General features: G+C 33.6%; 10 protein-coding genes across 14 annotated transcripts; 6 read left to right on the plus strand and 4 right to left on the minus strand.

Moving 5' to 3' along the window:
• Positions 1 to 4501: 4501 nt before the first annotated feature.
• LOC135152718 (protein GET1-like) lies at positions 4502 to 25327 on the plus strand. Its single transcript, XM_064093800.1, has 7 exons — positions 4502 to 4720; positions 22297 to 22376; positions 22776 to 22846; positions 23456 to 23526; positions 23612 to 23693; positions 24075 to 24124; positions 25253 to 25327. The coding sequence occupies exons 1-7, from the start codon at positions 4502 to 4504 to the stop codon at positions 25325 to 25327; spliced, it is 648 nt and encodes a 215-aa protein (XP_063949870.1).
• A 21067-nt stretch (positions 25328 to 46394) lies between these two features.
• LOC108220726 (phosphatidylinositol 4-phosphate 5-kinase 4) lies at positions 46395 to 50067 on the minus strand. The gene is made up of 8 exons (XM_017394576.2): positions 48689 to 50067; positions 48112 to 48279; positions 47856 to 48021; positions 47636 to 47752; positions 47362 to 47552; positions 47089 to 47219; positions 46913 to 46991; positions 46395 to 46798 (listed from the first exon to the last, which is right to left on the minus strand). Exons 1-8 carry the CDS (start codon positions 49801 to 49803, stop codon positions 46516 to 46518), a joined length of 2250 nt encoding a protein of 749 aa, XP_017250065.1. The 5' UTR covers positions 49804 to 50067; the 3' UTR covers positions 46395 to 46515.
• A 2238-nt stretch (positions 50068 to 52305) lies between these two features.
• LOC108220727 (uncharacterized) lies at positions 52306 to 53706 on the minus strand. 2 transcript variants are annotated; one of them, XM_064092840.1, is made up of 4 exons: positions 53339 to 53706; positions 53109 to 53241; positions 52879 to 52951; positions 52306 to 52718 (listed from the first exon to the last, which is right to left on the minus strand). In XM_064092840.1, exons 1-4 carry the CDS (start codon positions 53361 to 53363, stop codon positions 52386 to 52388), a joined length of 564 nt encoding a protein of 187 aa, XP_063948910.1. In that variant the 5' UTR covers positions 53364 to 53706; the 3' UTR covers positions 52306 to 52385. The 2 variants fall into 2 exon arrangements, with proteins under 2 accessions (XP_063948910.1, XP_017250066.1); XM_017394577.2 differs by having other exon boundaries at positions 52306 to 52634; positions 53339 to 53590.
• Positions 53707 to 56051: 2345 nt separating this feature from the next.
• LOC108220014 (microtubule-associated protein 70-2) lies at positions 56052 to 60372 on the plus strand. Of its 2 annotated transcripts, none has more exons than XM_017393646.2 (11): positions 56052 to 56379; positions 56980 to 57065; positions 57652 to 57717; positions 57809 to 57979; positions 58180 to 58350; positions 58450 to 58605; positions 58696 to 58842; positions 59011 to 59082; positions 59165 to 59698; positions 59781 to 59951; positions 60138 to 60372. In XM_017393646.2, exons 1-11 carry the CDS (start codon positions 56229 to 56231, stop codon positions 60150 to 60152), a joined length of 1740 nt encoding a protein of 579 aa, XP_017249135.1. In that variant the 5' UTR covers positions 56052 to 56228; the 3' UTR covers positions 60153 to 60372. The 2 variants fall into 2 exon arrangements, with proteins under 2 accessions (XP_017249135.1, XP_017249136.1); XM_017393647.2 differs by having other exon boundaries at positions 56053 to 56379; positions 59781 to 59938.
• On the minus strand, positions 60324 to 65139 carry LOC108220013 (probable sulfate transporter 3.5). Of its 2 annotated transcripts, XM_064094603.1 has the most exons (14): positions 65028 to 65132; positions 64886 to 64952; positions 63544 to 63864; positions 63268 to 63475; positions 63019 to 63190; positions 62658 to 62723; positions 62407 to 62520; positions 62113 to 62229; positions 61879 to 62005; positions 61505 to 61791; positions 61214 to 61404; positions 60990 to 61072; positions 60820 to 60896; positions 60324 to 60653 (listed from the first exon to the last, which is right to left on the minus strand). In XM_064094603.1, exons 2-14 carry the CDS (start codon positions 64896 to 64898, stop codon positions 60480 to 60482), a joined length of 1950 nt encoding a protein of 649 aa, XP_063950673.1. In that variant the 5' UTR covers positions 64899 to 64952; positions 65028 to 65132; the 3' UTR covers positions 60324 to 60479. The 2 variants fall into 2 exon arrangements, with proteins under 2 accessions (XP_063950673.1, XP_017249134.1); XM_017393645.2 differs by having other exon boundaries at positions 64886 to 65139.
• A 2790-nt stretch (positions 65140 to 67929) lies between these two features.
• Positions 67930 to 70707, plus strand: LOC108222217 (F-box protein At2g26850). Its single transcript, XM_017396133.2, has 5 exons — positions 67930 to 69127; positions 69342 to 69421; positions 69579 to 69751; positions 69852 to 69926; positions 70113 to 70707. The coding sequence occupies exons 1-5, from the start codon at positions 68594 to 68596 to the stop codon at positions 70295 to 70297; spliced, it is 1047 nt and encodes a 348-aa protein (XP_017251622.1). The 5' UTR covers positions 67930 to 68593; the 3' UTR covers positions 70298 to 70707.
• Positions 70708 to 71393: 686 nt separating this feature from the next.
• Positions 71394 to 74685, minus strand: LOC108220412 (probable auxin efflux carrier component 1b). The gene is made up of 6 exons (XM_017394172.2): positions 73107 to 74685; positions 72422 to 72698; positions 72247 to 72332; positions 71989 to 72146; positions 71817 to 71893; positions 71394 to 71726 (listed from the first exon to the last, which is right to left on the minus strand). The coding sequence occupies exons 1-6, from the start codon at positions 74221 to 74223 to the stop codon at positions 71660 to 71662; spliced, it is 1782 nt and encodes a 593-aa protein (XP_017249661.1). The 5' UTR covers positions 74224 to 74685; the 3' UTR covers positions 71394 to 71659.
• Positions 74686 to 83955: 9270 nt separating this feature from the next.
• Positions 83956 to 85513, plus strand: LOC108222184 (uncharacterized). Its single transcript, XM_017396088.2, has 2 exons — positions 83956 to 84377; positions 84806 to 85513. The coding sequence occupies exons 1-2, from the start codon at positions 84029 to 84031 to the stop codon at positions 85318 to 85320; spliced, it is 864 nt and encodes a 287-aa protein (XP_017251577.1). The 5' UTR covers positions 83956 to 84028; the 3' UTR covers positions 85321 to 85513.
• Positions 85514 to 90289: 4776 nt separating this feature from the next.
• LOC108223429 (hydroxymethylglutaryl-CoA lyase, mitochondrial) lies at positions 90290 to 99341 on the plus strand. Of its 2 annotated transcripts, XM_017397691.2 has the most exons (9): positions 90290 to 90463; positions 90690 to 90878; positions 91376 to 91538; positions 91679 to 91858; positions 95786 to 95866; positions 95945 to 96108; positions 96520 to 96656; positions 98269 to 98384; positions 98688 to 99341. In XM_017397691.2, exons 2-9 carry the CDS (start codon positions 90736 to 90738, stop codon positions 98934 to 98936), a joined length of 1233 nt encoding a protein of 410 aa, XP_017253180.1. In that variant the 5' UTR covers positions 90290 to 90463; positions 90690 to 90735; the 3' UTR covers positions 98937 to 99341. The 2 variants fall into 2 exon arrangements, with proteins under 2 accessions (XP_017253180.1, XP_063949512.1); XM_064093442.1 differs by lacking the exon at positions 90290 to 90463 and having other exon boundaries at positions 90702 to 90882; positions 98688 to 99152.
• Positions 99342 to 121003: 21662 nt separating this feature from the next.
• LOC108220469 ((+)-neomenthol dehydrogenase) lies at positions 121004 to 127519 on the plus strand. Its single transcript, XM_017394247.2, has 4 exons — positions 121004 to 121296; positions 122168 to 122426; positions 124087 to 124269; positions 126986 to 127519. Exons 1-4 carry the CDS (start codon positions 121241 to 121243, stop codon positions 127391 to 127393), a joined length of 906 nt encoding a protein of 301 aa, XP_017249736.1. The 5' UTR covers positions 121004 to 121240; the 3' UTR covers positions 127394 to 127519.
• Positions 127520 to 135037: the final 7518 nt, after the last annotated feature.

Here is a 135037-nt window from a genome sequence, read left to right on the forward strand (position 1 = left end):
AAGAACTTATCTAAAAAGTCCATTAAAGATAAATTATACAATAACAATTTAATTTGATTTCCCAGTGTAGCCAATTTCGACTCAAAGCAACATTCTTGGCTTTTATGATGTGATAATTTGAACTTAAGAGCTTCAAATTCTGCCATTTGTATAGTAGGAACCGTTATTGAGGTATTTTACTCGTTCGTTCTGCAGGTTTATCACTCAATTTTCTAAACTTTTAGTTTAGAGGTAGGTTTGTGTATAATTAGTTTCGTTTGTGTTTCCCTCACACTCTTAGAGCCTCCTTGAGATGTACCTGTAAAAGAAATCACCTTAGCCGCTTCAAGAGAGGACACATGTGGTGTAATGAGATTTCGTGAATCCTCGTCCTCAATTGACTCATCGGATGAATCCAAGTCATAATCTACCGGTTGCCTACTACTTTATAAGAGTAGTAGATCATGTGTGGGAGCCAGGGATGTTAAGTCTGGGAGGGTAGACACATTGCTGATGATATGATTAGATCATTAAATTGGCACAACGTTCTGGTTTCCCTGGAATGCATACGAATGGGGTTGATCCTATGAAGAATCCTCCATTGACTCACTTCGTAAAATAAAGTTTATAGCAGCCTACAGGGAGTGAGTAGTCCCGAGTGGCATCCAGAAATGTTCCTTCCATGCTGGCGGGGGCGGGGGTGGCAAAGATTTGGAAGTTGGCTCAAAATCCTTGTTTTCTCCAGATGCCTGTGAAGACACTTGGTTCTTTGATGGACCGAAAAATCTTGTGTCTATCCTGACATGGACGATAGAGGGTCTAGCAACCATCTATTCTTCCTGTGTGTGCGTTACTTCACTGTATATTAGACTAGTTTGTGTGAAAGGTAGTGTATCACTGGAAGAAGTAGGTATAGATACCTCAGATTCTATTCTCCTGATTTTGTTAGGAGGAAGCGTTGTAGCATCAATTTCAGAAACACACTTATCCAGTGCATTGAAGGCACTATCTCTCTCTCTCTCTCTCTCTCTCTCTCTCTCTCTCTCTCTCATAAAAAGTTCTTTTAACACTCAAGGGGTTGGATGATCCTGCTTCGAATGTGTTTAGCTCTATATCTTGGTTATAAATGTGTGAGACTGCAGATCCAATGACATGTGAAATATGAGTAGTTTTGCCAATCATTCATTAAGCCATATAGTGTCAAATGTAAAATTATCAGGATTAGTTTCAGGGTTACCTGATGGGGATCCTTGAATGTATACATCCGAGAATAAATCTTCGTAAGAGACACTTTTCTCCATTAGGCTTTGATGTGATTGAGTATCAAAAATCTTTGGAGATTCACTTTCTGAATCAGATATATTGTCTTGAATTGAATCCTTACCTTCACTTTTTCTGATAACTTTCTCTGATTGCTCAGGTTTAGCTTCAGCATTTGATACAGGTTCAGGTTGATTCCTTGCTTCAAGTATTAGTTGCTCATTTCTTCAAGATTTGCTTCAGTTTCAACCTCTAGTTCATTCTAAATTACTGGTTTTGTTGAATTTCCGGTTGAGGTGGTAGAACTACTACAAATGATTGAAAATATTCTGTAAGATGATCCGTGAGTACCATTATTTTGTTGTTCACATACTCATTTTTGCTTTATAGCATCTGAATGTTCTTCATGGTTAGAGATGTAGATTATGTGAGTTTACTATTAGTGTAAGCTGCTCTTTCTTGATCTGATAAAACATGATTAGGAACAATTTGCATGAAACTTGGACACATGCACATTTTTTTTAGTATCAATGCTTTTGAGAACTCGTTCATGATCAGATTGTCGTAGCCACTCCGATTTTGGGAGAAAAGACATGGGAGATGGTGTGAAAAAGAAATTTCATTGTTTAGGCAGATATTTGATGTTTATTTTCTTTGGTAACTTTCCTGATGCATTCTTATTATAGAAGATTTCATTGAAGAAATTAAGGATCTCAGTCTCATTAGGAACATCCTTAAAATTGTGCACTGGGAGTTGTAGAGCATTGTTTAAGTCTCGTTCAGAGATCCTGATTGTACGTCCAAGTATCTTGCATGTAAACTCGAACTCTTGTCCCTAGTTGGACATTTTAGCAGATAGAAACATATCTCGAAGCATATTTTGATTTATAAGAGTTTGTTTTTGCATTGGCAATTCGAGCAATCGAATATTAATGAAAAAATCGTACCCATCGGCGACTATCATAATTTGTGATTTTTGTAGAGAACCATTCCCTCTAAAACCTTAAGATGTTAGAGGAGGCCCCTTTATGGATCTTATACTTTAACACTCCCCCTCACTCGAAATCCCATTATTTGGGTTGAAATTATTTGGGTTGAAGAGTGGATCACGGGCGCCCATCTTTGGGGCATAACTTGCCTTCGTGTCCACCTTAAATTGTGAGAATATTTGGGGTGGCAGGGGCTCGAACCCGAGACCTCCTGCCAAACCTCGCTCTGATACCATGTAGAGAACCATTCCATCTAAAACCTTAAGGTGTTAGGATGAGAATATTGGGGGTCACAGGGAGTCGAACTCGAGTCTCCCGCGAGCCTAATCTCTCTCTGATACCATGTAGAGAACCATTCCATCTAAAACCTTAAGGTGTTAGGATGAGAATATTGGGGGTCACAGGGAGTCGAACTCGAGTCTCCCGCGAGCCTAATCTCTGATACCATGTTAAGTGACCAATTCTCCTAAAACCTCAAGGTGTTAGAGAATGACCCTTTCCAGGATCTTATATTCTAACATTCCCCCTCACTCGAGAGCCCATTTATGGGTCGAAAAGTGGATCACGGGCGCTCATCTTTGGAGCATTAATTTGCCATTCGTGCCACTATAAATTGTGAGAATATTGGGGGTGGCAGTGATCGAACCCGAGCCCTCCGCCAACCTGGCTCTGATACCATGTCAAAAAACCAGTTACTCTAAAACCTTAATGTGTTAGAGGAGGCCCTTTTATGGATCTTATACTTTAACAATTTGATTATTATTTTCTATCATTGTATAATTCCCTTTGGCTAGAAAAAATAAATTAAAGTCATAATAATCCCGTTACAAAAATTTTAGAAGTCTTAACAAATATTATGTTGGTGAGTTGTCCACATTTTTCAAAAATGCATAAATTATAATCAAATAATTTTAATTTTAAATAAATTTTGCTCTGAGATATTTTTAAATATATGACAATCAAAAAATTATATCCTACAACATAATGAGCGAGTATAAAAATAAATTTTATAGATCGCAGGACATTATATTTTATAATATAACTAATAAATGAAATAATATTAATCTTAAATTATATTAATATTTTAGTATTCATTTTTTTTATAATTAAATTAAAATAATAATATATAATAGAGTAGAGTTCTGTGAGGTACAATATCTTTTGGAGATTTGGAGACCCATCTTAGAGCCATTGGATGGAAACAAAATCTAACGGTACAGTATATATCCGCGCTTTCTGATTTTGCTGTACAATTTTTAAAAACAAAAAAGGAAAAAAGAGAGTGGTTGTATGCAGTTCCGAAATTCCGAGAAGAGAGTATCAAAATCCCGCACTCCCTCAAACGAATCCGCCGTTACGAAGCAAGTGTCGCACATAATCCGGTCTCTTGTTTTCTTCTTCTTCTTGAAGACAATTTCTCTGTCCTTCACAGAACATTCACCTTTCCTTTGCGATCAAGTGCAGCAAATGTTCGGAATCGGAACTCTCAATGTGAGGGACATCCGAAGCACCTAAGAACAGAACAATGGCTACATTATTCCCTAAACCAGTTAATGCAACAAATGTTTACTCGTGCAAACCAACAAAAAGCGGAACTGAAAAACAAATTTATGCAGAACATACAAATACGATGCTCCTGAAGGAGTATAACATTTAGGGACTGACTCCATGTAAGTCAAACATTAATTTATATGCAGTACTTACCATCTTCTTGAATCTGATTAGACATGGTATTAGCGTCCTGCAAAAGAATGGTTTACTCGTACCTCTAATCACGTGAACGAAAGGGTGAAAACGGTTTAGAAATGGAGATAAAGTGTGCAGTACATGTTTGCAGTTTGAACTCCATGAAAAACTCATCTTGTTGTAACCGCTCCATAACTCACGCTAGAATGTTTGTCTGCAGATATGATACACCCACGTTACCCTGTGTCGCTGCTTGTATAGAATTAATAAATAATTAATTTTCAAAATAAACATACCAGATTTACTCCCATCCGTAGGATCCTTTTTAAATAGATGGCCAGGATTTGGACTCCAAGACTCCAAAACATCATGGGATCCCAAATAACTTTTGTCATATATAATATTCCAAGACCTCAATTTAGTTGCGTACTCTTTAACATAAACGGAGGACGTGGTCAAGTTACCAACTTAATGAAAAAACGAATAAACAGGAATGAGTTATGATGAGATAAAGGAGGACGATCATTATAATTATTCAAAGTCTACCTGCATGAAACATATACAACACAACGATAGAAGAAAGAAAAATGGAAGCAGCCCCTTCGGTGAATGTTGATATGAATACGTCTGCCCCTGCTGTGAATGTGAATGGCTCTGTCGTGGATTCTCCTCCTGTCATGGAAAAACATCAGTTCCTGTCATGTATAAAAGAACATCCTCAACAATCAAGCGCGGCTGTAATAATCTTCATCGTCATCTTTGCTTTGCAGTTTGGATCCAAGTATTTGTGCATTTTAAAAAAGATGGTACTTCATTCCTTCTTTTAGCTCGTATATTCATTAATATTCTCATATATATAAAGGTGGATTCTGGTAAAAACTTACAAACTTACAAAATTTATGCGTTCAGCACATATATAATTTGAGTTCAACATTTTTTTAACATATTTTGTTGAACATCGATTAAAATTGTGTTGGGGAAATACATAAACTACTTTTTCAATGTAAGAAGTAAGTTAAACGTATTAAAATTGTGATGTTTTTTCAAATTTTTTTAACATAGATTTCTATAACTAAGGATTAACACGATGTGAAAATAAAAACAATTTGTAAGTTTGTAATTTAAAAAAGTTTTTATTTGATCTTATCTCTATATATATTTCTCTACACGCATACCAGAACCTCTCGATTCATAGAAAAGAAGGTGGAGGTAAGAATAAAGATCCATACCGCTTGCAAAATGATAAAAATAAATAATAAAAATAAATTAATTTAATTAAGTAGAATTAAAAGAACTGAGAGATTAAAATAAATCCGATACGAATCTACTGTGCAGTTGGGATTTAACGAGCCGGGTATGGTATGGGTCGAGTGGATGATTTGTAAGGGTGATGGGATGTGCGATATTATATAGGATGAGTTCTAGATTTATATTCACCTTCAGAAGCCGTTGCGGCGGCCTATAAAAATTATATTACTGATATAAAATTAATATTTTTTGAATAAAATAAATATACGGTGAATTATAAAAATTATATTATTGAAAATTAATATTTGTAGACTAAATAAATTTTATATTATAAGCATCTCAATGCAATACCAATATTAATATTTAAAATCGCAAAATTGGACTATAACATAAGTGAAAAATAAAAATAAATTTCTAGTTATAATTAACGATATAAAACATAACAAATCTTAATTTTAGTTATGGCCTTTTTTGAAAAGTAATTATGTTCTTCACTGACATTGTCATTAACTTTTTCAAGCACTATTTTTTTGACATATACACCCTTTAGCATGCGGCTCTTTAACATAACTGATTGATGACATATAGCAATATACATCGAATGGTCAATAAAACAGATAATAAATCTTGCAAGAACACGAGTGTGTAAAAGTTTAAAAGATATTGAGATGCAAGCGGTCTATAATTATTTAACTATCCTTATTTGTAACAACTTTTATTTTCTTAATAATGTATAAACAATCTCCAATTAAAAAGTGCTTGAACCGAGCAAACATATATTGTGAAAGCATTGCATGAATAATATTTTCCTATATACAAAATAAACCATATAAAAATTAACAACAACAAACATGTCCGATGATCAAAAACAATATTATAAAAGAATAAGGAACAAACATATATTACTGACAGTTAATTTATTGACTTTTTCATCCATCAATATCATGTGGAAGACTATATTGTTCTCCCGTGTTTGAATTCGTCGACTCTCACATCTGATCTCTATCGTCATTCAAAACATGTAGCATAGTGTAACTCATTATTGTATTAGATGGAGAAGACAAATAAACCTCAAAAAAATTGTATGTGTTAAATTTTATGATGTCTGGCCTCAATTTATAGGGGTTGATTTGAGAAAAGACCGGTTAATCAAAAATACTTTCTGTTTTTATATACACTTTTTCTAAAAATATGATGATAGTTTCAAATTCTGATTTGATTTTAATATTTTAAAAAAGATAGTTCTAAAACTTTTTTCAAATATATTCAAAACTAAAAAAGAAAAGTTATTATTTTTGATACTTGAGATAAAACCAGCTTATTAAAAATACTTTATGTTTTTGATATAAACTTTTTCCAAAAATATGACGATATATAGTTTCAAATTCTGATTTGATTTTGATATTTTGAAAAAGATAGTTCTGAAATTTTCTTCCAATATATCCGAAACTAAAAAAGACAGTTTTTATTTTTGATATTTTTCCATCCAAAAATTCTAGAAAATTAGAAAAATAAAACAGAGCTCTCTCAGAGCGCCACCTAAACGACCCATGCTTCTCCTTTATATAAGTATATTGATATTGATGATTGCCCTCTGCCCTCTGCCCCTCTCACTTCTTAACATATTGCTTTTCCAATTATTTGACACATATTTTAATATGTATATAAAATATAGTTTATAACCGTTTTTCAAAAATTTTCTAGTTCTATAAAAATTTAAATATAATTTATCAAATTATATTTTATTAGTCTTAAGATGCCTCGATCTCCCCATATTGAGAATTAAGGGGACGAAGGACGTACATTTCTTGTAATTTTGTAAGAAGTGGTACTCTATTAAAATTTAGGAAAGATAAATATATGTAATAAACTTAAATTAGATTTATGTCCACGTATGCTATTTTTGGTTTTTACTTTTTTAACATTAATAAATACAGTTAATATATCAATTAAACTGTAGTTGGATTACATAAGTAACCCTGTAATTTATAAATTAAGTTTTCGGATAACAAGAAACTAATAATTAACTAACCATCTCCAAAGTTAATATGTATAATGGTTGGATATTCGTTGATCAAGTTGATTTTGTAAATTTTTTGTTACGGGGACGATCTCTCGAATGGGATTATCTATATATTCATGCTTATATAAAATTATATCTAAAAGGTGCTAAAGGGAAAGAGCGTTGAAGTTCTAAAATTTTTACATGATTTGTGACAAGTAGATGCTAAATAGACGTTGATAATTCAAATTTATACACAAATGAATATATTTGTTTGTTTTTCAATTTGAACTTTTCTATCCTTAACTTTCATATTAATTTATATATTAACTGTCATTAAATATAGTATAAATAAAATCCTGATAATATTACTAAATAAATATTTTAGTAAAGACATGATTAACACATTTTTAGATTTATTTTACCAATTCTAAATTTTTCCGGAACATAAAATTTTATTTATATTTTATATAGAGTTAGCAAGTAATATAAAATTTTACAAACCTGAAGTATTTATATGTAATTATTATCTCTTTTACTTTTTTGATAATTTGTTCCAATATGATATTAATACTATTTCATCGTTTTACTTTTCAGATGGAATAGTTTTCGTAGATACATCAATAGATATCTAGATATTAATATCTACTAAGTAAATGTTATCATAAAATCTAACCATATTTCCATACAGTAACTTATATACTCATCAACAATGACATAAACATATTCTTTTTTAAATTTAATATAATGTTAATTAGACCATATAAATAAAATGGTAAATAATAAAGTTTATCAATAGCTCGGTCTTAGTTTTGAAAGATATCCTCCATTGATTGATATTCGAATTACAAAAAACACATAAGTCATAAGGAGAATATTAAGTTTTGTATAGTCTTCTCAAAAGATCTTTCTTTATTAGTTAGTTTATACGGTTGAAATTAAGATTTGAATGTTTCTTGTGCTAATTAAAACTTTCTTGAGTTTGGTCTCTATAATCAAACAAAATGCTAGGCCATATGAGTTTATCTACAAGTTGGCTATATATATATATATATATATATATATATATATATATATATATATATATATATATATATATGTATGTATGTATGTATGTATATATATCTATGTATATATGTATGTTATTTTGTAAATCTTCTTGATGTTCTTGTTAGAGCTATATGATGACATTCTTAACTATTCATTGTCATCTCCCAATGTTTGTCCTTAGTTGTCATTTTATAGGACACATATGCACCAACTTTTTTCTCAAACGCTAAAAGTGATTTATTTTGTGCCATTTGTCTTGAACAACTACAATTCAAGAATTAAACAATGATCCTATTAAGTTACAATCATGCATGTAACTAATTAAGATACTTGGTGATCGTAACTTGTTTGGAATTTTTTTTATTAAATTTTCTTTATCTGTGCAAGAAATGAGTTTTAATAGAGTTCACATCAACAACATGATTTTGACAAGAATCTTAGGCATATTTTAACATGTGTCCTTATTAAATTTTGACAAATTTTTATTATAATATTTATAATAAAATTATGATACTCCCTACAAATATATTTGGAATGTCATAAACTATCACAGTAAAAATAAAGATTTTATGATTATATGTAAATTACCGGTCTTCTTCATAAACTTTGACTTAGAAGTGTGTTTTCAACTTTTTTTATTCTTCTTGCCATCAATAGAAAGATGATGAAGATTAACAAAAGTTATACAAATTGTCTTAGGTGTTTTAGGGATATAATAATTAGGTTAATTTATTTTTTTTAGGTTTATGTTGTGACACCTTTTTTATTGATTAAGGAAACTAATGAAGTTGAAACTTCACTCAATATAGATTAGGTTTATTTATTAGCGGTTTGACCTTAATTTATTAATAGACTTGTTAGGAATCAATAATTTTTGATGATAACATAAACATTTTGTAACATGTCTTACTTAGAACCTTTATCAAATTTCAGTTGTAATTGTTATGTTTCTTGTCTTTGGGAATTATCAACGGATGGGTAGAATAGGATGGCTAATTGTAAATATCCAATGCCATGTAATTTTATCTAAGTGAAGGATATTCAACTGATGAGATGTAACTATTCAACTGATGAAGACTGGATGATGTTTCAACTGATGAAAATCAAGCATTCAACTGAAGACAAAGTGTTCAACTGATGATGCTGAGGAATTCAACTGATGAGACTGGAACAGCATTCAACTGATGAAGTTTGTAATTCATTCAACTGATGAGCCGGGCATTCAACTGATGAAGTCAAGAGCAGTTGAAAGTAACCAGAACTTTCAACTGATGAAGCAAAGAGCAGTTGAAAGTGACTAGAGCTTAAGTCTGACAAATCACATGGATCGAATTACACTAAAATAGACATGGAAGCCTAATTAGGAAAATAAAGAAGAAGCAGAAACATACTTATCTCATGCAGTGCAATCTGGATCAAATCAAGATGATGGTCAAAGATGAAGACATCTCAGAAAGCATGCATAAGACAAAGTTGTGCAGCATTGTTTTTAGATTAGAGTGCATTTTGTATTCTAGCTAGAAGCTTTGTAAAACTTGGAGTATATAACCAAGTTAGTAGCATCAGTTGAACTTGTTCAAATTACTTGAGAGAAAAATCTGAGAGTTAGAACTTGTTGAGTGATGAACCAGCAGCTGTGCGAATTGTAAACAATCCACAGATTCTTCTATATAAAATCTCACGGGTGGATCATTCAATCCACCCGTATTTTTAATACTTGGTGTTTTTCTGTTTACTGTGTTTTAGTGTATCATCCTTGAATCTTTTAAATTTGTAAAAGATTGTATTCAACCCCCCCCTTCTACAATCTTTCTCATAGTTGGTGTAAAATAACAATTGGTATCAGAGCCAGGTTCCCAACAAACAGGGAAAAAGATCAACACTGCTAGAGAAAGATGGGAAAGAAGGATGCTGGAGTGAAGATTCCTGTTCTTGACAAAGACAACTATTTTCACTGGAAAGTGAGAATGCATCTGCATCTGTTGTCCATTGATGAAAGCTATGTGAACTGCATTGAAAAAGGACCTCATGTCCCCATGAAGGTCTGCACAAGCATGGGAGCTGATGGTGAAGACATGGTAGGTAAGATGATTCCAAAACCTGTCCATGAATATTCTCAAGAAGATACTGAGGAGGTGCACAAGGACAAGAAAACCATGAACCTTCTGTTCAATGGTTTGGATCAAGAAATGATTGATAGTGTTATTAGCTGCACAAGTGCCAAAGAAGTTTGGGACACCATCAGGACCATCTGTGAAGGGAATGAGCAAGTAAGAGAGAACAAAATGCAGCTTCTGATTCAACAATATGAGTCATTCCATTTCAAGGCTGGTGAAAGTTTGAGTGATACATTTAACAGATTTCAAAAACTGTTAAATGGTCTAAAGCTCTTTGGAAGAGTATATCAAGTTAAGGATTCAAACCTGAAATTCTTAAGAGCTCTTCCCAAAGAATGGAAACCCATGACAGTCTCTCTCAGAAACACACAAGAGTTTAAAGACTATACTCTAGAGAGACTGTATGGAACCTTAAAGACTTATGAGCTTGAAATGGAACAAGATGAAGAGATTGAGAAAAGCCAAAAGAAAGGGCATTCATCTGTGGCTCTAGTTGCATCTCTGGAGGACACTGTCAAGGACAAGGGAAAGTCTCAAGTTGAAGAAACTGAGAAGTTGGTCAAAGAGGAGAGCTCAGAGTCAAGCAAAGGAAGAAGAAAGGAGAAAGAAGTAGCTGACTCTGGTGAAGAAAGTGATGGAATTGATGAGCATCTAGCCTTCTTGTCAAGAAGATTCTCCAAACTGAAATTCAAAAAGAATTTTAATTCTGCAAAATCTTTTAAAGGCAATCCCAAGTCTGATAGAAGCATGGTAGACAGATCAAAATTCAAGTGCTTCAACTGTGGGAATGCAGGTCACTTTGCAAATGAGTGCAGAAAGCCTAAAGTTGAGAAGAAGTCAAGTGAAAACATTGACTACAAAAAGAAATATTATGAACTTCTCAAACAAAAGGAAAGAGCATTCATCACAAAGGATGATTGGGCAGCTGGAGATGATTCTGATGAAGAGGAGGAGTTTGTCAATCTAGCTCTAATGGCCAACTCCACAGATCAAGAAGAAAACACTGGAAGCAGTAGTCAGGTATTCACTACAAACCTAGTTGAGTTAACTAAAGATGAATGCAATGCTACCATTAATGAAATGTCTACTGAACTGTATCATTTGCATGTTTCTTTAAAATCTCTTACTAAGGAAAACAGTAGAATTAAGGAAGCTAACACCTTTCTTAGTGATAGAAACAGTGCCTTAGAAGCTCAATTTATTGAATTTGAGAAGCTGAAGATTGAGTGTCAGACAGCCAAGGATGATCTCTTGGTTGTTCTGAAGAGAGAAGAGGTCATAAGAAAGCAGCTTGATAAGGAACAAGAGATCATTGCCAAATGGAAATCTGGTAGAGATGTTTCCACCAATATCATTAACATGCAAGGCAGAGAAACCTTTGTGGAGAATGAATGGAAGAGGAATAAGAAAGTGCTTAAGATATCTGAGAACAGTTCAGGTGATGAGAATACTGATGATGATCATCAGTTGAAGAACAAAGTCTCAACTGATGAGAGTCATCAGTTGAACAAAAACTCATCAGTTGACAAGAATGTTCTCAAGAAGCTTAACAAGAAATATGGTCCTGTTAAAAAGAATTTTGTTAAAGGTGAGAATAGTTCTTCTGAGACCAGTGATAGTGTTAATAACACTCTTCATTCTAGTAACAAGAACAAGAAGAAGTTGGATACTAGTGAGCATAAATCTGAGGAGACTAAAAAGAAGAAAGGAAATAGAAATGGCAAAATAGGAGTTAACAAGCACACCAATTACACTCCCCATGCTAGTGCTCTTAGGAAAACCTGCAGTAAGTGTGGTAGTGTAAATCATTTATCTGCTAATTGTAAAACTGTGATTGCTCCTAATTTGTCTTTGCCTATTCCTATGACATCTGTTCCTCACATGAATTTATCTGCTATGAATATGATGCCTGGTTTATTGCCTCACAATCCTTATTCTCAGCCTAACATGCCATATATGTTCAATCCTTATTTCAATGCCTTTAACATGCCTCAATTTCATTCAAACTTGCATGGAATGAACAATGTATGCATGCCTCAAAGGCCTGTGTTTGAAAACAAAGTTGATATTCCAGTTTCTCAACCAAAACCAAAGATTGAACCTATTCAATCCAAGGAAAAGGTTGAGAAGGTGGAAAAGGTTGCTAAGACTAACAAATCTGGACCCAAAGCAATTTGGGTACCAAAATCAACTTGATCTGTTTGTGAAATGTGTGCAGGGAAACCACAAGAAGAATTTGTGGTACTTGGATAGTGGATGCTCCAGGCACATGACTGGTGATTCCTCCCTGCTCACAAAGTTTGTGGAGAAAGCTGGCCCTAGCATTACCTTTGGAGATGACAGCAAAGGATATACTATGGGATATGGCTTGATTGCTAAAGAGAATGTCATCATTGATGAAGTTGCATTGGTGTCTGGTCTTAAGCACAACTTGCTTAGCATCAGTCAGCTCTGTGACAAAGGTTACAAAGTCAATTTCACTCCTGCAGCCTGTGTTGTCACCAAAGGAGATGACAACAATGTGGTTCTGATTGGACAAAGAAAAGGAAATGTGTATGTAGCTGACTTCAATTCTGTCAAGTCTGAATCTATCACTTGCCTTCTCAGCAAAGCAAGCTCAGATGACAGTTGGCTATGGCATAAGAGATTGTCTCATCTAAATTTCAAAACCTTGAATGAGTTAGTAAAGAAGGACTTGGTAAGAGGTCTACCAAAGCTGGAATTCTCAAAAGATGGACTTTGTGGAGCCTGTCAGCTAGGAAAGCAAAAGAGAAGCTCTTTCAAAAGCAAGACTCTTTCATCAATTGTGAAGCCCCTTCAGCTCTTGCATATGGATTTGTTTGGACCAGTCAACATCATGTCTATTTCAAAGAAGAAATATTGCCTAGTGATTGTTGATGATTTTTCAAAATTCACTTGGACTTTCTTCTTGCATTCTAAGGATGAAGCTGGGAAAATCATCATCAATCATATCAAGGCATTAAACAACAATCCAGATGTCAAAGTTGGAAGGATAAGAAGTGACAATGGGACAGAATTCAAGAATTCTGTGATGAAAGAATTTTGTGAAGGAGAAGGAATTATTCATGAGTTCTCTGCACCAAGAACTCCACAACAAAATGGTGTTGTTGAAAGGAAGAATAGAACTCTTATTGAGGCTGCAAGAACCATGATTAATGAAGCTCAACTTCCAACCTATTTTTGGGCTGAAGCTGTGAACACTGCTTGCTTCACTCAAAACATTTCACTAATTACCAAACCTCATAATCTAACTCCCTTTCAACTCTTCAAAGGAAAGAAGCCAACAACTAGCTTTCTTCATGTATTTGGATGCAAGTGTTATGTTCTAAGAAATCAAGGTGAAAATCTTGGAAAATTTGAGGCCAAGGCAGATGAAGCTATTTTTGTTGGATACTCTGATGGAAAATCATTTAGAGTATATAATCTGAGAACCAACATTGTTATGGAATCAATCCATGTGGTTTTTGATGATAAGAAGATTCAAGGATTCTCAGATGAAGGATTTCATGATAATCTCAGATTTGAAAATGAAGGTGAAGGTGATCTGTATGACAGTGATGATGATGATGACATTATTCAAAATGTTGGAATTAATCCTGGAATTAATATTCCAACTGATGACTCTCTAGTGCAAGGAACAACTGCAACTGGAAATTCAACTGAAGCATCAGTTGAAACTACATTGGAGGGATCAGTTGAAACACCTCAAGGATCATCAGTTGAAAGAATGTCTCAAAGTTTCAATCAGTCTAGAAATAATGAGATGTCAAATTTAGGGGGAGCTTTCCAACATGGAAACCTGAACTTCAACAATGAAGCCACATCATCAAGACAATCACTTCCACCACAAAGAAAGTGGACAAGGGATCATCCTTTTGAGCTAATTATTGGAGATGCAAATGCATCTGTACAAACAAGAAGAGCAACTCAAGATGAGTGTTTGTACAGTGCATTCCTTTCACAGGATGAACCTAAAGTCATAGAAGATGCTCTCAAAGATGCTGATTGGGTTCTTGCTATGCAAGAAGAATTAAATCAATTTGAGAGAAACAATGTTTGGAAGCTGGTGCCTAAGCCTAAAAATAAAACAATTGTAGGAGTAAGGTGGGTATTCAGAAACAAGGTGGATGAGAATGGAGTTGTCACCAGGAACAAGGCCAGACTTGTTGCTAAAGGATACTCTCAATCTGAAGGAATTGATTTTGATGAGACCTTTGCACCAGTTGCAAGACTGGAAGCAATAAGAATGTTCCTAGCTTATGCTGCTCATGCCAACTTTAAAGTTTATCAAATGGATGTCAAGAGTGCTTTTCTAAATGGTGAACTGGAAGAGGAGGTATATGTCAGTCAGCCTCCTGGTTTTGAAGATCCAGAATTTCCAGAGTATGTTTACTTTTTATTAAAAGCACTCTATGGACTAAAGCAAGCACCAAGGGCATGGTATGACACTCTGTCTCAATTCTTATTAGATAATCATTTTTCCAGAGGAACTGTGGATAAAACACTATTTTACAGAAATGTAAATGGTGCCTTTATTCTGGTTCAAATTTATGTAGATGATATAATTTTTGGTTCTACAGATGAGAAACTTTGCAAGAAGTTTGCTAATCTTATGAAGAGTCAGTATGAAATGAGCATGATGGGAGAGCTCACCTACTTTCTTGGTTTACAAGTTAAACAAGTAAAGGAAGGTATATTCATAAATCAAACTAAGTACATCTATGATCTACTTAAAAAGTTTGATTTATTGGATTGCAAAGAAGCTAAGACTCCCATGCCAACAGCCACCAAATTAGAGTTAAGTCCTAATGAGAAATCTGTGGACATCTCTAATTATAGAGGCATGGTTGGTTCTCTTTTATATCTGACAGCTAGTAGACCAGATATTATGTTTTCTACATGCCTCTGTGCTAGATTTCAATCTGATCCTAAAGAATCACATCTTATTGCTATAAAAAGAATATTCAGATATCTTAAGGGAACACCAAATCTTGGCATTTGGTACCCTAAAGACTCTGGATTTGATCTAATTGGATATTCAGATGCTGATTTTGCAGGATGCAAAATTGATAGAAAAAGTACAACAGGCACATGTCAATTTCTTGGTGACAGACTGATTTCTTGGTTTAGCAAAAAGCAAAATTCTGTATCAACCTCTACAGCTGAGGCTGAGTACATTGCAGCTGGAAGCTGTTGTGCACAATTATTGTGGATGAGAAATCAATTACTTGATTATGGATTAAACCTCTCAAAAATCCCAATATTTTGTGACAACACCAGTGCTATTGCTATAACTGAAAATCCAGTACAACACTCAAGAACCAAGCACATTGACATCAAATACCACTTCATAAGGGAACATGTGATGGCTGGTACTGTTGAAATGCATTTTGTTCCAAGTGAAGAACAAATTGCAGATATCTTCACAAAGCCTCTTGATGAATCCACATTCACAAGGTTGGTGAGTAAATTAGGTATGTTAAATTTCTCCTAATTTAGAGTGAATTTTTCTGTAATTTGGCAGCCAGAATTTGATTAATTTTGATTTATCAAAATTGAATTAATTATAATTCTGGATAAAATCTATAATATTTCAACTGATGAACTAGTGAAATTGTTTCAACTGATGTTTGACACAATATCCTCCTGCGCTGTTTTTCATTCAACTGATGACACCAGTTGAAGACGCCTTCAACTGATCTTCATCAGTTGAATAGGAAGTTTAAAGAGGCGCTTATTTCATCCGTTGAAAGTATTATCAGATCTGAGCCGTTGAAATTTCTTTTGTCTCTCACCTACTTTATACACACGATCGTGTGTGTAATTTTTGTAGAGTTCAATAAGAGTAATTTCTTCTCAACGGTAATTTCTCAGCCAATCACAGCAATTTTCTGAGAAAGTATTTAAGTGTTTTAATCTATTTTCATTTCTTTTCATCTTACTCTTTCGAATTCTCAAAGCTCTCTTCTCTCTCTGTGCAAAAACAAGTTCTAATTCTTCTTCAAGCTTTCTCTGTAACTGCAATGGCACCAATGAAGAAGTACACTGCACCAAGTGGGTTTATCTATGAGAAGAACAACTTTGCGTCATTTGTGGATACCAAGGCTGTGGAGGAGAAAGAGTATCACAGGATGATGGAGTTCATCAAGTCAAGCCAGCTCTCTTATGCTATGACTGAAGCTCCCATCATCTACCATGAAATAGTTGAGGAAATGTGGACCTCTGCAGAGTTTAATAGTGAGCATGAAACTCTAACTTTCTCTGTCAATAATAAATCTTACTCTGTTAATGCTGATGTTATGAAAGCATGCTTTAAGATTCCTGAAAATACTGTTTTATCTTTGCCTAGTGATAATCAGTTGGTTAATTTACTTTATGCCATGAATTATGTTTTGCCAACTGATGCCTTAGGTAAAATAGAAAGAAGGGGTCTTAGGAGAGAATGGAGTTATTTATGTGATGCTTTTATTAAGGCATTTTCTGGTAAGATTAGTAATTTCAATGCTCTTACTTCCCAGATCTTACAAATGCTTTACATGTACCTGACTAATGAATATTTCAACTTTGGTGGTTTGATGATCCAAGAAATTGGGGAGAAACTAGGTGATAAAACTGATAGACCTAGGAATATATATTATGTCAGATTTCTTATGATGCTAGCTAATCATCTCAATGATAAGCTAGTTATTACTAACAAGGAAGCCAAGCTTCCCAGTTTTGTGCAGGAAAAGAGAGTCTTTAAAGACCTCTTTAGGATGAATTTATACCCCTCCTTGGAGGTGGTGTACCTGCCAACAATGGAGGCTGGAAAGCACAAAGAGGTACATGGCTTTCCTACTACTCTCTCTCAACCCTCAACTTCTTTGCTTTCTGCTATCAGGGCTGTTGAAGAGGCCCATCAACAGCCTACACAAGTAGCAAAACCCTCTAAAACCAAGTCTTCTAAACCAACCTCAGATGCCTCCCAAAAGGCATCTGTTGTAAAAACTAAGAAACACAAGCCTGAGGGGAGTGTGATTGGAGGAAGTAAGGGGGAGGGAAAGGGTGATCATCAAAGAAACCCTAAGGATAAGGATGGAGAGGTGAGTGCTAACCAGCCTAGCCACTCTGCAGTCTCCCAAAAGACTGTAGATGTTAATATGGATTTAAGCACATCCCTAGCAGCATCCTCCCAAAAGGATGTTGTTATTGAAAACAGTCCTCAGCCAAGGACACAGTCAAAAAGGGGGAGGGACACCACTTCTTCACCTGTTAAAGCCTATGGGAGAAAGAAGAAAAGAAGTGATGAATCAAAGCACTCTGCACACACACAGGAATGTATTCCTGTCATTTCTCAAATTCAGATTGATGTGACTCCAATAAATGTGGAGTCACAGCCCCCTTCTTCAGTAAATCCAATTACCCATATTCATGATCTTACTATTTCTACAACTCAAACACAATCCCCAACCTCTTCTGTGGATGTGGAATTGATTCACACCACACTTGTAAATTCTCCATCTTTAGATTTCATGGAGAAGTCCCCCTCTGAGATTGATCATCATCACTTTGATGATTTGTTGGATCTTTCTCTTCCAATTCCTTCTTTTGTGAAAGTGTGCTCTGTGGATATACCATTAAAATCAATCACCACAGACTCAACTATCACAGCCTCTAAACCTATTTCTTCATTTTCTTCAACTGATCTTTCTCATCAGTTGACAAGTGTTTGTCCTTCAACTGATCTGCTTAACAGCTCTCATCAGTTGAATGCCTCCTTTACTCATGTTTCAACTGATGTCTCTCATCAGTTGACAACTGCTACTACTTCAATTACTTTACCTTCTTCTACAGCAGTTGATCACATGGTAGCACAAACACTTTTAGGATTGAGTGGAGTGAGCTATGGAGTGGAGAGGCAGCCTAGTGAGCTGGCAAAAGGAGAGGGTGTGGAGAGTCTGGCATTTTCTTCTAGCCAGGAAAAAGGAGAGGATATGAGTGACCCTTTAGTAAGGGTAAGTGAGGGAGAGGTGAGTTGTGTGGTGAGCCAAGGGGAGCCCTTGATGCAAGAAAAGAGAGATAATGAGAGAAATGCAGGTGTCAATGAAGGGTTTAGTGAACAAGAGATTCAAGCTGAATATAGATCCATATTGGATAGTGTTTCACTAGACCCTGAGACTTTTACTCATGGAATGTCTTCCATTCAAGATTTTGCAAGATTGGATAATCAAGCAGCTGAGAGGCACCTTAATCTGATTCACACTACATCTTCCATGCTTAGAGCAAAGGAGGCATTTACAGCTCTGCCTGCCAATGCTGGAGATGATTTTCAGTATGATGATAGTGATGAAGACCTCAATGATGCTCTTGAGGAATCTCTTGGTGAACAACCTACAACTTCTCTGCCTTCATGGCTCTCCATGCAGTCTGCCAATGCAATTGTTGTTAGCATGGAGCTGGAAAGGCAAGCCTCCACTCTTCTTCAATCACAACCTGGAAGCTCATCCTCCTCTCAAGCCATCTCTGCCACCATTGCCAGTCAAGCTCTGGAAAACCTCAAGCTTCACAAATATCAATCTCTCCACTTTCAGAAAGAGATAGAGCATCTCAATTGTCTCATTGCCTCTGTTAAGACTGATCTGACCAAACAAATTGATGAAAAGCTTCCAGCTCAGGTCAAATCAGCTATTTCTGGTTCTGAGCAAAAACAACTGCAATTGGAAAAGCAAGTAGAAGCTCTGGAAGGCAATGTCTATATCTTAAACTCTAGAATGGATGAGATGTTGCAGCATCAAAGAATTCAGACTGGACTCCTTCAACATCTTCTTCTTGCCTCTGGTGCTTCTCTTCCCAGTCCATCCCTTACACTTGCTGCTAACAAAAAGGGGGAGAAAGAATTACCAACTCCTGCAGAATTGATCAGTCAAATTCCTCCTCCTTTCCACACTGAAAGGGAAAAGCAAAAGATTGAAAGGATGAAAGAATTGGACTCCATTGCAAAGAGAGTGGCTCAATTGGGCAAGAAATCATCTACATCTTCTACAGCCACCACAGCTCAAATCTCTTTTCCAACCACAACCACAATTCTCAGGGTAATCACACCTGAGATTGTTATTCCCTCCAAGACAGAAAAGGGTGAGCCATCATTTTTGAATGAGTTCAAGCCAATTCTGTTTCCAAACAATTGTGGTTACTCCAGGCCTGGAAAAGACTCAAGCTCAATCTACTTTCCACTAGCCAGGCCTGACAAAAATGAATACAAGCTTTTGGGCCAAGAAATCAAAAGTTATAAAGACTGTGCAGATGTGGCCTTAAAGGCTCATTTTGCCATCATCCATAGAGAAGGCCAGAAGCTGTTTATTGGAACTGGCCATCCTCACTACTCATTTGCAAAAGCTGAAGAGGTGGCCAGAGAATGTGAAAAAGAGGAGTTTGAATCCCAACTCACTTTAAATCAAATAGAGGTTGATGAAAGGTATGCTATTGAGCTGGAAGAGGAGTTGGCAGCTGAGCTTTTAAATGAGGAAAGATTGCCTCTTGAATCTTCTCCAAAGAAAAAGAGAGTCAAATCTAAGACTAAGATGCCTGAGGCAGCCAAGAGAAGAGAAGAAGTGCCAGAAAAGCCTATCTCAAAGCCTTCTTCTCCAATCAAGGACACCACAGTGGTACATCCAGATGTCAACTTCCATGATGAGCCAATAATGCCAAAGGAGGAGCCAGTTGACTTGGAAGATATCCCAATTCCAGCTTTTCTTGTTCAAGAACCTTCCAAGCCAAAGAAGAAAGTCAAATCTGTGGCTAAAAGGATGGCTAACCCTCCTAAACCTCCAAAAGAACCTGAGAACCCTGATGACTATCTCATCATTGCTAACATTGAAGAAATTTCTGAGTTGGATCTGGAGCTGGATGATCTTCAAGAAGTAAGAGGAATAGAAGCAACTTCAAAGTTACCTGAAAGATTGGTATTCTCTTACAAAAACAAGGGTGATGTCATCTGGCCTCTTCACAGAGTTCTGAATTCTGAGGGATTCAGTTCTCTAACAAAAATATATGGATCTATGAAGAGGACTGGAGGATTTACACCACCTGCAAAGCAAATGGTACTAAAGAGAATCCTTGAGATCAGGAAGGAATGGAACTCAGATGCTAGTCTACAAAGAAGGCTGAAAATTCCCTACACTGGAAAGAAAATTCATCATGAACCTACTCCAGTTATGGAATTTAGGGACAATCAAGGTGTTAGGAGATTTTTCAGACCTAAAGATCAACTCAAGGTTGCTAGCTTGAATACTCTGAAGACTCTCCAATCCAAGCTCAACAGACAAGATAGTGATGAAGAATGGTTCTACAGGATCTTTCAGAAGCAAATTAATATTCTTGAAGAAAAACTTAAGTCCAGAAGAAGAAGATCTTCTAGGAACAAGTAACTGCTCAGTCTAGAGGAGCATAATCATCTGTAATCTTTTCTAACTCTTGTATTTAAATTCTGCATTTTATTTTATTAATGTTTTTGTTATCATCAAGTGTAGAATTTATGTCTGCATCTTCTCCAGTCATAAATTGGGGGAGATTGTTAGGAATCAATAATTTTTGATGATAACATAAACATTTTGTAACATGTCTTACTTAGAACCTTTATCAAATTTCAGTTGTAATTGTTATGTTTCTTGTCTTTGGGAATTATCAACGGATGGGTAGAATAGGATGGCTAATTGTAAATATCCAATGCCATGTAATTTTATCTAAGTGAAGGATATTCAACTGATGAGATGTAACTATTCAACTGATGAAGACTGGATGATGTTTCAACTGATGAAAATCAAGCATTCAACTGAAGACAAAGTGTTCAACTGATGATGCTGAGGAATTCAACTGATGAGACTGGAACAGCATTCAACTGATGAAGTTTGTAATTCATTCAACTGATGAGCCGGGCATTCAACTGATGAAGTCAAGAGCAGTTGAAAGTAACCAGAACTTTCAACTGATGAAGCAAAGAGCAGTTGAAAGTGACTAGAGCTTAAGTCTGACAAATCACATGGATCGAATTACACTAAAATAGACATGGAAGCCTAATTAGGAAAATAAAGAAGAAGCAGAAACATACTTATCTCATGCAGTGCAATCTGGATCAAATCAAGATGATGGTCAAAGATGAAGACATCTCAGAAAGCATGCATAAGACAAAGTTGTGCAGCATTGTTTTTAGATTAGAGTGCATTTTGTATTCTAGCTAGAAGCTTTGTAAAACTTGGAGTATATAACCAAGTTAGTAGCATCAGTTGAACTTGTTCAAATTACTTGAGAGAAAAATCTGAGAGTTAGAACTTGTTGAGTGATGAACCAGCAGCTGTGCGAATTGTAAACAATCCACAGATTCTTCTATATAAAATCTCACGGGTGGATCATTCAATCCACCCGTATTTTTAATACTTGGTGTTTTTCTGTTTACTGTGTTTTAGTGTATCATCCTTGAATCTTTTAAATTTGTAAAAGATTGTATTCAACCCCCCCCTTCTACAATCTTTCTCATAGTTGGTGTAAAATAACAAGACTTTTCATAAGTGGTATGTTTTAGACATTTGTATGCTTAGATTCTTTTATTTCTCCTCATAACTTAAGCTTTCTTTTCAACACTTATCTACTAAAATTTTCATGTATTATCTTACTAGAGTTCGTTTAGACTTGATGGTGTCCTTAGCCTTTTCAAATTTATTTTATAACTTTTTTTCTTTTATTAGATAATTGTTATTTCATGTGTTCCGTATATTCACATCCTTTTTAAACTTCTAGTATGAATACTAACTCATCAACTAGGTGGTTATTTTTTTCATAGTTGCATTGATCCCTTCATTAATTCTAATATATTCTAGGCAGTGATTTTTTAAACTTATGTACAGGTTTTATAAGGAAGGATCACATATATACTTTTTTTTATCTTATACTATATTTATTTTTAACCTAGAAAGGATCAACTACTGTTGCGGATGCTCAACTACGTGCGGAGATCAAACAACTTTATAAGGAAGCGAGTGCACTTTCACAGTGAGTAGTCTTTTTTCAAAATATTTATATTTTTATTGTTCTAGTTTTATAACGTAATTATATTAAATGCATTCTATGTCTAGGTAGTAGTAACATGCAAATTGTTTAATAGTATTTTGAAAAATCTCATACTTTATTAGATTACACTTGAGATTGAAAAGAATGTTTCTTATTATCTCAAATATCATGTGTGATCTTATTCAAATATATCATTGAACCTAAATTTTTTTATACTGAAATAGTTTTGTGAACTTGTGACTATCTAACATAAGATAATCTTAATAATGAACCCCTTCAATCATAACAATAAGTTTAAGTGGCGACTAACTTGTCACAATAGATATTTTTTAGTTATGACATATATGTGATATTCGTCCCTCTCTTGTTTGTTCAATGCAGACCTTCAACATTTGCACAAGCCGCTAAACTTAGGAGGACGGCAGCAGCAAAAGAGAAGGAACTTGTCAAAAGTATGATATTTACAATTTTTTCAGAAAATTACTATGTAAAATACTTATTCAAATTTAGTAGTCACTTTAATTTTATGCTTCACTAAATATTTTATTTATTAGAAATGTTTCATACTAAATGTCACTTATAATTGATTGTATAACATTTTGATAATCATTAATTACATAACCTCATTTTATTCATATTATATATAACATATGATATGAATGAAAATCTTTATATATATATATATATATATATAATGTGTTTTTTATTGTAACATTTGTACAAGTTAGATTTTAATTAACTTTCTAATATTCTACAATTAGCCATGCCAAAATTTTCATTCTTCAGATGATTTTAAGATGTAATCAAAAAATAAATCATTTTAGAAATATGTATTATATATAGATAAAAAAAATCTTGTTATAAGGAAAGGAATTCAGGCTTAATTGTGTGTTCTTTGTGTAACATGAGATATAATATAATGTGCTGTTGTAGTAAACATCACAATTGTGTTAAATCCATCAATTAATGTGCGTACTAACACAAATACTTAATTATTTAAATGTGACATGTTTATGTGTATATGTTGAATAAGATCTTCAACAATTTTTATGTGAATGCAGATCAAGAATTGCAGAGTAAGGAGATAAACTCGTCATTTGATTCATACTCGAAAAATTTGATGACGATAAAGGTATGCTATAACATTTTCTAATCTTTTATGTGATTACATAAATTTTCTTTAATTCTAAAATAGATGATCATTTACTCTTTTACAGATCCTTATACATATCACATTTACTTATTGGTTTTGGCACACTCCTGTGGCCGCACTCCCTGATCAACTTGTACAACCTTTTGGTAAGAATTGTTTTAGTTTTTAAGAAAAAATTTGTTGTCATATATGCATTGGGTCGAAAATGATTTTTGAAACAAGTGATTTAGTTTATATTTGTGCGTAAGACACAAAAACATTAACAATTGTTTTATTTTTTATTCATATCATGTACATAAAATTGTGCATCGGGCTTGACATTATATGTACACAAACTTACCCCTACTTTTCTTACAAATATGTTTCTTTAAACATGTGACTTCTTACATAACAAGCACACACTTGATTGTGACACTACACATGACTTTAGCAATTGTGATCTTTCCACTAGTAAACACTAATTTTTTTTATAAAAGAAAATATATTTATTTATTTATCTTAATTTATTTTTATTTTATGTATTTCAGGAAGATTTTTGTCTTGGAGATCAGGAGGTTATTCAAACGGTTATGTTATGGTAACTATACCCATTAGTTATTAACTAGTTTAATGAATATATGATTGATGAACATAAGTTAAAGCAAAAAATTAAATTATGAAATTTTATTTATTTCATGAAGTTCAAAGGTATAAAATATAATTGGTATTAAAAAGGATAGTGAAAAGTTATGTTATGGTATCTAGATGATGTAGTTTTATAAAATAATCTTAGTGAAGTGAAGAAAAATATAGTTCTAATTATGACAAATTAGACATGCAAGGTGAAATTATCTTTACATTATTTTTTCAACAACGTGTGTTACCCTTTGTTTTAAGTTGGTTAGGGTGGTTTAATATAACTTTCCAAGACATGTTGATATGTGTACCTTCAATTTCATTTATTTATCTTCTCACTAACTTGAAAATATATTTAATCTTGACATCATAACATAAGTTATGAAAGACTTATGAATCTACTATATTATAAACGTTTAGATATGATTCATTCTAAACTTGTCAATATAACATTGTTGAGCCTTAATCTGCTTGTAAACAGAAGATATTAGCCATATTTAGTTCATTGTTAGTATGAAAATCCCGCCTTCACTATATCTTTGTTGAAAGACTTATCAACATTAATATTTTCCAACTGATATAAAGCCTTAACTATTACTTCTTCAATCTTTATTAAAAGTAGATGAATAAATATCACGAAGCTTACACATCTTTTAGGAACTATTATTATGTGACTCATATCATGTAATAGATTTCAACAAAATTGTGAACTTTTTTAGACTCCACCACATGTTGGAGTTCGTACTTCAGTACTTTCAGTATATGCCAACAAGTTGCAACTTAATATAAACAGATAGATATAAAATTTATTATAACAAATGTTAATTATGTTTACATGAAAAACACACTAAACATGTCAGCTTTCTTTAACCATGGGTGACTAATGAGTTACCATTGAGAAATAATAGTTAATATTGATTCTTTAACGGTTAAATCTCAATGTGTAGACTTATGACCGCCTTAATAAGAGTTCATAATATGGTGAAAAATATGAAATGGTAGATAATATTATTTTTCTACACTTAATGTGATAGTTAAAATTATTTTGTTTAGGTTTTATGTTATTTAATTCGTTGTTTTTTCTTTGTAGGTTGGTATTATCCAATGGCTAACAGTGTCTACCAGTGTTGCGAAATTTGTTTGTGAACAAATATTCAAGTTTTAAGGAGAAATCAAATGAAAGTAGTTGGTTAAATAGTTAAGGATTATAAAAATATTGAAGCATATCCCCTTTTTGTCATTATATAAATTACTAAATATTTTGTGGTTGGCTAATGAACTATTTCATCTATTTTAAGTCGATGTGATCACATTACCCAGTTTAAATTATAATAATCATTTATTATTGTTATTTTACACCAACTATGAGAAAGATTGTAGAAGGGGGGGGTTGAATACAATCTTTTACAAATTTAAAAGATTCAAGGATGATACACTAAAACACAGTAAACAGAAAAACACCAAGTATTAAAAATACGGGTGGATTGAATGATCCACCCGTGAGATTTTATATAGAAGAATCTGTGGATTGTTTACAATTCGCACAGCTGCTGGTTCATCACTCAACAAGTTCTAACTCTCAGATTTTTCTCTCAAGTAATTTGAACAAGTTCAACTGATGCTACTAACTTGGTTATATACTCCAAGTTTTACAAAGCTTCTAGCTAGAATACAAAATGCACTCTAATCTAAAAACAATGCTGCACAACTTTGTCTTATGCATGCTTTCTGAGATGTCTTCATCTTTGACCATCATCTTGATTTGATCCAGATTGCACTGCATGAGATAAGTATGTTTCTGCTTCTTCTTTATTTTCCTAATTAGGCTTCCATGTCTATTTTAGTGTAATTCGATCCATGTGATTTGTCAGACTTAAGCTCTAGTCACTTTCAACTGCTCTTTGCTTCATCAGTTGAAAGTTCTGGTTACTTTCAACTGCTCTTGACTTCATCAGTTGAATGCCCGGCTCATCAGTTGAATGAATTACAAACTTCATCAGTTGAATGCTGTTCCAGTCTCATCAGTTGAATTCCTCAGCATCATCAGTTGAACACTTTGTCTTCAGTTGAATGCTTGATTTTCATCAGTTGAAACATCATCCAGTCTTCATCAGTTGAATAGTTACATCTCATCAGTTGAATATCCTTCACTTAGATAAAATTACATGGCATTGGATATTTACAATTAGCCATCCTATTCTACCCATCCGTTGATAATTCCCAAAGACAAGAAACATAACAATTACAACTGAAATTTGATAAAGGTTCTAAGTAAGACATGTTACAAAATGTTTATGTTATCATCAAAAATTATTGATTCCTAACAATCTCCCCCAATTTATGACTGGAGAAGATGCAGACATAAATTCTACACTTGATGATAACAAAAACATTAATAAAATAAAATGCAGAATTTAAATACAAGAGTTAGAAAAGATTACAGATGATTATGCTCCTCTAGACTGAGCAGTTACTTGTTCCTAGAAGATCTTCTTCTTCTGGACTTAAGTTTTTCTTCAAGAATATTAATTTGCTTCTGAAAGATCCTGTAGAACCATTCTTCATCACTATCTTGTCTGTTGAGCTTGGATTGGAGAGTCTTCAGAGTATTCAAGCTAGCAACCTTGAGTTGATCTTTAGGTCTGAAAAATCTCCTAACACCTTGATTGTCCCTAAATTCCATAACTGGAGTAGGTTCATGATGAATTTTCTTTCCAGTGTAGGGAATTTTCAGCCTTCTTTGTAGACTAGCATCTGAGTTCCATTCCTTCCTGATCTCAAGGATTCTCTTTAGTACCATTTGCTTTGCAGGTGGTGTAAATCCTCCAGTCCTCTTCATAGATCCATATATTTTTGTTAGAGAACTGAATCCCTCAGAATTCAGAACTCTGTGAAGAGGCCAGATGACATCACCCTTGTTTTTGTAAGAGAATACCAATCTTTCAGGTAACTTTGAAGTTGCTTCTATTCCTCTTACTTCTTGAAGATCATCCAGCTCCAGATCCAACTCAGAAATTTCTTCAATGTTAGCAATGATGAGATAGTCATCAGGGTTCTCAGGTTCTTTTGGAGGTTTAGGAGGGTTAGCCATCCTTTTAGCCACAGATTTGACTTTCTTCTTTGGCTTGGAAGGTTCTTGAACAAGAAAAGCTGGAATTGGGATATCTTCCAAGTCAACTGGCTCCTCCTTTGGCATTATTGGCTCATCATGGAAGTTGACATCTGGATGTACCACTGTGGTGTCCTTGATTGGAGAAGAAGGCTTTGAGATAGGCTTTTCTGGCACTTCTTCTCTTCTCTTGGCTGCCTCAGGCATCTTAGTCTTAGATTTGACTCTCTTTTTCTTTGGAGAAGATTCAAGAGGCAATCTTTCCTCATTTAAAAGCTCAGCTGCCAACTCCTCTTCCAGCTCAATAGCATACCTTTCATCAACCTCTATTTGATTTAAAGTGAGTTGGGATTCAAACTCCTCTTTTTCACATTCTCTGGCCACCTCTTCAGCTTTTGCAAATGAGTAGTGAGGATGGCCAGTTCCAATAAACAGCTTCTGGCCTTCTCTATGGATGATGGCAAAATGAGCCTTTAAGGCCACATCTGCACAGTCTTTATAACTTTTGATTTCTTGGCCCAAAAGCTTGTATTCATTTTTGTCAGGCCTGGCTAGTGGAAAGTAGATTGAGCTTGAGTCTTTTCCAGGCCTGGAGTAACCACAATTGTTTGGAAACAGAATTGGCTTGAACTCATTCAAAAATGATGGCTCACCCTTTTCTGTCTTGGAGGGAATAACAATCTCAGGTGTGATTACCCTGAGAATTGTGGTTGTGGTTGGAAAAGAGATTTGAGCTGTGGTGGCTGTAGAAGATGTAGATGATTTCTTGCCCAATTGAGCCACTCTCTTTGCAATGGAGTCCAATTCTTTCATCCTTTCAATCTTTTGCTTTTCCCTTTCAGTGTGGAAAGGAGGAGGAATTTGACTGATCAATTCTGCAGGAGTTGGTAATTCTTTCTCCCCCTTTTTGTTAGCAGCAAGTGTAAGGGATGGACTGGGAAGAGAAGCACCAGAGGCAAGAAGAAGATGTTGAAGGAGTCCAGTCTGAATTCTTTGATGCTGCAACATCTCATCCATTCTAGAGTTTAAGATATAGACATTGCCTTCCAGAGCTTCTACTTGCTTTTCCAATTGCAGTTGTTTTTGCTCAGAACCAGAAATAGCTGATTTGACCTGAGCTGGAAGCTTTTCATCAATTTGTTTGGTCAGATCAGTCTTAACAGAGGCAATGAGACAATTGAGATGCTCTATCTCTTTCTGAAAGTGGAGAGATTGATATTTGTGAAGCTTGAGGTTTTCCAGAGCTTGACTGGCAATGGTGGCAGAGATGGCTTGAGAGGAGGATGAGCTTCCAGGTTGTGATTGAAGAAGAGTGGAGGCTTGCCTTTCCAGCTCCATGCTAACAACAATTGCATTGGCAGACTGCATGGAGAGCCATGAAGGCAGAGAAGTTGTAGGTTGTTCACCAAGAGATTCCTCAAGAGCATCATTGAGGTCTTCATCACTATCATCATACTGAAAATCATCTCCAGCATTGGCAGGCAGAGCTGTAAATGCCTCCTTTGCTCTAAGCATGGAAGATGTAGTGTGAATCAGATTAAGGTGCCTCTCAGCTGCTTGATTATCCAATCTTGCAAAATCTTGAATGGAAGACATTCCATGAGTAAAAGTCTCAGGGTCTAGTGAAACACTATCCAATATGGATCTATATTCAGCTTGAATCTCTTGTTCACTAAACCCTTCATTGACACCTGCATTTCTCTCATTATCTCTCTTTTCTTGCATCAAGGGCTCCCCTTGGCTCACCACACAACTCACCTCTCCCTCACTTACCCTTACTAAAGGGTCACTCATATCCTCTCCTTTTTCCTGGCTAGAAGAAAATGCCAGACTCTCCACACCCTCTCCTTTTGCCAGCTCACTAGGCTGCCTCTCCACTCCATAGCTCACTCCACTCAATCCTAAAAGTGTTTGTGCTACCATGTGATCAACTGCTGTAGAAGAAGGTAAAGTAATTGAAGTAGTAGCAGTTGTCAACTGATGAGAGACATCAGTTGAAACATGAGTAAAGGAGGCATTCAACTGATGAGAGCTGTTAAGCAGATCAGTTGAAGGACAAACACTTGTCAACTGATGAGAAAGATCAGTTGAAGAAAATGAAGAAATAGGTTTAGAGGCTGTGATAGTTGAGTCTGTGGTGATTGATTTTAATGGTATATCCACAGAGCACACTTTCACAAAAGAAGGAATTGGAAGAGAAAGATCCAACAAATCATCAAAGTGATGATGATCAATCTCAGAGGGGGACTTCTCCATGAAATCTAAAGATGGAGAATTTACAAGTGTGGTGTGAATCAATTCCACATCCACAGAAGAGGTTGGGGATTGTGTTTGAGTTGTAGAAATAGTAAGATCATGAATATGGGTAATTGGATTTACTGAAGAAGGGGGCTGTGACTCCACATTTATTGGAGTCACATCAATCTGAATTTGAGAAATGACAGGAATACATTCCTGTGTGTGTGCAGAGTGCTTTGATTCATCACTTCTTTTCTTCTTTCTCCCATAGGCTTTAACAGGTGAAGAAGTGGTGTCCCTCCCCCTTTTTGACTGTGTCCTTGGCTGAGGACTGTTTTCAATAACAACATCCTTTTGGGAGGATGCTGCTAGGGATGTGCTTAAATCCATATTAACATCTACAGTCTTTTGGGAGACTGCAGAGTGGCTAGGCTGGTTAGCACTCACCTCTCCATCCTTATCCTTAGGGTTTCTTTGATGATCACCCTTTCCCTCCCCCTTACTTCCTCCAATCACACTCCCCTCAGGCTTGTGTTTCTTAGTTTTTACAACAGATGCCTTTTGGGAGGCATCTGAGGTTGGTTTAGAAGACTTGGTTTTAGAGGGTTTTGCTACTTGTGTAGGCTGTTGATGGGCCTCTTCAACAGCCCTGATAGCAGAAAGCAAAGAAGTTGAGGGTTGAGAGAGAGTAGTAGGAAAGCCATGTACCTCTTTGTGCTTTCCAGCCTCCATTGTTGGCAGGTACACCACCTCCAAGGAGGGGTATAAATTCATCCTAAAGAGGTCTTTAAAGACTCTCTTTTCCTGCACAAAACTGGGAAGCTTGGCTTCCTTGTTAGTAATAACTAGCTTATCATTGAGATGATTAGCTAGCATCATAAGAAATCTGACATAATATATATTCCTAGGTCTATCAGTTTTATCACCTAGTTTCTCCCCAATTTCTTGGATCATCAAACCACCAAAGTTGAAATATTCATTAGTCAGGTACATGTAAAGCATTTGTAAGATCTGGGAAGTAAGAGCATTGAAATTACTAATCTTACCAGAAAATGCCTTAATAAAAGCATCACATAAATAACTCCATTCTCTCCTAAGACCCCTTCTTTCTATTTTACCTAAGGCATCAGTTGGCAAAACATAATTCATGGCATAAAGTAAATTAACCAACTGATTATCACTAGGCAAAGATAAAACAGTATTTTCAGGAATCTTAAAGCATGCTTTCATAACATCAGCATTAACAGAGTAAGATTTATTATTGACAGAGAAAGTTAGAGTTTCATGCTCACTATTAAACTCTGCAGAGGTCCACATTTCCTCAACTATTTCATGGTAGATGATGGGAGCTTCAGTCATAGCATAAGAGAGCTGGCTTGACTTGATGAACTCCATCATCCTGTGATACTCTTTCTCCTCCACAGCCTTGGTATCCACAAATGACGCAAAGTTGTTCTTCTCATAGATAAACCCACTTGGTGCAGTGTACTTCTTCATTGGTGCCATTGCAGTTACAGAGAAAGCTTGAAGAAGAATTAGAACTTGTTTTTGCACAGAGAGAGAAGAGAGCTTTGAGAATTCGAAAGAGTAAGATGAAAAGAAATGAAAATAGATTAAAACACTTAAATACTTTCTCAGAAAATTGCTGTGATTGGCTGAGAAATTACCGTTGAGAAGAAATTACTCTTATTGAACTCTACAAAAATTACACACACGATCGTGTGTATAAAGTAGGTGAGAGACAAAAGAAATTTCAACGGCTCAGATCTGATAATACTTTCAACGGATGAAATAAGCGCCTCTTTAAACTTCCTATTCAACTGATGAAGATCAGTTGAAGGCGTCTTCAACTGGTGTCATCAGTTGAATGAAAAACAGCGCAGGAGGATATTGTGTCAAACATCAGTTGAAACAATTTCACTAGTTCATCAGTTGAAATATTATAGATTTTATCCAGAATTATAATTAATTCAATTTTGATAAATCAAAATTAATCAAATTCTGGCTGCCAAATTACAGAAAAATTCACTCTAAATTAGGAGAAATTTAACATACCTAATTTACTCACCAACCTTGTGAATGTGGATTCATCAAGAGGCTTTGTGAAGATATCTGCAATTTGTTCTTCACTTGGAACAAAATGCATTTCAACAGTACCAGCCATCACATGTTCCCTTATGAAGTGGTATTTGATGTCAATGTGCTTGGTTCTTGAGTGTTGTACTGGATTTTCAGTTATAGCAATAGCACTGGTGTTGTCACAAAATATTGGGATTTTTGAGAGGTTTAATCCATAATCAAGTAATTGATTTCTCATCCACAATAATTGTGCACAACAGCTTCCAGCTGCAATGTACTCAGCCTCAGCTGTAGAGGTTGATACAGAATTTTGCTTTTTGCTAAACCAAGAAATCAGTCTGTCACCAAGAAATTGACATGTGCCTGTTGTACTTTTTCTATCAATTTTGCATCCTGCAAAATCAGCATCTGAATATCCAATTAGATCAAATCCAGAGTCTTTAGGGTACCAAATGCCAAGATTTGGTGTTCCCTTAAGATATCTGAATATTCTTTTTATAGCAATAAGATGTGATTCTTTAGGATCAGATTGAAATCTAGCACAGAGGCATGTAGAAAACATAATATCTGGTCTACTAGCTGTCAGATATAAAAGAGAACCAACCATGCCTCTATAATTAGAGATGTCCACAGATTTCTCATTAGGACTTAACTCTAATTTGGTGGCTGTTGGCATGGGAGTCTTAGCTTCTTTGCAATCCAATAAATCAAACTTTTTAAGTAGATCATAGATGTACTTAGTTTGATTTATGAATATACCTTCCTTTACTTGTTTAACTTGTAAACCAAGAAAGTAGGTGAGCTCTCCCATCATGCTCATTTCATACTGACTCTTCATAAGATTAGCAAACTTCTTGCAAAGTTTCTCATCTGTAGAACCAAAAATTATATCATCTACATAAATTTGAACCAGAATAAAGGCACCATTTACATTTCTGTAAAATAGTGTTTTATCCACAGTTCCTCTGGAAAAATGATTATCTAATAAGAATTGAGACAGAGTGTCATACCATGCCCTTGGTGCTTGCTTTAGTCCATAGAGTGCTTTTAATAAAAAGTAAACATACTCTGGAAATTCTGGATCTTCAAAACCAGGAGGCTGACTGACATATACCTCCTCTTCCAGTTCACCATTTAGAAAAGCACTCTTGACATCCATTTGATAAACTTTAAAGTTGGCATGAGCAGCATAAGCTAGGAACATTCTTATTGCTTCCAGTCTTGCAACTGGTGCAAAGGTCTCATCAAAATCAATTCCTTCAGATTGAGAGTATCCTTTAGCAACAAGTCTGGCCTTGTTCCTGGTGACAACTCCATTCTCATCCACCTTGTTTCTGAATACCCACCTTACTCCTACAATTGTTTTATTTTTAGGCTTAGGCACCAGCTTCCAAACATTGTTTCTCTCAAATTGATTTAATTCTTCTTGCATAGCAAGAACCCAATCAGCATCTTTGAGAGCATCTTCTATGACTTTAGGTTCATCCTGTGAAAGGAATGCACTGTACAAACACTCATCTTGAGTTGCTCTTCTTGTTTGTACAGATGCATTTGCATCTCCAATAATTAGCTCAAAAGGATGATCCCTTGTCCACTTTCTTTGTGGTGGAAGTGATTGTCTTGATGATGTGGCTTCATTGTTGAAGTTCAGGTTTCCATGTTGGAAAGCTCCCCCTAAATTTGACATCTCATTATTTCTAGACTGATTGAAACTTTGAGACATTCTTTCAACTGATGATCCTTGAGGTGTTTCAACTGATCCCTCCAATGTAGTTTCAACTGATGCTTCAGTTGAATTTCCAGTTGCAGTTGTTCCTTGCACTAGAGAGTCATCAGTTGGAATATTAATTCCAGGATTAATTCCAACATTTTGAATAATGTCATCATCATCATCACTGTCATACAGATCACCTTCACCTTCATTTTCAAATCTGAGATTATCATGAAATCCTTCATCTGAGAATCCTTGAATCTTCTTATCATCAAAAACCACATGGATTGATTCCATAACAATGTTGGTTCTCAGATTATATACTCTAAATGATTTTCCATCAGAGTATCCAACAAAAATAGCTTCATCTGCCTTGGCCTCAAATTTTCCAAGATTTTCACCTTGATTTCTTAGAACATAACACTTGCATCCAAATACATGAAGAAAGCTAGTTGTTGGCTTCTTTCCTTTGAAGAGTTGAAAGGGAGTTAGATTATGAGGTTTGGTAATTAGTGAAATGTTTTGAGTGAAGCAAGCAGTGTTCACAGCTTCAGCCCAAAAATAGGTTGGAAGTTGAGCTTCATTAATCATGGTTCTTGCAGCCTCAATAAGAGTTCTATTCTTCCTTTCAACAACACCATTTTGTTGTGGAGTTCTTGGTGCAGAGAACTCATGAATAATTCCTTCTCCTTCACAAAATTCTTTCATCACAGAATTCTTGAATTCTGTCCCATTGTCACTTCTTATCCTTCCAACTTTGACATCTGGATTGTTGTTTAATGCCTTGATATGATTGATGATGATTTTCCCAGCTTCATCCTTAGAATGCAAGAAGAAAGTCCAAGTGAATTTTGAAAAATCATCAACAATCACTAGGCAATATTTCTTCTTTGAAATAGACATGATGTTGACTGGTCCAAACAAATCCATATGCAAGAGCTGAAGGGGCTTCACAATTGATGAAAGAGTCTTGCTTTTGAAAGAGCTTCTCTTTTGCTTTCCTAGCTGACAGGCTCCACAAAGTCCATCTTTTGAGAATTCCAGCTTTGGTAGACCTCTTACCAAGTCCTTCTTTACTAACTCATTCAAGGTTTTGAAATTTAGATGAGACAATCTCTTATGCCATAGCCAACTGTCATCTGAGCTTGCTTTGCTGAGAAGGCAAGTGATAGATTCAGACTTGACAGAATTGAAGTCAGCTACATACACATTTCCTTTTCTTTGTCCAATCAGAACCACATTGTTGTCATCTCCTTTGGTGACAACACAGGCTGCAGGAGTGAAATTGACTTTGTAACCTTTGTCACAGAGCTGACTGATGCTAAGCAAGTTGTGCTTAAGACCAGACACCAATGCAACTTCATCAATGATGACATTCTCTTTAGCAATCAAGCCATATCCCATAGTATATCCTTTGCTGTCATCTCCAAAGGTAATGCTAGGGCCAGCTTTCTCCACAAACTTTGTGAGCAGGGAGGAATCACCAGTCATGTGCCTGGAGCATCCACTATCCAAGTACCACAAATTCTTCTTGTGGTTTCCCTGCACACATTTCACAAACAGATCAAGTTGATTTTGGTACCCAAATTGCTTTGGGTCCAGATTTGTTAGTCTTAGCAACCTTTTCCACCTTCTCAACCTTTTCCTTGGATTGAATAGGTTCAATCTTTGGTTTTGGTTGAGAAACTGGAATATCAACTTTGTTTTCAAACACAGGCCTTTGAGGCATGCATACATTGTTCATTCCATGCAAGTTTGAATGAAATTGAGGCATGTTAAAGGCATTGAAATAAGGATTGAACATATATGGCATGTTAGGCTGAGAATAAGGATTGTGAGGCAATAAACCAGGCATCATATTCATAGCAGATAAATTCATGTGAGGAACAGATGTCATAGGAATAGGCAAAGACAAATTAGGAGCAATCACAGTTTTACAATTAGCAGATAAATGATTTACACTACCACACTTACTGCAGGTTTTCCTAAGAGCACTAGCATGGGGAGTGTAATTGGTGTGCTTGTTAACTCCTATTTTGCCATTTCTATTTCCTTTCTTCTTTTTAGTCTCCTCAGATTTATGCTCACTAGTATCCAACTTCTTCTTGTTCTTGTTACTAGAATGAAGAGTGTTATTAACACTATCACTGGTCTCAGAAGAACTATTCTCACCTTTAACAAAATTCTTTTTAACAGGACCATATTTCTTGTTAAGCTTCTTGAGAACATTCTTGTCAACTGATGAGTTTTTGTTCAACTGATGACTCTCATCAGTTGAGACTTTGTTCTTCAACTGATGATCATCATCAGTATTCTCATCACCTGAACTGTTCTCAGATATCTTAAGCACTTTCTTATTCCTCTTCCATTCATTCTCCACAAAGGTTTCTCTGCCTTGCATGTTAATGATATTGGTGGAAACATCTCTACCAGATTTCCATTTGGCAATGATCTCTTGTTCCTTATCAAGCTGCTTTCTTATGACCTCTTCTCTCTTCAGAACAACCAAGAGATCATCCTTGGCTGTCTGACACTCAATCTTCAGCTTCTCAAATTCAATAAATTGAGCTTCTAAGGCACTGTTTCTATCACTAAGAAAGGTGTTAGCTTCCTTAATTCTACTGTTTTCCTTAGTAAGAGATTTTAAAGAAACATGCAAATGATACAGTTCAGTAGACATTTCATTAATGGTAGCATTGCATTCATCTTTAGTTAACTCAACTAGGTTTGTAGTGAATACCTGACTACTGCTTCCAGTGTTTTCTTCTTGATCTGTGGAGTTGGCCATTAGAGCTAGATTGACAAACTCCTCCTCTTCATCAGAATCATCTCCAGCTGCCCAATCATCCTTTGTGATGAATGCTCTTTCCTTTTGTTTGAGAAGTTCATAATATTTCTTTTTGTAGTCAATGTTTTCACTTGACTTCTTCTCAACTTTAGGCTTTCTGCACTCATTTGCAAAGTGACCTGCATTCCCACAGTTGAAGCACTTGAATTTTGATCTGTCTACCATGCTTCTATCAGACTTGGGATTGCCTTTAAAAGATTTTGCAGAATTAAAATTCTTTTTGAATTTCAGTTTGGAGAATCTTCTTGACAAGAAGGCTAGATGCTCATCAATTCCATCACTTTCTTCACCAGAGTCAGCTACTTCTTTCTCCTTTCTTCTTCCTTTGCTTGACTCTGAGCTCTCCTCTTTGACCAACTTCTCAGTTTCTTCAACTTGAGACTTTCCCTTGTCCTTGACAGTGTCCTCCAGAGATGCAACTAGAGCCACAGATGAATGCCCTTTCTTTTGGCTTTTCTCAATCTCTTCATCTTGTTCCATTTCAAGCTCATAAGTCTTTAAGGTTCCATACAGTCTCTCTAGAGTATAGTCTTTAAACTCTTGTGTGTTTCTGAGAGAGACTGTCATGGGTTTCCATTCTTTGGGAAGAGCTCTTAAGAATTTCAGGTTTGAATCCTTAACTTGATATACTCTTCCAAAGAGCTTTAGACCATTTAACAGTTTTTGAAATCTGTTAAATGTATCACTCAAACTTTCACCAGCCTTGAAATGGAATGACTCATATTGTTGAATCAGAAGCTGCATTTTGTTCTCTCTTACTTGCTCATTCCCTTCACAGATGGTCCTGATGGTGTCCCAAACTTCTTTGGCACTTGTGCAGCTAATAACACTATCAATCATTTCTTGATCCAAACCATTGAACAGAAGGTTCATGGTTTTCTTGTCCTTGTGCACCTCCTCAGTATCTTCTTGAGAATATTCATGGACAGGTTTTGGAATCATCTTACCTACCATGTCTTCACCATCAGCTCCCATGCTTGTGCAGACCTTCATGGGGACATGAGGTCCTTTTTCAATGCAGTTCACATAGCTTTCATCAATGGACAACAGATGCAGATGCATTCTCACTTTCCAGTGAAAATAGTTGTCTTTGTCAAGAACAGGAATCTTCACTCCAGCATCCTTCTTTCCCATCTTTCTCTAGCAGTGTTGATCTTTTTCCCTGTTTGTTGGGAACCTCGCTCTGATACCAATTGTTATTTTACACCAACTATGAGAAAGATTGTAGAAGGGGGGGGTTGAATACAATCTTTTACAAATTTAAAAGATTCAAGGATGATACACTAAAACACAGTAAACAGAAAAACACCAAGTATTAAAAATACGGGTGGATTGAATGATCCACCCGTGAGATTTTATATAGAAGAATCTGTGGATTGTTTACAATTCGCACAGCTGCTGGTTCATCACTCAACAAGTTCTAACTCTCAGATTTTTCTCTCAAGTAATTTGAACAAGTTCAACTGATGCTACTAACTTGGTTATATACTCCAAGTTTTACAAAGCTTCTAGCTAGAATACAAAATGCACTCTAATCTAAAAACAATGCTGCACAACTTTGTCTTATGCATGCTTTCTGAGATGTCTTCATCTTTGACCATCATCTTGATTTGATCCAGATTGCACTGCATGAGATAAGTATGTTTCTGCTTCTTCTTTATTTTCCTAATTAGGCTTCCATGTCTATTTTAGTGTAATTCGATCCATGTGATTTGTCAGACTTAAGCTCTAGTCACTTTCAACTGCTCTTTGCTTCATCAGTTGAAAGTTCTGGTTACTTTCAACTGCTCTTGACTTCATCAGTTGAATGCCCGGCTCATCAGTTGAATGAATTACAAACTTCATCAGTTGAATGCTGTTCCAGTCTCATCAGTTGAATTCCTCAGCATCATCAGTTGAACACTTTGTCTTCAGTTGAATGCTTGATTTTCATCAGTTGAAACATCATCCAGTCTTCATCAGTTGAATAGTTACATCTCATCAGTTGAATATCCTTCACTTAGATAAAATTACATGGCATTGGATATTTACAATTAGCCATCCTATTCTACCCATCCGTTGATAATTCCCAAAGACAAGAAACATAACAATTACAACTGAAATTTGATAAAGGTTCTAAGTAAGACATGTTACAAAATGTTTATGTTATCATCAAAAATTATTGATTCCTAACAATTATTTTTTAATACTAATTACTCCTCCGTCTCCTTTTATATGTCCATTTTCAAAATAAACTTTGTCCATATTTACATGTTTATTTGCACTTTCAAAACAAATTTAAGGATAATTTTTCAAATCTATATATCCCCATAATTTCTATTTCCAAATCCTGACTTATTTAAAAGTTGGTTGAATTCACATTTTCAAGACATTAATTAGAGGGTATTTCGCCATTTTCAAAACATTAATTAGAGGTATTCGAGGAAAAAGTTTATACAATCAATTATTATATGTGTGTTTTTTTCAAAATGGATATGTGAAAGTGGACGAAGGAGTAATAAATATAAGTTTATAGAGCACTAGAGATGAATTGAAACAAACCAAAAAGATTTAACTTATTACAAAAATCGAGAACAAGAACACAGTTCAAAAATTAATTTTTCATTGATAAATCACGAGGGTGCTATAATATCTATCTGATGAATTATCTACAAATGATCCCTTCTATAATCTACTCACACAAAGGAAGAGCAAGAAAGTAATAAATATTATAGTATGATCTATAATTTACTCACACAAAGGAAGAGCAAGAAAGTAATAAATATTATAGTATGATTACAAGCATGAAACTTCTTCTCTGGACTCTCTTTCTATCTAATTGTGTTATAGAATGGAAGAGTGTAATGATTATAGCTTAGGTGTCATTGTTTAGAACCATAATGTTTGAACCATTTATATATCTGGACCAATGAATGAGTGAGTGATGTCATTTGATAAATGTAATTTTGAAACCTAAATGATAATATTTGTCCCGGACATGTTTTATCTATTTAATGATATATAATTTTAAAAAAACAATACTATTTACATGATAGTATTATACAAGAAATATACAATAATTTTGTTCCGACAATCAGACTCATATACCATATAAACTAGTACGTGTTTTTATAAAAAAGTCAAATTCTTAATCACTTGAACTATTTAACACACTTAAAATAAGATATATTTATTTCACAAAAATCTGCACCGGGATATTAAAATTTTGATAATTAATGTTGGGTTGATATATGGATATTGGCTAGTCCTTGGTTATCAGATTATTGGAAATTAAAAATTTATCTAATCCTTTCATTAACATATTTATTTAAGTTATCAAACTAAAATATATTTAATTATTTAATACAAACATAATTCTAAATTTAATTATCAATGTGTATGTAATTTATGGATAATAAATATAGATATTATGTAGTTTTAAAGTAATCAAATTTAACAAGAAGAAAAAAAATTAATAGTGAAATTTTTCAAAGCAATCAATTTTAACAACAATTAAAAAAATAAAGAATGTAATTATGTTTAATATAGAATTGGCTGCTCGGCCATAAACCCTCCATTTCTTCACAACACTCGTCCAACTAATTTTATCAAATTGTCCTGATTATTTGAATTCGTCCAGTAAAAAGAACAATCAACCAAATGATCTAATCAAAGGAACGGGTTCATACAATTCAGTTAAGTCATTAACAAATGACCCATTACTGTATAATTTTGGAGAATTCAGTTGGTGTATGCAGATCAATAAGAACCAAGTAATTACCTACCAACTTGTGTACTATTCTATTATAAATATTGTCCACCCATTAGCTTCACTATATCTATTAAAGTACAACTTTCTTCGATAGGAAAAAGATTTTCTATCGAAGTTTAACTTTTTTATGGCTAGGGAATGATAATTTCTTCGATGTAAAATATTTTTCATCGTTGCACTTCATGTTTCCTATCGTTGAAAACACTACAGCAAAACACTTTTAATATAACATTAGAAAAAAAAGCATTTTATCTTTGAAGAAACTTTGTCAATCGATGTCTCACTCTTTCTGGTGATGAGCATTTTCTATTGAGGTGTCTAACTTTTTGTTGGTGCAGCGTCTCAATTTTTCATCGAAGCATTGTTGTCTATCAATAAGGAAAGCACAAGCAACAATCTATCTATCAAAGTACATATAAAAGTCTTCCCCTGAAAGTCAACTTAAAAACTTGACCTCCATTTGTTTATCAATGGATAGGTTGGTTTCTATCGACATTTCACTTTTCGATCGGTTAAGAATGTGACATATTACATTGTAGTAGCCAACTCTCTTTAAAAACATAACTTCGATTATTACTTCAGCTTCTAGCAATTTTATCATTGCACTCTTGATTGTTGTACATCGAAATGCCTTGGACAATATTTTTCAACAATTCTTCATGGTGGTAGTAGCAAAGGTGAATTTTTAATTGCTATCGATCTGCTTGATGTATTTTAAAATTGATATGTATCGATTGATTAATTCTATTTATTGATAGATATGTAAATACGCTTCAATCATGTCGATACGTAGTGCACCAGTCTAGCTCATTAATGATGCAAAAAAATTCATCTTTATATCTTCTTTTTTAATCTTAATTGTTTACTTCGCAGAAGTACTAGATGCTTTAAAATGATTGCGTAGAATGCCTGACATTTAAATTTGAGGCCGTTTGGGCAAGTTTAAAAAAAGAGATTTCTTACTTAAAGTAAAGAGTGGATTAGAAGTGAAAAGTAAATAAGTTAATAAAGTGTTTGGAAAAAAAAAAGCAGAAGCTCTGAGAGAGAAGCTAACATTCTCAGCTTCTTAAAAGTGTTTCTACTTATTTACACAAACGGGTAAGAAAAACAGAAGCCAGAAGCAGCTTTTGCTTCTTAATAACATACATGCCCTTTAATCAGTTGTACATCTTATTATGTCACTGACGCATGAACATATTAATGAACTCCTTCCAGCGACTTGATTCCTTGTTATTGTCATATATTTAATAGTATTGATTATGGTGTAGAGTAAGTATTATTATTACTACCTTACTCCTAGGTTGAGTTATCAAATCTATATTACATATTGCTTTATATTATACTTTAGATTCTTCACTAATTTGTGTCTTATAGTTTGACAACTTAACTAATGGAAAGAAAAGTAAATGGATAATGCAAGTAAACTATATTAAGTGCATTCATGATTAAATATACAATTTTCAAATATCCTAAACATAAACAATTACAAGAGAAGTGTTTCCATAGTACTAAACATATTTTCTTGTTATCCTGATTGGCTAGCTTCTTCAACTAGAGCTTTCTTATTGTCTTTCCCAGCTTTTCAAAGTGTCGACAACACTTCCGACCTAGATTGCACTAGATCATAAGCTTCTTGTTCTCTAGAATTAACTAGATTATCTAATTGATCGAGTAGATTTTTCACGATGGCTTCACTTATACATTTCTTGACAATGATAAACGATGTCGAAACTTTCTTGCCTAGCATAGATCTAACAATAATTGTCTCTGGATAATCTTAAACACGATTAGTGTCCAAAGCATTTTTTTCCTCTCTTTTTCCGTTTATAGGTTTCTAGAACTTATTAAAAGGCGCCCTTATCAATCTAATTTGTTGATGATCTCCTCATAGTAAGAATTAGCTTGTGAATCTACTTCGAAGGGTAAAGATTTAACCATGAATGTTCCATATATTCGATCATATCACACGCTAATAACTTCAATTTATACCATAATGGATCAGTTAGTTCTGGTTCTTTATAAGTAAGCATAAACACATCATTTACGGGGAACTTAGTAAAGTCTTCACTTCATTGTTTCAAGTCAACATCTGTTCGACTACTTTGAGTTGGTTGTACGAAATCCACTAGATATTTCCCTTTTACTCTCTTTAAGTCACCTCATCTCATAAGCATCTGATTCAACCTATAAATATAGATAAGCTCTGCATCTTCAGACTTCTCCCTTGTCTTGTAGACTTTGTGTCTAACCTTTCTTTAAATATATCTCCATATTCCAGATTGGGATAGCTGAGAAAAGCATAATCGAGATTTAATGTTTTCATTAGATCGCTCTTGAAATACTTCACCACTGGAGGTTTTCACCGAGGTTCAACACTTATGGCTACTAGTTGCTTCTTGATCAAGTCCAAGGTTGAGCAAAACTGAACCGAACCCTACAAATTTTGTCATGTTTCATTTGAATTTTTCTGAAGGTTTGGTCATTTCAGTTTTCGATTATAACATAACAAAAAATTTGATTCGGTTTCTGAAAATATAATTTTGGTTTAACCGAAATAACTGAATTTTATATTTATATAATTGTTAAATTCCATTTATATATAATATTAATAATACGTAACAGAATTAGAGAGGATATGGAAATAAGAGTACTTCTGGTGACTGTTAAGCACAGATGACATAGACAATCACCTCCAAAGCCCAATCCCCAATCTACAGTTCTTTACTACTAGTTGTCCTCGTCCAGTACTCAAACCTAAACACAGATTCTAGTTTTACCAAACTACGATACTTCTATTCCGTTTCCCATTTCTAGTCTTGTTTTTGAACTTCTAGTACTAGTAGTCTAATTTGTAACAATACATCTAACACTGATGTTTTCAAAAATAAAAATAAAGAATTTATGGTTTTTGCAAAACAAACCGGAAAAAGGGAAGTGTTTTGGTTTGATTTTGGTTTGAAAGACAAGTTTAGTTCGGTTTTCAAATATATATAAATTCAGTTTTCGGTTATTACGGTTCAATTTGATTTTTAACCGAACCGACTCTTTGTATAGCCCTAATCAAGTGTCCCTTAAAATCTCATTTATATTAACCAATCTTATAGGCTCTTTGTTAATCACCTTTTTACTCATCACATATAATAGAACAAGGCTTCTCTTAGTTAGCAATTTCAAACAAAACAATAAGATAAATTTATTTTTAAGAGTGATCAAAATGCTCCAAGTATTACCACTATCATGGATGGACAATGATGTGATATATTGTTACGAAATTTTGAAATAAGAATGAATTTCTCATGTATTCTGATATTTTATTTTAAGGTAACATTTCATGTCTGTATCTCTATTTACAGAAAGTCCCAACTCTGGCAAAACAATAAGTTGTGCGAATCTAATTTTTTAAAAGTAAATTTAAATACTTTACTTTTTCTAATTAATATTCTGGAGATTCTTGTTTTTTACACAAAGACAAAGTTGATAAATAAGTCTTTGAGCCAGGATGGTAGCTCAGGATAATGAATACATGCTATCAAATGTCATTGAAAGCTGATTCATCACTTATGTGTCCGATAAAACAAGATGACACAGCTTTTCAGTTCTGTACACAAAGACAAAGTTGATAAATAAGTCTTTGAGCCAGGATGGTAGCTCAGGATAATGAATACATGTTATCAAATGTCATTGAAAACTGATTCATCACATATGTGTCTGATAAAACAAAATGACACAACTTTTCAGTTTTGTTTTTTCACATGGTCAAAAAACCAATGGATAAGAGATTGTTTGGCCGAGGTCGACAGGCAACTGGTGCAGATAGATGTTGTTCAATTACACAGAGTATTTTGTTTTTTTTCTTTCATTCAATTTTAAATCGTAAAGGAGGTAAAATCATAGAAGAACACTAGGCACTCAAATTATTACTTCAAGATTCTCCTAGTAACGCTCATACGTGTCATTGTTAATTTTTTAAATAATAATATGAGACCGCTTGCTTTGAATCTTTTTTTCAAGTACTAATACTTAGAGACGAGCAAAAATCGAATCAAAAATTGTCAAAATTGCATCATTGATTATTGATTTGATTACGGTTTCAAATTTTAAAAGTTGCTTTTATATGTTTTGGTTTATATTTTCATCTTAAACCAAATCGAGAAAATTGAATTGTATCAAATTCTTAAATATTAATTTATTCAAATTATTAAAATATTTATATGCAAATATTTATAAGATATCTTAATATCTTAATGACACACTTTAAATTTTCCAATAACGCATCATCTACTTCTCCTTGTTAGGAAACAAATATTAAAATTTAGAGGTAAACCTAAACGCTAGTTGCAAACACATGAGCAATCAAGTTTCTCGTCGTTCATAAATACTATAAAAGCAAATATGGGACAAACTACTACTCATTCACCTCTTTAAACCGAATTGGCCCAGTTAATTATAATTTGTAAAATATGTCCAGCAAAAAACATTAAAAAATGGAAGAAATCACAACATTTAGCACCTTAAAGCAAAACAAATTGGTGAAGACCATGTATAGCCGTACAGGGTCATTTATTTAATTCATGATGAATATTTTTTTCATCAAAATGTCAGACTTTTCATATATTGAATTCGTGGTGAATATTTTTTTCATCAAATATCAGATTTTTTGGCATATCAGATTCATTTACGATCTTTAACTCTTAACTCATTTACGATCCTAATTATATTAATTATAAACAAAGATTTACACGAATACACACCCTCGATTCACCCCCTGATTTAATATATCCGGGGATCCAAATTACACCTATATATATATATATATATATATATATATATATATATATATATATATATATATATATATATATATCAGATATTTCATCTGTTTTCAAATACTCTTTCCGTTTGTTTTTACATGTCATTTTAGAAAAAACTCACATGCTAAAAAGGATCATTAACACACGACAACACATTAAATAAAGTCTTTTATTTACTTTTATATCCTCAATACAAGAATAAAAGAAGAGAGAGAGAACTAAAATAGGGGTAATTGAAGTAAAACTGGTCATTAAATACCTCTTGAAAACCTAAAACGTCAAATAAAAAGAAACAAATGAAGAAATCTAAAATGACATGTAAAAAGAAATAGAGCGAGTAATTGATGTTCTAAAATATTAGTAATCCATTCTCCCTCTGTCTCCCTCATTTCTTTACGTTATTTTTTGACACGTTTTTTCATACTCATTTAACGTATAGTTTCATAATATATTTTATAATCTTTTTTTAAATAAAAATTTGATGTTTAAACTTTTATTCAAAAAAAGAAAATATTAAAATAAAATTATGAAACTATACTTTATAGATTTCCTAAAATGCGTCTAAACATTGAACGTAAACTACCACGGGCGACGGAGGAAGTATTTTCTTTGTGTAATTCGAAGTGGATTCTTAGATAATTGATTGTATTGAGCGAATCTAATTGTTTTTAAATTAATTTAAATAATTTTCTTTTTCTAATTAATATTTTGGAGATTCTTGTTTTTTACACAAAGACAAAGTTGATAAATAAATCTTTGAGCCAGGATGGTAGCTAAGGATAATGAATACATGCTATCAAATGTCATTGAAAGCTGATTCGTCACTTGTGTTTGATAAAACAAGATGACACAGCTTTTCAGTTCTGTTTTTTCACACGGTCAAAAAACCAATGGATAATAGATTGTTTGGCCGAGGTTGACAGGCAACTTGTGCAGACAGACGATGATGTTGAATTATACAGAGTTTTTTTTTTCTTTTTACTTTCATTCACTTTTAAGTTGTAAAGGAGGTAAAATCGTAGAAGAACATGATATGTAATCAAAAGGTCAAGCTTTAGATGGTATGCAACTCATTATGATCCACCCCACAATAAAGAGCTAAGAGACTACTAATTAACACCACTTTTTTCCCTTGACAGTTGGTTGCTTCTTCATCCAACGTCGAAGAAACAATAAGTTGTGTAAATAATCCTTACAGCTAGACTGTTATTGTCTATAAGAAACAAGGACCCTCTTTATATTTTAAAAACTGAGATGATTCCGTTCAGCATGCTACTGTGGTCTGCGTAGAATAAAGAAGGGATATATGCACAATTTTATGTAGGATTTTTCTAGTGTCTGTCCATGAACACATGCTAAGAACTAAATTCTACGCATTAGTTCATTTTGATTGGTTTCTTAGTTGTATATGCGGGGGTTCACCATTATTAAGAAGTCGGAGTCAATCAAAATGAGTTAAATGTATAAAATTTAGTGCTTAGTATTTGGCCATGGGCACACCATAAAAAATCCATTTTATGTATATCACAGATGATGTTACTCATACATATCAGTATCCTAGTTGCTATCATTGTGTACAAGTTAATACACACCCTTTTTGTGCACTTGTATACAGTTGATCTTGTTTATAAGACCTGTGTCAAATATAGTTTGTATCTATAATGAATATTATTTCATAGAGAACATACACCAAGGAATGTCTCAGTATATATCAGCATCATCTGATGAATTCGAGAATTCTGCTCGTAGAGATCTGTACACCTTTTTTTGACAATTCAGCATGTTCTTTTTTAAATGATATGTACATCATACATCTTCTGCAAAAACCTTTAAAATAAAATCACGAAAACGCTTTGCATATTGTCTTGGATCCACTGCTGAAATTGAAGTTGGATCATACTGGATGGACTTGTATGCATGCTCAAGTTTTTTGGTAATGTCATAGTCTTGGAGAATGTCAATTATGCCAAAGAACATCACAACATCATAGTACTCTCCTGTGGGCTCTCCTACTAGCTGAAACTCGTCTGTTCTTTCTGTTCTTTCCACCCGTGCTGGCATGTTCACTCCCAATTTGATGCTAGCCCACCTGCAGAATTATAGATAAATATATATGTTGTAAGTTAAGAGGCATCATGCACTTGAAAATGAAAAGGCATGCCACACTTTAGTAGTGTTTATGTGTTTGTATGCACATATTTACCCTGCAGGGTCTAAAAGAAGCCGGTCCATCTCTGCTCCTGAAAGACGAGAGACTGAATCAGGGCCTGATTCACCATTATCTGCAATTAAAGAGGAGACTATAAATTTTGTGAGTTCTTATCCAAGTACAGATCCTAACACCTTAAACTTGACAAGAAAAATGAGAAAAGATCAAACCAGTAGATATTTGTCCTCCAGAAGGGATAAGATCACTAGCACTAGCTGGTTCTTTGAAATGAAGGCCAACCAAAAGGCTGTAGTCCATAATCCTCTCCTGTTCAAGAAACTCACAATCTCTATCTATTTGCCTGTAATAACAAAACAATTAATTCCTGTATTTGCCTATTCAAATTAGAAATGAACAGACTATCACTAATTGCATGTTTGAATATTTGTGTATAAAATTGGAAAAGGAGCCGAGAGTAGTGTTTATAGGAAAGAAAAATTAACCTCCGAAACTCTTGAAACCATGTTTTCTGTAGACGGAATAAAAATTTTAAGTCAAGATCTTTAAGAATTGTATTGGAATCAATCTCTGACTCTGGCTTATCTGTTATACGACCAAGGGACGAGCCCTTGAGGTCGAACCTCCTGTGAATTGAGTATGAAGAGAAAAGATTGCCCATGATGATGAACCGCACCTACATTATGTTGGGCATATTGTAACTTTTAGACACTTTGAAATTCCAATGGCCTTTCAAAAACAATGACAACCTCATCTCACCTTCCTCTGGGCAGGGCCATTCAACTTCACACAGTGCAGTCCATAATATTTGGTGACTAGAGTGTTCTCATAAGAACGGAAGTGATTATAATAGGCTGATAACATCCTTAATAGCACCTAAATATGACATAGAAATTAGGATGAAATTCTTTTGTGAAAAAAATAAATTAAATAATGTGTAGCTTATTTTCATGGACAACAAGTCAGTTGAAGAACTCACCGCCACTTCTGATTTTTTCATTGTTTTGATCATGTAACGGTCATCATTTGTCAAGTAGAAAAAACTACCACTTTTTCCAGGAGAAGAGAGCTCTCGAAGGGCATCGTTCCCACAAAGGGATAACATGTAATCAGCTGCATCTACGTTGAATAACTTCCTTAATGTCCTGATTATGTAAATAGAAGATAAATGAAATTGTTGTTGTGAGGAACATAACGAAAACATGAATTGGGAAAGAGGGTTATATGTGAATTGCCTGAAAACTAATGGACAATAATCTTTCCATCTAAATTCACATGACTGGTGAGGTGGGGTGTGCTTGGATCCTTCTGGAGGAAACCTTGTCCAGACTTTCTCCTTTGGATCGAAGGCTGAAGGCTTCAGATCTAGCGATGGAGGTGGACCCGGTCGTCCTACTGAATGCCTGTCAAGCATACCATGGAAAAGGCAAATTTAAGCAACTAAACATTTCAAAACTTACATGAATGAAGCAAACTGTATATCCAAAAATAATTTTAGAAGGGAGAGCTGTAAATTCAAAATTGAGGAACAATGACGATGTATTGATAGCCTAGTGAAAAGACTCTTTTGGTTCTTCCATGGCCAAAGTCATAGATTCGCAATCCACATTGTGAATGACAATTAGATTAATACATAATTATTGGATATATGTAGTTAACACATTAGAATTGCAAAAAATACAAAGGGTTGCTTTAACAGTATTGCCTCCTCCCCTTGAAGGATGTTCCTTGTGTTAACAGTAAAAGTGGGTATATGTGTGTGCTTTCTTAGTATATAAAAAACTATAGTCATGAGAAAACCACAAAAGGCACCTGATTCCAAGCTGGAGATTGAGCATGAGCTCATAATTTTTATGCCCTTTGCTAATAGTCTCTCCTTGTCTTTTGATAACTTTTGGTATCCTTATCGGACTACCTCTCGTACTAAAATCTTCGAGTGTCAAGGAAGAATCCTCTCTTGCCCCTCTCGCACTTCTATCAAATGGACTATCAGAAGTAGCCTCAAGTCTCCCATCAACTGACAATCTTCTAGGCCTTGCACTTGGATCCACATTCTTGGAAGACCTCCAAATAGCCAATTTCTTTTGAGATGGCATAATTGGAACTTTCTCATTTGGACAAACAAGACATTCCTGCATATCCTGAAGATAAACTTGTTGAGGATCCCACTCCACATTCCCATCCACTATAGAAGAGCCTGATGGATAGTAATTCCCATTTTGTTCCTTTGGATCTTTACTCCAATTTCCAACATAAAAACTTCCATCAGGCCATTTAAACGTACCATTCCCTCTAGGCAAACCTTCATCCCAGTATCCATCATATGAATTCCCGTTAGCCCACTTCAATTTCCCTTTCCCTCCAATCATTCCATTCCTCCATTCCCCCTCATAACAATTTCCATTCTTCCACTGATATTTCCCTTGCCCTTCATGCAACCCACGACACCAGTCACCCTCATAGTAATCCCCATTTGAGTACTCCTTAACACCATAGCCATGCTTCAAATTCATTATCCAATCACCTTTATACATGTCACCATTTGGGGCTGAATAAGTACCTTCACCATCCATATACCCATTCTTGAATTCGCCTTCGTAAACAGCCCCTGAAGGCCAGCTGAAAAGCCCTTTCCCATTTGTTTTGCCTCTACACCAGTCACCAACATACATGCATCCATCAGTCCACCAATATTTACCAATACCATGAGGATAGTTATCGGACCATTGTCCCGTGTAATAATCACCATTAGGGAGAAATCTTTCAGAATGATAAACGTCTCCTACCGGTTCCTGGCTCTGAGGCTCTGTAGGTACATCACTTTCGTCGTCGCTAGCATGAGCAACATAGGTTGTACCAAAAATGGTGTTTGCTCTCCTCTTTGCAGCAGCCTGTGTCTTGCGTACCGTTGCTTCCCACGCCTTCATCACGCCACAGTTTCACAAAATTTCGTCGATCACTAATCCATTCTATAAAATCAAAAAAGTATACTCATCGCCCCTGACCCTAATTCATCATATCCAACACAAATTATTAATGACTTATAAACCATGCATGCAATGTTTAAGACAAGTTAAGAGGAAAAATGTCTTAGCACAAGAATGTTAATGTTGATTAGTCGGAATATTTGATGAAACAAGATGGTGGTGGTTTAACATGGAGTGGATAGTGAATCCCTGCCCATAATAAATGGAGAAACAAAGTTGAAAAGTTTGAAGAATAATTTTAGTGGGTAATTAAAATGGTAAATTAGGATTAGATTAAGTTTGACAGCAAAGCGTGAGTTTCTGAAAGGGTTGGTTGTTAATCAAGTAGTAGTCTATTTTCTGGAAGGATTAGCGGATGCAATGTAACCACTTGCATGTCTTTAACACAACTATTCTCTCACAAGGGGATGGATGGTTTATATGATCTTATACTATTACATTTTTTATAACTATATAAATTCATGTAATCTTCCAAACTTTAAAAATGTATTACAAATATCCGGTTATCATTGTACAAACTTTTTAAGTGACCAATTATTTTGAAACCTGGAGGTCCCGTAATTCTAAACTCTGATATCATCTTAAGTGATCAATTCTCCTGAAATCTCAAGGTGTTGGAAAGAGGGTTTATCATGATCATAATATATTCTAACAAAACTACCCACGACTTAAGTTGAAACTCTAAAATCTACATTTAATTGCCATCGCTCTAATGTTATGGCTATCTTTGGTGTACTGGCCTGTAATGCACATCAGGATAGACTTATTGAGGCGTGAAGAGAAGAATTTTCTATATATGTATTAACTAAATTTGCAATAGCTGCTTATGTATTCTGGCCTTTTGGTGACTCCACTTCAGTGATTGATAAGTCTGAGAACAAAAAAAAGTGTCTTATAGGACAATGACAAAGCTGCATGCAGCCTACGTTTTGCATTCATGTTTATCGCATTGATGTTACTCTCTCTAAGGGCAGTAACCTCGTTCTACCCATAGAAGGATTCAGACCGGACTCAAATATGACTGTAAAATAAATGAACAGAATGGGCATATGAACTTAAGTTTTTCCATTTGAGCTAATACAATGTCTAATACTCCTCTGTATTTGATCAAAATGAGTGTACTAGAACATGTATATTAATTATAAGAATTTGACCCGAACTCAGTCCGGTGCAGGCAGATGTTTGTAGATACTGTACTTGATTTCACATCTGGGAAATGAGCAGGACAGACGAGGCATTATTGTGTACAAGTGGGACTCGACGGTTTCCTAGACCAAAATCATTTCAATTATGATCCTCTACAGAAAATTGTCTCCGTAGCTAGAGAACTCTGGGGTGTACAATACGTATGCTCTATCTGGTTCAACAAGAGAGAATGAAATCATGAATTGTGAACAAAATACAGAGGCAGGTAAGGGAAGTTACAAGGAAGAGATGAGAAAGAAAGGGAGAGCAATTTTTCTGTGATGAAGTTTGTAAGGTGAATGATTACAATGGATGATGATTATTCTTTCTCAAAGTGGTGGATTTGGGCTTAGTTTAGATTCGCAGGATTGGAATCAAGGAAGGAATAAACTTCATCATTGTTCTGTTGTGTGGTTCATTGATACCTAAGTAGTCAGGCAAATTCACTGCAATGGGATTGTTTGTAGAAATGAGCTTTATAGCATCCAGTACATTTTTTTCATGGCCAATCAAATCCACATATCTGGGTTATCTTGATAGCCAATACTTAATAATCCACATTTTATGATCATATTTCACTTTCCTAATTGAATCATGAAAGAATGGAAGGGCTTGTAGTATTAACTGAAAATACCTTGAGCACATGAACTTCATTCATGGCTGGAGTTTACATAGATGGACAAGTTGCTTATGTGCTATGAACCTTGTAATCCATTTAACATTTGAAATGGAGGAAGGACTGACTGTGGTTAATGATGGTGTCTATCGGTCCTACAGTCTCTCCCAGTCTCTCCTCAATGTAATTGCTTCAAATGGTCTAATACAGGAAGGCTCCTCAATGCTCCACAAGTTAACCTTCCTGGAGCCCTGGTGGTAAGCTTGATGCCATCAGAAATAAAATGGCGACTTGTGAGGGCAATACATTTGGTTAGATGCTAGCTGCTAGCAGAAGATCATGCAAATTCTCCAAAACCTGGTGAAGATATGGTTTTAGTCTCTTTGACACATGTCAGCTGTCTTTGTAATTTGATGCCGAAGTGGAGCACAAAAGAACTAAAAGGAATTTAGTGTGCAATTTTTTCATTTTTGTAAGATCTTTGCAGCGGTGTTAATTGATTCTCTTTGCAATTAAAAGCTATTCTTGTTCCTGGATTCTTCGCGTTCTTCCTCATCCTTGGGAGATAGTTAGCTACTTTCTGAAATAGTTAATGGCATAAATTTAAATAGCGAGGGAGAAGAGGAGGGAGGGGTGTCTACTAGGGTACAATATTTGGAAGTTCACTCAATTAAGATCATCAATCAATACATAATTAATAATATACAGGCAAAGATATGAATCAAATTTTGTTAAGTTTAGCAAGCAGAAAAACAGTTGCTGAAGTAACAGCAGGAATGAAAACATCATTTCGAATAGCTCCAGGAATGATTTGTTGCTTCAGAAACACAGCAGTTAATGGAACACCAAAGATGTAGAGGAGCATGTCTTTAGCTCCCATGCCCGACACTCCCGTATCTAGAATAACAGCCTGAAGAATCTTCTGAAACTCTTCCTTTGTTAAAGCCTTTCCTTTGTCTTGGTGGTACTTCTGCAAATCAAATAAATCCTCTCCCTCCATCAGTCTTTTCAACATCTTTACGGAGCTACACAATATTCTCTCCTTCATGCAAATCTATATGAACCAAGTGCCTTATTTGGAGTTTTAACTTTTAAAACTAGAAATAGTTTCCATGGCCAACTAATAGCTAATTGCATTCTGTATACTTCAAACTGTTTAGTAAAACATCTAAATAACATATCAATGTGAAAATGTACTTTATATCATTGCTTACATTGAACGCATCTTCAAGTGTTGCAGCACTGGGTACACGTATCTGTGTGCTACCGATCATTTTGTTGATCTCTCTGTACATGACAGATGAAAACATAATAATCAACATAATATCTTCACTCACACTGACAGTCTGACACGGAGAATCTTAGATGCATAGCAGCATAGAACAAATTTTTTTAACTAATTAACCTGAAACAGATACATTTAGTAATCAAGAAAACTACGTACTCCACAGTTCGGGAGACTGCAAAGAAGAATTCAGCCGAGCTGTAATCTTTGTCAGGGTCAGCAAAATATGCATCATAACATTTTTCAGTGATTGCTCTGATTTCTTTCTCCTTCAGTGTTTCTTCACCATTTCCTGCAGAAACGTATTCATCGATCAGTGATTAATCAAATCCTTATTCAAGCATTCATAATAATAACTCAAGCATCAAGACTAGAGAAATGGCACAAACCTTGTTTCTTCAGAGATTGACCCATGGTGAATTGTTGAAAGGGTTGCTACAAATATTGATATTTTGAAACTCTGTATTGCGGTTATTTTGGGCTTAAAGCAAGAGAAGGCATATTAGTATCTTGAGCAATAGGCAAAACTAGCATGTGTCTGATGAGAAACTTGTATCTGAATGAAGGCACTACAGGGAATTTGCATGATGCATGGGAGGCCTTCTACTAATCCAACTCTCAAGCAAGGAATCACATATATGCAAACTCACTTGCTCACTTTTGCTATAAATGAACTCTATTGAAACATATACAAAACTATGAATCTGTAGGTATCATGCATCTCCAGATTCCATTGCAAATTGCAGACCGATTATTACAATAACTTATGTTTGCTTGATGACGATACTTCAATTTAATAAATCAGAATGCAAGTCTGGAATTTTAGGCTATTGGTTTTCCAAATGGTGTACGAGGAGAGTGTAGCATGACTCTTACAGATGTCAAATGATTTTGCTAAAACACTGGGAGCTATTACTCAAATTTAGTATCAACAACTGATTTTTGACACAATCATGTCTTAATGATTGGAAAAGTGAAGTAGAAGTTAAAAGTTAGTTAAGACTTATAAGTGATTAAAGTGTTTGGGCAAAAAGTAGAAGTCATGAAACAAAAATTAGGATTTTTAGCTTTTTATATGTAATTTTCGACTTTTTACACAAACGGTACAATAAGTACTTCTAACTTATAACTCCAGAAGCGGGGCTTCACCTACCTAATACTGATCTTTATGTTATATAAAGAGCGGATAATCTCTATCCACTATAATGTCTATAGATTGCTGCATGAAACAGATGAAGCCTGGCCCTTTATCAAAGGAAAAAATAGTGGATGCCTGAAAAGGTGTTAGTAGTGTAGAATGAGAAGGTGAGGCAAGAACAGAAAATGAAACAGCAGCAAATGGGGGAAGAATGGAGTTAGATAAGCAGTAGTGGTCTGTGAATGGGAAGCATCAGCACTTGATTCATTCGCTTTTACGCTTTCTATCCCTAATTATCAAGATGATTCATATCACTCCCCACCATTCCATGTGCTTCTGTCCATCCTTGCTTTTCAATTCACCCTCCCATCTCTCCTTCTTCTTTACATATGTTATAAACAAAACGTTCCTTTGATATTAATTTTACTTGGAATGACCATGTCTTGTGTTGTGTCCCTGATTAAATTAATATTAAATATTAATATTTAAAGAAATGGTTGTGGTGTGTTATAGTAATCACGTATTAATACAAGGGTCTTTGTGGTGTGCGTACACGCGTCCACTAACCACTGCTCTTTTTATTTTTAAATATTTGTTTTTTGACTTTTCGTATGTTAAAATGTTTTGACTGTATAACTAAAAATATTATTTTTCTAATTTTTTTCCTGAATAAAAATATTACTTTATATCAATACTTTTATTCAGGAAAAGAAATACTTGAAAATAACATTTCTAAATATGTGGTCAAAGCACCTTTAAATGTGTGCTAAAAAGTCAAAAGGCAGATATTAAAAAACAGATGAGTATTTTTTATTTAGATGGATGATTTTTATTGGTCAAATTTTTTGTATGTATAAGGATACCAATAATATTACGGAAGTGAAAAGAAATCAATCATCCAACTAAAAAATCCGTTCATATGAAGAGATAAGACTTAAGAGTAATGATACAAGTAGGGATACAAGTAGGGGTGTAAATGAGCCGAGCTGAGCGAACTCTAGAGTGCTCGTGTATTTTAACGAACTCGAGCTTGAATCGAGCCAAAAATATTGTTTGAAGATCGACTCATTAAGGAATAACTCTGTTCATGAACGGCTTGCGAACTGTTCACGAATGTCTCACGACCTTTTGCTCACGAACTGCTCATTAACTTACGCTCACGAACATATCTCATGAATATTTGCTCACCAACAACTCATTAATTTTGTTCACGAGCTTGTTTAATAAATTTTGTTAACGAGCTAGCTTATGCTCATAAATTTATTTACAAGCTTGTTTGTTATTAATTTATTAAAAAAATTAAAATTCTAACAATATTTTAATTTATGCTGTAAGGAATCATAAATTCATAATAAATCATCCATTAATAAAACTCCCACATCCGCGAGCCAGATTCACGAACCATGTTTACAGGCCGAGTTCACGAATCATGCATGTTCACGAGCTGGTTCACGAACTGAGTTCACGAATCATGTTCACGAACTCATAATTCGAACTTGTTCGCGAACTATCGAGCCGAGCTTTACTATGTTCAAGTTCAGCTCGTTTATTAAACGAACCTTAAAATTGTGCTCAAGATCAACTTGTTTATGAATCGAACCGAACTTGAACCAAGCTTTTTCTGAATCGAACACCGAGCGTCTCAACTTATTTACAGTCCTAGATACGAAACGGATACTTGGCTGTAACGGTAAACTTACAAGTTCACTTTTTACATTTGTTGCAACCACTACATTATGTATGTATGTAGCCGTTGGATAACCTATAATTCGCTGTTCAAAATAGTTGGCCACCCATATTCTTTTCTTCCATGTCACTTTGTAACGTTTTTACACCCCTTTGGAAAAGTTACATTTTATTGGATTTTAAATTATTTTTTTTCAGAAAAAATAACATAATTCTGAAAAATAAGATAATTGCGATTACCAAACAACTTTATTGTAAAAAGACAACACTAACGATTGCTTTTGTGGAAGTTGATGAGTAGCTTCATGTAAACCCTACTAAACCTCGTCCTAATCCCACATCAGTGTCAATGCAGCATATAAGTATGAGTAAACACCAGCTTTCTCCCTGACAAAAATCCACATTCTATCAATATACATATACTCCTTCTAGAGTAAAGAAATATCACATCTTTAATGGCCGGCGATGATCGTAACAACAGCTTGCTTGAGTCATATGTACCACCACCCACTAAACCTACTAAACCTGCCGCACAAGATGTCACCCTCTTCCATGCCTCGCATCCTCTCAGCCTCGAGCTCGCTCGGCTCGAAAATCAAGTTCGAGGTTAGTTTTTTCTCCCGACTCACATATGGCTTTTATTGCAAGACAGAAAAACACTTCCTCACAATGTTTTACATGCAAGTACAGTTACTCATTCCATCTCGTATTATGTGTTCTATTTTGATTATTAGATGATCAATTTGACAAAATTTTGATCATTAATTAAAAAATATTTATTAATTAGTTTAAAAATCTGAAAAATAGATTTTGAAGGGGATTAGATATATTTTTTAATAAAATAAGTATTTTAATCTTTTTAAGTCGGATAATATGTGTAATTTACGGTTAAAATCTAATCAATTTGACTATTTAATAGTCAAAACGACACCTATTATGAGATAGAGGGAGATACTTTCTATTCGATCACTAACGATGATTTCAACTGTCTGGACTGCTTGTTACAGTATATGCATCCAGCTATTGTCTGTTGTCTCATTAACTTTTGTAGATTCAGACCGTTAGCATTTTGATTATGTTCTGTTCATTATTGGCTTAGTCTCCTCTATCTTGCATAACCATGTACATGCTCCTTTGTATGATTGGGGATTTCAGTTGAGTTCCCGGCCAGCTTTTAATTGAGAATGATTGGGATTCTTTTTGCAGATAAAGACAGGGAACTAGGCGATCAACGTTCAGAAATCAAGGCGCTCAAGTATTCTGACCGCCTTAAAGGGAAGGCTGTTGAAGAGGTGTGCCTCAATCCTTTTCTGACCCATAAACTTAATTTCATCATTTTCATCTTCAAAATTGTTCCTGCGTGAGTAGCTGCATTTTAATGTGTGCTGCTATAAGTGTGTGCACCAAGATAGAACGTCTACTCAATAAACTTATTACGCTAATGTCCATAACCTTCACTAGGTTAGGCTCCATTTTTAATTTTATACTGCGGTTTTCTTTATGCCTGTCTGTGGGAGGCATCGTGGGGAGATGATTTACCCAAGTATAAGGTGCAAAAATTGAAAAACGTATCACTAAAAAAGGTTGCAGCTGCTGTGCTCTTATAAGTATTTGTTGATCTTCTAGCATCTTACTGCGCCAGGTACTTTCAACAATAATGCAGACAAATAATTGTTGCAGATGTAAACAGCCTTGCCATATTGTCGTAAAGAGGCTGTAACTGGTGGATTAAACTTCAGACCTAGGAAATAACATTAGCGCAAATAACTAAATTTAAATTGAGGTTACATGACTACACAAACCTTCAACCTTGCGGTTTTAACTGTTAGATATATTTGTACTTCTGTTCCTATAATTGCACTGATTTTTCTACTTTAGGTTACTGATGAGCTGCATAAGGCTGATGAAAAACTTAAACTGGCCGAAGCTCTTCTGGAAAGCAAGGTACAGACTATCTTTGAACAGTTTTTTTTTTTGTTGCGTATGATATCTGGAAATATTTTGCATGATCCAATGACTAGTTATTACGTTATAGCACTTAGAGATTAAGAAGATAACTGAAGAGAAAAAATCAGCTTTGGCTGCACAATTTGCGGCTGAAGCTACTCTACGAAGGGTTCATGCTGCACAGAAAGATGATCAAATGCCACCTATAGAGGCTATCATAGCTCCGCTGGAGGCAGAGCTAAAGTTAGCTAGGCAGGAGGTAATACCTCTATTCATTCAAAAGCAAAACACTTCAATTTAGTTGATTCTGGTAATAGTTTACAGGAACATGTGTCGAACCTCGTAGATGTAGACACATGAAGACTGCAAAGAGTACAGACTAGAACTTAAATTTTGATGTTATTACAGTAAGAGAAATTAATATTTTCTAAATATTTAAAATGTGTCTGTATTGATTAGATAGCCAACTTGATGGATGACAATAGAGCTCTGGATCGGCTTACAAAATCTAAAGAAGCTGCTTTGCTGGAGGCTGAGAAATCTGTGCAGGTGGCTCTGACAAAAGCATCGTTTGTTGATGATTTGCAAAACAAAAATCAGGAATTATTGAAGCAAATTGAAATATGCCAGGTTTTAATAGTTTGAATTTACATTGTGGCAACTTATGAATGTATGCTATTGTTTGGTAGCCCATTATGTGGTCTAAAATATTTTCACAATCAACCTTAGGAAGAGAATAAGATCTTGGATAAAATGCATCAACAAAAGGTTATTGAGGTCGAAAAGCTCACCCACACAGTTCATGAGCTTGAGGAGGATGTTTTGGCTGGAGGGGCTGCTGCAAATGCTGTGCGTGATTACCAACGAAAAGTTCAAGAGATGATTGTATGCAGCTCTCTACTATCCTTCGTAACCTTTAACTATTTTTTACATGAATGTTTTTTGGAGAGAGACTAAGTGAAATGGGATTAACAGGAGGAGAAGAAAACTTTGGACCGAGAACTGGCTCGTGCCAGGGTGAGTGCAAACAGGGTTGCTGTCGTCGTTGCAAATGACTGGAAAGATGCCAATGACAAAGTTATGCCTGTAAAGCAATGGCTCGAGGAAAGAAGATTTTTACAGGTATATAGTTCTCTTTAAAATACTCTGAATTGTTTCTTGATGACTAGTATTCATGCAGCAAACCATGAGTAATATCTAGTTGTTATGTAATTGTTATGTAATGCATACAGAGCAGCGTTTTTAAAAACAGTGGCAAATTTGAATTTATTTGATTTTTTGATTCTGCAGGGAGAGATGCAGCAGCTTAAAGACAAATTGGCGATAGCAGAGCGTACTGCCAAAGCAGAAGCAGCTCTGAAAGTGAGGAAATTGTTGACTTAGACACTTGCTGCATTTCCAACTTTTCAATTTGAAACTTAACTGAAATTTCTGGATTGCATAGGAAAAGTACCAGTTACGTTTTAAAGTGTTGGAAGGAACGCTTAAAGCGGATTTGGTTGGTTTTACCCACACAACCTCAGCAGCGAAGAGGATGACCAATGGTCCTTCACGGCGCCAATCTATGGGTGGGGCTGAAAATCTGTCCCGATCACCATCAAATGGATTTTCATTAAGGAGAACCAATTGTCAAACTGGATCAGTGCAGGTGAATGCTGCAACTGCTCTGTTAAGGCAATCAAAGGTTTCCCCTGTATTTGAAGATGGTAGCAGATCTGTGGAGCAGAAGAAACTTGTTCAAGATGCAAATGATCCAGACAATGGACGTATCACGGATGACGAGTGTATTCAAAATGGTATACTTAGTTGCATATTTGAGGAGAATGAAAATTGGAGAACAGAAAGCGGAAAATTGCAGAAAAATGAAGATTGCGTTTCTGGAGTGTTGTACGATATGTTACAAAAAGAAGTCATAACTATGCGGAAAGCTTGTCTTAAAAAAGATCAAGGCCTTAAGGAGAAGGACAACACAATCGAGGTAGAAATATTTGTAATCAAATTACTCCCTTCTTATACTCTGCTTCCCTCTCAAATTCGTTGTTTCTCATGCAACATTTCAGATGCTGGCGAAAAAGGTTGAAACATTGAACAAAGCTATAGAAACAGAGTCAAAAAAGATGCGTAGAGATATGCGTGCAATGGAAAAAGAATTTACTGAAATAAGTGGTGTGAATGGACAAGATCATAGAGCTCCCAGAAGATCTGTTAACGGCTCTAGGTCAGTTCATCTGGTAATTTTACTTTTACGTATAAACATGTTTCATTGCTTCCTATTTATGGATTTCATGCTGATCTCCAGAAACAAATTTCGAAGTACACTTAATTATAAGAGCTGTTGGTTGTTTCACTCTATACAAAATGAAGAGGTATATATTAGATCAGAACTATGGACATTAACATAAATTCATAAATTTCAGGAGCGGAACTCATAGAAACTAAAAGAATGCAATGGGAGCTCGTACAACGCTGGGCATATCTGTATAATCCTGGCAGTAGAGAGGACAATTCATAGCACCAATTTAGCTTTCTTATAATCATCCCTTGTCAATTTTAAAAACTGTTTATACCAACATACTATCTGTAAAGAACTGGTCTGTATTCAGTCTGGTTAAGAATTCATCTATTGTAATATTCATTCAAATTCTTTTAATGCCTACTTCTTTGCAAGTTGGCCTTGAGTAACTTAGAAAGAACAAAACAACACTTGATGAATTGAAATAACAGAACAACAGTATACACTCAAGGGTTGTATACACTTTCTATGTATTAACAACATTTTCTCCATTTGTTACCTTCAGAGTTTCAAGCGAAAATTTGCATGCTTCAATTGCATCTTCAACTGATAGGAAAACTGACTTCTTCCCAATCTTGTCTATGAATCTTCCAGTAATTAATTTTTCCATGACCGCCAGTCTAGGGTTTATCAAAATCATCTACCAACAGAAACACAAAACAAAAGAAAAACAAAAACCTGTAAAATTTACTTGGATGAAAATTTTTGTTTTTATTATAGGATTTGATACTAAGAGAGTGAAGCCATAAGTTTGCATGAAGATAAATTTATGCAATTGTGGTTCATCATTTAGTATAGTGCTTCACCTTCATCTTTTTCGCATCCATGTTCTTTTGAATTTCAAACAGAACTTCCACGCCTGTTGTGTCTATAGATGTAACTCCTACAGGTCATAATGAATATCTTAGTAATACTATAGGAAGCAAAAATAACAAATATAAATACATTACGCTAGATTATGTAGTATTGTTCTTACCTCCAAGATCTAACAAAACGTATACAATATCATTCGCTTGGGGGTTTGAGATGTCTTGCTCATCTCTAATATACCTTAAAATTCTACCAGAATAAAGACAGGGAAAATAATGAATAACCAGCATTTATATGTGGATATAGATTGATAAACATAGAAGTAGTTGACATTAGCTCTTCTGTATTGTAACATGAACAGTGTAGAAATAGAGAAGTATGATATAACACCTGTCCCTTAGATAACTGCAGTTAGCAAAATATATAGGAGATCCTAGTTGTAAGAGCAGCATTCCAGGAATCCCAGTTGCACCAGGATATTGCTCGACGTCACGATACAACATTGAGTCTGGTATATATCCCAGCTTGCAACTAGCAGGTCTTGCTATATACAGAAGTGCTCTCATTAGTGAAATTCCGACCTACAAACAAGTAGTAGTATATTTACATTATATAAACTATCTCACTCAAAGCATGTGTAGATTAAAAAATACTCCAAAAAAAAAAAAAATGTTACTCTACCGATATCATTATTCCCATCTCCATGCTAATAAAGATAACTCCAAGAAATGCAGCCATACAGATAAGAAAATCAAACTTGTCTATCTTAAATAGGTGGTAAGCTTTTTGATAGTCGATGAGTCCAACAACCGCTGATATTATGATAGCAGAAAGAGTAACAAGTGGAGTGTATTTGAAGAGAGGAGCCAAGAAGAGAAGAACCAACAACATGCAAAATGCCATCACAACATTTGTCATTGCAGTTTTAGCACCAGCATTGTAGTTCACTGCTGATTTTGAAAATGGCCCTGCATAAGAAAGTATAAAACTTTAAAAGTTGTAACACTTGTTAATATATAGTGTACAACTATAATCAATTAGCTACTTATACATACCACTTGTCAAGTAGCAAGAAGTGAAAGATCCAACTATGTTCATGAGACCAAAAGCAACCATCTCTTTGTTGCCATCAGTTTGTTCATTATTCATTATAGCAAAACTCCGTCCAATTGCTATTCCTTCCTAAATGAATGTACATTTGATAAAGCATAAACTACATATTTCTAATGGACTAACTGAAATAGAGGAAAAAATAAGCTTTTATCATCAAAATTAAGAAGGTTTCTTACTGCTAAAGCAATAAAAGCTGTGATAATCCCAGCTCTTATAGGTGCAGAAATGTATTTTGGATCGAAATTTATATCTTTGAAGGATAGAGGATTGAGTCCTCTTTTTAACTCACCAACCTGCCATTTCATCAGAGTTAAATAAGGAGTATCAAAGTTACAGTAATCTTGTAGTATGCATTGAAAATAGTAAATGAACCAGGTACAGGACACAAAGGTGTCACTATATATTATGTATCATCTCATCTGAATTCATGAACGAGCCTAAAGTGAATGAAGCGGGAAAAAGAGGCTTACAATTTCGATGCCATGTTTCTCAGCATGTGCAAAATAAGCAAAAATGCAGCCGATAATAACACACAGCATTGGAGCAATTGCTGATACCCAAAACAAATTTGGCCTTTTCTCTTTCTGCAAGTTCATTATTTTTCCCGGAATAAATAGTTGATGAAACTGTATCTAACTTGGTGTAAAGAATGGATGCGCTGCGTAGTACATTATTTGTTTTGGTGCATGTTTGGATTCCAGAAAGTTAAGAGAGAACTTACAACATATCTAGTGAACAGTAGAAAGACAAGGAAGATTACTCCCACAACTGCACTCTGCCATCTCCACTGAACATTAAAAAAAGTAGTCATTAGTTTAAAGAAAAAATTATAAAACACGGCGAATTAATTAGCCAACTGTAGACTCATTTAAAGGGTAATGACTAGTACAATGCCTATATTGTCTTTCTTCACATGTCTTTTACTGTATTGACTATGAACATTGATGTATAATTTGATTCATTGAATTATCCCATAAAAGGGCTATTTCTTTTAGCCTTAGTGACGAATTAATAATGCATGAACTTGATGACCAAATTGTACTTATAGTGCTTGATTGTATAGATATTTTATGTGCACACACCTCATTAGTATGGCTAAAAATTGCTTGCAGAACATCAACTATACTGGTATGGGTTGTGAAGTGCTTCAATCCAAAAATGCCCTTCAATTGTTGTAGGCAGATTAATGTCGCAGTCCCTCCCATAAAACCAGTGATAGTAGCATGAGATAGGAAATCCACTAGAATCCCTAACCTGTATACATAACAATAAGTAAAAAAGATGAAGATAAATACGAAAGAAGTTGAAAGTTGAGCAATTAATATCTCCACCTCAGCAATCCCAAAGCTAACTGAAGCAAGCCAGATATGAGTGTAGCAGTAAATACTAAACCAAGATACAAATCAGGATTTTCTGTCGGTGAAACTTTCTCTTCCAGTGTGGAAGATATGAGCAAGGATGAAGCGGCAAGGGTACCTATTGCCACATACTTTGAACTACCAAATACCGCGTAAATTAAGGGCGGGACAAAGCTGGAATCTGCAACAAAAACACCCTGTTATCATATATCTTGTAGTGCAACACTAATGACAAGTGCAACAACTTACAAAGGCCAATGATGGGGGGAATATTAGCAAGCTTGGCATAGCTAATGCCTTGTGGAATGGCGAGGCTAGCAATAGTAATTCCAGCAAGAACGTCGTATTTGAACAATTGTAGATTGTATTTCGGGAGCCATTCAGAGGCTGGTACAAAATAATTCATGGCCAGTTTGGCACGACGTAAAGAACTAGGCTCTTTCTTTAGGAAAGAGAATGGATCATCAGGAAATAAAGCCTCCTTGATTCCGGATTTGAAGATGGTGGCAAAGCTTCTCTGAGGCTTAAAGCTCACCTTGTGATCTTCGTTCAACCCTGTCATCTTCTCCCCTGTCACAGATAAGAAATAATCCAAGATTTAAGGCGGGTTTATAAGTTTAGGGGTGGTGCAAGGTTTATAATGGAAAGAGTGATGCAAGTAAGACAAAGATTGGATAAGAATGGGTACACGCCAAAAATACCATATTTTACCGTAAATACCATTTTTATTGAAAAATAGTAGTATCAAAGATACCGTCCGTAAACATACTTTGGGATCGGGTATACTGTAATATCCATTCTCGAAACGGAATACTAACTCAATAAATTTATTTTTTAATTTTTTAATTTTTATTTTATATGATATAGTTCTTAACTTGTTTTTAAAAAATTTCATCTCAGAAAAATAATAATTAAATATTTTAAATTTTTACTCAAAAAAATATAAATAATTTAAAAAAGTATTAATATACATGTTGAGGCCACGTACCAAGGCAGTGCATCGATGCACAAAAAGTTTAAAATACGTATCAAATTCTACGTCCTAAATTTATACAACTAAAAAAAATCAATTCAATATTACAAATTCTAAAAAGGCAACTTGTAACTAATGGAAGAAAAATCCATTTTGTGAACCGTGGAGAGTTAAAAACAAAAACATATTTATCCATTTTCCTGAGTGGTATAGCAGAAGACATTTACGTAAGCCTTAAAACAGGCCTTTCCTGGTGAAAGTGCAACTGAGTAAACAAACATCTAGACGGGATTGTAAAGAGAAGACATTACTCAGATATTGCAAAATGTTGTTGGCTAAAACATCATGATGGTATCTGCTTTTATGGTTGTATTCAAAGCACATAATATATTTCTTTTGGACAATGCTGACTTATGTTAGTATCTGTTCAAATACTTTTTGGACGAGACAGAGTCGAACCCTGATCTCTCGGAACAACAGAGGATAAACGCACCTGGGCTATCGAATCGTACTCGCACATAATATATAAAATTGCAAGCAATTCTAACGTAAATAACAATAAGAGCGCAGAGAAGATTAATTGAAGAAAGAATTGAGAGATTGTACGAAATGTTTTACCGAATTTTTCCATGTGTCAACTGACTCAACGCCCTCACAGATGATTTGTCGCCAATTGACCTGAGAACTGCAGTGAGAAGTGATGGACTTTTTCGCGCTGTGTAAATTTATAACTGTAGAAGACAACGGTGAGGAAAAATACCAGATTTATTCGGATAATGGAATTCGACAGGGCGTGTAGTCAGATAAAGGATAAGTTGATTAACAAACGTGTTAAATAGAGGTAATCAGTAATCTAATCTGGATAAGATGGGGGTAATTGTGCATGAATCTAGGAATCAAATCTTTTATTCTTTCCTCGCAAATTACAAGCCAATTATCCTCACGTTTCGAAATTTTTATACATATTTTGCTTTATGAAACGGACAGAAGTGTTATTTGGATAAACAGAATATCACACAATAAAATAATATAAAAGCGGTTAGACCCTTTTTAATGGGTAAGTATAATCGTTGGCTAAATTGGACCAGTTGAGTATTATGTAAAATTTGTTGAACCTGTAAGACATTGTGCCTTCGATCATATTGGCTATAATGGTTGGGTATAATTTGAAAATAGTATGTTATTAATATTTAGATTGTTATAAATAAAATATATCAGTTTAATATGATAATAGATGATGTGTGATAATCCTACAGATTTCTTAGAGGTCTGTAAAGGTTCGACAAATATAATCATCCATAGGAAATTAGCTAAATTACAGACAAGGCTCGGTGTGGTTGGAGTAAGATTTTTTGAAGAGATTGGCTTCTTTTTTTTGTATGCAAGCTCAATTTTTAGATAAGGGTTCTTTATGGTTGGAGATACTCTTATAGTATACTCCCTCCGTCCCACAATACAAGTCTCTTTTGTAGAAAAAATTTTCCCATAATACTTGTCCACTTTTAGTTTCCAATACAAATATATTGACATTATTCCAAAATTACCCTTCTTGAAAGTTGTATAATAATTAAAGAGGGTTGAATAAGAGTCTACATTCATGCATTTATTAGAGGTACAAGTGAGAAAATATATCTAATTAATGTTTCCTTGATATACATAATTTTTTCAAAAGAGACTTATATTGTGGGACGGGGGAGTACTAAAAAGAACAAGCCCACAAAACCAATTTTAAAAATAAAAAACCAATATAAGCAATAATCAGAGACCGTGATAAAAAAGATGGCAAAGACGAGCGCACATATCACTATTGTTTTACAACAATCAAGCGCACCCATCACAATCGTTTTATAACAATGTAGAACGAATGAAGATATCACAAGCCTTCTACAAGACTTAACCGTTTCTTGAAGTGACCATGGCTCCAATTACACTGTGATGGGTAGTCGCAATATCATTTTTAGGATAAAACAAAACAGAGTAATCTGCTCACAATCATGGTAAAATTCTAAAAACTATCGACCCTCAGGTCGCTGGAACAGTTGTATATAATATTTTTATGTATGAAAGCTGAGAGTGAGAAGAAAAGGCTGCTAGGCTTTTCACATATATCTCTTACAAACATTTTTCTTTGTATATATCTTACAAAAAACGTAGCTGAAAAATATATGCAATTATTCTGATTTATTAACTTTAATACGAAATATCCACATGTATATATCAGTTGCAATTTATAATAATGGACACATTAAATGCTGATAAAATATTCATATTATAATAATATTAAATTTTTAATTATTTCAATTCCATCAGATGATAAAATTCTTCGCCTAGGTCATCTCGCGTACACGAGATGTCGAGACTTCGCCCAAATCGTCTTTCGACCCTACCCGAGTCGAGTAGTGTCATGACATGGTATGACGAGGCAAGCCGGACGACGGCGGTGCACGTGTGTATGCGTGCGTGTAAGGCACATGATAATATCAGCACACCCATATGGAACACACACTAACATCATGCACACTCACATCTTAGTAGTTGTGCACTACACTTGCATGTGATATATTATAAAGCCATCAATTTTTTATCATCAAATCAATGTGGTATTCAATATGCTACAATTCAAGCAACCGCACAACCCACTTCAAATAACCATTTCAACTCAATTTATTTATGGATTACACTAAAAATATGTCTTATATCCAAACATGAAAATTCAAGTACTCATAGTAAGGAACAACTTCCACTTATTGGTTTCTGGAATTACATCAAGAACCTATTTATAATATGTCTCAAACTTTCCATACTCTTATAACCCCCCACAAATCCATACAGAAATGCATATCAGTCACCATCATGACTGGTTTTTCAGAGTCGGTATCCTTCTGGGTTTGAACCCTCGTAAGTCCCATATTTCAGTGGCTACTGGATATAGATGGATTATTTCAGCTTGAATCTCTATTCGTTGGGAGTAACCACTCTCCATGGACGACGACAAGTCAAAGACTATGGTTCCAATCTACGACTTTGAAACATTGATGGTCGTATCTCGATCATGTTCATCGAATGCTTCAAGTAATAACCATTTCCTCTAGTTGCAACCTCACATTTACATTTGTTTAGCTGGGCCTCTCCAGAGATGTACTGCTACCATCTAGTCTATTGACTTGACCCCATTCAGAGTTCTAAAAACTCTTACTATATACTTATAGCGTCAGTACCTTTTAAAATTACTGAGGATAGCCTCACATACATCAGTATCTAAATATTTACCTTTTCATCTTTTTCACTTTATATCACTATTACATCTCCTACCATTACTCTAAATATCACTTCAAACTCTATTATATAAATATTTTATATATACCTACATACAATTACACATACATAAAAACTCCATATCTTGAAACATGTGTCAAATCAAGTTGCATGAGCTTTCTTTATTATTATTTCATCTCTACAGTGTAACTTCAAATTTGATGCTAAACAATAGAGTACTTCGTATATGAAGATAGAGTTAGTAATGGTTGGAGACATTTTTATGAGTTTTGACGTTATAATTGAAGATAAAGTTGTTTTTAAGGCAGAGATGCCCTTAGTTATCATTGTGTGTACTTTATATTTTGCTTATTTTACTTACTTATAGGTAACTATACCTGCGTCTATCAACAACCCACATTCAAAAAAATGAAACAAGATGATGGACTCCCCCCACAAGTGTGAGGACATTCCATTTTCTCCAAGTGACCTTTGGGAAAAGAGGAAAAAAAACAGAAAATTTTGTTGGGAACACAGGAACTAGGCCACAATTCATTCGGGGGAAACCCAAAGTGGAAATCTTGGAAGCTTCAGTTAAGACAATCTAATATGGTGGAACTCTCTAAGATATGATGCCCACCCTCTGATTCTTTACTTCTTTTATATACAAATATACAATGCCAGTTAAAATAAACAATTAGATTTATCTTCTTTGCATATGGGTATCAGGATCATTTTCCTTTCTTGCTTTGGCTAGTGTCTGTCTCAGTTTTGTTTGGAATTTGAAGAAGTATCACATGGGCCTCTGTCTCCTCTTCTTTAATGTGTGTGTACTTAGTATTAATAATTCACACACAAAAACTTACTTGGGTGATCATGATCTTTTTTGTTGTGCTTTCAACACACTGTCCATGCCCATCACTCTGATTCTATGAAAAATTATGCATAAATCTATAAAGTTTATGTCTTGATTTGTTGTGCTGGAGAAAGATAGGAGTAGGTTTTTCTTATACAGAAGTTGGTTTTTTCTTGGCAATTTCGTACTTTTCGTTTTAGAGATCAGGATAATCTATGGATACTGAGATGATGACATATATGTTGCCTTGGCTCCTTGAAGCACTATCCCTGTTTTTCATTTACTGGTTCAAAAGAAGTAGGGGTAATGTTTCTTTTTTCAAGTTTCCAATGATGTATGTTGAAGAGCTAGAAGAAAAGAATTCATTGCTGGATTTGCCTGATTTAGCCTTGGACTCCATTCTTAAGAAGCTTTCACCAGCCGATTTAAGTAGAATGTCAGGGGTATGTACAACTTTGAGGGACATGTGTACGAGTGATCATTTATGGGAGAGACACATGCAAAAAAAATGGGGTGGACTTATTAGAAGTTTTACCTATAGAGATTTACAATGGAACATTGATTCAAGAAAAAAGCACTTACACATTGAAGCTCCGAAGAAGAACAGATTAGCTGCGTTGTTTTTGGGTAGTAAGTTGGATAGAAGGGCTAAGATGAGTAGCACTTTACCTGTTGATTCAGTCATGAGTTTGTATCTGTCTCTTGAGACCGGAAAGTTCTGGTTCCCAGCTCAAGTCTTTAATCGCGAGGTAATGATCACAAAGGCCTCAATGTATTTCTGCAAAAATAAGGCTTAAATAGTACTAGTTTTACACTTGGTAGTTGGTACTGATTGCTGAATATTAGATGTCAAGTTTTAAAGAGCAATGGTACTGATTGCTGAATATTAGATGTCAAGTTTTAAAGAGCAAGAGCCCGTATATTTATGGTAGAAAGTGATTATTTTGTGAATCTGTGTTGCAGAATGGGCATGCTGGGTTTGTCCTGTCTTGTTACGATGCTGAGCTCAGTTATGATCGTCACTGGGTCAATTTTAGAGCAAGGTAATTAAACATACTGTTTTTGTCTGTTCTTTACTATCAAGATTCGATTATGCAAACCTTGTGAAATGACTGAACAAATATTAATCCAGTAACTACTTGAATGATTTATAACTAATTTATTGGCTGCATTTAAAAATCAAAATTCTAATTGTTGCAGGTTCTCATTCAATGGGAAACCAACTATGGAGCATGGAATAGACTGGAATAGGATTAGAGCACCAGCAGTAGAATGCGGACCGCACACTCTTTATCCCTCAGATTGTTTAGATGACTTGAAACCTGGGGATCACATTGAAATTCAGTGGAAAAGAAAAAGAGGTTATCCATATGGTAACTACGTAATCAAATAAATGCATTCTCTTAGAATTGAGAAATCCTCTTTGCTCGAAGAACAACTTTGTTTGCTGATTATTGTCTAATTGTGTTTAAGGTTGGTGGTATGGTGTTGTTGGCCACCTAGAACCAGTCAAGAGGTGCCAAATATATTGCCAGTGTCTTAGAAGTGGTAATATTATTTTCACTTCTGTTCTTTTGCTGAATTTAAGATGACTATTGATATGGCTGTATCAATTTTAATCATGATGTTTATGAGCTAATAATCTCGTCTTTTTTCTAATGTAATTCACACAGACACACTTGTGTTTTTTGTTACCACTGAGTTCTAGTATGACAACAACTTTTTCAACGACAGACAGAGTGAAGCTGGAGTTCAAGCAATACGAGCTCGGGTCACAATGGAGAGAAACAAGCATATGGAGGAAAAATCATGATGAAACAGGAGATGAAGTAAATGGATATTATGGAGGAATCCGTAAAATTTACGACAAATATGAGGTATCAAGGTGGCAGCAGCACTGGCCAGCAGAAACCGTGTAATTATAGAGTCTTGAGTCGGATAGTATCAATGTTCCTAAATCCTCTGTAAAAAGCCAAAGCCTCTTTCTCTGTAAGTAGTGCAATAAGTTCTATATAAAGTTAACAACCAGCTTGTTAAATAGTGGAGTAAGCTTCGTTTTCTCCCCTGGTGAATGTAGTAATTGCAAAACAACCAAGTCAAATCAGATACCAATATTGGTCAAGTCCATTTAAATATGTTATATATGCAAACAGTCCCGGTCCAAGAAAAGGCGATCCTTTGGAATGGACAACTTCTATGGATACCTTGTCCTTTGAGGATCTGTTATATGAAGCCTCATGGAGTCATGACTTGTACTCTAATAATAGAATGTTATCCATCTATTATGGTACCAGTAACCTAGTATTTGTGGGGAGGCGCCCAGGAAAATATTGAGAAGCTAGAGATTTGATAAATATTACTCTCTCTCCATCCCATAATAAATGTTTTAATATTTTATAAATTTTTTTCATAAAGAAACATACTTGTAAATATTATTTTTTTCGTGTTTTTTGTTTTTTATAGAAATAAGAAATTCAAATTTTAATACAAAATAAAAGATACGAGAAAATAATATCTATATATATGACTTTTGTAAATTTGGAAATGCGTGAAAAAAATTTTAAAAAGATCACGATGTTTATTACGGACGGAAGGAGTAGAATGTTAAAAAAATATAGTATACATACAAGGCATGTATCTCAAGAGTTATAATTATATTTAAATTAAATAATTAAATTTATCATCTTTAATGATTTACTCCCTCTGTCTCATTTAATTGTATACGTTTCTTTTTAACTGTTCGACACGCATTTCAATGCTCTTATAAAATATAGTTCCATTACTTATCTTTTTCTGAATAAAAATAGAACATCCAAACTTTAATTCAGAAAAAGAAAATTTTAAAAATAAATTACACAATTATACTTTACAGGAGCATTAAAGTCCGTGCCGCGTCCCCGTCCCCCAATGTATACAATTCAGGGGGACGGAGGGAGTATATATTTACTTAATTTTATAAAACAAGTTAGATAATAAATAATTACTCGATAAACAAAGGGATATTATTCCCACTAGCAAACCAAAACAAGTTGTAGTTCTTTTATAATAGAGGAGAATAGACAACAAAAACCTACTACCGGATACTAATCATCTTTTTAATATAACTGTTCTTCTCCGTCTAACAACCCTCTTCACTCTACCAAGTCACTACATATATCTATCTTCTTCTCAAGTCAGATGCCATCAAAATTGAAAACATTGCATATAACGTGGTATTTCAAAAGTGGTTAGTTTTTTTACTAGGCCTAGTTTGGACAGCAGCAGCACTACGAGGTTCGGTTTCACACCATTAGCAAGATGTAGTAAACCAGTGTGATGGGAAGAGCTATCAGCATTCCAAATATAACCCTGTAACAAATGACATGCAGATTTTAAGTATCCAACACAATGGATTCACAAATTTTGAAGAACAAAATTCATTGAGTTTTGGGGTCCTACCCGGTGCTAAGTATGTCAGGATGAACATTATACTCCTTGGCAAAGACGAAAGGGACAATTCCTTGTGGCAGGGCTGCCTAATAACATGGATAGACGAAACATATGTAAAGATGTGGAACTAAGATCCTGCATAGGTAATACAATATAGACTATATGTGAAGAAATTACTTACCTGAACAATGGCAATATGCAACAGAACTCCTCTCAAACCAACAGCAATGGAGGAAGCAGCCATAACTGCAGGACCTGTGATGAACCGAACAGCCATAGCAAAGGTAGCCACCGAGTTCCCACATGCAATGATTTTTGGCTGTAATGCCATAAATAGACCTGCAAGTGATTCCTCGTTACCATCACTTGGGTTATATAGGTAGTTTAGATTACGACTTGGTGCATCAAATTTGCACTGTAATAATAAATTGGAACATACCAAGACTAAACATCGCCATTCCAAGGCCGGCATCAGATAGAATTGCAATTGATTTTGCAATTATGGCAGGCATTTCAACATCCCATCTGAACAGGAAAAGAAATTAAAACAACCATGAGCTAATACAATTGGAGTTAAGTCTCATGGTTAGAATTAAAATTTGGAATTTGCATACTTGTACGATACCAAAGACCAGGTAAGACCAATGAGGCTAGAGTATGTGTTGGGATTCCTAATTAGTTTTCGCCACACCATAATTAGAATGAGTCTAGTGATGACACTAGCGGGCGGCATGGCAGTGGGCTTGTTTTCCATATTGGCCATGGACTTGGGATGCAACTCAGTTGTAGAGCTTGAACCAAGCTTAGACAGCATAGGCCCTTCCCGTTCAACTCCATTCTGAACTTGTTTGTTTCCAAAGCTGAATTCGTCTCGCCGATATTCATCATAATCTAAGTAACACAATATTATTAAATAAATTAGATGTGACATTAAGGAACAATATTCATGTAAACAACCTATGCAGCACTAATTGGATCAACTAAATAAACAAATCTCCAACATTTGTGGGAATTTGTCATCAGAGAAGACAAATGGCACCGGTATTCAGGGCTTCAAGCATAAGAAACAACATAGACTAATCATACAACTTGCAAATATAATAAGGAAAACGATTTTACCTAGTTTCTGAAAAAACAAAACAAGTCATATAGAAGATCAAACAAACAAATATAGTTTTAACAGTTAGACAATCCCAAGAATATCTATAACCTCAGGAAACATAATCATACATATACAATATTTCCGGAGAAACATTAAATAGTAATAAACATTAACCTAAGGAGTATCACAGTGAATACCTTTAGCATTATGAATCCCATTAAGGCCATTACCATACTCTCCTCCTCTGAAAACATGAATCCCTCCTTCAGAAACCGGTGAAGCACTCGAGCTCCAGACAAACATATGAAGATCTTTACCACCATCAGCCCCATTGGCCTTCTTCTTTGCTCCAGGCCCGGCAAGAGGAGAAAAAATCCCAGCACTAGGAGGTGCAGGATACCCAGCATTCCCCTTGGTATGATTACCATATCCCCCTGCTCCACTCTCCTCATCTAACCCCACATTACCATAATTTGACTGCCTAGGACTCACATTACTAGCATTCTTTACATTAATCACAGAATATATATCATTATGATTAAAACTAGAACCCCTAGGTGTAGGATTCCTCGACGACTGAAGTGAATAAATCTCAGCATTAGTCAAATTCGAAGGCCTAGGTGTCAAAGAAACACCCGAATGAGGCCCATGTGACATCCTGGAAAAAATTTCAGACCTGGAACTAGTGGATTTCCTAACAGTGACATGAATCTTGCCATCATCCCCGACCTCAGCCTCGGTTTCCAGAGGCTCCTTACCATCTAAAGAGAGCACATCAGTGTCCACCCTAAAGGATGAAATCATAGCAGCATTATCTGGAAACTGCTCAGCAATCAAAAGCCTAGCACCTCTATACTCAAACAAAAAAAGCATCAATGTATACCAGATTATACACTGCAACACAACAATCTGAACCATAAGACTCCCAGAGGCCTCACCATACATACCTTTCAGTAAAGGGATCCCCATAACAAGAGTATTAGGCAGTGTGGATAGTGAAAAAAGAGTAATAGACCATTCAAGACACCCTCTAGCACTCACTCTTGACCAAATAGTTAAAACACCTAAAACTATCAACTTCTGCAGAGTATCAGCTGCTATGAATCTAAAGTTCATAGTATAAGGATTGTTGGTAGATATAAAATGAAATGAGAGTAAAGGCACAGCAAAGAGAGCTACAAATCTGTTGATACCTGAACATTGAGCAGGGGTAAAGATTTTCCACCATTTCACAGAGCCATAAGCTAAGATCATAGCAACATATAGTGGAACAACAGCAGTTAAAACATGGTAAAAATCTGAGAGAGTGATCATTTCCTTGGCTCAAGACAGGGTTTTTCTGGGTTTTTAGAAAAGCCCAGATGGAGAAACGGAGAAAATCAAGAAAACACTTCACCAACAACTTCAAAGTGCTAGTGGAACTATATGAGAAGATTAAAACCAGCCCGCAATATAGAATAGATGCTAGGATACAGGGAGAGAGAGAGAGAGAGAGAGAGAGAGAGAGAGAGAGAGAGAGAGAGAGAGAGAGAGAACAATGTGAGAGATAATAATGAATATGGGACAGTAAGAGCACGCTGCCGCCGAACAGCTTGGGAGCTGATTTGCCGGTGGGTAGAGAGAGAGTATAGAGAGGAGTGGGAAACAAAAGAAAGTGATGTTGGTATTTAAGAAGAAGCAATGGCAGACAAGAAAAATAAAAGCCTGAGTCTTTTGAGAAAGCTTTCTACTAGTCGTGAACTAGTCGCAGTAATAGTCTTCTTAAACATCATTATAATGCCAAGTACAGTAATCTCTTGTTTTTTTAGCCTGACAAGGAGGGTTAAGCTTTAAATGAGTCAAATAATTAATGGTTTATAAAAGCTTGAAATTCAGTTCGATAGGTATGGAGCTGGTGACTTGTGTTATTTATATATTATATTAAATTAAATTTGAATTTCGAAAGTATATTGTTATATATTTCCTTGTTTCCTCCTTGCATTAATACAAGTCATTTTTGAAAAATTTACACATATTAATATATTATTATGACATCATTCATAATTTTCTCTCTTATCCGCATTACTTATCTTGATTTATTGAATTAATTATTTTTTCCGATACAAAATTTGACTGGTAATCGAATAATAGGTTAAAAAATGTGCATCTTTATTTTTGAAAACAAGCTTAATAGAGAAACTAATTATCAAAAAATTATTGAAAGTGCATATTGACAAATATTGTGGATAAAAAATATTCAAAAATAACTTATATTATGATACAAAAAGAGTATATTATTAAATCGAGTTGAATTGTAAACATGATACTGGTAAATGACTATTTTAGAAAGGGCCGAATACAATAATACGAAATAGTGGAATTGAAAACTGTATAATTATATATAACAGTTTTTCATATTGATTTAACAAAATATAAAAACTTTTGCAAAAATAAAATGTGTTCTTCGTAATCATTAGGTTACGACAACATGTAAAATCTAATTTGTTTTTATATTCCACACAGCTTTACAATTTGTTACACAAGATAAAAAGTAAATCATTTTTACATAAGTTATATTTGAGTTAAGTGAGTCAGCAAAATGAGATCGTGAACTCAAAACGATCTCAAGTCGGTTACTTAATTGAACTACAAGTACTTCTAAATATTCTAAATATGAATTTAACAAATAAAAATATTTTTATAAAAATTTATGCATTATTCTTGAATGTTTCAGTAACAAAATAAAAAGTAAATCATTTTTATATAGATTACATTTGGGCTAATAATCGAGTGACTCAACAAAGTGGACTCGATATATCAAGTTGGACACTGAACTCGAAACGATCTCAAATCGGCCACTTAAGTCAGTTACAAGTACATTTAAATATGAGTTTAATAAGTAAAAATATTATTTATAAAAATTTATGCATTACTCTTGAATGTTACCGTAACTAAGTACAAAATTATGACTTTTAGTATTTTATGATAAAATATTTAGATTTTATCAAGTTAATTGACTGTTTTTTTAATTAAAAAAAAGGAAAAAAAACTATGTAATTAAAATTAAATAGTAAATAAACTTAATAAAGTCTAAATATATTATTAAATAGTAGAATTTATAATCTTATACTTAGTTTTTTTTTAAGATAATCTTGTACTTAGTTGTGTTAACATTTAAGAATAATGTGTAAATTTCTATAAATAATTTTTTCACTCTTTGACTTATATTTAAAAAAAAAAACTTTGACTCACTAAAGAGACAGATTTGAGGATATATGTAGTCCACTTTAATGACTCGCTTGATTATTATTCATTTACATTTTTTATCTTCACATTGATGGCTATGATCATGACTTATAGTTTGTCAATAAATCTTACTCCCTCCGTCCCCCTGAGTAGTATACATTGGGGGACGGGGACGGGGACGCGGCACGGACTATAATGCTCCTATAAAGCGTAGTTGTGTAATTTATTTTTAAAATTTTTCTTTTCTGAATTAAAGTTTGGATGTTATATTTTTATACAAAAAAAGAAAATCTCGAAAATAAGTTACGGAACTATATTTTATAAGAGCATTGAAATGCGTGTCGAGCAGTTAAAAAGAAACGTATAGAATTAAATGGGACAGAGGGAGTATCAAACAAGTCTCCCACTAAATCATGACTTTGTGTAGGGATGATAATGGGGTCAGATCAGATTGGTTACATTGGTACTCCCTCCGTCCCTAAATACTTTTCCTGTTTTTACTTTTCACGTTTGCCAACACACACTTTTGATCGTTAATATCTTTCATTTCGTAGTAGCATTAAATATAAAAACTTCACCGTATTAAAGTACTCGTGAATACGAATTTAACAAGATCACTCATGACTATATTTAGTTTTATAGATTAGATGTAAATTAGTAATTTGTCTCATGTTATGAACAGTACCGACATTACAAATAGGAAAAGAAAAAAGATACGGAGGGAGTATAAGATATCCGAATCCGAATATTGTTTATTTTATATTATTTAAAATTGATCGCATTTCAAAAATCAAATTCAAATCCAATTCACGAGTTTCGGTTCGGGTTGAGGTTTATTCAAAACTCGAATTTTAGAAAATAAGTGACATTGTATTTATGATTTTTCAAATTTGAATTTCATCCAATTTAAAATTTTAAATGACATTTATAATAAAACATTACACCCAAAAAATCTTAGACTATAGTTAAATATTTCTAAATACAATTTTTCATTCTGATTTTTAAAATAATTTAATAATTCAACAAAGAACACACCATCACACAAACAATATATACATACACATTTACGTACTCCCTCCGTCCCAGTCATTTGTATACAAATGGCTGGGACACGGAGACCAATAAATTGTGTAAGAAATGAGTAAAGTTGGATGAAAAGTGGGTAGAATAGTGAGATCCATTAATATTTAATAATAGATTTGAGATAGTGGAGGAAAGTAGTGGGTGTAATAGTGTTTATATTATTACGGTTTTTCAATGGTGTGCCCATGGGCACACACTAAGCACCAAAATTTATGAAATTGGAGGGTTTCTATTGGTTTACCTTCTTTAATAATGGTGGACCCCCCTGCAGTTACAACAACCACACCAATCAAAACCCTCCATTTTTATTAATGTTAGTGCTTAGCATGTGCCCACGGGCACACACTAGCCAAACCGATATTATTATAGAATAGAGACAGTGGAGGAAGATAGTTGGTGTAATGATATTTTATATTATAAAAGTTTACTACTTTTGGAATGTATACAATTGAAGGGACGTCCCAAAAAGGAAACTGTATACAATTTACTGGGACGGAGGGAATATATATTTGTAGGATTTGTCACCAACATGGTAGGATTTGTCACACCAACATCGTCGTTTTTTAGTGGTTTTTGTCATTTTTTGATCTCTTTTCTCTCTCCTACTCCATTTTTAGTAGGGAACTTCAGTTTTATGTGGTATGTTGATCTGATGACATTGAAACTTGAGAGTTGAAAGCATGTAGACCGGTTCTTCCTAAAATATTTTCTTTATATTTTAAATATTTTCTTCTATATAAATTATATTCTATATCTATTATTTTTAAAAGTTTTATAATAATTATCAAATTTTCGTGTTTTTTTAGTTTATAGGAGCAAGTCCAATAAATTACTTATCTCATTACCTATTAATAATATAAAATATGAATCATAGTGAGTCGCATTGATTTAGGTAATCTGTTTTCAGTGTCAACTCTAATAGCAATCTTTATATTTGGTTCAATATTATTATTTTAATAATAAATTTGAGAGAGAAGTGGGAAAATGAGGGAAAGGACAAAGAAAGAATGAAAGAGATAGAGTTTTTTATTCATAAATATTAAATAGTTAATGACTATGGTTATCTAAAAATAGATAATGACTAGAAAATTTAAGAATGTACTAGTGATTTATACAACCACGATAATGTTGGAGTGCATATTTTTTAACACATTATCTAAATGTAAGAGAACATCCAGATAATTTATTGGACTTGCTCTAAATAAACTAGTACTATCATTTATCTTCAAAACTGAACAGGTACTAGTATTAGGCATGAGCATGATTTGGTTTGGTGCGGTTGAGTCAAAACCGCACCATAACCACATTAATTCGGTTTCCAAAATCAGAAACCAAAACTTAACCATAAGTAAATGGTGCGGTTCGATTTTTGAAATTCAGTTTCGGTTTCAAATGGTGCGGTTTCGGTTTCAAAACCAAATATATAAAAAATATTTTAAATATATTTATTTACATAAGTTTAGTAAAGAATGTTTCCAAGTTTTAAAATGTACTCATCTTCATTGTGTCTCAGTCAGTTAATTTGTCACCAATAACTTGAATGCACCAGACAACATATAGTTTCTAGGTATGTGATCTGCAGCTAAAATCAAGAAGAGCAGTAGTGGATAACTTCATTTTTCAACAAAATTCAAACCACACACATAAGGTCTCAGCCAAGTCTCAGCCTCCTGTTATTGTTGTTGTAGACACTACCTTCATAATTTATGTTCAAACTAGTTCTATAATAAGATGTGTATATATATATATAATATTATTTATATAATTATATTAATTTATAAAAAATAATATTTATTATAATTATTATTATGGTTCGGTTCGGTTTCTATTCGGTTTTAAAATTTTGAAAACCAAACCACAACCACATCATTGGTGCATTTTTTATTCGGTTCAATTTTTAATTGGTGCGATTTTATTTGGTTCGGTTTTATACGGTTTTGTACTGTTTCGGTTTCGGTTTCAATTTTTGGTTCGGTTTTGCTCATTCCTAACTAGTACTCCCTCCGTACCTAAATTCTTTTCCTGTTTTCCTTTTACGGCAATTCACAATACGTTTCTTATTTCCATTTTAGGCAACTGGGGTACTCAATTTTACTACTCCCTCCGTCCCTAAATACTTTTCCCATTTGTACTTGTCACGTTTGCCAATACACAGTTTTGATCATTAATATCTGTAATTTTATATTTGTATTAAATATAAAACCTTCACTATATTAAAGTACACATAAATATGAATCCAACAAGATCACTCATGACTATATTTTATCTTATAGATTAGACGTAAATTAGTAATTTGTCTCATGTTATGAACAGTGCCGACATTGCAAACGGGAAACGTTTTTTGGGACGGAGGGAGTATCATTGATCGAGACGGTTGAGAATTTAGAGCTACAACTTCTGATACGGTTCTGACACTGAGCGACTTTGGGCCGGATTTCGGAACCTAGCACAAACATGTTGGAGCAGTATACCAATTTAAACTTTGTCAACTCCAACGATAATGTTGATGGTAAAAGTCTACATTTTTTTCGTACTCATTAAAAAACAGTTATTCAATATAAATAAGCTATTATTTGTGAAATTATTTAAACATATAAGAGCAACTTACACTATAAAAAATTCTTGACTAAAAAGCGAGTTAACTTGTCAAAAAAAATAAATATAGAAAACGTCATCAAAATATCTCACTCTAATCCTACTCTCCCCTAATCTATAATTTTAGCTATAGATGATTATATTTGTCGAATGTCAAATCATTAATTATCATATTAAAACAATATATTTTATTTATAATAATTTAAGTAATTAATGTATCATTTTAATAATGTAACAATCATACAAATATAAAGACTTGATGTTGCCATTAAAATGGTAAAAAATCTCGACTTCCTTAGATTGAACTATACAAAAAATTCTTGTATAATTTACCTTTAAAAGACGGCCCAACTTTCACAAACCTATAACGGGTCATTATTTGGGCCTAATTTTCAAAGATCTTATACTGTATCATAGAAAGATTTTCAATTTTAATATAATTTTTAATAATTAATTTAAACTTATTTTTAAGAACAAAGATGTACTTTCTTCCGTCTATTTATTGTTTATTAGTCAAATTTAATATTAAACTAATGATTAAATCATTAAATCAATATATATTTAGTGCAAATATGAGTAAAAATAATGAATGATGTTAAAAAAATTTTAATATATGTAATTTTTAGAAAAATATATTGTGGGTGTTTGGATCGAAGAAGCGCTGACTTCTTTTAAGGAGAAGCCCACTTCAGAAGCCCAAGATTTGTTTGGACAAAAAAGCTGGAGCGCTTTTTCTGGGCAAAAAAGCCAGAAGTGAGAAGCTCAGTTTTGTTACTTCTTTTTTCTGCTTCTTGCTTCACACTTTCTTATTGTCAGTGACGGAAAAATCTAATGAGCTCACACTTCCTTGCACCTAACTTCGCTTTTCAGTATTTTCAATGCTAAAATAAACAGATAAAAATAATTACTTTCTCACTATATAGACGCACTTCAAAAAAAATTAAAAAAATATCCGTCTTTATTATTTTTTACCAAATTTTATCTATTATCAATATAAAAAAAACTTTAAAAAATATCATATAATACCAATCACGGCATAAACTTATAAGTCAAATTATCCGAACACTAAAGAAAATTTTATAAGTTAAAGTTACCAAACACTTTAACAACTTAAAATTTTCGTTTCTACTTCTCACTTCTACTCTACTTCTTAAAGAAATCACTTCTTTTAAACTTGTCCAAACGGCCCTATTATATTATTGGACGGAGGAAGTCCTTTTTGATAACTCATGATCCATGAAAATAAGACCAAACATATCCACATTATCTGATGATCGTTTTGGTTTATTCTTGAAGTCAGTGTTAGTAAAATGTGATTATTGTTTTGATATATATTGAAGTGAACAGGTACTACTTCCTCCATCCCAAATTAGATGACCCTTTGATCATGTTTGGAAGTTAGAGGTTTGGGGCAAAATTAGAGGTTTGAGGTGGTTTAGAGGTTTAACCACTATAATCCGCTAATATTGGTGTTTGATAGTTAGCGGATTGGAATAGAGGTTTGGATCAAAAAGCTAATTTTGAAAAAGATATTTTGAGGAGCTTTTTGGGTTAGCGGTTTGGGTATGTGTCACAAAAAGCTCATTAAACAGCTATTTACCAAACAGTTTTACAACAAACCGCTAATTCAATCCGCTAGTCAAAACATCTATTTCAATCAGCTAGTCAAAACATCTAATTCAATCCGCTAACAGCTAACCGCTAATTCCCAAACAGGGCCTTTATACCAAAATAGTTGAGCCTTTCACTTTTCAATGCATATTTAGCAACAATCTTCCATTCTAACTCTCCATTATTTATCATTTCCAATGCATTTAATACTCCTTAATATATGTGAAATGAGCCAAAAGTTCTTCTAATTTGGGATGGAGGGAGTACTATTTTTGATTGACCCACTGTTTACATCGTTTCAGCTATTAATTACTCCCTCTGTTTTGAAATATAAATCGCTTGATTTTTTTGCACGTATTTTTAAGTCTTTTGACCGTATGCTAAAAATCATTATTTTTCGAAATTTTCTTTTTCTGAATAAAAATACATTATTGATATTATTATTCAGAAAAAGAAAATTTTAAAAATAATGAATTTTAGTATGCGGTCAAAAGACTTAAAAATACGTGCAAAAAAGTCAAACGACCTATATTTTAAAACGGAGGGAGTATACCAATTTCTAGGACATGCACGAAAATATATATCAATAATTAAACCTACTACAAAGACAAAGATAAGATTATAATAATGTCTCAATAGGACGACCAAGGGTATCTACAAGAGAAAGTTTGGTGTCATTTGTGGACTAATGCTATAATTATCGAATCGAATATTAAATTTGTTACTATATAGCATGATATTGGTAGTCTCAAGGGTGGCACGTCTCCTTAGACCGCACCATATGAAAAAACACCAGAAAAGCCAGACATTTTGGTTATGATTGCATGGGCTAAGACCGTGTTTGGCGGCCTTAGAGCATCTCCAAGGGAGATAGCTATAACTGTTAGCTAAAAGTGTAAATATAAATGATTAGGTAAAAATTTGCTGAACTTGTAAGCTTTTTGCTCCAGCGGTGTTAGTTATAATGGTTAACTATATTTTAAAATTTTGTTATTTTTGTTATTTTCACATTCTAATAATTATATTTTTAAAGAATAATTACTTATTGTGAATAAGTTTCTTGAATGACTTTCTTATAAATACAGTTAAATAAATATTTTATATAAATATAATAAATAAATTATTTTCTGAATTTATTCTAATTAATTGAAATGATATTATCATTTAAAAATCTATTATTTGACTATTTTCATATTTTAATAGCTAAATTTCACATAGTAGCTATGTATTGTAAATAAAATTAATAAATAAATTATTTTCTGAATTTAATCAAGTGAAGCTTTTCTACAAGAATATATGTTATTTAATTAATTAAAATTTTATTTTAATTTTATAAATTTAAAAATTAGGTACCAACAAGTGTGTACACGTGGTGTAAATTTTAAGTTAATTTTTTATACAAATATATATTTAATTATAATAATTAAAATAATATTATATGACCGGCTTATATGTTTTCACCTTTTATTCTTGTTTTGAAATAAACTTTTTTATTTTTTAGATAAGTTAACATATAAAATTAATTTCATATAAAAAAATACATTTTCATATAGCTCAAAATTGATGTAAATTTTAAAAATGAGGAATATATATTGTATCTAAATATATATATATATATATATATAATATTTTTCTTTTAACTTCAAAAAGTTATAATTATATTTACTTTATTAACTTAATAACTAAATTTATTAAAATACACATTTAAATTTAAAATAAAATTTAAATATAAAACTAAACTAGTAATATACTTAATATAATTATTAAATATAAGAATTTATGTATAAGTTTGTGAGGAAACTGACGTGGATGTAATATAGATGACGCCCCTTCATTCAGCAAATGTAGCGTACTTGTTTTGCGGTAGGTAAAAAAATACCTAACAGGTGAGCCCGTTGGAGTGGCCCATTTTTGGAGTTATTAGGTATACAGCATGCCAGTTAGATAATATAGCTAAGAGATGCAGAGGGTTGGAGATGCTCTTATAGAGTTATAGGTCCGGATTTTAAAAAATTGACTCTAAATTAAAAAATAGTTATTTATATAAGTTATGATCCGACATGAAATTAATAATAAATCACAGAATGACATAAAGTCAACATCAGATGTATTTTTAGAATAAAATTTTTTATAATTTTTTAGTAAAAATAATTTTATCACCCAAATAACTAAACTTTCAAACTTATTTTAAATATTATGGGGCCGTTTGGGTAAACTTAAAATAAGTGTTCTTGCTTAAAGTAAAAAAAATAAGTAGAAGTTAGAAATTAGTTAATACTTATAAATGATTAAAGTGTTTAGAAAAAAAAACTAAGTCAGGAAACAAAATCTTTTTTTACACAAACTATACGAATAAGTGCTTCTAACTTGTAAATTCAGAAGTGACGCTTGAAAACTCCACCAAAACCCCACTTATTATCCAAACTAATTTAAGCTGCCCACTTATTGGTCATGATAAGTCATAATCTTTAAGCTTACTCCGAGGCTCATGCATCACGATTCTTGAAGACTATAAATTGGATAGACAGACAGATACAGATATGATCTAGCAGCTGAGAGTCATATGCATCCATAGACTACAAACTCATATAGTAGAAGCTAGACAATGGCAAATAAGTCAGACAAGGTCTCTCAATTGTTAGAGCCATGGTCTGATCTCAAAGGGAAGGTAGTGTTTATTACGGGTGCATCATCAGGGTTCGGCTGGGATTTCAGCATTAACCTTGCTAGGGCTGGCTGCAAGCTCATTGTTGCTGCTAGACGAGTTGATCGACTTGATGCACTTTGCCACCTCATTAACAACAACTTCGAATCCACCACATCGAATGCTCCTCTGGCAGTGCCCGTCGAGCTCGATATCACATCGGATCCTCCCGTCATTGAGGCAGCTGTACAAAATGCTTGGACGGCCTTTGGCAATATTGATGTTTTAATCAACAATGCTGGAGTTAGAGGTAAACACAAAATCTATGTACAATTTACAAGAAGGGTGCCGGTCCAGGCAGTCGACAGGAACAGTTAACTGGCCTGTGATTTTTGGGTCGTCGGATGAATATCTAGCGGTCAGGATTATAATAAAAGTTTAATACTATCCGGCGTTTTTAAGTGCTGGACGGGATAATTTTGACCCCGTCCAACGGTTAAAAAGCGCCAGACGGTTTAAGCGCTGGGAATATAAAAGAAAATGTTATAATCTTGTCTAGTGGATATTCATCCAACGGTCCAGAAAACTGACGTTGGTTAAACCGTCCCTTGAAGTTGTGTCAGGGACCAGCACCCTTGGAAGAAATACATCTTGCTCGTACCACTGCAAAAACCATGTCAACACATTTCAATTTTAGTACAAAAAGATGCAAATTTAGTTAATACACGGGATCTGCAGGTGGCACAAAAACAACACTAGATTTAAGCAACGATGAGTGGAATAGGGTATTCAAGATCAATACAAATGGAGCTTGGTTATGTTCAAAATACATCGGCTCACGTATGCGAGATGCTGGTAAAGGCGGATCAATCATCAACATTTCAAGTATAGACGGATTAAACAGGATCAAAGGCACGGGACGCCTTGCCTATGGCACGTCTAAAGCAGCATTGCACGCTATGACAACCCAAATGGCACAAGAACTTGGGACACACAACATAAGAGTAAATGCTATAGCGCCATCCATATTCCGATCAGAAATTACAAAGGGACTTTATGAGAAGAAATGGCTCAAGAATGTGTTCGATGCACAGGTTCCACTTCCATTTTATTTTGATGCTCAAGTAGACCCGTCACTGACAGAATTGGTCCGATATTTGATTCACCCCGCATCAAAATATGTGACGGGCAACATTTTTATAGTAGACGGTGGCAATACACTTGCTGGTGTTCCCATCTGGTCTTCCCTCTAAGACCTAACTAATCTTTCACCTCCCTGTCATTTCAAAAATCACCGTGGATGCATCATTAGTATGTTTGTCTTGAAACAATCGAAATAACCCTTGAATATCTTAGCCGGTAGCCGGTAAATTGTATCTTATACTATCAGTCGATCTGTGAAAAACAAGCGATTAAATAAAAGTCATTTTCATGTGTGTATACATAATAACATAATAAAATAGAGTACTCACAAAACAAATGATATAGACAAAACTGTCTCTTAAAGTCTATTGCTGTATGTGTAGAATGATCGTTTCCCACAATAAAACGGATTACGATTTCGTTGCATAAAAACGACACCACCAGCGAATAAGAGAATTATCAATAATAGAGAGAGGCCAAAAAAGAGTATAACGGCTATGTATTTGTGACATAATTAACCCAAACGATCTAAAGGAAATTATATAGGTGTAGAGAAACTAGTGCATTACTTTTTTTCATAATTAAATATCATTAATTTATGAAATCAGTGTAAAACTTGTCCGCTACTCTATTCCATAAATTAATCTGAAACAGAATCAAATTAATATATATATCAACATATACACCATATCAAGTAATTTGAAACAAAATCAAATTAATTTATGCCATAATCTTGAAGCCCACGCCTAATGGAAAATAATAATTTCTACTATCAAGGGAGTATATATTTAGATCATCTTATCTCATGCACACATTTTTTAGTCATAATGCTCAAAATATGACTTGTCAATATGGAACTTATACCCATATTTTCCAACATATACGTCTCTTTTCAAAATTATGTACAACTTTGTTTTAGAAAGTAAATTATCGATTTATCAAAATAACAGAAAGACCTCTAATATCTCTATTTACTAGGTTAAAAAAAAGTGTGTAGAAACAAGGGCAAAAGGCGTTGCGGATCAGCACTAGCAAAGGTAAGGAACGGACCACAACTAAGACCATGTCCAACCATCAAAAACCCTTAGTTAAAAAGTGAGTTGGCATACCAAGAATAAAAAATAGAGTTAAATAGCTAATTCATCACTATGTTCACTGAAAACTTGCAACTAAGTCATGTTGTTCAAAAAACTTTCAAACGCATCACCAAGTAATCAAGAACTTTCAAAAGCGTCACTCTCTGTCAGTTCCGTTAAGAGTTCCGTTAATTAGTTAACGGGAAGTTCAAAAAAGAAATACAAAAATACAAAAAAACCAAAAAATTTGAAGAAAAAAAACATAAAAATCTAAAATAAATTCAACAAAATCTGAAACTTGTTAAAATTTTTGAAAAATAAGGGAAAAAAATCAAAAATTGAAAAAAACTCGAAAACAATAAAGTGGCAAGCTTTTTTATTTGTTGTTCTTTGCAATTTTTTCTAAAATCTAGAAAAAAAAATTGCCATCTTATTTTTTCCAAATTTTTTTAGCTTTTTTAAGATTTTTGATTTTTTTCGAATTTTTTTTAGATTTTTGAAAAGAAATCCTAATTTTATTCAGATATTTTTTATTTCTTTCCCCATATTTTTAAGATTTTTTCCGTATTTTTTTAAATTTCCTGTTAATTAATTAACGGAACTGACGGAGAGTGATGCGTTTGAAAGTTTTTAATTACTTGGTGATGTGTTTGGAAGTTTTTTCAACATTATGATCCAGTTGCATGTTTTCAGTGAGCTTAGTGGTGAATTAGCTATTTAACCCATAAAAAATATAGAAAACCTCTTAAAAAAATCACACTCCAACCATACTCATCTCTTATTTATAATTTTCGCCAACCTCTTATGGATGACTATATTTGTCGAACCACTACATGCATGTAAAATATCTATACGAAGATTAGACATCATTTATTACCATATTGAACTGATATATTCTATTTTAACAATCAAAAATATTAATAACATGCTATTTTTAAATTATAGCCAACCAATATAGGCAATATCATTGAAGCACAATGACTTACAGGTTCAACAAATTTTACATGATATCTCACAGGTCTAATTTAGCCAACGATTATAGCCAACCCCATTGAAGATGCTCTAAACACACTATTATCTTATTCAACAATTTTTTTAGAGTTTCTAAATTATTATAACAAAGTGAGAGTCTTACGAGCGTGAAATTAATATAAAAATTAGTTTTTTCAACCTAAATGCGATTCAAATGCCAAATGCGTGTTTTTCAAGTTCACAAGTTTTTTGATTGTTCTTTAGGTCAGTATTATAATCATTTTAACAACCAGATTTGTATAGGCATGTGATTGAGTCATTGTGAGACTGCCAAATTTTAGAGAGTATTGTTTTCCAATACTCTTTATGATGATATGCAGATGGGGTTTGCAATTTTAAGACGCTAATGAGACTTGTATGTGGCACACAAATTAGAAGTGATAAGAAGAAGCATATTCTACTTCATGAAAACATCAATAATAAAACTATAAAAGTGATTGTATTGGAATGAGCTCATGAAACTGAATGCGTATATAAAAGCAACTAACAGAATATCTAACCGGCCGACTAACTTTGACAGCTGGAACATAAAGCTACTATCGATTTTTACATAATAGTTTAATATATCGCTTTAAGCTTCGATGGTTAAAGAGGATCAAAATCTAAACCAAATTTGAGACTGAGAAACTTGTGAGGAACAACATGTAATAGTTTGCTCAGAATGTCATCAAGTTGAAGGGATGTTTTGGTGTGAGAAATTTGAATGAACTGAGAATCGACATACTTAAAATAAAATGACAATCAATCTTTAAGTGCATCATCCTTTCCTGAAGAATCCGATTCTATGCAGTGTGCTGGATAGAAGTGTTGTCAAATTAGAGATTGATTGGTAATGGAACTTGAACATGTAAATATTGAAGAAGACCTTGACGCCAAATCAACTCAAAGGTAGTATAACTCATGCTTCGATATTCAGACTCAACACAATGTTTAGAAATAGTTTTCAGTTTCTTAGTCTTCCAAGAAATCAAGGAAGAACCTAAAAAATTTCATAACCAGATAGAGATTTTGCAAAAAATGTACAAGTACCCCCAATCAGCATCCGAATGTGCAGTTAAGTGAATAGGTGACTTAGACTTGTTGGAAAGGCCAACATTCATTGTGTCCTTCAAATATTTCAGAAAATTTAATGTGACACAATATGATTGTGCAGTTGCCTGAAGAAACTAATAAAGCTGTTGAACATCATAAGAATATCTGGTCTTTGTAAGATTCAGATACAATACCTTGCAAATGATTCTTCTGTATATTTTTGGATTAGACAATTTTAGTACATCTTTTATGCTCAGATGTAAGCCTTTTGACAAAGAAAATTCAGTAGAAGTAGAATCAGATAAGTGAGCTACAAGAAGCAAATCTAGTATATACTTTCTCTGATTTAGGTGAGTACTATCAGAGTTTTTGGGTACTTCAATTCCAAAAAAAATACTTAAAGAAGATCATTAAGATTTTTTATAGTAAACTTTTAAAAACAAAATAGTTCGATGATTTATGTGAGAACTTTCATAAAATAATCATTTTGTTGTAAAGAAATTATAAATTAAACGATCAAAGTGCAAATAAGTGTATTTTCATAAGATATGTTATCAAAGTAGTTTTGACAATTTTTTTTTATTATGGTTAGAAAGTTTTATTCGGTGAAATGACTTCTATATAAAAGAATTACTGTTATTGAATTGGTGGAACTAATTTTTAGCATAAGACAGTTTTCGATCATACTTGTAAAAAAAATGTGAGGGTTGATCCTAAAAAAGGAATGCAAAGGATGATCCTAGATTCACTTCAAATTAGGGAAAAGTTAAACTAGTTTAAGAATGGGTAATAAAAAATGTACAAGTACACCCATGTGTATAAAAAGTGTATATTCCCTGATCAAACCTAAATCAATTTATATAAATACATCCGCCAATTCATCCGTCGGTGTCGAAGTATCAAGAAAATGAAATGAAGTTCGAGTAAAACCTTAAAAATTACAATTGCGTCTTTCAACGTCTGGTTTGACCTGATATTCAGATTTTCCCTTAACATTCTCTCCGATTATTTTAGTTTCGACCAATGTCTTAAAAAATTGACTGATGAATCTATTAATTGGTTGATTAATCGGTAATCAAATAAATTTTGATGCGATTTTAGAAAAAATTGTGTCAAAAATAGGTTAAAGATAAGAATTAGTCAAATATCAGTCAAATTGGTGATTGATTAGTTAAAAATCGGAGTAACATGTTAAAATTGGATAGAATACTAAAAGTTATGGGAAATTTATAAATTTTAAAAATAGTTATATACAATTTTATTATAAATAATATTAAATTAATGGGTCGCGCTAAAGAGAGAATCAATCCTTAAAATGGAATCATAGAACCGATAAGGCTCTGCTGCAGAACCCCAAATTTTAAATAGATTTTCAGGATATAAATGTAAATATATGTTTCTTGCATCGTTGTAAGTGTTTAAAATTAATTTTAAAATATGATACATAAACACGACATTTGTAGTTCTGATACAGAAGCCTTATTAACACCAGAACGTTCTAAGGGTTCTTAGGCTAAGATAATAAGATTGTAAAAGGAACATGACCTTTAAATTAATTTTGATTAATGATCGAATAATCATCATAATTAATCTCTTGATTCACCAATTAGTCTTAATTATCATTTTTTTACGATTTTCATCCGCGACACTTTTGAAATGAGGATCATTTCAATCGACTTTAATTAGGACGACATAAATAAATAAATAGCGGACATGAGGGAGGTGATTATAAATGTGAAAGTGAATGAGAAAGTATCCCTTCCATCCTCTTTTACATTTTCATTTTGGTTTTCAAAAAATCAAATTAATCAATTTTTGATTAAATATTATAATTTAAAATCTGAATGTTACATATTAAAATAAATTAAATTTATTTTTTAATGATATAAATTTTATTATTATTTTTAATTATATGGTACCTTACTTCGCGATGGGTTAGAGTATCGTCAAAAACAAAAATACACCAGTAAAAGGGACGGAAGGAGCAGAAAATAACTTCATCCTCATCCTTTTTCTTCATGTGACTCAGTTATTTCATCCTCATCCTTTTTCTTCATGTGTTTCCGAACGGATCATCGTCGAATGTAAAGTGATTTGCCCTAACTTAAACATCGTAAGTATTTGTAGGGGAAACATGCTTTGTTCTTTTCAACTCATTACAATCAATCAATGTTTGTTTTTCTAATTATATTTCTTGCTATGCTATAGCTCTGTCGATTCTTTCATATGTATGTTCTCTGAATTTAGGACTCTACACTTTTGGGTGCTTATATATCAAATGAGCAATTTAAATTTGAGTTGCTGTAATTGACTGATCTCTAATTCTTTTGTTTGTCTAGTGAGGTAGTATAATTTACTAGCGATTAGCTATTGTTATCGGGTCCAATGCGAGGAGGAGCTCTTAAGGCAGTAATTAACAGATTCTCCAGCTCGATTTCTCCTCGCTTTCTTCGGTTTCGGGACGTATCAGCATCCACGTGTTTCCATCAAATGGATGGATCAAATAGTTGCTTTGCTTCAGCTCAAATGTGGGTATATACTTTTCTCTTGTTAACAGCTTTATTCATCTAGTATAGAGCTATTTGTTTCTTTAATTAGTGCCATAGTGATTACCAGTGTTTATGATAATTAGTGCCCATTTAAATTTTGGATCATTCAGCTTTTTGTTTGCACTCTAAACTATTTAATGCATACTTTAGCCTATGGTATGCATTTATATATATGTGTATACTAAGTCGGGGTCTTCACAGAAACAACATGGTTTGGGTACATCTTACCCTCCCGAGACCCTACTCATAGATAGATATACTGTGTATGTTTTGTTTGGTTTGATTATATCATATGTTGACTTAAGCTTATGGTATGCCAAAATTGGATACGGTAAGTTTCCTCTTCATGGAAGGTTATGCTGCATCTATTTCCCAATTGTTCCAGTTTTAAGTTTGAATTCCAATTTTTTATTCTGTAAAAATAGTGTAGCTAGTTTGCATTTCTTATTGGAATGACACTGAGTTTGTTTGTGTAGTGATGAGACTTTAGGAGAAGCATCTGAAACTACATATGTGAACGGTTTGTTACCAAAAAAGTTCTCAAATCAAGCACGCAGATCGTTGGTCAATTTTCACGATACGTCAAATATATCAAGGCATTACAGCTCCTACTACAAAGATCATACAGTAAAGCATAAGGTGTGTTCGATATCATATAATTTGATGTTAATTAGTTTTCTTTGGCATGCTACCATACTAGGTCATGTTGAATTTTTGAATCAAACTTTTCAATGATACTTTCTTCTTCGGTGACAGTCAAAAGTTTGATATGTTTTCAGTTACTAGGAACCATTCCTGGATTTGTAAAAATATGGGAAGTCGGTCCAAGGGATGGGTTGCAAAACGAGAAAGAGATTGTGCCCACTGCTGTGAAGGTTGAGTTGATAAAGATGCTAGTTTCTTCCGGGCTGCATATTGTTGAGGCTACTAGTTTTGTCTCTCCAAAATGGGTACCTCAGGTAAAGAAGTCCATATGCATCTATAGATTCTTTTTGGCCTTCGTTTGTGTTGTGTGTTATTATTGTTTCCTATGAGCAATTGGATTTTTATATTTTTATCTGAAGTTGGACTTGCTGAGTTTCTAGTGATTTGTAATGAAGCGCTACATGTCATGCAATCTTCTCCATTGCTTTGAAGTTTAAATTGGCTTCGGTCCTATAGTACTCTCATGACTTAATTTACATAGTGGCGTATTTATTTTATGTCGTTGAGTTGGGGACTTTCTGAAACCGTAGCAGAGTTTTGAAGGTGATGACTGTTACCCTTTTGGAGCTTGCACTGGTGATTAAACTCTTTAATGAAAGATGCAAAGACCTAGGTAGTTTGGTTTAAGTTTGACTATACGTAATACTTATTCTAGTGCTGATAAGGCGCTCTCAAGGGAGAGCGAGCTAATGGAAGTGTGGAACACGGGATACAGGTTGCTGAGATTTCTAGACCAGTATAGGTTGAATTCGAAAAATTGATAGATTTATGCCTACATATATGGTTTTTGGGCCTTTTCACAGATCTCAATTGAGGTACATGTAAAAACATAAGACAGACTTTTTGATGTACTTTCCATCTTTCAGCCGAAGCTTAATGTGAACGTCCAGAAATGTTGTTGAAATATAACACATTCAAGTCCAAACATACAATAAACCAACGGTTTTGTTTTTTATGATTCACAATCATTAATCTTATAGCTAATCCTTTGCAACCTTGGCTATGGACACTGTGCTATTTGTTTGGATTTTGTGTGCTTAAAAGTAATGAGGTTCATACGGCATTGGAGAATTTGTTTGAAAAATTACTTGAAGAAGATTTGGACCCAGACCCTTTACTCCCACATTAAAATCTCTCACTCAACACAATCAGACCAATGATTTTGTTTTCTTAGGGCTTGTAGTTAATGATGCTTATCAAACTTTCCTGTACCTTTTTGGTGCACTCTGTGCTTGCCCAACTTGCATGTCCACTGCCTTTAGCCAATGAGAAGCTGGTCTGGATGATGGAGTCTGTGCAATTTCTTTAAATTGGGTTTCTCAGTAATGAAGTGCATATGGTGCTGGATAGTTTGTTTTAAAAATAACCAGAACAGGATTTGTACCCTAGACCCTTTACTCCCTCATTCCAGTCCAACACTCCTTACAATTGAACCAATGATTTTGTTTTGTTTGGACTTGTAATCAATAATCCTATATCTAAACTTTTGCCCATTTTTAATGCGCTGCATGCTACCGCAACTTGTGAGTCCACTGCCTTTAGCTGATGAAAAGATTTCTTTTGGTCTAGAAGCATGGCGTAACAGAGAAATGGGGTTATGTAGTTCGCCATTAAGATTTAATTATGTTTAGAATCTAACCATCTGCTGTATTGTGTTGGGGCTAGTGTATGTATTTAATCTAGAAACGGTTATTCAGATTTTTTTTTTTTTTTTTTGGTCACAAGATACTTTCTCGTATAACGAATTGTATCAGAATACAAAGGCCGCTGCAAGGAGTTCCTTTCGTCCAAGAAAGTTTACAATCTAACCCTCGGACATGCAGAGATGACCGAAGACACTTAGACAATAAAGCTTTAATGTTCGATAAGAAAACACTCATAAAAGGTCATGCTACCATTCTTTCTTCCACTCGTGTATCCTGAAAAATACAATACAAATAAAACCATAATAAGTTCATGCATACAACAAAATAATAAAACTATCTAAAATGATTGAGGAAAAGAGTCAACAAACTCATAAATAAAAATATGAATATAATATATTTTTTAAAGAATAAGGAAAGTAAAATCAATAATTTATGTAAAACAAATTATTAAAAAAATCTACACCAAAGAGATAATGAGATCTCTTTGGTTAGATACATAATAAAATATAAATCCCATCAGAAAATAATGATAGTTATGTCAATAAATATTTAAAATATAATTAAAATTTTGAAAGCATAGCTAAGATATATCTAATCAAATACCAAACAAAATCTTGATAAACAAATTTGGCACGATTTTAGCTAATCATCAGTATCAGCACAACATAAATTTGGTATACACCAATCAACCAATCAACCATTAATGGCGCAGTAATACCACATTAAGGCACAATAAAGCCATCTTTTATGGCCCCCATGAATAATGAAATTCAGGTACATTAATCAGCAATAAAGATTATATCAATTAATCTTCTGATAAAACACAAAAATTCAAATAAAAACATGTAGAGAAAGGTCAAAATCCAAAGGTGAACAAATTTAAAAAGAGTCAACTAGCCATTCAAAAATAACTAAAAATTAAGCTCTACAATTACTACTATCAAAACCAAATCAAAGCTAAAACTAATATCACGCAATAAAATTAGTCAATCAGGATAATCTAATATTACAACGCGCACTAATTAAGTCACCACTACACCACCTCCACCGTCACCATCCAAGAATCGCAAATAATCATCAAGAACACTAGCATAAAACTAAGAGACGAACATGAACATGAAGAAACGGAACACATAAAATTTAACTGATCATATAAAATAGGATTGATAACACATATCCAATCTACTTAAATTCAGACAAAATAGATTAAAAAAATGAAAAAGGATATAAAACAATCCAATTATACATAATCATGAAATATGAAAAATAATAAACAATCACATAATCATAATCATATAGTTTTATATTTTGAAAAGATCACACCTGTTTTTTTAATGAATTTCCGTAGATCTGAGCCATGACAATCCTGAGCACTTTGAGTCGGTCAAAATTTGTCTTTTGCGTTTTGAGCTGGATTTTTCAAACTTTTTAATCAAAATCTTCGGTTTAGGCCTGCGTCAAACCGACCACCGGAGTCTCGAATAGAGGTGCTTGAGATTTCTTCCCATTCGGTGATGTGTTGTGGTTCGTATCGGAGAACTCTTGATTATAAAAAGTTTTAATTTCAGGGCATTTGCTTATTCAGAAAATTTAAGAAATAATTATTAGCATTTAAAATGTTCAGAGTAAAGAATAACTGTTACATAGATATTTACTTCTTTTGCTTGCTGTTGGTCCTTTTCAAACAAATAATATGTAATTATTTTGGCCTGTTGTAACCCTTTTAAGCTAATTCAGACTGCATTAATCTGTCAATTACTTATTTGTGTCTCGTGTATTCAGTAGATCGTTGTAAAATATATATGACTAATTTATATAATACTTTTTCTGTCCTATGCTGTTGAATTTAGAAAGCAGCGTTTTTGCACCAATGTGATGCTGACCCAAAACTTAACAAATTAATTCCTATTTATGATATATTGCTCATTGATAAGTTATTATTGTACCTGATTAGGTGTATTATTTTTATCTGATAAGTTGACTAGTAGAAATACTCAAGATTTATGGTAATAGAGTTGGAAAATAAATAATAATTGCAAACTTGCAGACTATTATTGGAAAGTAGATTTTGGTAAAATTTCATTCATTAAAATTTTACTGAGCTTACAAGTGATAGGATTTAGAAGCCCGAGGTATCTAAAATCAATCAAGATAAATTTCTTTTTTTTTTTTCTTTTTCTTTTGTGTACGTGTTGTATACTTGTATTGCCAATGTGATTTTTATGTTTGATCTCTATTCTTTTTCTGGATTCTTGGTTCAAAGAGAAAAATTGTTTTTTAATGAATCTCCAGGTGTTGTGAATTTTAAATGTACCGTCTCTTATAACCTTTGTTTTTCTCTACTTAAGTAGCATTATACAAGGGCAAGAGCCAAGATGTAATATAAATATTGAAGCTTTATAGAATATCGTGAAACTAATTCTCTTATTTTTCTTGTTGTCTGGTCTTTCAATCTTGTACCATCCTGCATATCTTTGAAGGATATTGTGAGTATTAGCCATGTTTATTTACACTGCAACAAAACCTATTTGTTAGCTAGCAGATGCAAAGGATGTAATTCAGGCAATTCAAAACGTTGAAGGTGCTCGATTCCCCGTTTTAGCTCCTAATCTCAAAGTAAGACCCCTTCGTAGAGGAATACACATTTACAAGCTGTTAGATGCAGGTGTGACCTTTCTTCTTATTACGTTGCAGGGTTTTGAGGCAGCTGTTGCTGCTGGAGCTAAAGAGGTGGCTGTATTTGCTTCAGCGTCCGAGTCCTTCTCGCGATCAAACATAAATTGTAGCATTGAGGATAGTCTTGCTCGTTTCCGCGAGGTTGCTCTTGCTGCGCAGAAACTTTCTATTCCAGTCCGGGGGTATGCTGTCTTATGATAACCTTGTTCGGGCATAAATTTAGTATTCAACGATGCATCTTTGTGTTTATTTCTTCTCTTGATCAGAAAATAGAAAATATTACCCCTTCTAAGCATATTTCATTGTTTTGACTACTTTCGACTCCTTGAGTAGGCTGCTCCTTGAATTCTTATTTTTTACTGGGATTTGAGGTTTGGTAAATACTATTGTATACAAAGTTATATACCCCCCCTCCTTCCCTTTTGATGTACATAGATCATACAACATGTGAATAATATATAATGTTTTATTTTTATAGAAATACACACAAAGTTTATAGGAAGTTTGTGAGTATAATCAAGATACTACATTCTGCATAGTATGTTAATTATATTCTAACAGTCGTCAAACTATTGGTGCTTAATATTTGATAGATATGTATCCTGTGTTGTCGGGTGTCCGGAGGAAGGAGCAGTACCACCTTCAAAAGTGGCCTATGTGGCTAAAGAACTTCTGAGTATGGGCTGTATGGAAATTTCCCTTGGTGATACAATTGGCGTTGGGACCCCTGGTAATTAATATTCTTCTTGAGCATTTAACATATTTGTCTGGCAGTTACAACCGGTATAATTTGTTTGACTGCTCAGGTATTAGAACATGATTTTCAATCATACAGGTGTTTACCACTTTAGTGATTTATGTGCAACTTCAGAATTTTGCTTGTGATCCCCCTCTGACTCTTTTCCTTCCTTTTTTCTACTCTTGGGTTGGTGCTAGGGGTGAGCAAACCGAACTAACCGAACCGAACTGTACAATTTCGGTTCGGTTCGGTTTGGAATTTGTTAAAATCCCGGTTAGTTCGGTTTTCGGTTATGACCGAACTAAAAGTTCGGTTCGGTCCAGTTTTTGAAAAACAAAACTTCGGTTTATCCGAAATAACTGAAGTTTTATATAAAAATATATAAATTATATTTATATATAATTTAGTGGGTCTGAAGGAGGGAGGCCATCAGGGATTGTTTCGAATATGAAACCGGGGAGACTATCCAGAGAGTTTAGTAATCCTTGTTTAAGGAAGCGTCTGTGGTTGAACTCTGTATTAACAAATGTAATGAAAATGGCTTTGCTGTAAAGGAGCTTTGCCATCTTCAGCATTGATATGGCTTTGAGTTGGGGAAGCTACGCAAACTACATGAACCTGCTTCCCTGCTAATCTTGCTTTACATTCCGTCCTTCTTTCTAAACAAAAAGTATAGTCAGCTGGAATAGAAAGAAAGATGAAGTTGAGGCTCCAGAAACAAGTACAACAAACTAATGTTTTTCTTTTATATAAAAAGTTTGGTTCTAAACGAACCGAACCGAAAAAACCGAAGTAATTTCGGTTCGGTTCGGTTTGAAAGAGAAGTACGGTCCGGTTCGGTTTCGAAAAATATGAAAGTTCGGTTTTCAGTTATTTCGGTTCGGTTCGGTTTTCGACCGAACCAACCGTTTGCTCAGCCCTAGTCGGTGCCTTTATCATTTGTTGTCTAAATAGTGTCATTTGCTTATTTTATGCACTATGTATTTGCTTGCATTTTGTACTTATTGCACAGGAGCTTTGGTATATGGTCGATAAGATGACAATTTAAATTATCAAACTCCTTTTGCAAGAAGATTGCCACGTTTGCTAGATCTAAATTTGTACATTTTTTAAATACTAAAATTCCAAGTTGACGTGAATATTATTCAATTCCAAAATTTCAACAAAGCTGTTTCAGAAATCTACTGAATGCGTATCTCAACTCATCAGGATATGACGGTGTATTTAACTTGGAAAGTCTCTTTTTCTATAATGGAGGAAAATATTGAATTTTAAGATAAACCAACAAATATGATTAGACTCCTTTAATAGGGAAAAAAGTGTATTAGAACATTTCTAGTTCACTGCCAACTGCATATAATAATATATCATCTTATATGCTTGCAACTAAGCTTAACTATTATTTTGATTTTTGTTTACTTTCGTTCTTGCCTGGTGTAGATGCATCTTTTATATTGGATGCAAATGTGTGGTGTAGAAGAGTGTATTAATTACTCCATAAGTATATCATCCACTGTTTATTTAATTATTTATTAGCTGTGTTTTGTGTGGACTATCTGCAAGGGTTATTGTGTTTTTCAGAGTTGCATGTCTTTCTGTGCAGGAACTGTTGTTCGAATGCTGGAAGAAGTTGTTAATGTTGTGCCCAAAGAGAAACTTGCTGTTCATTTCCATGACACATATGGGCAAGCTCTTTCTAACATTCTTGTGTCCCTTCAAGTATGTCATCTTATTCATCTGTAGATGCTGAGTCTTACTTCTTTACATACTTTTATATTTACAGCTACACGTAACTACTCTGCCCAAATTCGTGTAATGTTTATTTGATAAGCAACTATAGATTTGGGATAATATAATGAGAATGTATTAGTGCATAGTAGGCCTGTCAATGGAGCGAAAATCCGATCCGACCTGAATCCGAATCCGATAAAATAAATGGATATGGATATGGATATAGGTCGATCCGATCCATTGACAAGCCTAAGTGCATGTACTAATTGCAAATATTTTGTTTTTCTCTAGATGGGGATCAGCACGGTCGATTCTTCTGTATCAGGACTTGGGGGTTGTCCATATGCGAAAAGTGCAACTGGAAATGTTGCCACAGAGGATGTTGTTTATATGCTTGATGGATTAGGAGTGAAGACCAATGTTGACCTAAGAAAGCTGATATTGGCCGGAAATTTCATCTCTAAACATCTTGGAAGACCATCTAGTTCCAAAACTGCAATTGCCTTGAGCAAGACTTTGGTAAACGTATCAAAGCTTTAAAGTACTTCCAATTACTAAAGCTACCATCTGAAGCTCCATAATGAATTTGAGAACAAAGACAGAGAAATTAACAGTGGCATCAAAACCATAAAATGGCCTTTTTCTATTAGGTGTTTGGGGATCTCCCTTCTCGGTACTTATGTTGTGTGTAAAACAATATACATCCTTTACTGTAAATCATCCTTTAGATATTTATTGCGCGGAATTTGGGTCAAACAGTGAAGGGGGGATTGTAATGGCTGTTAACTGAAGAAGATAGAGTAGCTTGTAATGGCTGTTAACTAAAGATAGAGAACTATTTTTCATATTATGTAGCACTAAAGTGGAGATGGCACAAAATCTACACAATTTACAGAGATGAGCAAATTTTGCTTCTGATATATTTCAATTACGTTGGTTTTTTTATTCTCTCTTATAAATTATTTTGAAGAAATTATTGGTTTTCTGCTTCATGAATGTATAGTCGAAAATTTGTATCTACCTATGAAATTCCTTTGTCACATTAAATATTTACTATCAAATGAACAACTCCTCCGGTTGTTGATATAAGCTATATGCTACTACAATCACAATGAGAAAGCTATATACTGCTTATATTATTTTTGTAAAAGAAGTATTATGAGTGTGAAAGTAGTAAAAACCTTAAAAATTAAACTCAATTCCAGCGAGCCTTTCACCATACGTGGTATCACAAAACACAGTTGCTCCATTAGAGCAATCAGAGAATTAAGCTCAAGGAAGAAAACATTCTATTGATACTGTATAAAACTAGAACATTCAGCATTTGATTACACAGAAAATGTACTTATATAGACTTTAGCTCTACTCTAGAACTATCTACATGATTCTATATACAGTGATGAAGAACGTGCTCTTTGTAACAGAATGACAGCTAATGACAGCTAAGATGTAACTGTTTTTGCCACTACTTGTTCTGGTTTGGTTCCTGTGTGTAGCTGCTCACTTGTGCTTGCTGTGTTGCTGCATTCTCTACTAGTATCTGTAACATCCCCCCTCAAGTTGGAGGGTTTGAACATGTTGCAAACACCCAACTTGGACAAAAGACTAGCCAACTGACTGGAGGATAAAGCCTTGGTAAAAATATCAGCAGGTTGAGCATTGGAAGGAATATACTGAGTTTTGATGACCCCAAGCTGAAGCTGTTCACGAACAAGATGACAATCGATATCAATGTGTTTCGTGTGTTCATGAAACACAGGATTACTGGCAATGTGAAGAGCGGATTTGCTGTCACAGTGAAGAGTAACTGGTGTAAGCTTATGATAGCCAAAAGCTTTGAACAAGCTTAATAACCAGGTGAGTTCACAACAGGTATCTGCCATACACCGATACTCAGCCTCAGCTGAAGAACGTGAAATCGTGTGCTGCTTTTTGCTTTTCCAGGAGATTATAGAAGCTCCAAACAACATGCAATACCCAGTAAGTGAGTGTCGAGTCTGATGGCAGCCACCCCAATCAGAATCACAAAAAGCAGTCAAAGTTGGTACAGAGTTGATACTAAAGAAAATGCCTTGACCTGGTGATTGTTTGAGATAGCGAACAACCTTATATGCTGCATTCAGATGATCAATTCTGGGTTTGGCCAGAAATTGGGAAAGCACTTGGACTGAGTAAGAGATGTCAGGTCGTGTGACTGTAAGGTAGATAAGCCTCCCAACCAGACGTCTATACAGAAACGTGTCCTTGTCAGATAAGTGAGGACTAGAGGTAGTAGTAAGAGTTTGATTCTGTTCCATTGGAATTTTGGACGGTCTAGCAGCAGTAAGACCAGTATCTGTCAAGATATCCAGAGTGTACTTGCGTTGATGTAGGTAAATGCCAGAGAGAGATCTTGCTGCTTCAATCCCTAGAAAATATTTAAGAGAGCCCAGGTCTTTAACCTTGAAAGCTTTGGCCATGAACTGAATGACTTGTTGAATTAAATTCTTGCAAGTCCCTGTGATGAGAATGTCATCAACGTAGACAAGAACAGCAACAAAATGAGCACCTTTGTGATACGTAAACAAGCTATTATCAGCATGACATTGAGTGAATCCAAATTTCATGAGTGTCACAAAGAATTTTGTGAACCAACAGCGAGGTGCTTGACGCAAACCATAGATAGATTTAATGAGTTTACAAACCCAATTTCCAATATCAGTGATGGCATTAACAGCAGGAATAGATGACAGCTGAGTATATCCGGGAGGAATACGCATATAGACATCTTCATGTAGATCACCATGAAGAAATGCGTTAGTGACATCTAATTGGGTTATTGGCCATTGTTGAGAGGCAGCTACAGCAATAAACAATCGGACAGTTGTCATTTTGGCAACCGGGGCGAATGTCTCAAAGAAATCAAGACCAAATTTCTGAGTAAAGCCTTTGGCAACCAGCCAGGCTTTGTATCTGTCAATGGAGCCATCTGGAAGGTATTTAATCTTGAAAATCCACTTACAATCAACAATATGCTTGTCTGCAGGTTTGGGAACAAGCTCCCAGGTATTATTGGATTCCAGAGCATGTAATTCAGTCTTCATAGCTTTAAGCCAATTTGCATCTTGACTGGCCTGTTTAAAATTATATGGAACAGGCAGAGCAGTAGTAGCACAAAGAAAGTTGGTGTAGGATGGAGAGAATTGACTATATGTCATATAATCCTGTAGTGGATAAGTGCAAGAAGCTGACAACTGTTTACCTGATATGAGACCTGCAGATGGATGAGCAGAGATTGGTAATCCTGTGTAGTCCTGGAACTTGGCAGGAAGCTTTTTGGTTCTAGCAGGTCTAACAGGAACAATAGGCAATGTTGATTCTGCAGTCTCAGTAGGTGAGGAAGCAGCAGAAGCAGGTACCTCTACTGTTGTCTCAGTGTGACCAGGCTGATCACTAGTAGACACAGTAGGTATAGGAGTTGACTCTGTAGAGAACAACTCATGAAAAGGTGAACAAGTGAACATGAAATCAGCTACAGACTTAGGACTGGCAGATATGGTATGGAAGGGAAATTGGTGCTCCACAAATTTAATATCTCTTGTAATATAACATTTCTTTGTAGTCAATTCCATAACTCTATAGCCTTTCTTGTTAAAAGGATAACCTAAGAAGACACATCTCAATGTCTTAGGCTTAAATTTATCTGGAGGATAATATAAATCTGAAATATAGCAAAGACACCCAAAAGCTTTGAGAGATGAGTAGTCAGGAGGCTCATGAAACAAGACTTCATGAGGTGATTTGTAGTTAAGTACAGGTGTAGGCAACATATTAATGAGATGTGTTGCTGTCAAAATGCAATCCCCCCAGAATGAAATGGGTAAATTGGCTTGAAATCTCAGAGATCTAGCAACATTAAGCAAGTGTTGGTGTTTTCTCTCAACAGTTCCATTCTGTTGAGGGGTATGAGCACAAGTGAATTGCTGCAAAATACCAGTACTGGCACAAAAATTTTAAAGATCATGGTTTGTGAATTCTGAACCATTATCAGATCTAATTATTTTCACTGTTTTCTGAAACTGAGTGGACACATATTGAACAAAATCCTTGACAAGTTGAGGTACTTGAGATTTAGAACAGCAGAGAAACACCCAAGTACATTTCGAAAAATCATCCACTATTGTCAAAAACTTAGTACAATTTCCATGAGTAGGGTATTTGTAAGGCCCCCATACATCACACTGAATTATCTCAAATACATGTGCACTTCTAGACTCTCTATGAGGAAAAAGTAATCTGACTTGTTTAGACAAGTGACACACATCACAGTTGTGCAAGCTACTATTAGATGGAATAGACAAAGTTTTGATATGAGACAGTACAGTGATTGAGGGATGTCCCAACCTCCAGTGCCACTGTTGAGCATTAGTATCCAGATTGCAATTAACATTGAATGACTTGAACAAAGACTTCTGAGACTTCAGTGAAGTTGTATTCAGCTTGTAGAGTCCATCAACCAAATTACCAATCTCTCTCTCCATCATCAATGCAGGGTCCTGCATCAAACATTTAGTTGCAGAAAAACATACAGAGACAGAGTTCTGGTGAGTAAGTTGAGGAATAGATAGCAGATTGCAATGAAATAGAGGCACAACAAGAACATTTGTAAGGCTAATATCTGATGTAAGTCGTATGGTGCCAACATGTGTGACAGTAGACTTATCACCATTAGGCAAGTGCAGCTGTGAATTCATAGAAACTGGATTATCAACCAGTTCTAAATGAGGTGTGATATGATGAGTGGCGCCTGAATCTAGAATCCAGATATCTCGTGCATCATCAATGACAACCGGTGAGGCAAATATGACTGAATTAGTGTAGAAATCACCTGAAACAGTATTAGCACTGTTTTGCAGCCATGGAGCATTAGCATAAGTAGTTGGACCAAGCTTTGACTGAAGCATTGAAATCAGCTGATGACATTGAGCCTCTGAAAGAGTATCAGATGACTGCACAGGTTGAGATATAGACGTTGCAGTTGTAGAAGTTGCAGGTGTCTGAGCAGTGACATTTGCAACAGTAGGTTTAGGAGTGTTCCGGACTTTGGGCTTAGGTTGACCATACAATCTGTGCCAGTCAGGATAACCGTGTAGAGCAAAACATTTCTCTCTGGAATGACCTGAGAGATGACAGTAGTCACAAGTAGTGTTGCTGGCATCACCTACTTTGCGATCATCACGTTTCGATTTGTTCTTGCTGTTCTGAGACGAATTAACAAATCGAGCATTCATAGCTACACCTTCAGTAAAGCTAGCAGTAGGAGCATTGTTCCTTTGATTTTCATCTTGTAAAAGCATGGCATATGCTTGACTGATATCTGGTAGAGGTTTCATTAACAATATGTGACCTCTTGTGGCGGTGAATTGTTCATTTAGCCCCATGAGAAACTGACTAAGAGTAATTCGTGCCTCATATTTGTCCAATGCACAATTAGTAGTTTGACAATTAGGCGTCTGACATCTAGGAATAGGATCTAAATTTGCCAATTCATCAAGCAGTCCACGAAACTTTGTGAAATAAGCATTAACTGATTGTGTACCTTGCGAGAGCGATGCAAGATCCTTTCTAAGATTGAACATTCGAGGCACATTGCTCTGAGAAAAACGAGTGAGTAGATCGTCCCAAATTTGTTTCGCTGTGCTCATATAGACAACACTCTGCTTGATATCTGGTGAAACAGAGTTCAGAATCCATGAAATCACAAGATCATTGCCTCGTTTCCACAACACAAATTGCGGTGAATTAGTTGCTGGTGCCGGAAGAGTTCCATCAATGAACCCTAGCTTGAGCTTTGTAGAGAGTGCGATCTGAATTGAACGACTCCAACAATGAAAGTTCTGATCAGTCAACGTCTCTGTAACTAGAGATAATCCAGGATGATCTGAAGAACTGAGAAAATACGAATGATTAATGTCAATTACAGTGTTTGATGCCGCCATGGATGAAGAACCTAGAGGTGAATTAAGAGCTGAAGCATACGAGCGCATCTAGAGTTGTAAAGCTGCGGAATAAGCGTGTGTTTCGCTCTGATACCATATCACAAAACACAGTTGCTCCATTAGAGCAATCAGAGAATTAAGCTCAAGGAAGAAAACATTCTATTGATACTGTATAAAACTAGAACATTCAGCATTTGATTACACAGAAAATGTACTTATATAGACTTTAGCTCTACTCTAGAACTATCTACATGATTCTATATACAGTGATGAAGAACGTGCTCTTTGTAACAGAATGACAGCTAATGACAGCTAAGATGTAACTGTTTTTGCCACTACTTGTTCTGGTTTGGTTCCTGTGTGTAGCTGCTCACTTGTGCTTGCTGTGTTGCTGCATTCTCTACTAGTATCTGTAACACGTGGAACGACACTGCATACGTGCGAATTATATAGTCAAATATCTTGCTCGACAATTTGAGCATGTTTGGCAAGCTTAACTTTCTGAATTTAATAAAAGTTTATTTTTCCAAATGCATTTTTTATAATATTTTTGGACATAAATGTTAAACATGTTTTTCATATTCGTCATTTAACAAAAAAATAAGGATGTATTTCCGAAAAAATAGAATTTTATGTATTTTTCTCCAAAAATAAATCTTTATTTCTCAAACAATAAACTCAGCCAAACGGCCTCAAATTCTTTCACCCCTGCTCCCTCACTCAACTCCCATCATTATTCTATTTCGCAAACTGGAGCCAAGCATGAACACCAGTCCTTCACCGGCCTTTCATGGTTGCTAAGCAGGGGTTTTAAGAAATACATTTGGACAAATTAGAGTTTTGGTGGGAGAACCAAAAGGGAAAACGAATGAATGGTAAAAGGGGGCAACTTGGAGGAGTTTGGGGATTTAAATAAACAAATTGAACAGAATCTCTACTATATTATAACAAGTAAATATTATTTGTAGTATATAAATTTAGTTATAATATATAAAAAATATTATAAAAGTCAATTTTTAAGAGAAAATAAAATTTAATAAAATTTAATAGTATAAAGGTTCTGTTACAATTGTCAGACGGATATTTGCAAGTACTGGCATATAATATATATTTTTGAAAAGGTATAATCTCGAAGAAAAGCAGCAGTTACCATTTAGGTTAGGTAGGAAACTAAAAAGTTAACAATAATTAAAATTTAGAGGATCTCTTGCGATTGCCGTGGGTATGGGCAAGTTTTTAAATATAATATAAAAAATATGTGATGTTCCCAGACCCACATCACCTGGATTCAGATCGTTACTCCAACTCTGACATACCTGCAATATTTACACACTAGAAATCCGTGATTGTCTCCATAAAACATCGTCTAAATACTTATTACAATAAAATATATCTTAATATAGATTATAAAGTACACAACTTCATCCCTTACATCGGGAACATTCCATCTCACCCGCCTAGCTCTCCTGGAGCGCCTTCACCTTGCCCTTACTGCCACTCGCTTCGTGGTAATCCTTCGAATACATACTCTTCTAAAAAGTGGAAATTGAGAGGGATGGTGGGGTTTAATGGGCGAAGTCCATAAGGAATGATCCTGAAAAGAGGAACAAAGACCTATATTGCAGGCTTAACAAGGACACATGATATAAAATAGATGATTGTCGATAGTTAAAAGGAAGAAATTGAATTCTTGATTCGAAAAGACAAGTTGTCCAAGTATACCATCGGATGAAGATAGGAACTCTCATGGTCATGATAACCGTGGAAGGGACACAAACAATGATGATCGAGATAAAATGACTCAACCTAGAGGGCCTGTGATCAATATAGTGTCGAGAGGACTGACTATTGCAGGTACTTCCACTAACTCGAGGAAGGCACTCTCGAGAAGTGATGAGTATCGTTGGAGAACTCCCACAGAGGACAAAGATTGAGGTTGCAATAACCTTTGATGATTCTGATTTGGAAGGGGTGAAGTTCCCCCACGATGATTCGTTAGTGATAATTCTCATTATTAGGAACTCATTTGTCAAAAGAGTTCTTGTTGATAATGGAGTTTTTGTAGAAAACCTCTTCCATGATGCTTATGAGAAGATGGGCCGCCGACTCACAACAGACGCCATCTGAAATGCTGATCTACTGGTCAACACAGTAGAGTCTAAGATGAAGGAGTGATTCAGCCTCTGGTAACGATGGGATTGGAGCCATTACATGTCACTTACATTTGAATTTCCTGATCATAAAGGCCTCGTCAACCTACAACGTTGTCCCAGGAGGACATGAATGCATGATTTTAAAGCCATATCATCCACTTATCATCTGAGAATCAAGTTCTCGACAAGGGACGGAGTTGGAGATTAAAAAAGTGACCATAAATCGATTAGGAGTTGTTATGTGACAGTTTTAAAACTCTGAAGATTCAGGGACAGGTTTTACCGATTGAGGACATGGATGTCCGTGAAGAAGAGGAAAAGAGAAGCCCGTTGAAGACTTAGTTCTCATATATTTGTATCCTAAAGACTCAGATAAGGTTACTTATGTAAGGGCATCATCCCCCGAAGATTTGAAATCTGAGCTTGTAAAATTTTTAAAGAACAACTGTGATGTCTTTGCTTGGACAACCGCTGATATTACACAAATTAATCCTTTTCTATGACACACAAACAGAATGTGAATCCTAAAAGGAAAATAAAAGAAGATGAATTTCACCCCCGAGAGGCAAGAGATCATAAAACAGGAGGTCAGTAAGCTATTGGATGCAGTTTCATTGAGGAAATTCAATTTTCCGAGTGGTTGGCTAACCCAGTAATGGTTAAGAAGGCCAATGAAAAATAGAGTATGTGTTAAAATTCACCGATTTGAATGATTCTTGTCTTAAGGATTGTTTTCCTCTCTAAAAGATACATACTTTGATTGATGCCACTACTGGGCAAGAGATATCGAGTTTTATGGACGGTTTCAGTGGATACAACTAGATTCTAATGCACAAGGACGACGCTCCTAAGGTATTGTTTATCACTGATTTTGAAGTATTTTGTTATTTGGTTATGACTTTTGGTCTAAAGATTGCAGGAGAGACATACCTAGAATTCTGAGAGCGAAGAGGTTTGTGGCGATTCCAAATTAGTGATGTCTCAAGTTAAGGATGAATTTGTGACAAGAGAAGAGACAATGCTAAAATACTTAATAATTACGAAAGTTTAGATGACATAATTTGAAAAATGTCAAGTAGTGCATACACCTAGAGAATCGAATGCGAAGATGAATGTTAGGAACGGTCTACTATCAGGTCTAAGGGTGGCAATATTGGACCTGACTCGACAACCCGACACGAATTCGACCCGCAAAATACGAATTCGGGTTGGGGTTTTTCGGGTTCGGGTCGAATTCGGGTTGACCCAAAATCAACCTAGAAAAAAACGGGTCATTTTCGGGTTGAATTCGGATTACCCGAAATCGCCCGAAAATTAATATATAATATAAATATTATATATATTTATATTATTTATATGATTTTTATAATATTTTTAGTTAGATTTAATAAAAAATTATTTAATTTAATAAAAATATTTTATTTGGATTAAAATAGTATTTATTTATTATTAAAAAAATATTTTTATTAATAAATATTAATTTTCGGGTCGGGTTCGGGTTGGGTATTCTGACCCATTAAAATTTCGGGTAGGGTTTGGGTTGGGTAAATTTTTTGACCCGCGATTGTCAACCTGACCCGAACCCGACCCGAACTCCGAAATTGCCAGCCCTAGTTAGGTCTTGAAAATCCGTAACATCGACTCAAAGTTGGTAGCCACGGTTTAGGAGAGAGGGTAAGTTTGTACAACTTATTTTATTTTTAAGATGTTTTTGATAAAAGTCAACTTCAACACTGAGATAAATAATTTATAAAATTTAATTTTATTATAATATTTTTAATAATTTATAAGTCAATAATATAATATTATAAAACTGATAACTTGTTATTAAATTATTATAAATCATGAATTATTATTTTAGAATAAGCCTACCCACGCGGAATTCAAGTCTGTGATACATCCACCTTTCAAGATACGTTCAAATAATAAGAGAAAAGAAATTTGGACGGAAACGGAGAGAAAAGGAAAAGCGACACTGGTTCCTCACACTGAGGGTGGTCTTTGATTCTACTTTACGAAGACTTACTTCCTAAATGAAAAAGATATATCATATGTGTCAACAATATTGTCGTGTTCCCGTTAAACATATCATCAATAAAAAAATATTATAATTAATATAAAAATTTGTTTAAATGGCCCTCTTGTCAAACACAATACTAATAAAAAAATTGTTTGACCCACCCTTCTATCAAAGACAATATTAATCAATAATTATTATAATTATGATAAAATTAAATATAGTAATATAGATAAAAAGTAGTTTGAGCCGCTCACTTGTCGAACACAATGCTAATAACAAAACATTACAATGTAGATATTAGTTTGAGTCGCCCTACCGTCAAACACAATACTAATAAAAATTATTATAATTATGATAAAGTCAAAGATTATAATCGGATAAAAATTATTTTAAGTTGTGGTCCCGTTTGAATAAAAAAATATTATACCTTAGATAAAAATTTATTTTAGCCGCCTTCCCGTAAAACATAATACTAATAGAAAATTTATTATTATTTAGATAAAAATTAATTTGGGCCGCCCTCCTTTGAAATGCAATACTAATCAAGACTCATTTACATTATGATAAAATTATAATTATAATTGGATAAATATATCCAATTTCAAAAATTTTAGCTATTATATTTTTTTAAGATTCTTAGTTCTTAATTGTTTATAATTATCTCTCTTTTCTTTTAAGATTTCTATATCTTCACTACTTAGAATTTCATAAATTTTAGCTATTATATTTTGGTTAAAATTCCTATTTCTTAACTACTTAAAATTGTATCTCTTTTACTATTTTTTAGCTACTTTAACTATTTTCTCTCAAAAACTTGAAAATTTAAACGAAAAGTTTCTAGAGACTCCACGTAACCTCCCGCGTGTCCTCTCAAGAATCATTTACGTTATGATAAAATTATAATCATAATTGGATAAATATATCCATTTCATAAATTTTAGCTATTATATTTTTCTTAAGATTCCTATTTTTTAATTTAAGATTCCTATTTGTTAACTACTTAGAATATCACAAATTTTAGCTATTATATTTTTGTTAAGGTTCATATTTGTTTACTACTTGAAATTATTTCTCTTTTACGATTACTATTTTTTAGCTACTTCACATATTTTCTCTCAAAAAAATTAGAAAAATTAACCAAAGAGTTTCTAGAGACGCGTTAAGATTCCTACTTCTTAACTACTTAGAATTATATCTCTTTTGCGATTACTATTTTTTAGAAACTTTACCTATTTTCTCTCAAAAAATTAGAAAAATTAAACGGAGAGTTTCCCGATACGCCATCACCGTACTGCATCCTCCTTTATATTTTTTTAGATATATAATTTGAAAATAATTAATCAAATAAGAATATAAATTTATAACTTTTGAAAATAAGAATTTAATTTTCTAAATTGTACTTGTCTATAATTTTTAGATTATAATTTTATTTTCTTATTCAAAATTCAAGAAAAATATTTTTAGACCACTTTCCCACCTCTGGCCAGCATCATATATTGTGGTTAACTGCTTGTTTTATCTTTTCTTGTCCAAAGAATTTATGTAATCATGTTATTCAGTTTTCTCATAAACGACTAACATGGATCCGTCTTGCAAAAGGAATCGTATTATTTAATTTTATGATTTCTAAATTAATATGAAAAAGAATTGTATTACTGTTAAAATCCTTTTTAATAGATACTAGAGTATTACCTTTAGAATCCGATAAAAAAATAATTATATTATTTTTAGAATTCTTTAACTTTATTTTTTGAATTATAATTATATTTTTATCCGAAATTTAAGAAAAAAATAAAAGATTGAATCGAACAATTCTAGAGACGCCTGCATCCTCCTTTATATAGATATTTTTATCCGAATTTTAAAAAAAATTAGAAGTCCGAATCGAACAATTCTATAGACGCCTGCATCCTCCTTTATATAGATATATTGATTTTTGTTCTCTTCTAATCCTCTAAATATATGCATTATCCGTCTCAATTAATATTTATTTTAGTTTATCATCTCAACTATTTTTCTGGAGATGATTTTATCTTTTATTGATGATGTGAGATTTATGTTTGGTAAAAGTCGTAGTATTACACGCTTAAGATTTACACGGCTAAGAGCATCTCCAACAGTAATAGCTAAAATGATTACCTAAAATAATATAAAATAATGGTTATGTAAAATTTGCTGAACCTGTAAGGTGCTGTGCTCTGTTGGTATTAACTATAATGGTTAGCTATATTACAAAAACAGTACTTTAACATACAGTAAAAATTCTATAAATTAATAATGTCGGGACCGGAGAAATTTATTAATTTAAAGAGTTATTAATTTATCGATAAATTAATAATTATTAATTTAAAGAGTTTTTAACTGATTGTAATGTACATACCAAACAAAAAAGCAAATTAGTCTATACCTCCTAGATAGCGAACCCTGGAAAATCAACAATGACTTTTGAAGTACCGTTTAATACAAAAATACAACACCTCGGCTATTGGATACAATAAGAAAAGTCATAGATGAGCTCCAATTAGACTTGAACTTTAAAAGAAAATAGACAACTATTGAATCATATTTCAATATGGTATAATATATATTTTTCAGTTTCTATGAATTATTAATTTATGATTTTCTTGGGACTGAAAATTATAAAGGAATTTCCCAAAAAATTATTATCTTATTATTTTATCGAGTTTTTCAATTTTTTACATTGGCCCAAGTCGGGACCGGACAAATTTATTATTTTAGAGAGTTTATTAATTTAACGAGTATTAATTTAAAGAGTTTCTACTGTATTAGTATATTATAATTATAGTACTTTAACATTTTAAATTGGCGGGAGCTGATATGGAGCTGTACTTTATCTATATTTTAATTATAGATTACCACTTTCCAATCTGTAAATATAAATAATCGTTTTACAGTTATCTAAAAATTTAGCTAACAACTCTTACCGTGGGAGTGAGTAATTTTCTATCTTGTTATCTATAATCTCCGTCATATCAGCAAATAATAAAAGACACTTAGAGCTAAGAGCCTTGAAGTTGTAACTCCCTGCCATACACTTGGATCTAGGGGTGTTCATCGGACCGCCCACACCGCACCAAACCGCACCACAAAATGCGGTTTTTAATTTTCGTGGTGCGGTCGCGGGTTTGATTTTTGACAAACCACGCGGTGCGGTGTGGGTTGTGGTTTTGTATTTAAGTTGTGCGGTTCAAACCGCACCGCACCGCATATAATAATATAATATATAATTTTTTATTCTTATATATATAGGTATATATATATACTCTATATTTTATAAAATATAATGTATTAGCTTTTCTCGTATATTGTTATATGAAATTTTTGTTGGGTTTAGTTTTCACCCATTATGGAAATTTATTGGTCCCATGTCAATAATTCTTATTCTGCATTATATATTTTATAGTCACAGTTCAAATGTCATGTTAGTTTGTTTATCTTATTTAGTTTAGTTTTATGAGGTTGCACCAACCTATTTGTTTTATATTTGGTCATTTAATCAAAACTTACACAGAGCTTCCTGTAATTCCACTTGCTTATGTAATTTAACTTCTAGGAATTGTTCAACTTAAATATTGTAATTTTATTTTAACCTTCACTTTTTCAATTTATTGTGAAATATAAATTGACGTTGTTAGACCGCACGGACCGCATAAACTGCACTGCATCGCACCGCATTTACGTGGTACAGTTTACGCGGTTTTAATACTACGCGGTGCGGTCGTGGTTTGAAAATTTAACCAAACCGCATATGCGGGTTGGTCCGCGGTTTTAGAAAAAAACCGCACCGCCCGCACCGCGAACACCCCTACTTGGATCAACGCAAACCGCCGTTCCACTGTGGTAGCTCTCGCGCTCATATATTTATGTTTAGTTAAATATAGTTGCAAGATTAAAGTATAAATTCATACAAATAAAAAATATTTTTATATTATGATATAATAGTAGGAGAAGTATAGAATTGGATTTGAATTTTTTGGGTCAGACCCGGTATAGGATACTTGGTCAAGTGGAAAAATAACTTGAAGTAGTCGGGACAATAACTTTTGATATAGTAAGAAATATCAGTTGACCGAGTGTTTATATGAAATGGGCTCAACGAAAATCACCGTTGGAAGAAAGAATAAAAAATATTATAAGATCAAATATAAAATTTTATCTAAAATTTAAACTTAAATTTAAATTCTAGATTTATTGACCTTTCATTGTGATTAATAATAAATATTATGTAACACGTTTAACGAAATATATAGATCATAGATAATATGATTTATGTGAAAATTTTCATGCAATATACATGTGGGTGTGTGTGTGAGAGATTCTATTTTCCATTCTTCATATTATGAATTTTATATTCATATTAATAATATGAACCAATTTAGATGTTAGATTTAATAAATTAATTGATGTTTGATAATATAATTATAATCTTAACAATCATGTTATAATAAAAATATTATGATAATACTTTTTGATTGTTTTTTTAGTGACCTCAGTCGTGTATATAGCAATATCTCCGAAACATTTTATAATCTTTATACTCTTGTGTGAACCTATTCTGTATAGTACTCCTAACTTCTAATATAGACGAGAACAACTTTCATGATTATCAGTTCAAAGGTAATTTCGCATGTTAAAAATAAAAGATATAATAAATGTCTTGAATACATCATACTCAACCATCCCCATCCTGAGATGTGAATGATGCGTTGCACTTAAAATCGCAAGCGGAACCAAAAATGCGCGGTTTCAAAAATTGAAAACCAAAGCCTAACCAAACATTATTGAAGCGGTTCGATTTATGATATGAGCGGTTCTGGTTTCATATGATGAGGTTGGGTTTTCAAATTCCGAAAAATTCTAAAGATTAAAAATCATGATATGAATACTTGAGGCGGAAAACAAAATAAATTTTAAAGTAAAAAAGTGGATTATAAGTGAAAAGTTTGTTTGAACTTATAAGTTATTAAAAATGTTTGAATATCCGTGACTTATTTTGTTATAATAAGCTCCAAACCCAAAAAAAACTAGATTTCCTAACTTTTTTTTTGAATTTTTAATCCTCATTTTAAGTACTTCTCTTAGACCATCTCCAACCCATAACACCATTTTGGTGTGAAAAATACACTAATTTGGTGTGAAAACTACACCAAATCAAAATTTCACTCCAACCCATCAACACCATATCCTACACCAAAAAGAATCTTTTACACATTAAATAGAATATTCTCTCTTTTTAAGTTATTTATATCATTATTGAATTTGTACTTAAATTTTAACATGTTCAATAAACAAGGACCTAAAATAATTATAAATTTATTAATAAATTCAAGAGGACAACTTAAATATATGAATTCCCATGCTCTTCCCATATGTGCTCGATCAAGGCATTGCGAAGTTCAAAATGAGCTTCCTTATCTTTAATTTGTCGATATCTACTAAGAAAATCTTGAAATTCGTTATCTCCTTTTCTTTCCATTTCGACAGCAGCAGAAGATTTTTCCACGTAATCATGTACATGCAAATTCAAGTCTCGTTCATCCTCAACTATCAAGTTGTGCATGATAATACATATGTGAGGTAAATTTAATCATTGTGTATTTAATTTTTAATCAAATCTATTTAAAAAACATATCTTCTATATAAGAATATAAATTTATTGATATTTGGAAATAAATAAAAAATTGAGTAAAATAGTAAAGAAGGAAAATTTAAAACAATTATAATTAAAGAATAAATAATATAACATAAGACAACTTTAATGGGACATAGATGGAATAATTTTGTTTTCATTAACATATGTGAGGGTATAGTAGGTATTTTGGAAAACTCCAAATTTGGTGTAAAAGTTGCACCAAATCAATACTTGACACCAAATTTGGTGTCAACCAATTCATTTGGTGTCAACTTTACACCAATTTGGTGTTGGGTTGGAGTGAATTTGACACCAAATTTGACACCAAAATGGTGTTTTGGTGTTGGGTTGGAGTTGCCCTTAACTTGCCAAATCAATATACTTATATAAAGGAGAAGCGAGGGGCGTGTAGGTGGCGCTTCTCACATCGCTCCGTTCTATTTTTCTAATTTTCTAGAATTTCTGGATAAATATATCAAAAATTAGAACTACCTTTTTTAGTTTCACGTATATTAGAAGTAACTTTCAGAATCTGATTTTGTTTCAAATTATTTATGGAATATATTAGTTTGAAAGTTTTAATCTGATTTTGTTTCAGATTATTTAATTATGGGAAAGAGTAGCACACAAGTCTCTCTGCATCTATAAATACCCCTATAAATTGTAGGGTTTTTGATCATCTAAACACAACTTCCTCTCTCTCAATGCCACAACCCTACCTCTCTCTGGTGATAGTTCTCTTGCTTAATATCTAACTTGGTGGTGTCGTTATTCTGCAACGACAAGTGAAGGTTGTTGTTTATACAGTATTAAAAAAGTAAAGGTTGTTGCAAGGAAAGATGGTTATAGAACAAATAAAGGTTGTTGCAAGGAAAGATAGTTATAGACCGCTATGTTGGAGTCGACAAATCCAAACACGGGAAAAGAATATAGTCTTGACATGATATTGATGGATGATATCAACAAATTAACTATTAGTGATGTATGTTTGTTGGTTATTCCTTTATAATATTTGTTTTGTTCATCGGACATGTTTGTTTTTGTTAATTTTTATATGATTTACTTTGTATAGTGGAAAAAATTATTCATGCATTATCTGTTTGCTCTGTTCAAGCAACTTGAACTTTTAAGTGAAGACTGTTCATACAGTATTAAAAAAAAAAAAGGTTGTTGCAAGTAAGGGTAGTTATAGACCGCTATCTCACGGATTTAAGTTAGATATTTTTGTGCACAATCAATTTAAAAAAAATTGGAGGAAGGTGACAATGTAATAACATGATTACTTTTTAAAAAAAACAAACAAATAAAATTAAGATTCGCCGTGTTTTAAATTGTTAATTACATGTTTAAATTTATTTTCATTTTTTCACCATAAATTATAGTCAAATTTTGCAATGTTATATATTAGATTGGTATTACATCAAGATTTTTATAATATTAAATTTATTTTATCCAACAAATATTAAATTTAAAATATTAATATTAAATCATTAATATAATTTTTATAGGCCGCCGCAACGCGCGGTTTCTCGACTAGTAGTATATAAATAAGTTGAAACCACTATTTGGCTTAAGCTCAGTTTGCCACATAAAAAGGAACCTGCTGCTCGCTCACTTCTCTGGCCATGTACAGGCTTACAAGAAATGAATTATGTCATTATACCTTCCGGATGAAAAAGCCATCTGCTTTATGCATATAATTTATATATTATATTTAAATTTATAAATTAATTAATTAATTAAATAAAAATATTATTGCGATTCGGTTCGGTCTGCATTCAGTTTTTAAAATTTTTGAAAATCAAAACCAAAGTATCAGTGTAGTTTTTATTCGCTTTGGTTTTATTCGGTGCAATTTTATTTGGTGTGTTTTCGTTCGGTTTTTGCGGTTTTCAGTTCGATTTCGATTTTCGGTTTGATTTATGCTCATCTCTATCTATAATTTTAGTCAAACCTAGTATGAATGTTGCCCATATGCACAATATTTTACCGGTCAAACAAATTTTAAATAAAATCTTATTTCAATTTTGTCAATTATAGTTAAAGGTATCTAGGAGAACTTTAGGAATTAGGATATAACTTCCTGGCCATGTTGGAGATATCAGACTATCAGTAAGAGTACAGTCCAGATTGCGCTCTCTTAACTAAACTTTTACTCCCTCCGTCCCTCCCATTTCTTTACACTTTCTTTTTTGAGATGTCTCATCCATTTCTTTACATTTCAAAACTTATCCAAAATAGTCAATAGGTCCCACCACTTCTTCACTTTTCTTTCCTTTTCACACTACTTTTACTCCACTATCTTCTTTTTATACATTAAAAATCAATGGGTCCCACCACTTCACCCACTTTTTTTTTCCACTATTTTATACATATTTCTTAACCTCCGTGCCCAACCCAAACGATAAGAAATGGGAGGGACGGAGGGAGTATCTCTTTAAATGATATAACATTTATTATTACGAATACGAGAAATTAACTTTCCAGTGCTGCAGCACAGTCCAACCATTCTTCCAATAAAAAACGAGCTTCTGTTTTTTTTAGTGGGGTTATGTGAAGAACGGTAAACAGAGTTGTAATATAAAAAAAATTAACTTTTATTTGTAAAACTTTTATTATATTTCTATATTCTTTTATTTTATTTATATTATTAAATATTTTAAATAAAGTTATCCAAATACTTACATACTCATAATTTATAAAGCACATATTCAAAATACTTTAATTACCGGAATTACCAAGATAATTCTAACCTACTTAGAGCATCTCCAACCCCAAAAACCCTTAGCAAAAATTGTATATGTGGCATCTAGGTGGCATCTAGATGGCACTTATAGAGATTATGTAAAAATTGTATCACTCCAACCCTCCACCCCTTAGCAAAAAAATATGGCCAACCATATTTGGTTGGCTATATTTGTCGAACCAAGTGAGCCCTTAGGTATAATTTTACACAAGCAAAATTATAGATAATCCCGTTGGAGCATATACATGTCCTCTTAGCAAAAAATTTACATAATCCATATAGCCAATCAATATAGCCAACCATTATACATTTTGCCCTTGGAGATGCTCTTACGACTATAACTCACATTAATTTTAAGTAAGTACTCCCTCCGTCCCACCAGGTTCTTTACAGTTACCTCTTTTGGACGTCCCATCCATTTCTTTACATTACAAAACTTTCCCAAAATAGTTAATGGGTCCCACCACTTTATCACTTTTCCTTCCTTTTCACACTACTTTTACTCCACTATCTCTCTTTTATATATTAAAAATCGATGGGTCCCACCACTTCACCCACTTTTCTTCCTCTTTTTCACTACTTTATACATATTTCTTAACCTCCGTGCCCAAACCCAATGTAAACAATTGGGTGGGACGGAGGGAGTAATTTTTCTCAAAGTCAGTCAAACAATTCCATCACGAACATTAGATGGCTTATAATTTAATCGAAACCCAATCCAAAAAATACTAAAAAGTCTTTCTTTCCCACCTTTGTTGACAAGGGGAAAAGCACCCAAATGTATGAATAAAATAAAGACCTTGTGGATCCCATTTTGTGATAAAATAAACCGACCTTTACGTCGAAATATATATATATATATATATATTCTTTGAAATAACAAAAAGCTATTTTAGGAGTATTAAAATAGCTCACCCCGAGAGTTTCGTAGAACAGATATTCATTTGTAAAGCTATAAGCCATATTTGTCAAAAAAAAATAACACTATACTAAAATTGATTTAACAATATAATTTATATTTCTTTTATTCTAAATATAGATTAATAGACTATTACATTATTTTATCTTAATTAACACAATATATAAATATTATTAAAATAAATAATCTTAAGTTCTACTCGATAATATAGATACAGAACAATTGTATAACCTATTATTGAATTTGTTTTGAATCGGCAGTAGGAAACCGAGAAGAATTAAGGTCACCAACCTTTACCGGCTAGGCCAGCGTAGGTTATAACTTTTGGAAAAAGATTTAACATATTTTGTTGCATGAACTGAAACAAGTGCAAAGTTTTAGAAAAAAGTCAGAACTCCTTTATTCGTTGGCTATGTTTGCAGATATGTTTACTTTTGGTGTTTTTGGCGTTGCAGCTAGAGATGCACAAAAGATCTGTTCGGGCCAGATCCAGACCGGGCAAAAAAATCCGGATTTTTTTCAAACCAGATCGGGCCGGGCTTTTCCAAAAATACTAGGCCCGGTTTAGTTATAAAAAACCCGGATTTTTCAAAAATCCGGATTTTATCCGGGTTTTTTTGAAAATATTAGGCCTGTTTTAGGTCCTCGGGCCGGGCCGGGCCAGACCGGGTTTTTTTCGGATCGGATTTTTCAGATTTTTTCCCAGATCGGATCAGATCGGATTTCAGATTTCGGATTTTTTGAACATCTCTAGTTGCAGCAGCATATGACGAATGAATGCTAGCTTTTTGTGGATTCCGCGGCCTCTCCAGCAATTTGTACTGAACCGATGGATATCTGATCCGTATCAACCCGAATGGGTTTTACCGAACCCGAATATTTCAGGTTTGGGTTCGGGTTTAATTTTCAAATCCGAACTATTTTCGGGTCGGATTCGGGTTTATGTCATACCGTTTCGAACCCGACCTAAGAACCCAAAACCCGATTCGAACCGAACCCGAATCTTAACCCAACCCGAAACCTATATATATAAATTATTAATATTAACATTTTATATATTAGTAATATGTATTCTGCCACTATTTCTAAGTTTGTGACTCGTGTGTGTCACGTATTGGAATTTGATTCTTGAATCAGATTACTAAGGTCACTTTTCTATCTTAAAAGGCAACATTTTCATTCTGTATCTACAAGAAATTTAGGGGCCGTTTGAGTGAGCTTAAAATAAGTATTTTTTGCTTAAAATAAGTAAGTGGAGTAGAAGTTAGAAGCAAGATAAGACGACTTATAAGTGATTAAAGTGTTTGGGCCTCAAATAAAAGCTAGCATTCCTAACTTTTTATAAATGCTTCTTGACTTATTATACAAACGGTACAAATAAGTGCTCATAATTTATAATCCAGAAGGTGGAGTTATAACTCCTAAACAAACACCCACTTAGTATCAAATCGGAATATATCAATATAATAGTATGTCTTGTGGAGTTTGCTAGTTCCATGTTCCAGCAATCTGCAATTTTGCATGTAAATATATATTTGGTTTTGTAATGTTTAAATTATACATTTGGTTTTGTAATGTTTAAATAATAACTTGCTTTCAAATTTTCAGTATCTCACACACATATATATCGCATTGCTCAAAACAGAACACCGTTAAAAGAAGAACAAAGAAAAGTACTTTGGAGTCGAACATAGAATCTTATCTAAAACTTTAATTAAATCCTAACTTTAAGCTAATTAACCTTTTATTATGCATAATAATAGTATCTAACATGTTTAGCAACAATTATGTATTAAAAATAACATGATTCTATGTGATATTAATCATGTAAAGATTATATATATATGATTCTATTCGGGATTATGTTTTGGATTCTATTCTGGATTTTATAATATTTCATATTAATAATTTGGATGAGTTTGGATGTTTGATTTCATATATCAAGTTTAATTGGTGTTTAAATATGTGATTATGATTTGACAAATTATTTTTTATGAAAAACAAAGTGTTATGATAGTGGTCTGTGTTGTTTTTTTCTTTAAAATGTTCTGTGTGGAGTGCAACTCATATATATATACTCCCTCTGTCCCTCTCATTTGTTTACAGTTACTATTTTGGGATGTCTCTCTCATTTCTTTACATTACCATAAATAGTAAGTTTTTCTCATCATTACACCCACTATCTTCCCCCACTATCTCATATTTAACAATAAAAACTACTATTACACCCACTACTTTCCTCCACTATCTCAAATCTATTATTAAATATTGATAGGTCCCACCACTTTACCCATTTTTCATCTAACTTTACTCATTTTTCATATATTGTCTTGGTCTCCGTGTCCCCCTCCAATGTAAACAATTGAGGGGGACGGAGGGAGTACCATTTATTTTTCTTTTTTACATGTTAGCATACGAGTGTAAAAAATTTCTTCGATTCAAATACACTCTTATTCCGGGACAAACCATCATTAAATATAGAAGCAATTGGATGTAGAGGCGTTTGGATGACATATGAGAACATAAATTGAGAACGAGAATCAGTCGTCAAAAGAGTAGAACATGAAATTTAGTATTAATTTATCAGAATGTGAATAAATTTTCTTGTTATAAGTATAAATACATATTATGTTATTCGGTACATGACTTGTTACAAATGGTTTCAAAGAGTTGGTTAGAAAAATCAAAAAAATTTGCTGGGAGGTGCTCCTAGTTCTTATGCTCTCAAATCTAAATAAAATGAAAAATTATATCATATTTATCCTGTACATCATACATGACTTGTTTCAAATAATTTCAATTGGTTGGAAAAATATCAAACAAGAATAAACAGATGTTAGATTAGAGATTAATATTTTCATCGAAAGTTAATCAAAAGAATTAATCAATAATAAACAATATTTATTATATTATGTAATTTATATTATATAACATATCATTTGGAAAAATTTATTTTATGTTTAATCATTTTAAAACGAATTAAAGAGATATTTTATTTTTTTATATCTTATATAAATTTAATCAAAAATTAATCAGTCGAATCAACTCATGTAATAAAATTCGAATGAGTTGGTCAAATAAGCCTCAATTATTGGGCTTACACTTCGTAGAAATATACTCTACTCTTCACTAGAGAGCACGTATGCACGTTTCTATTTATTTATTACTATTACAACTGCCGGTGACTTGCAGGCTGTCGTAGCCTTTAAATATGTGCAGCGATCCAGTCTAGTCTTCCACTGGTTTATCAGTTTTGAAGAAATCCATTACGACTTTGTAAACCATAATTCGATATATATAGGGCGAGAGATGACACTTAATATCAACCATAACATTGTACTACATCACAACTAATTGCATCTCACACAAGCACAAATGAATTCCAAGGAACCGAACACCACCTCCTCCTTTCCTTCTTTCCCTTCCACCAGGTATCTCTCCCTCCCCCTTTCTCTCTCTCTCTCTCTCCCTCTCTACCGCTCTCTCTCTCCCCCTCTCTCCCTCTCCTCTCTCTCTCTCTCTCTCTCTCTCTCTCTCTCTCTCTCTCTCTCTCTCTCCCTCTCTCTCTCTCTCTGTTGTGTTAAGCTTGTGATTATCTGTTGTTATGGGGTATAGTTGACAATAGTCAAACCAATAGTAGTAGGCTAGCTGCTCAACAAGAACTGAAGTGATTTGCAGGTTTATCAGCCAGAGCCTTTTTTCATGTTCACATTAATCTTATTACTGCCACACCAGTCCAAATAAACACGCTACCCGAGTCAACTCGGTCACACACTCAAACCAAACTCGCCTTTCCCCACTTGTTTAATTAAAACACCATTCAAATCCAGTGTACTCAATCCGAGCCCACTAATTGAGTCCACCGATCCGTCCAACTCGTTCATCTACTCTTTTGCTTGGTGTTCTCACTCAACTGCAACACCATAATTCTCGTCACTGGTTAAACTTGACCAAAATCACATTAGTTGTCTGTTTATTTATTTTTCTGCCAAATAAGTGATTTATTTTTTAAAAACAACGAGTCGAACAAGCTACACACGTTACATGTCCTTTAAAGCTACCGTTAAGTGGCTAAATTAAGTCCTTATCAAGGGTTTATTTTTTTACAGAAATTCATATTTTCATTATGTCGGGAATAAAAGGTTTATCTCAAAAAAGGTAGAGTTTCGCCTATTTTTCTGAAATATAAATTTAGCCAAGCGACCACAATATAATTAATTGAAAATAGAAATATATTGTTGAAAATAGTTATACAAGAAACAGACATATTAACATTAACATGAAATGATGACACATGTATAGATGGTGGTCGAAGGAGACGGTGGCTGTAGTGACCGGAGCAAACAAGGGAATCGGCTATGCCATGGTGAAAAGGTTGTCGGAATTGGGAGTGACAGTCATCTTAACAGCCAGGGATAATGCAAGGGGATTGAAGGCTGTTGAAACACTAAAAGGTTTAGGATTCGATGTGTTTTTTCATTGCTTGGATATTTCTGATCATGCCTCCATCTTGGACTTTGCTTCTTGGTTTAAACATCAATTCGGACAGCTTGACATACTGGTGAGTTTCCACATTTATTCAAACATTTCAGATTATTTTTTTAATAAATATGTTGCAGATTTATATTTAGTGGTTCAAGTTTCTTTTGCATGGAACATCACATAACCCACTTGGTAGGTCAACTGTGACATGCTATAAAGTCATGGCCACTGTTTTGGATAAAACTGATACTTCAAATCATTGTGGGTTTATGAGTTGTTATTGTTTATTACTAAGATCTTACATCAAATGAACTTCATTTTCAACCGTCTATCACAATTTCTTATAATGGAATAGATTAAGGCACCCTGAGGTATTTGGCAAGATTTTAATACCTGGTGATGGGGGCGTTAAACCTGTAAAAGTGTTCTTCATTTTTATTTCAGGAAAAATTGTTGGTTGTTCTAAAATGTCAAACCATTTATAAGTGAAAAATAATTTTAATTTATTTATTAAATAATTTTTTGATACTTACAATTTGTTAGATTACTATTATAAATATTTTAAAAATAATCATTTCTATTCTGAAAATCACATTTAAAAATAAAAATAGCTATCAAAAAATTTAGATATATAATTAATTTAGTCCAAACAAGGTGAGCAGAGATGAGCTTCCCCAAACATGCACATTGTTCTTCTGTTAGATATGTATATGTATATCTCGCCGGTACATTTGTACACTAAAGTGGTTTATGTTTTATGTAGAATAATATTATGCAACATGTATAGAATGTTATATTTTGTCCAAATATTGATATCTTAGCCTAAATAAATTTTGTACATGATTCTGAGCAAATCTTATATTATCTAGGTTCTCAGATGTATATAAATTTGATTTTTAAATGAAGTTGGCTTCATATTTTGTGTGATATTAACCTCTTTTGACTTGTTTTATATTTCACATAAATATATGAGTTTATATATATTTCTAAAATTTTGTTATATATTTTTTCTATATAAGGATTTATTTTATAAACTAAAATCCAACATTTATGTACATCCACTTAATTGCACAATCATATATATACCAACCATTTTCTTCGTTTTCGGGTTTGATAAGTACTTTTTGTCGAACTATTTTCTTAGATTCTGGAATTTGCTAACTACCTTCTTGTCCTAACAATTTTCTAAGATGCTCTAATTTTTTATATATTTTCAAAATAGTAAAATTTTGTCCTAACATTTATCATCTATCACTAAATGTTTTCTTAATATTATTATGTGTTATTGTGTTTCCTAACAACTTTTAAATCGTATTTTCCATATTTTGTTCGAATAGAATATGTTATAGTAAGAAAATTTACATTATGGTTCATTCGAGTTTGTATTCAGGTAAAGCAGTTATAATTAAGAAGGAGAAATATAGATTGTTTTTACTCAGCATTATTTCCTAAATATGCCTTCAGAGTTTTCTTTTTAATCCGAGTTGTAAAAATTGATTTCAAAAATACAATACCGTGTAATATCATTGACAATCATGTTTGTAACCAAAATCAACTATATAAATATATTATTAACTCAATTACAACTTTGATCGTATTTTTGAAAATAAGTTTGAAAATATAAATATTTTTATAAATTTGCTTTTTTTAATTTTTCTGCATAACATTGAGACACGCTCTGCTCCTGTTTGGCTAGCTGTTCTGTGTAACTAAATGATATATATATCTTACTGTTACAGGTGAATAACGCTGCAATATCTTACAATGAGATTCACGAAAACTCCGTGGAACATGCAGATGAAGTTATACAGACAAATTATTATGGACCAAAGGCACTAATTGAGGCTCTCTTTCCTTTCTTTTCTCGGTCGATGACAACAACTCGAGTGCTCAATCTTAGCTCAAGACTCGGCTTGTTAAACGTAAGTATTACCCCTACAATCAACATCATTTTAGGTATTCGAATGGTATTAGAATTTACCGTCATTAATACATATTTTATGTAATTCTTACTATTATATATATTTTATAGAGTTTATCTAAAAAACCTTAACTCTAAAAGCATCTCCAAGGGTCTTATGTATATTTGTCATCTATAATATAATATATGGATAATCATCTAAAATTATAAGCAAGAGGTTTAAGGTTCACTTCAATGGTGTTATGTATAATTATATTATCTAAAATTATACATAATAGTTTTAGAGGTGTTATAGCTACCTTAATTTTAGTTATTTATATTTTTTTGCTAAGGGATAATGGTTGTAGTGTTAAATTTTTACCTATTATCTAGAATGTGCCACGTAGGTGCCATATAAGCATTTTTACCTAACAGGTCTAAGAGCATCTTCAACCATAGAATATCCTTAGCTAAAATGTGAGTTGGCATACCATAATTAAAAATTATAGCCAACATCGTCAAAAAAGTACACTCCAACCACGCCCACCTGTTGTCTATAATTTTAGCCAACCTCCTATGGATGGCTAAATTTGTCGAACCTCTACAGGTCTGTAAGAAAATCTGTAGGAAGATTGCACATCATTTATTACCATATTGAACTGATATATTCTATTTTAACAATTTGAAATATTAATAACATACTATTTTTAAATTATAGCCAACCAAGATAGCCAATACCATTGAAGCAAAATGTGTTACAGGTTCAGCAAATTTTACATAAAGTCTTACGGGTCCAATTTAGCCAACGATTATAGCCAACGCCGTTGGAGATGCTCTAATGCCTTGGAATGGAATGTTCTCATTATCTATAATTTTAACTAACACTATAATTGATTATTTATGTCCAATTTCTAAAGAATTGTAATAAAATTAATCATTATATTCTACCGTATTAAAATACAATATCTTGCTTACAAAATATTTCATTATAAAAATAAATTTCGGATTAAACACTTTTCTCAGCAACAAATTTTACATAATAACAAATTTATATAATTTTAACCGAGAACTTTACGCAATCCCATTAAAAATGCTCTTACTTTACACATGTACAATATTTATAATTATATTATAAATGTCGAACACATGAAAGTCTCGTTGACTGGTTTGTAGTTTGCTATCAATTATAATTAGAATGCTATATCTAACATTACATAATTTATTAATATTCAATATGCAAGATTCTACCAGATATTTAAAATTCGAATTTTCTAACAACGTATTCCATGTACATGAGTGACACTATAGAGTAAACCCACTTAGATAGGCTCTGGACAGAGGGTCTCCAAACAAGTTCAAGAGCCAATACTTTACCCCAATCCGTTCTCACTAGGGCCCACACCTGTCCACTAGGTCCCGCTTAGGCCTTGCTGAGGCTCACTTTCGGGTTTATCCTTGGGACCCACAAACCTCCCATGCTTTTAAGAGCATTGGTTCGCATTTAAGTTTTTATTTGATAGTTTGTACTGGAGTAAGACTCTACATGTATATATATAGTCTTATTATACTACAAACTCCCTTATTCTACAAACTAAAAACTCAAGTAGAATATCACTAATTTCTAAAGCAAGTACCACTAATTTCTCCAACAACCCCACCTCACCAATACAAATTAGCCTAAAAAGCAAATTAGCCTAAAAACTAAATACTAATTTCTGATCAGTTTTTTATCATTATTTTTAACTATAGAGATTACTAATTTGTACATAACATATCACTAATATATATATAGCATATCTCACGAATATAAATATAAATATATAGACACACACACACACACACACGTATATATCATCAACTTTACCCGTACTACAATAAGCGAACTCCTGACACCATTACCAACACTTTTTATAATTGGGCACCATCGGCTACCATTACTAATAGTCATCGCCGCTTGCCACCATATCTTACCACAATTAGCGACTACTTACCACCATTACACGCCTCCTTTCATCAATTACTACCATCATGGACCTCCTATTACCATAAATCATTAATAATCGACAACTAATAGTTAAGATAAGAAGATTTTCTCAATTATGAAAAATAGAAGTAACATATTTTACTATATAAAACAGTGATTAATATAGTATAAACTAGTGATTCATGTAGTTGTAAATAGTGATTTTGAAACAGATTTTTAGTTTTTATTTAAGCTTTGGTTTGTGTTTGATCACTAGCTTACACACACACATAGCCTTGTTCTACTAAGAACTCTTTTATTCTACAAACTACAAACCCAACATGAATATCACCAATTTCAAAAGCGAATATCTCTAACTTCTCCCTAATTCTGTGATTACAAATGCTTGTTACAAGGATGGATTTGGAGGTTTTCACCAATTTTTTTGACAAACATTATTTTTAAAGTGAATATCATTAAATTTTTGCATGGACGATATTTGACGTAAACAGTGCTATTTTCTTTTTATCATGATGGACATCATTATAGAGTTGATGTTTTAGCCTCTTCATTGTGAAGGTGGTTGTGATATATAATAATTTGTTAAATTGTGTAAAATGTTAATAATTTGATTTTTTAAATTGTTGAGAACAAATAATATTGTGTTTAGTTAATTTTGGCAGAGCTGTATTTATTGAATTATTGATATTTTAATTATTTTGACATAATAATTGCTAACTATCATCCACTGATAATATATGCTTTATGCTTGCAGAAGTTAAAAAATCCCGAAATTAAAAAGATACTTTTATACGAAGAAAAACTTTCTGAGGATTTAATTGACGACATAGTGAAATTATTTATCGATGACGTGAAGAAAGGGCAGTGGAAGAGTCGCGGTTGGCCTGAAAATTGGACGGAATATGCTGTTTCAAAACTAGCACTAAATGCATATTCAAAGGTATTGGCTAATCGTTACCAAGGGCAAGGTTTAAGTGTTAATTGTTTTTGTCCAGGTTACACTCAAACATCTATGACCCATGGAACTGGAAATTATACTGCGGATGCGGCCGCCGAGTTAGGAGTGAATATTGTATTGATTCCGGCTAAAGATTTACCAACCGGAAAATTTTTCTTGAGGTCTAGTCGTGGTGTATATAATGATGCTTATTCTAAACTATAAGGATGAAACAATATAATACAGGATAATGCATAGGGTTATCTATACTATACTATAATAAGCCAACATGGGTATAATTTGTAGTCGTACAAAATTTTGGTATGGTCATGTCTTAGTTATGTTTTTTTATTTGGTACTCTCCTTCTCAAACTAGAATTCTATAACATGTGCATACACTGTTAAACAATTTCATATACTAAAAACACTCATCATAATACATCATCATATAATATTTCAGGAAAAAATTATAATGATGTTAAAAATAAAGTTATAAATATACAATTTTGAATATCTTTTTTTTAAAACAAGATCCTTCATATAACTCTTTTTAACTCTAATCCGTTACACGACAAATATAGTATCCACATATTAATAACAACAAAATATTTATAAATAGATAATAAATAAATTATAAAAGCTGAATTTTTTCAAGAAAATATAATTAGTTAGTTAATATAATTTAATTAAAATTCAATTCATGAATACTAAAATACTAATAAAATAATATTAAAATTTAAATTATAAATAATAAATTACGAGTTGTATACCCGCCCGTGCTTCGCACGGGTTAAAGGCTAGTATTATTAATAGGATTTTGTGTATATGTTAAGAATGTCTAAGATTTGTTACTGATAATTATATATAATCGATCGATTTTATTCATAAAGTAAAACAATTATATTGACATTGTAAAAAAATATTTGTCATCTCTCGAACTTTTAAAATTTACCGATTTCAAGGACTATAAAAATACATATATAATCAACAGAAATTAGACAGGAATTAAAGAGACAATAACCTTTAATAATTTCAGGTGGTTAGGTAGACCACATGAGATCTATATATTTCTAAAATAATAAGCAACGCCAAGAAGATTCAAACAACTACTTAGTTTTATTGTAATTTCTTTTTATAAATTTGTCTAAGTGCTCTGAAGAAATTTTACTTGCATTTATTAAAAAGAAAACTACACAACTATACTTGATTTTATACATCTAAAGGTTAGAGTTCTAAATTCAAATATCATCATCTTTCACTAAAACTAGAAAGAACAACTTTCATGTTCATTCCATGTGTTGATATACTTTTGGCAATATTTGTCTTTGACATTTAGTTTAAATAATTAAATCCCATAACCTTTTTAATTGTGCACACTTCAAGACAAATCAATTTGACATTTAGTTGAGAGATATCAGGCTGATGGATTATAAGATAAATATCGGACATCCAAATATCAGATTTTTAGAACTGATAATTGGAGTACGTTGATAATCCAATACAATTAATTTCTCGAAGTATTATTAGAAGCAGTTTTTATGTTTGACAATGCTGCTTATAACCTGATGAAGAAGATTCCAATAAAGACTAATTTGACATTATCGATAGTGGATTTGAAGAAGGTACTTCAGGTCTTGATTTGATTTATTTCTCTAACTTGATAATCAAAGACAGAGAACTATGGAGATTTATAGATATATATCGAGTTACTACCGCACCAAATCTGTTTTGCGCATTAATGTTAGGATTTTAGAATTGAACAGGAGAGCTTGCAGTTGAATCTGGAAGAATCTCAAGTCAATAATAATCAACACATTTGAAGAACATGAAGGCCAAACTTCAAGGATACGCATAACACTGTTTGAGAGGTTTAGTCATGTTAGATCTAGAAGGAATCTTATGCTATATTCAAGACCCCGGTCTATAAAATCCTAGTGGGGATTCTTTGAGGGTTCAATTTGAGAGGTTATTTAAAAAAATGAGATGATCAGTATACACAATATTAACAAGTATCTTAACAAAAAAGGGTTGCTATACGTATGTTGAAAAAAGCCTTTCCAAACACGGATGACAAGGTTTTTCTGAAATCAAAGTGGATGTTTTGAGAAGCATCACGACATGTTCTTATGCTTATCCAAAAAAGGTGTGGGATGGATCATTTGTTGATGAGAATGATGAATATGATTATCTAGCTATCCTAAAAATCTATGAAGATTCTCCTCGTGCATTTAAAGTATTAGTTTCTCACAAGGGCATTGTATGGCTCTTTAATTGGTGTTGTTTAACAGATGGATGTCGAGTGCCACTTTTCCCCATCCGGGAGTTCCCATCTGCTTCAGGTGTGGACGAGCTAGAATCTTTATGTGGGGTTGGTTGTTCAAAGGACTTTATCTTCACCCCTTGCATCTTCATCTCCTCGAAAGCCCAGACCCAGTCTTCTAGGTCTGCATTAGTCGAGAATGAGTCTGCTGACATACAAGTCTTCTCTGAGAGTGAAAGTGTAGAAGAAATGGAAGTGCCTGTTGAGAAACTACTAGAAATGAGCTGAGGTAAATGATTTGAGGGAGAACTTGGAGGTTTCTAACAGATCTCCTTGGAGTATAGAATCTAAATTAGCTGTCTTGGAAGCTAAAATCACATCTCTTGCTTCTCTACATCTGAACCTTGTGCCTACAACTGAGGATCACTCAACCGAGGGGGCGATGAGTAAACAAGAAAAAGCACAAACTCAAGCTTCAGTGGTTGATAAAGGAAAAGTGAAGCTCATTAAAGAAGATGATATGTTTGCATTTGATGGAGGAGCTGAATATGAAGAATACATTCCATCTCATGTAGAACCGAAAGATGTAATTAGGGAAGCTGAAGACGATCTGAAGAAATGAGAGATACCACATGTCGATGAAGTTACTGTGATGAACTTGCATATCATGACAACAACTTGCCTCTGTATGAAATCGAAGTTGATGATCGGATGGATGTTCGTAACTTCAAGGATGAAGTAACTAAGAAAAAGAAACTGAGATAGAGGTTGGAAAATCAAAGAAAGATCAGAAGGGATATGAGAGTAGATGCTGCCTACAAGGTAGGAAATGATTGGAAAGCAGCAAGAAAAGTGTTTGGGTTGCCAAAAATTGAGACCGAAAACAATGACTTAGAAGTGAAACAATGACTTCTATAAGAATTGGAGTATAAGGTCATGAATTGATGGTGAATATGATGTGTGGAATTAAGCATCAAAAATGCAATTATAAGCATGTAACTTGCAAGTTGATCAAGAGTCTCTTTCTCTCACAGAACTTTTCGTAATCAAGAACAAGGTAATCTATACTGGACAAAAGAGCAATGAAATCTTCAGGAACAAGGTCGAGGAATGGATTGAGAATACGGGATTTGAAGTGCATAACAATCCTCATGCAATCAAGCACTTTAGGGATGGCATGATCTAGAATATAAGTCTCAAGGATGAAATCTTGTCTCGATGTAATCTGGACACAATGAAGTACCTGGAAGGACAACTCAGGATGAAGTGCTCTCATAATCATTAAAAAAAGAAATGCAGCTTAGTTCATTTACGCATATAGATTCAATCATGCTGCTGTCAGGAACCAAGATCTCAAAGCTATAAAAAGACAAGTTCAATACCCATTACCTCCATTTGATCCACTAAAAACTCATACACCAGAAGTTGTTGTTATTGTGAATCCACTGTCAGTTTCTGGCTATCTAACCAAACAGAGCCTTCCATCCTAAATATCGAGGAGATTAGTAACTTTCCCTTGAAGGATATAATTAAAGATGTGAAAAGAGTGAATGTGTCTACCAATAAAGGAGATAAGCAGGGTCTGTGGAAGTTGCTAGATTTGTTGTAGTTGAAGGGAAAAAAAATGAAAATCATGCATAATACATCAAGGGTATGTGGTCATCCGTCAAGGATCATCATAGCTATAAAAGGCATAACTATAAAAAGGCATGGAGTTGAAGTTGTCTTTCAGAAAAGTTCGGGAGCTCAGGAACATTCTATCAAGCTGAAAGAAAGATTCCAGAACCTTACACCTGTTAATGCGTTAGAGCAAGCTACTTTGAATGTCATAACTACCATACTGGAGATTTTTATTGAAGAAACAAGTTGAGCTCAAGGAAGAGAAAGCTGCGAAGAGAAAAGCCGAGAAAGCAACACCGGATGCCAAGACCAAGAAAGCAAAGAAGAACAATTCAAACTTAATGAACACTTCATGATTTTATATTTCTTTTGTTTAGAAATCTAGAAATTGTAATATGTGATCCAGACTGTATTTATTTATTGCCTATTTTAAAATAGTATCCAGATCTTTCACAGTTCTCAATATTAGACATTTACTAACATTGTTTCAGAACTTGGATGACCGGATAATCAATTTAAAAAATTGAATCATCCGTCTCCCACTTCAGTGATCATATTGTGACAAATCACTTATTTACATATGTATGTACTAATCTAGTTTTTCATATAAGAATAAAACATTTGTCTTTTAATTATTATTTTGTGCACGAAAGAGTTCATAATGATGTCATCCGAGTTTATATCTCTACTACAAATGAGTATGTAAATATGCTTACTAAGGCACTACGTCGTTCATCCTATCTTCGTTTTCGTTCCAAGATCAGAATATCCCTAGTGATGCATTCGTCTTGCATCAAGAGTGATGTCTTAAATTAATAATCAAATATAATTATCTCCTGTACAAAATACCAAGTGAACAAAATCTTATTAACTTGTTTATATCAACACTTTCACAAAAAGAACTCTTGACACCAATATTATTTTCTCGCCCTACTAGCTTGGAATTCCAAATATCTGTCGATCATGCCTAAATTAGAAACATCTAAACAATTCTCAAATAGAAGAATTAGATAAACAAGTCATGGATCGTATTCATGTCAAAATGACATTCAAGATAACTTTAATGAATAATTAGTTGAAGATCCACCGAAACAGTGAAGAAAATCAGCACCGCATTATTTTTAGACACGTACGTGCATAATTGCAGAAAAAAGTTCCCAATTACCAACTTTTTGAAGAAGTCGAATCTTTGATCAGAATCATATGTTCTTTTTCAATAATACATGTATGATGTCTTGATATCTAATTGAAGGTGGGAGTTCTGTCTACTTTTTCGTTGCTATGCCAGCTTTAGTTGTAAGTTTACATGGATTTTATGAAACAAACAAATGGTGCAGCACAGCGTTATATATATTTTGTGTTTAGTGGCATGCATATAGTGCTCTAGTCTCCCAAGCATTGCAAGAGGTCGTTCATCTGTGACTAGATTAATATGAAAGAACCAGTAGTATACTAAATAGCTAGGTATAGACTATGAACTAAAAAGAACGAACTAAAATATGTGGACTGGATTATCAGGTTAGCAAACCATCGGTGGTGTTTGTTTGCAAGAAGCAAACTATGATTCTGCCTTCTACTTTTCTTGACCCGTTTGTGTAAAGAAGTAGAAGCACTTTTTAAGCTGAGAATGCTAACTTCTCTCTCACAGCTTCTACTTATTTTCCAAACACTTTATTAACTTATTTACTTCTCACTTCTACTCCACTTTTTTACTATAAGCAAGAAGTCACTTCTTTTTAGCTAACCAACTCATATCTTGTTTATTTAAACTAAATTAGTCTACACGACCGGCCAGCTATGATCAAATCATTTGGACAAGGCAAAGGGCCTCTGACTGGCCAAACCCATGACTCAAAAACGACCAATCGAACTGCAGAACAAGACATCAAAGCACCAAGGTCGGAGTGATAATAAATCTAAACGGAGTCCTTTATATAGGTCCATAGACTTTTCTTTCATAGTATATGCGCCCTGACAGAATCTTCAGATTCCAGGTGACCGGGATGCGAGGAACTTGCAGGATAAAAAGAGATTCTTTAAAAAAAATCTTTAAAGATTTTTCAAAAAAAGAAGAATGATTCTTTAAAGAATTTTTGTAATATAATATTCTCTCTATTTTTGAATAATTAACATTTTATTTTCTAACACAAATTTTTTAAAATATTATTTATATATTTATAGTTATTATTTTTAGAATTTTCATTCTCTATATCACGTGTATTAAACTTATTCACAAAAAAGTAAAGAATAATAATTATATCTATGCGGTCAAATTACTTAAAAATATGTATGAAAAAGTCTAATATCAATTATTTGAACAGACCAGAGAAATTGTATTAATAAGTTTTTGTGGAAAATGTTGATACATCAGGACAGAGGACACGCACTTTAAAATTTATATATTTATATAAAATATATGTTCAAAAGTGTTCTAAACCTTTTTCTAGAATAAAATTTTGACATTTAAATTCTTATTAAAAATCTGAAATTTTGTAAATAAGTTATGTACGTATTATATAAAAGTGTCAAAATATGTCTACAGAGTACGAATTCTCTCAAACCCTAATATTCTATCTATTTTTGAAATAGTCATTGCTATCATCGAAAAGGCTTGCATTGATTTTAGCGGTGGTTGAGCCTCAAACTCTTTTGTTTATTTTATTTTTTATATTTTTTTCAATAATCTTTCTCGTTGAAGAAGGATTTATCTCATTTGGTTTGTTTTTTTAGATGTAGATCATCAGATCTTCCGGTTTACTTTATTATTCGATTCAAGCGAAGCTTCCAGTTTCAATTGTTAGATCTAATAAGTTTTTTTTTAGTTTTCTTTTTTTTTTTTCAATTTGCTTTTATTTCGATTTGTGATTTGTATTTTTAGGTTGTTTTCTCCCACTGGTGAGAGCTTTTTTTTCCGCTTATTAATTGTAAGTGGGATCTTGATTTGGTGATGAAAGTTTGTATGGAATCGCAGTTCTGGTCGATAACTCAAACGATAGGTCTATCATGGCACAATGAAGAGGGTACCATTAATTCAACGAATGCATGAAGTGGGTATTTGTATTTGCATATATATTTTTTTTCAAAATATACCATTTAACTGTCTTTTTATGAGAACATGCAATTGTAATTTACTTTTTGTTCGACTCGATCATTGGTGTAGATGCCATATGATTTTTTATTATTAAATGAACAACTTTGTTTAAAAAAAACGTCTACAGTGAAAAGAAGTCGGAGAAAAAGAGAGATGCAGATAGGGTAATTTTTCAGATATGTTATAATTGATAATTATTCATCTCATTTAGCATAGAATTATATTTTATTTGATCGTTTTTCTAACATCAGACACATCCATCCTGGTTGTCATAAATACAATACGTCGACAATGACACAAGTGGTTGCATGTTGCACCATTTGAATCATGTTCATGTGTGTGTACGACAATGGGGCTGATTAGATGCCCATTCCGAAGCCTGCTTGCTCTGGGTGCTCCACTAATAATTTGGCAATGCACCTTTGTTACTAACTCCATTGCATGAACGGCATGTCAATTTTTATATCTAATCTTAATCACTAAGTTACCACATAATTTCTTCACCTTTCTCATCAATTTTGACAAGCTTCTCGTTTGTTTTGTTGAAGAGGTTAAAAAGGATGTTTTGGTCATTATGATCTTACTTAAAGAACAACTTTCACATAGAGGAACCGTTTGGCTTAATTTAAAAAAAATCGTCTTTTTACTTAAAATAAAGAAGATGACTATAAGCGATGTATGAACTTCACTTAAGCTATTAAAAGTGTTTTAGTAATTCCATCTAAGTCAATTGAGTGTTTGATAATTTAAATTTATAAATTTAAAAAAATTTATACGAGAAACTTTGTTTATAGATAAAAGTTATTATATTTAAAATTTGAAAACTTCATAATAAATTGCAAATCATTAAAGAAGCTCCAAAAACTAACATTTTTGATTTCCAACTTCTGTGTTAAGA

This window comes from Daucus carota, chromosome 5 (genome assembly GCF_001625215.2).
Source record: "Daucus carota subsp. sativus chromosome 5, DH1 v3.0, whole genome shotgun sequence".
Classification (NCBI taxonomy): domain Eukaryota; kingdom Viridiplantae; phylum Streptophyta; class Magnoliopsida; order Apiales; family Apiaceae; genus Daucus; species Daucus carota.

Bases quoted from the DNA above. Each gene is read 5' to 3' on its own strand.
- LOC135152718 (XM_064093800.1), top strand. From the start codon at position 4,502: ATGGAAGCAGCCCCTTCGGTGAATGTTGATATGAATACGTCTGCCCCT. The intron at 22,847-23,455 runs GTATGATATTTA...ATGTGAATGCAG, and splicing joins AGAGAAGGAACTTGTCAAAA to ATCAAGAATTGCAGAGTAAG. The intron at 23,694-24,074 runs GTAAGAATTGTT...TATGTATTTCAG, and splicing joins TCAACTTGTACAACCTTTTG to GAAGATTTTTGTCTTGGAGA.
- LOC108220726 (XM_017394576.2), bottom strand. From the start codon at position 49,803: ATGAAGGCGTGGGAAGCAACGGTACGCAAGACACAGGCTGCTGCAAAG. The intron at 47,753-47,855 runs GTGAGTTCTTCA...TGTCATATTTAG, and splicing joins TGAAAAAATCAGAAGTGGCG to GTGCTATTAAGGATGTTATC. The intron at 46,992-47,088 runs GTTTGATCTTTT...CTTTAATTGCAG, and splicing joins TGGAGGACAAATATCTACTG to ATAATGGTGAATCAGGCCCT.
- LOC108220727 (XM_064092840.1), bottom strand. From the start codon at position 53,363: ATGGGTCAATCTCTGAAGAAACAAG. The intron at 53,242-53,338 runs GTTTGTGCCATT...ACGTTTCTGCAG, and splicing joins TCAATCTCTGAAGAAACAAG to GAAATGGTGAAGAAACACTG. The intron at 52,952-53,108 runs GTACGTAGTTTT...TGTCATGTACAG, and splicing joins GCAGTCTCCCGAACTGTGGA to AGAGATCAACAAAATGATCG.
- LOC108220014 (XM_017393646.2), top strand. From the start codon at position 56,229: ATGGCCGGCGATGATCGTAACAACAGCTTGCTTGAGTCATATGTACCA. The intron at 57,718-57,808 runs GTACAGACTATC...ATTACGTTATAG, and splicing joins AAGCTCTTCTGGAAAGCAAG to CACTTAGAGATTAAGAAGAT. The intron at 59,699-59,780 runs GTAGAAATATTT...GCAACATTTCAG, and splicing joins AGAAGGACAACACAATCGAG to ATGCTGGCGAAAAAGGTTGA.
- LOC108220013 (XM_017393645.2), bottom strand. The intron at 63,191-63,267 runs GTGGAGATATTA...TTATGTATACAG, and splicing joins TTAGCTTTGGGATTGCTGAG to GTTAGGGATTCTAGTGGATT. The intron at 61,405-61,504 runs GTAGAGTAACAT...ACTTGTTTGTAG, and splicing joins AGATGGGAATAATGATATCG to GTCGGAATTTCACTAATGAG.
- LOC108222217 (XM_017396133.2), top strand. From the start codon at position 68,594: ATGGATACTGAGATGATGACATATATGTTGCCTTGGCTCCTTGAAGCA. The intron at 69,422-69,578 runs GTAATTAAACAT...TAATTGTTGCAG, and splicing joins TGGGTCAATTTTAGAGCAAG to GTTCTCATTCAATGGGAAAC. The intron at 69,752-69,851 runs GTAACTACGTAA...ATTGTGTTTAAG, and splicing joins AAAAAGAGGTTATCCATATG to GTTGGTGGTATGGTGTTGTT.
- LOC108220412 (XM_017394172.2), bottom strand. From the start codon at position 74,223: ATGATCACTCTCTCAGATTTTTACCATGTTTTAACTGCTGTTGTTCCA. The intron at 72,147-72,246 runs GTATGTTCCAAT...AATCACTTGCAG, and splicing joins AATGGCGATGTTTAGTCTTG to GTCTATTTATGGCATTACAG. The intron at 71,727-71,816 runs GTAGGACCCCAA...CATTTGTTACAG, and splicing joins CCTGACATACTTAGCACCGG to GGTTATATTTGGAATGCTGA.
- LOC108222184 (XM_017396088.2), top strand. From the start codon at position 84,029: ATGGCAAATAAGTCAGACAAGGTCTCTCAATTGTTAGAGCCATGGTCT. The intron at 84,378-84,805 runs GTAAACACAAAA...CGGGATCTGCAG, and splicing joins CAACAATGCTGGAGTTAGAG to GTGGCACAAAAACAACACTA.
- LOC108223429 (XM_017397691.2), top strand. From the start codon at position 90,736: ATGCGAGGAGGAGCTCTTAAGGCAGTAATTAACAGATTCTCCAGCTCG. The intron at 90,879-91,375 runs GTGGGTATATAC...TTGTTTGTGTAG, and splicing joins TGCTTTGCTTCAGCTCAAAT to TGATGAGACTTTAGGAGAAG. The intron at 91,539-91,678 runs GTGTGTTCGATA...ATATGTTTTCAG, and splicing joins ATCATACAGTAAAGCATAAG to TTACTAGGAACCATTCCTGG.
- LOC108220469 (XM_017394247.2), top strand. From the start codon at position 121,241: ATGAATTCCAAGGAACCGAACACCACCTCCTCCTTTCCTTCTTTCCCT. The intron at 122,427-124,086 runs GTGAGTTTCCAC...TTACTGTTACAG, and splicing joins TCGGACAGCTTGACATACTG to GTGAATAACGCTGCAATATC. The intron at 124,270-126,985 runs GTAAGTATTACC...TTATGCTTGCAG, and splicing joins CAAGACTCGGCTTGTTAAAC to AAGTTAAAAAATCCCGAAAT.